The sequence below is a fragment of the Rhodamnia argentea genome, chromosome 5, assembly GCF_020921035.1.
Source record: "Rhodamnia argentea isolate NSW1041297 chromosome 5, ASM2092103v1, whole genome shotgun sequence".
In the NCBI taxonomy this organism is placed as follows: domain Eukaryota; kingdom Viridiplantae; phylum Streptophyta; class Magnoliopsida; order Myrtales; family Myrtaceae; genus Rhodamnia; species Rhodamnia argentea.
This window is the reverse complement of record NC_063154.1, coordinates 9,471,305-9,613,189: the sequence shown is the minus strand read 5'-3', so window position 1 is coordinate 9,613,189 and position 141,885 is coordinate 9,471,305. Positions and strand designations below refer to the sequence as shown.

The window sequence follows — 141,885 nt, the reverse complement described above, 5'->3', positions numbered from 1 at the left end:
ATTTTCTAACTTTATCAATTTAATCCTATACCATTACCTAAAATTTTACTGTAGTTATTCTAGCCAACTTTCGCCTTAAAAATGTTGACATGGCGATCTTGCAAGTGGCACGACCCACGATCGCTAGACTAACATGTCATTTGACCATTTAAACAATGCCAAAAAATTTGAGTAAAAAAACCCATATTTTATTCGGGACTTGTCACTATTACCAGGGCTAGCTCAAGATCCTAGCGTGGCCGACGTTCGTGGTGGCGGTCGCTACGGATACATCGCTAACCAGGCGATGATCTTAGGGGCGTTCGCCATCATATCTCAGTTAATGACTTTTGGCTGCTTCCAGAGGGTTAAGGTGGTTCACACATCCGCCAAGTACGAGGGCTCGGTTTACATACTAGAGGTGAACTTCATGCTCATGGTCGCCTGCATCTTGGTCACTTCCTGCTTCAAGACCACAACCAACATCGGCAACCGCTATGGTAAGTCCAAAATGCATGGCTCCGCTGAAAAGTTAATTTGATTTCGGCTTTACTTTGTTTAGTGAAAAATGAATGGTTTTGAAAGAATTTTTTAAAAGATGTGCACTTGTATCACTTAAATAATTTGTGAATAAAAAATATTTCGTTTTCAATGGTGAATTATTTCTAAACATTTATCTCGACGACGAGAATATTTTCAACTGAGAGTTTTCGTTATGGCCAGCTCAAGATCCTAGCGTGTTGGTCAAGCAACGATAGTTAATTAATTCCAGTCTTTGCTTGTGATCCAATTGCAGTTTTCCTCGACTGGGCATTCTTTTCTTCTGAATAGAGCCTTGAAACATAGACAAATGCAATATTTTCAACTGAGAGTTTTCGTTATGGCCAGCCCAAGATCCTAGCGTCCAGGTCAAGCAACGATAGTTAATTAATTCCAGTCTTTACTTTGATCCAATTGCCGTTTTCCTCAACTGGGCATTCTTTTCTACCGAATAGAGCCTTGAAACATAGACAAATGCAATGCACTTCTGGAAAAAGCCCCTCAAATTAAATTTATCTCAACTAGCTTATGAGGAAAGCGACAAAAACGTGCCACTTACCGAATCGACCAATGAAACCTACTCACCTCTGAAAAAAAATCTTACTAATACTAAACCCGAGAGAATTAAAAAAAAAGTCTTAAACTTATTATAATTGTGCTAATTTAATTTTAAATCGTTTACATTTATGCCAATTCAATCCCGACCAATTTTGGCTAGAAATTGTTGACGACGTTGATCGTCCTACATGGCATGTCCAGCACTAACGTGGATACTTTGTTAGTAATATCAATTCAAAAAAATGAAAAAAATTAAAAAGAGGTTGAAATATTATTAAAAAAAATTTCATATTAGCGTTAGCTGTGCCATGTAGGAAAAGACTGAATTGATACAAATGCAAAATATTTGACTAAACTGATAAAAAAAGATTTAGAACTGAATTGACATAATTACAATAAGTTCAAGACTTTATTGATAATTTTCACCCAGCATGCGAAACAAACACGGCACGCCGAAACAATGTCAAACTATCGGAATAAACAAACCTCAATGATCACCCTCATTTTCTATTCAAGCACTTGGCACGATCTGTCCAGCAGAATATTCAGTTAAAACGTCTTGACTCCCAAGGGCCCTATAAAGAGCGGAGTCATCACTTCACGTTGAAGAAAGAAACCTGAGGAAAAGTCCAGCGAGAGCATCCATGGTGGAGAAGAAGGTGGCGGCGATGGAGGAGGAGGAAGAAGGAGAACTGGAGATCACGACGGAAAGGAGAGAGGCAGAGAAGCTGTACATGAAGGAGCGAAAGGTCTCGTGGGCGAGGCTACGCCGCGTCGACTCTCTCCACCTGGAGGCGGGTCGAGTCTCCATGTCCCACGCCCACTCCTCCCAGGTGCCTTTCGGCGGTTTTGCGCCAGGAAATGTTTTTCATCGGCCGATTATTTTTATTTTCTGGATTTGAAACTGCAAGTCAGATGATCACTTACATGTTTTTGTCATACAATCATCTTCCTTATTAATAATTGATTTACAGGTGAATTGGCAAAGGACGATGAGTTTGGCATTCCAGAGCATAGGAGTGGTGTATGGCGACATAGGTACGTCTCCGCTCTACGTGTTCGCGAGCACGTTTACGGAGGAGATTAAGGACACTCAGGACATTCTTGGGGTTCTGTCGCTAATCATCTACACGATTGTCCTCATCCCCATGCTCAAATACGTCTTCATCGTCCTCTTGGCCAATGACAATGGCGACGGTACGCACATATATCTCTCTCTCTCTCTTTTGGCGGCTACCGGTGACTTGTTTTCACAATTCTAACTAGTGTGTCCCCCGTTGTCGTGTGCAGGAGGGACGTTCGCGTTGTACTCGTTGATATGCCGGTACGCGAAGGTGAGCCTGATCCCGAAACATCAGCCGGAGGACCAAGAAGTTTCGAACTACAAGCTCGAACCTCCATCGAACCAGCTGCGACGGGCGCAGAAGATCAAGGAGATTCTCGAGAACAGCAAGAACGCCCAGATCATGCTCTTTCTCATCACCATCATGGGCACTTCCATGGTCATCGGCGACGGTGTTCTCACTCCATCCATTTCAGGTTTAAAATCGCCATCCTTTCTCGCTATCTGTCGATTAAAGCCCTTCGGAAGAAATTCTTTTTCGTTGCCTATGCACAATTTATGCACAGCACAACAGATGTTTGGCGATTTTTCGTTTTCATGTCCTCGGAGTTGAATGAAATTTTGAATTGATATACTTGGAAATTAGTCTAAAAATGGCATCAAAGATTTCTAGTCAAAACAACACCAGAAGTTTAAAAATTTATATAGTGCCAAAACATTTTTTTGAATCAATTAAGTGTCAATTTTTTTGAAAAACGATTACCTAAGTATCAACTCAGATCTACTTGGCCGGAAATCCGACGTGGCCTTTCTTTATTAATATCTGAAGTTGACATGGCTCGTCGGAGGTGCATAAGCATCTAAGGCATAAAATGGCGTCGTTTAACGCATTTCCTTAGCTTTTTTTATTTTTTATTTTTTCGCCCTTCTTCCTTTGGCCACCCACCAAACAGAGGGAGGGTCGGCGAGGTCATGAGGTAGGCCTCGCCATCCTCGCCAGGGCCGGCCGGGCGAGGGCGAGCCGTCACCATCGCTAGGCGAGGTTGGCCTCGCTTGCCCTCCACCCTCCCTCTAGCCGGTTGCCGGTCTGTCGATTGACCAGAGGAAGAAGGTAAGGGGGGAAAAAAAAAGACAATCGACATGTCACTTAAAAAAAGATTAAAATGCCATGTTACTTAAAAAATTTAATTATAAATGTCATGTATTTTTTTTATTGAAATTTCTTGCCGTTTGTACTTAAGATTGTTTTTTCTCTAATTTGGCACTTAAGTGAGCCGATGAAAAGTTTTGACATGTGATCTCCGACACAAATTTCTGCACTTCTAATGTCCTTTTGCCAAGATTTCATTGAGTGCATAACACGTTAGCGACTTCTTTTGCCAATATTATGATAGAGACTCCAACATAGTGAAAACCAATAATAGAATAAAAATTTGACAAAAAAAATAGAATAAAAAGAAATTCAAATTTATAAATAAAAAATAGGAATAAATAAAAAAGAAAATTGTTGTTATTTTTTCCATAAACGTCGTGTTAGATCAAAAGTGCACAGAGTCTGCGTCCTCCTTTTTGAAGGAGAAATTGTCTCAATTGCTTTTGGGGTTGCTGCAGTGCTTTCAGCGGTGAGCGGGATCAAGTCTCTGGGCAAAGGTAAACACAGTTGTGCTCTTAAAATTCGATGTACAATCCAAAGGTTTGTTCACGTATGGACATGCAGATGCTGTGGTGGGGATATCGGTGGTGATCCTGATAATCCTTTTCGGCGTCCAGAGGTTTGGGACGGACCGCGTCGGGTTCTCTTTCGCGCCCATCATCTTGGTCTGGTTTGCGTTCATTAGCGGGATCGGGCTCTTCAACCTGTTCAAGTACGACATCGGCGTGTTGCGTGCCTTCAACCCTAAGTACATCGTCGACTACTTCAACCGCAACGGCAAGAAAGCATGGGTCTCGCTCGGCGGCATCTTCCTCTGCATTACAGGTTTGTTTGTGTACGCGCGTGCGTGCCGTGTTTTTTTATTTTCGGTAAACAAGTTGGCCACAGTTTTAAGCTTATTGATATGGATGGTTGGATTGAATCAGGCACTGAGGCCATGTTTGCTGATCTGGGTCATTTCAATGTTCGAGCAATCCAAGTGAGTAGATGCGATTTCTTTAGGAATATCTAATCAATTCTGTTTTGTCAATTATTTGTCTTTTGAATGAACCACATAACTGAAAGTTTCAAATTAACCCTTTTCTTACGTAGACGATCCATCGTCAAACGATGTATTTATGTTGTGCGCACTAAATGAATGGCAAAATTACCAAAAAAAGTCTCAAACCTATTGTAATTGTACTAATTCAGTCATCAACCCTTTTTTTGCTGATTGCATCCTAAACCTTTTGCATGTGTCAATTCAGTTCATTTAGTTAACATTGGCCAGTTGTGCTGACGTGGACGCCAGTTGGCGCTGACGTGGAAGCCGGATGGCGCTAAAGTGGCAATTTTTAATAAAATTTTAATATTTTGGACATTTTCCCCTAAATGTATAGCTAGTAACGTGTGTTCCCATGACCGAGTTTGATTATTTGGGTACACAATTGATGCAGATCAGCTTCTCTTGCCTCGTATTTCCTGCACTTTTGACTGCATATAGCGGACAAGCAGCTTATCTCATGAAGCAACCTGACCATGTTGCCAACGTTTTCTATGATTCAATCCCAGGTATGTAAAATTAAAATACCACACGTCATGTAAATTTCATTATACGTATGGTCTAGCCAAGAAAAATAATTAGTAATATTGCCATCATCAAGACTTAGAAAATTGGCCCGAAATCAAGCTTTCGAAGGTAAATCATCCGCGATGTCTTAGGATGAGCCCGCAAAAGACTGTAAGGTCTCCTGCCCGCGGTACAAATGAGCCTGTGTTTGACAATGTTTCGTGACTACTATTGATCGATGAGTAGGACCACTGTATTGGCCGATGTTCGTGGTGGCGGTCGCGGCGGCGATCATCGCGAGCCAGGCGATGATCTCGGGGGCTTTCGCCATCATCTCTCAGTCGCTGACTTTGGGCTGCTTCCCGAGGGTCAAGGTGGTTAACACATCGGCCAAGTACGAGGGCCAGGTTTACATACCGGAGGTGAATTACATGCTCATGATCGCATGCGTCTTGGTCACTGCCTGCTTCAAGACCACAACCAACATTGGCAACGCCTATGGTTAGTCCAAAACGCATGGCTCTGTCAAAGAATTAATTTGATTTGGACTCTGTTTGTTTCGTAAAAAATGAATGATTTGGTCACTTAGAATAATTAATTAATGAAAAATATTTCATTCGATGACCATGTATGTCTAAATACTTATGTCAATGGTAAATGTATATTTCGTTCGTTTATTGATACAAGCGATAAGTTTAGAAAAATATTTTACAAGTTATTCATTTTCCGAATAACAAATGGTGCCTTCATTTCCATTCCAAACTTCCAATAAGGTTATATTAATTTGGACCTAATTTGGTGGCGTTTATTACCTAGTTTGTCTCATGAATGTTTGGTTGTAGGAATTGCCGTGGTGAGTGTCATGGTGATCACGACTTGCATGCTCACTCTCATCATGCTCGTGATATGGAAGACGAGCATATGGTGGATCGTGCTCTTCTTCACCATCTTCGGCTCGATCGAATTGCTCTATCTCTCGTCGGTCTACTACAAGTTCAAACAGGGCGGTTTCCTGCCGCTAGTGTTCGCGGCCGTCCTCATGACCGTCATGATCATTTGGCACTACGTCCACAAGCAACGGTACATGTACGAGCTCAAGAACAAGGTCTCTATCGAGTTCATCAGAGATCTCGCTGCGAACCGAAGCATCAGTCGGGTCCCTGGGGTTGCCCTCCTCTACTCTGAGCTCGTGCAGGGCATTCCCCCAATATTATCGCATTTTGTGGAAAACATTCCGTGTATCCATTCGGTTCTAGTCCTCGTCTCGATCAAGAACCTCCCGATCAGCAAGGTCGCGCTCGAGGAGCGGTTCTTGTTCAGGCAGGTCGAGCCAAGGGGATTCAGGATGTTCAGATGCATTGTGCGATATGGATACAAGGACAAAATCGAGGAGGCGCACGAGTTTGAGCGCCAACTGGTGGACAACTTGAAGGAATTCATCCGGCATGAGTACTTCTTTCTCGAGGCCGAGAACAATGATCGCAACCCAAAGAATGAGACGGCCAACAACAGTGTACCCCATTCGACACTGCTAGCAGAAGTTGGACAGGCCAAGGGATCAACCATCCTAATGGAGGAGTCGCTGCCGCAGCCAAACCCATCCAATCTCTCTTCCAATTCTATCCAGTCGTTTCACGGGGTCATGTCGACGAATTCATCGAATCGAACTGTGTTTAGTCCAATTCAAGTGGCCGAAGAGGAGATGCAATACGTGCAGAAAGCAATGGAGAGGGGCGCCGTGTACCTCCTCGGGGAAGCCGAGGTGGTCGCCGAGCCGAAATCGTCCGTGTTCAAGAAGATCGTCATCAACTACGCCTACAGTTTTCTCAGGAAAAATTTCAGGCAAGGCGAGAAAATTATGGCCATCCCAAGGAATAGGCTTCTAAGGGTTGGCATGACATATGAGATATGAACGGAAAGATAGCAACTCTTTATGGGAAGGTTCCTAAATGCATGTTTGGAGTGATAGTACAAGTTGAAGAAACGTCATGTTCATATTTCATCACTAATGTTCGACCAAAAAGTACATGTGTTTCATCTCTAATGGCTCTCTTTAATAAATTATGTGACTCTTGTGGGCCTATTAATGAATATTCTCGCCATGTAGTTGTACATTAACTTTTCCTTCGCATGCAATAAGAAAATTCAATTATTGGACTGATGATGTCCATTAACGTTTCGGGCCCATCGATCCAAAATGCTTAGTAGGCAGGCCAAGGTTCAGTACCGTAAGAATATGTCTTGATTTTGAACTCGTCAGCGAAGCTTGATTTGAGTTGAATTGTAGGTTAGACCATCTATTAAAAGAAAGTCTGGAAATTGACTGTGTGAACGCCCGAATGTATGCCATTGAGTTCCTGAGTTCCTTTTCAATGTTGGGAGTTTTAAGTTGGAGAAGGAATATGATCTCCTATATTTAATATATTTCAAGAAGTGATTCAGTAGCTGCACAAAAAAGAAGTCCACAAGCCATTTCAATATTTAGAGTTTCTTTTTGATGGATTCTAATTTTTCTTCGTTGATCTTTTTGATGGATTTCACTCGGTGATTTGCGTAGCACATCCAATTGAGAGAGAGGGGTTGCTGAAATGTCAAAATACATGGAAATTGGACTTGCGTGAGCATCGTATCTAATGGGAAACAGTGTTGGATTAAATTGCGTATAGCTCGCATTTGACAAAAGCCCACTAATTACTCATCATTGAGACGTCTAGGGTCCCGTCTCCACATATTTAGAATGAAGGTGCCCATTATATACTGACATTCATATGTAATTATTCAAGGAAATTATGAGTATACTTTCTGAAGTCTCTCTTTCTTCTTCTCACACTACAAGCTATATCACCCCTCTAACTTTGTATCACATAATTTGTGTAAGTGTGGTAGAATCACCTTTTGTAACACTTCTTTTCTGTATTACCTGTAAGATCACCAACACATTCATGATTAGTTGAATCACTTCAAAAATTTTAATATAAAGTTCATACTTCCTTTGAATGTGGATTACTGCCCTTGCGAAACGTTTTAAATTTACATTGTACTTTAAATATTACAATTTGAATATCAGTCCATACCTCCATTGTGTGCGGATTACCGTCCTTGTGGATGGTTTTACTTTTATATCACAAATTAAATATCGGTCTTCATTGGTGATTTTACTATATGTCTAGTTTTATTTGTTACTTTATATCTCACTTCTGTGCTTGTGACTTATTTTAGCTTCGTTTTGGCCAATTTCTTTTTAATCTTTATTTCAATTTATATAGCATTAATCATTATAGAACTTACTTGCGAATTCATAGAATTAACTGAACCTTTTTACTCTTAAATATTCACAAACGCTGACATTTGTAGATTACTTTTAGGTTGGATCTTTTCTTTATTTTAGATCCCCAGATGGAAGCACAGGCGCACATTTAGAATTGCATGCTAGATTCTCATTTAATCTAGAATTGAATGTTTAGGGTTTTAATTAATTCGTAGGTCACATAGTCGATTTAATTGAACCGTAACCTCATGTGTACTATAGTTTAATTAAATTACATGTCATTAGGATAGTCATGTAGTTTAGTTTAATTAACGCATTCTTAGGTTAGTTTGCATTCATATAATCGCATTCATAGGATAAATTCATGCATTGAATATAGGTTAGTCTTTTCCCTTTAAAAAGCAAAAATCACAAAAGTGAGAACAATTTGCTTTGGTGCATGCTTCCTGCAATTATCCTGATTTCCGGGTGTTTCACAAATTGTTTGTCAACCGCATGATAACTTATGTTAATGACTTAAGTTAAAAATCGATCAGCTACTTAATCAAATGTTTTCATGAAATGAAACAATACCGAAAGGGTGTTAGTAATCTAGCGTAATCTCCCGACCAAAAATAAAAATAAAAATTTAGCGTAATCAAGTTCCCGAATTCATTATCTCTGGTTCATAAGAATAAAATAGTACTCCAGCTATTTTATTTAAGTTTTTAATCAATCTTAAATGATTAGTGGCGACTCCACTTTAAAAATCATTGCACATTAATTATTTGAACCACAAGTTGCAAATTGGGAGAATTTGAGAGAACTCGAGCTAATTAATTAATCTAATTAATTAATTAATTTGATAATCCATTAACCTAAAAGAGAAATCTCGATTTTTAGGTCGCGACAAGTGGTTATCCCATCACAAACTGCCTCTACCTCTCAAAGTCAAAAGCCAAAATAACAATTTATTATGAAATATCAATACCAGACCTTGATGGTAGCTGAAGAAGGGTTTTATCATGAAGACCGGAAAATCTTTGCAAAAAGTATTTTTCCAGAAGGATGGCTTTACAAGCCTCACGACCTAAGCAAACCTCATGCTTATTAGGAGCAAATTTTGTTAGAAAATAAATCAGTCACTTTTAAACATTTTACCAAGCCTGATAATCCCAAGCATGGTGGAATGGTTTCTATCACCAAAATAAACATAATCATCACACTTGGCTTTTTTATTTTAAAACAAATTCAGTTGAACAATAACCCTACTGGTTTTGTTCATTGGTGGCAACATTTTGGTCCAGTTATTGAAATATTACCTCCTCCAATAAAAAACAGCTTGAAAATTTTCCACAAGCATTTTGTTCCAACAAGTCATGAATCAAAATTCTCAACACTCATGCACTTCTTCATTTACTTTAGAGTTTTTTGGTTTTCAGCCTGGGAATTTGATTACCATATCAACCTACTAAACACTCATGTCCCACATCTTATCAGAAAATACAAAACCAAATGGCGGGATAATTTCAAATTCATCGATCAAGTTTTTCAATAGTCGGTCTTAAACTAGCTAAACAAAAGAAAAAATACCTCATCACCAATTGATCGGAGAATTGCCCAATTCCTTCAACAAAAATCTTTGGTCACATCCCAACTTGTAGCGATAAAATCACCAAAACAATTTGTCTCGGCACACAAGCAAATCAGTTTAGAATTGAAATCAGAGATGCCTTTGCAGAAAAGCCATCACAGTGGAGACACCAATGAAGATGACTGTTATGACATCAATTTGTCAGAATATGACGAAGACCATGAAGAATAATAATCATCACTCTTCATAATTATTTGGAGACACACTCTTCAGCATTTCAAGTCACCATGTCAGCAAAGGTCATTTCAATCACGTGAAAAAAAAAATCAAAAGCGTCCTGATTATTTAGGCAAAAACAAAATGCCCAAGCCTTCGGATCCCTCTTAAAAAACCTTCTCCTTGTTGACGTTCTCCATTTTTAAATTTTCTCTTGTAATCTCTCTCTATCACTTGTAATCTTTCCATTATCCTTTGGATCACATTATCTTGTAAGTTCTCTTATTATGTTAAAGATTACCAACTAAATCATAATTGATTTAATCATTTTTCTAGTTTTGTTTCATTTCGATTATTAGTGGGATCATTCTCGAGCCCGGATTGCCACCCTTGGAAAAGGACAAATTATATTGATTACGCTACTCGTACTCCACTTGAGCATAGTTTACTACCCTTGTGGATGGTTTTACTTTAAATAGCAATTTGTTTATAAGTTTACATTGCAATTTATTTACTTATCGGTTTATACCACACTTACCCCAACTAAAGGAGGTTCACCCTTCTAATGGATGGTGCTTCTCTTCTGTGTTATTTTATTGATCATTTTATGTAGTACTATTTTTATTATTCTTAATTCACGATATTTTATTAGTTTTTAAATAATACTTTATAAAAGAAGATGTTAAGAGTAATAACCTATTCTTCTTCTTCTCTTTTTATTTATCTTCTTTATATAGATCACCAGATTATTGCTATTACTTTAAAAGTATATCTTATAATTGGCAAGTTTAATCTACGAATCGAACGAAGGTACGATATTCTCCTTATTTTTTAAAAAGATTATTCTCTCTTCTACAAGAAATCATAGCTCGTAAAAGAACATCTTTATATGAAGTTTGGAAAGCTTGTTCAGAATCTGAAGAAAGATGTTTGGAAAGTTTGATTTGAATTCCACAATACTTCTAAAGAATCAAAGATTCTCCTATTCGCTTAGAATTCTCACAAATTATTGAAGGCATCTCAAAATATATTGAGCACGTCCTTATTCCTACATGTAAAAGGTTAAGTAACTTTGAATTCAAATATTTGATATGGTTATAGTTGCTATTCAATTTATTTGAAAGTAAGGGCTGTAAATATTATGTGAGATGTTACATCTTTAATGGCGAATTTGCACAAAAAGTTTGTTGAATTTGTGCAGATTTCGAGATAAGCTTAATTGAGGAAAATCTTCTTTCTCGAGTTTCGTAAGCCAACGAATGTTGAGTATAACTAGAACCCGAGTGTTTTATATTGAACATGAATCAGCATCTGGTGTACTTAAATTACAAGAGAACATTATTCCAGAACATGTTCAAATTTAGGGAGAGTTAGAAAAAGTGCACAAGGATGACATTCTTGAGAATATTCAGATTAGTCCTAGCAACCTTGAAGCTACAACTAAAATGGAAATCAATAATACTAATCGGCATATGGCAATCCATCATGTTCAAGCTGCTAAAGGAAAATAATGTTGCTACAAAGAAAAACAACCTGTTCAACCGGCGCAACTCGACGATAAAAGCTACTCGCAAAAGATGTCTTCATGACAGGGAGAGAAAGGAAAGAAGTGAAGGGAAAAAAATGCAAAAAAAAGGGGGAGAATCATCTTAAAGAAGCAATAAATTGAGGGGGAGCATTGAACAAGTATGGGAAAATCTTGTTGAATTCGAGCTAATTTCAATCCCAATCTTGATTACTCTTTTGACAAAGGTAAACTAGTGTTAGAACTTGCTAAGTTCTAGATAATTCGATTAGTACATCTTTCATTTTTCTTACTTTTTTTCATTAACAAATCTCTTACTATACATTTGTTTAATTATGACATAAACGGAAGTGAAATTTATCTATGCTCCTTGGTATGTATTCACTTACGTACATGATAATTGATTTAGAACATAAGTTATATTTCATATATTTTATGTTCGTTTCAGCATATAAAAGGTGTTGCATCTAAAGATACTATGTGAACATAATCTGTTTTGCATTTGAAGATACATTCTCTAAGTAATACCATTTCCATTATTATCGCTTTTTCAGTATGACAAAAAAGGGAAGAGAATATATATATGCATATGTATTGATTGATTATACACATGTCTTTATTTGGTGGATAATATTGAGTTGCAATATGTTTCTATATATCATTATGCTTAATTGATATGCTATATGCTAATTGCAATATTTGATTATCTTAAAGTGGAAATCGTATTACATACTTATTGTATCTTGATATGAATTCTTATTTTTAGTAAATAAGCATATTTTCGCTTACTTTTCACGTATATACAATTCAATATCTTTGAAACATGTTTGCACATTTGCATATTCAGATATTGTTTTGTCATCGTAAAAAATCGCTTATGATGTTTTGAAGAAGATAAAATAATCAAAGGCTACTAATGTGTTTATTGGTTGAGTACAACCAAGTGAGAGATGCACAAATCATTATGCAGATGGTGTATTAATAGAACGTTTGAAGGTTATGAGTTCCGTATCAATGGTGAACAGGGTACGCATAGAGATGTTTACAAGCTGGAGGCACCCGAATAGAAGGTGAACAAGCCTAGAATGGGAAGTTTGGTAAAGCTTGGAAGGACCTTAGATAGGTGATCAGCGAGGTAGAACCACGATTGTCAATACGCTTGGATGGACCAGAAGATGGAAGGTTAAGTGATACATATGAGAAGAGAAGTTTATATTAACCTTAGTTGGATGTTCAAACTCAAGACAAGAGTATCATATATTTGTTTCTAACGGGGTTTAATCATGTTATCCATAAGTGAAGTGTTACTTGTGTAGCTTCATCCACACCTTTGAATGAAGACTTATATGCGATCATCAACAAGGATTTTATTAGCTTTCAACTCGGTGATCTCTATGTTTAGATTCAAAAGACTGGTTCTGTTTCTGATTCTTGTTTAGAAACAACGATAAGTTAAAGATTCATAAATTGTTCTCCGATGAAGACCCATGTTTGATGTATGCCATAGATGGCTGAGAAATCTTCTTTAAGGAAGTTTGCAATCTTTGATTTGGAAGATGATTATACAACATTTCATAGAATATCTCAAGTTGGAAATTACCTTTCAAGAGACAAGCTGACTTCTATAAATGAAAAACTCTACTTTTGATCTTCGTGTGCAGTATTCTCTGTCTCTTAACTCTTCTTATTTGTGTTTGATAGGATATTGTATAGTGGCATTTAGATTCATAAACTATATTCCTTCGGATTCTGATTTTGTGTGATATTTGACTTGATTTTTTTAATTCCGTAATTTCTAGTCAGATTTGTTTAAAATCACCCATTTACTCCCCTCTAGGTAATATTGGTAGATATAACAATTACCATTTCATCCAAGATATTGTGGTGAAGGAAAGGTTGTTGCAAAGAAAATCACGAGAGGAGAGAATCAACAAACATGATGATGAAGCATGTTCCTTTAGAGATACTCGAGCTTTTTTGGGTCTCAATTGGCATCTACCGGCTCATCGGGGCATTAGGAGAGCTAGCATGGTTGACAAGCACTATGATTTGATTGTAAACAATGAGTCAAGGTAGAGATTTATTAGAACATCTCTCAAATTTGAACTGTAAATAAAACCCGATTTTAATTGGATTATATGAAAGTCCAATTGATTAAAGGAAACTCGGAAAATTGAGTTTTTGTGGATATCCAAACTTGCGCCATAGAAATCCAAATTTCCTCTCGGAGAATCGGGTTCTGTCAAAATACATTCAACTCGTGGCTCTTGGTCTTTTACCTTTTTTTTTTGTGGCAAAAAGAAGTACCTGTGTAGTTTGTGCCCAAAACAGAAGAAGAAGAAGTTCATAGTCATTTAAATATTTGGAGCTTCTTCTTCTTAGATTTCACTCGATGATTTTAGCAATATCACCAATCGGGAAGAATTACCAAAAAAAAAATCTTAAATATATTTCAATTGTATCAATTCAGTCTTAAATGTTTTGCATTTGTAATAGTTCTGTCCATACGATCAATCTTGATTGGAAATCGCTGACGTGACATAGCCGGTGCGGACATGACATGGCCAATGCTGACATGGATAATTTTTAATTATATATTTATTTTTTTGTTTTCTATTTTTTTTCTTTCTCTTTCTTCTTCCTCTAACTGGTCGCCGAGGTCCCGGAGGCGAAGGCCGGCGAGATCAACCTTGCCTGCCCTCACCAAGAAGAAGAAATAGAAAGAAAAAAAAAAGAGAAAGTAGAAATAAGAGAAAGAAATAAAAGAAATAAAATATAAATAAAAGCTAAAAAAAATTGAAAAAAAGTTAAAATACTATCAAAATTTGTCAATATCATCGTTGGCCGAGTCATATTAGCAATTTACGAACAAAATTAATCGGAAATGACTGAATTGGAACATATGCAAAAGGTTTAGAGGCGAATTGGGAAAAAAAAGATTTATGATTGAATTGACATAATTGCTATATGCTTAGAATTTTTTTGGTAACTTTCCCCCACCAATTAAGATTGTTTGTCTTATTGAAGGCGTGAGTGTTTGGAAGCCACAAGGTAAATCTCGGTGACTTATTTTACCAAGCAATTACTAGTTACAAAATCCATTACCTTTCGCCTTATTTCCCAACAGGTACAAATTGACTGCGTCTTCGGGTTCACTTTAAGACTCAACCCGACCCGTCAGGCCTCCCCGAGGACGACATTTTGTTTGCGTGAAAATATTGAAGTAAGTCTCCGACATTGTTCGTCGATCACCTTGTGCTTCACGCTCTTGTACGCGTTCATTGCTCCACGTTTAAATCGTTGTGCTCACTCAGAACACGAGCGAAGTCCGGAGCATTGAAGAGTTGGGTAAGTATCGATAGGATGAATTCGTGTCGCGATCGACTTGGGCACATATGTTTGGATTGGGGCCTATGGACAATGCTTTCGAGATGACCTAGATGAATTTGAAAATTTCTCGTGTGGAGTGAGTCAAAGCGGGTAGCTCGTTTATGGGTTCGGGTCGGCCTGTCACGGGCTCAATCTGACACCATCCAGACTCTAGACTCATTTCTAATGTACGTTAGTGTACCGTATTTCAGCTTTTCTTTACGATTATTCTACACTTGCTTAAGAAGACTCGTTGTAATACCGTAAAATGTGTTACGACTAATTTTGTGCTTAATTATGTCAACGCATAATAATATTGTCGGGTAGACCTAAAAACGATGTGAAATGTGGAGGGAGAGTGTTTGTACTTTTTCTTTATTTATTTTTTTCACCTGAAGAAGGTCTCCGATCTCGGCAATGAGAGCGTCTCGATTGGGATTGACCGCGCCCCACCGAGAGTCCTGGAGGAGCTGGAGGCCTCCGACCTGGTTCTGGTAGAGAATGGTCAGGAAATCACCTATCCGTGTAAAGCTCACTGCCCATGTGGAGCACTAGCCCGATCATCTCCGACGAGAGCAGGTACGTCGGACAGGGGTGTGGTCGGAGGAAGTTCAGAGGCAAATATGCACCACCCTAAATGTTGAGAGGGATTTTGTGCAATTCCTGAAAGTTTTTTTTGTGTGTGTGTGTGTGTGTATTCTTGAGTACTGTCAAAGATATAATGACTTGTTTAGGAAATTAGATAGCAAGACCACATTGCGACCCACCATATTCGGCTACACTAATTTTCATTCCTTGCCTATGCAGGTAAATAACACTATCAGCTTTCGAAAATTATGCTAAACAGATAAGAGTGAGACTAAAATCGAAAATTGTTCAGTATTTAAAAGAAATGCTTGAATAATGAATTCACATCCAAGGGGGTCGTAGTCGGGTATGCAATAAAAGTTGGTCACGTAATTTCACAAAATAATGCTATCTTAATATGGCGTTTTTCTTTTGTGAAAAGGTTACCCTCAATATTTTCGGGAATAAAAAAAAGTTTCCCCGACAAGATTGTTGTTAATGGTATAATTTCAACCGTAGATCCATATACCATCATCGCATGTTTTGTATAAAATACTTATTAATTGAGAGATCATGTGATCAGAAATAACCGATAATATTATCAAATTATCAGGCTAGCAGCTTTAAAAAAAAAAACAACAGAGGAAGAAATTCGAGAAATATTATTACTTAGATGTTATCATTTACGAAGTCAGACTGGTAGACAAGATTGACCGACGTGGTCTCCCAGGGAGAATTACGTAATTATTGGGTGGAAAAATTGGAACATCCTCCAAGGTCTCCGATGGAAATGTGAACGGGTTTCTAACATTGACAAAACCTTTTTACCTCGTCAAGATCTGGCGGCTGTTTATTGCTCTTTTGTCTTCTTTTTGTTCGGGAAAGCCACCCACGGCAAATGACATAGAATCTCATGATTACCAACTAATGACGTACTTGCCTGTAATCATTAGCGTTTTAAAAACTATCGAGGTGTTGGCCTAAAATGGCAAAACAGTTCACTCTTCTTATGATCTAGGGCTCAAGTCCTGTTGAGAGTACTGCATGAGTAAAATCTTGAATGCATCAGGCCGATCTCGATAAGTATGCCCTTCAGATTGCCGAAGCGGGTGGATCAGTCGAGTCGAGCAAAAGTAAACTCGAACACGACTTGACCGGCTTTCACAAAAAAAAGTTTAAACTATGGATATTTAGTACTAATTAAATTTCACATTGTATTTGACCAAAAAAAATTTTCACATTGTTTAAAATACCTTAACGCAAAAACTTGTACTAGTAAAGTGATAAAAAGTTGAATAGTATTTTCACGAAATACTTAGGGTGCACATCTAATTATCTTTGAATAATCAAGACATCTAGATACCTTATTAATTCCTGTTATGATAGCTTATGCTATCAAAATACATCATGGATTGTATGTTAATATGTAACGACAAGGAAAAGTAACAAAAAAGTCCTAAACTTTTTAATTGGACCAATTCAGTTCTAAACTATTTTGCATTGGTACCAATTGAAGCTCTCAAGTCAAAATTGACTAGAAATTGCAAACATGGACACCAACAGTCCTACGTGTTACGGCCGGCGTTGGCATGAATAAATTTTAATAATATTTTGAATTTTTAATAATTTTTTGGTTTTGTTTTTCTTTTATGGGCTTTACTTTTTTCTTCTTGTTATTGGCCGGCGAGGACCGGGGCAAGGGCTCCCGTGGCCCCTCGCCCCAACTCGGTGAGAACCGTGACGCCTTCACCCAAATCTAGGCTAGGCGAGGGTGCTGCGACCCTCGCCAGCCAGCCAACAGAAAAAAAAAAGTCCAAAAAAGGAAAAACAAAAAAATCTTAAAATATTATTGAAAAATAATATTAAAAATATCCACATCGGCATTGATCATGCCACATAAGACAGCTGACGTTCTTATCAACAATTTCTGACCAAAATTGACATGATAGACACAATTGGTACCAATGAAAAAAGGATTAGGATTGAATTGGTCCAATTAAAAGGTTTGTGAATTGAATTGGTATTAATGCAATAGTTTTAGGATTGTTTTGGTACTTTTCCCTATAACAACATGACGTTTTCCCTTATCAAACAACAAATGAAAAAGAAGACAACACAATGTATATGGATATGTGTCAATGTCATTTGACCATCTACAATGACAAAGAAAAGGAGAAAAAAAATATTAATATTTTGTTTAGGACGCACCATTATTGTTAAAGGCAGCTCATAAGATCCTAGAATGTAGCTAAAACCATGAGAATTAGTTAATTCTAGTCTTTGGTTAGATCAAATTGCAATTCATTAATGGTCATTCTTTGTCCTTGGAACAAAGAAAAATACAAGTAATTATTGGGAAATGCCCCTTAATCACAAGTACCAAAGAGTTAAGACACCCGACTCCCAGAAGAAAACTACACAGATAAAATTTATCTCGACCAACTTCCGAGGAAAGCGACAAAAGCGTGCGACTTGCCAAATCGGCTAATGGAATCTGGTCACCTTGAAAATAAATTGAAATAAACAAACCTCAATGATCACCCTCATTTTCCTCAAAATTATCGCATGATATGTCTAGCAGAATATTCATTTAAAACGACGTGACCTGTCAAGGCCCTACAAAGAGCGGAGTGATCACTTCACATTGAAGAAAGAGAGAGGGGGAGAATGCCAAGGATAATGGCACGGATCAAGGAATTAAGATCAAATCAAATCACGCTAGTACAAGCAAGTGCTAAGATCAAAGGATTGTAAATTCAATTTGATTGATTCTAACTGTCTGTAATCTCTTGTATAAATACATGTACTCGCACATGGAAAATGTATCGATTAGAAAAATCTTTTCTTCAGAATCCTTTTGATTCTCATAAACCTTTTATGGTATCAGAGCTTCTTCGCTCAACCGAGCCCTCGATCCCACTATGTCGAGTTCAACCAGTGACAACACCAACTCTTTCGCAATTGATCTCACCAACTCTTCCGTAACTAGTCTTATTACCATCGGCTACATTGTCCCGCTTCCCGTGAAGCTCACAACAAGCAACTTTCCCTCTTGGCGAGCACAACTTCAAGCCATTTCAATTGGGCATGATTTGCTCCGATTTGTTGACGGCACACACCCTTGTCCGTCACTTGATTCATTCGGATCAGCTAGTCTAGCATGAACATTGTGGATCCGCCAAGACCAACTGTTGTTATCCGCCATTTTCGGCTTAGTTTCTGAACCTATTTTACCGCTGATGGCATTCAGCGGAACCTCTCGAGAGGCACTAAAAAAGCTCACCAACATGTATGCCAACAAATCCCGTTCTCGGGTAATGTTTCTCAAGAACCAGTTGTCCATAATCCGGCGTCAATCGAGGTCGGTTTTCGAATATCTTCAAGAATTAAAAGGTATTGTCGATGAACTCTCCATGATTGATACACCACTTCAAGATGATGATATTGTTGTTCATGCCTTACGTGGAATTGGTCTTGAATTTAAAGAATTAGCAGCTGTAATTCGCGCTAGAGAAAATCCTATTTCATTTGAGGAATTACACGACAAACTTGTCGCTTATGAAACTTACCTTAAGCATGAAGAGAAAGCCGCATAATTCATTCTTGTCACAGCTCAAGATACTGCCAAATCACGCTCTAGTTCGTCCACTGCTCGTTGGAACGGTGCCCAAAATGGACGCGGTGCTTCTCATGGTGCTCGCAACAACAATGGCAGTCAACGGTCTCGTAAAAACCCTACCTAGTCTCATGATTCTAGGCCTCTCTGTCAATTTTGCGATAAATACGGCCACACGGCCAATACTTGCTACCGTATCCGAGGTCGTCCAAATACCGACCCTGTTGTGCACCACACAACTGCTACACCCTCAGCCCCTCAATGGCTTGTTGATTCAGGAGCATCCCACCACGTCACCAATGACGGACCGGATGACATTGTTATTGGCGACGGGACAGGTTTGAGTATTTCACATGTTGGGACGACAAAACTTGTGTCTCCCGAAAACACCTTTGTTTTACCTAACACATTTTGCGCACCGTCTCTTATTCAAAATTTAATTTCCGTCTCTAAATTTTATGCTCAAAATAATGCATCTATTGAATTTTTTGCCACGTTTTTTTTTTTGTGAAGGATCTTCGAACGGGAGTGACATTGTTGCGCGACGAGCATAAGCACGGAGTTTATCGGATGTCACTCTTCCTACGTCCACATAAAGATCAACCCGTGGCATTCATAGGAGAAAAAGCGGCTCCTTGCAACCGGCATCGACTTTTGGGACATTCTTCTCTCTCCATTCAAAATTATATCGTTAGGACATTTTCATTACCCATAAATCTTACGTCCAAATCCATTTCCAAATCATATTGTGATTCGTGCCAATGCAATAAAAATCATCGTTTACTATTCAATGTTTCTACTCTCTCAAGTCAAGCTCCACTAGAACTCCTATACACCGACGTTTGGGATCCCGCTCCGGACACCTCGGTTGATGGTTTCAAATATTACATTTCATTTGTCCATCATTTTACAAAATACATGTGGCTTTATCCTATGCAAAAAAAATCTAACGTTTATGCCATTTTTAGTGTTTTTAAACCTCTCATTGAAAAACAATTTCAACGTCCTATTATCTCTGTCTACTCCGATGGAGGAGGTGAGTATCTAAAACTCAAAACTTTTTTTACCACACACGGTATTTCTCACTTCACCACTCCTCCTCACACCCCATAACACAACGGCACCGCTGAACGGTGACATCGTCATGTTATAGAAACGGGCTTAACTTTACTTCACAACGCATCTCTTCCAACCTCATTTTGGTCCTATGCCTTTTAAACTGCTGCATATCTCATGAATCGACTACCCATCCTAATCCTTCAATATCAATCTCCATATAAAAAACTCTTCAATCGAAAGCCGAACTATCTCAAACTTCGCATTTTCGGATGCTTATGCTATCCGTGGCTCTGCCCATATGCCCAAAACAAGCTTGATAACCGTTCTCGTCCGTGTATATTCCTTGGCTACTTGCTCTCTCAAAGCACATACAAATGTTTCGAACCGCATACCAAACGCGTTTACACTTCTCGTCACGTTGTGTTCCACGAACATATGTTTCCATACATTACAACAAATTCCTCACCTCCAAGCCCATTATCACCTATGAATCCCACATGGATCCAATTTCTAATCACTACCTAACAAACGAGTTCAGCCTCGCCTCCCGTCCCAACGCCGATCCAATCACAAGATCCTACAACTACTACCGATCCGCTACCTACTCCCCATGCAACGGTTGTTTCTCCAATTCGTAGCACCGACACCATCAACAACCATCATCTGCCTGAATCACAACCCCAGCTACCGCTCAACCCACCCACAACTAACCCCTTACCTAAAACCCGGATCAACTCAAACCAAAATAACACACTACTATCTATCATAAATCCCACCCCATCGGACTCGCCTCCCTCATCCTCCGATCTACCACCCCGACAGGCCTTACCACCACCTCCACCAACCGCAACCCATAGCCATCCAATGATTACACGATCCAGAAATAACATCTTCAAACTCAAACAAATTCATCACACTACTAAACATCCTCTACCCGATACCATCGAACCAACATGTGTTACTCAAGCCTTGCGAGATGCCAAATGGCGACATGCCGTGTCCGAGGAATTTAATGCGCTGCTACGCAATGGAACATGGGAACTCACTCCTCACACAAGTTCTAGCAATGTTGGTTGTAGGTGGATATTCCGGATTAAACACCCACCCGACGGCAGTATTGAGCGCTACAAAGCACGTCTTGTTGCTAAAGGCTTCCACCAACGCCCCGAGATTGATTACAAGGACACCTTTAGTCCCGTTGTCAAACCGACCACCATTCGTGTTGTGCTTTCTATTACATTGAACCGAGGATGGCTGCTTTAATAACTTGATGTCAGTAATGCATTCCTATAGGGGGATCTCATGGATGAAGTGTACATGACTCAACTTCCGAGGTTTATTGATCCGGCTCGACGGAACCATGTGTACAAATTGAGGAAAGCTATTTATGGATTAAAACAAGCGCTAAGGGCATGGTACACTGCATTAAGTAAATTCCTACACACTCACGGCTTTTGCAACTCTCGCTCCGATCCATCCCTGTTCATTTACACAATGGGTCCAATTACAACATTCTTCTTTGTCTACGTTAACGATCTCATCATCACAGGCAATGACACCTCTTTCATCGCCAACTTTATTGAAGCACTGTCTACGCATTTCTCCGTGAAAGATTTGGGATTACTTCATTACTTCCTTGGCATTGAAGTGATTCCAACCAAGACAGGTATACTTCTCTCTCAACATAAGTATGTTCGTGAGATTCTCCAAAAACACAAAATGGATGAGGCCAAGGAGGCGGGCACTCCATTGGCAGTGAGAATCAACTTATCTGTTCATGATCCAGCTAAGGCAACCAATGCAAGTGAGTATCAAAGTCTTATTGGGACCCTTCAATATCTCACTATCACAAGACCGGACATCGCATTCTCCATCAACAAATTATCTCGGTTCATGAAATGTCCCACTATCACAAATTGGGCTGCTGCTAAACAACTTCTTCGGTACTTAAAAGGAAGCATATTTCATGGGTTACATCTAACGCACTTAACGACATCTATTCTTCATGGGTTCTCCGATGCTGATTGGGCGGGTAATGCAAATGATTGATCATCCACCTCTACCTTTGTCATCTATCTCGACCCTAATCCAGTATCCTGGATGCGTGGAAACAACGCACTATTGCCCGATCTTCGACAGAAACCGAGTACCACGCCGTTCCACCGCCACAGCATAACTAAAACGGGTCCAAAATCTGCTGTCCGAACTTGGCATCCAACTGACCACCACTCCAACTATGTACTATGACAACATCGGCGCCACATATATATGTGCAAACCCGGTATTTCACTCCCGAATGAAGCACATTGTCATAGATTACCATTTCGTTCGTGATCTAGTTGCAAGTGGAATTCTTCGCGTCTCTCACATCTCAATCACGGATCAACCGGCATATGCTCTCACAACACCATTATCCAAATCTCGGTTAAATTATTTGTGACCCAAGATTGGCGTCTTTGATGGAAGCCCCATCTTGCAGGGGTGTATCAAGGATAATGGCACAGATCAAGGAATCAATATCAAATCAAATCACGCTAGTACAAGCAAATGCTAAGATCAAGGGATTGTAAATTCAATTTGATTGATTCTAACGGCACGTAATCTCTTGTATAAATACATGTACTCGCACATGGAAAATGTATCGGTTAGAAAAATCTTTTCCTCAGAATCCTTTCAATTATCATAAACCTTTTAGAAAAGACCGGAGAGAAGATCAATGGCGGAGAACAAGGTGGTGGCGATGGGGGGAGAAGAAGAGGAGCCGGAGATCACGGTGGACACAAACGAGGCAGAGAAGCTAAACATGAAGGAGCGGAAGGTCTCATGGGCAAGGTTATGTCACGTCGACTCTCTCAACCTAGAGGCGGGTCGAGTTTCCATGTCCCATGGCTGCTCGTCCAAGGTGAACTGGCAAAGGACGATGAGTTTGGCATTCTAGGGCATAGGCATGGTGTACGGTGACATAGGAACATCTCTGCTCTACGTGTATGCGAGGACGTTCACGGAGGGAATTAAGGACACTCGGGATGTTATCGGGGTTCTGTCGCCGATCATCTACACGATTGCGCTCATTCCCATGCTCAAGTATGTCTTCATCGTCCTCTTGGCCAACGACAATGGCGACGGTACACAAGTCTATCTCTATTGTGCTTCACATACTAGGGTTATCAGCATGATGTTCATGATTGCTTGCTATTCCCAGTTCCGGACGTAAGAAGTGAAAGGCTGGAAAGCAGTTTTTCCTAGGTTGACTCATGGGTTAGTGTGCAAGATCAATTGCTAGGTTTTCCTCTTTCTTAGATGTACTAACAATGTGATTTTAGCTTTGGTGGATTTACGACCACAGAACCATCCTTCGATCCCCAGTTTTAGAGCGGATTCTCCTTCTTTCTTTCCTATTCTTGAAATCACAGAAGATGAATGCCCGGAGTCCATTAGGGGATTGGGCATCTTCTTCTTGTTCCCTCGGATGATGAAGGAAGAATTAAGACAAGAGAAGAGCCACGTTAGTCCATTGACTTTAGGATTTTTTTGTTTACATCTTCTCCAATCAAAAGAAAAGCTCTGTAGTATACTTTCACAATTCTGAGTCGTGCGCCCCGTGCGCATGTCCAGGAGGGACGTTCGCGCTGTACTCTTTGATCTGCAAGTACGCAAAAGTGAGCTTGATCTCGAATCACCAGCCGGAGGATCGAGATCTTTCGAACTACAAGCTCGACCCTCCATCAAACCAATTGCGACGGGCTCAGAAGATCGAGGAGAAGCTCGAGAACAGCAAGACCACCCAAATCGTGCTCTTTCTCGTCACCATCATGGGCACTTCCATGGTCATCGGCGACGGTGTTCTCACTCCATCCATTTCAGGTCTAAATCGCCATCCTTACTCAGATGCCCGCATTACAAATTATGATATTGGAAAACTTAAGACAAGATTTTTTTCTCAACAATGGAAATGAGAAAATTGTCTAAAAAGTTCTAAAACTATTGTATTTTAGTCCTAAACTTTTTAATTGTGCCAATTGAGCCATAAATCATTCCATATTTTGCCAATTGAGTATATTGCCGGAAATCATTGATGTAGACGTTGACCGTTCTACTTGACACTGTCAACACTAACGTGGCTATTTTTTTTTTATTTATATTTTCCAAAAAATTATACATTTTATATTTTTTGTATTTTTTCCTTTTTTGTCTTCCCTTATCTTGCCTTTATTTTTTTCTTTATTGCGGTCGGTGAGGTTCCTCGACTGAGGGCGAGGCTACCTTGCCTAGATTTGGGCGTGGCCAGGCGAATGCGTGACCCTTGTCGACCATTGTAAAGAAAAGAAAAGAAAAGAAAAGAAAAGAAAAGAAAAGAAATAAAAATTCTAAACTATTAAAATATTATTAAAAATTCTCCACGTCGGAGTCGGTTATGCCACGTAGGACGACGGCCATTCGCGATGGACTCAATTGACACAATTAAAATTATAAAAAAAATGGCACTATTAAAAAGTTTATGACTGAATTGGCAAAAATACAATTAGTTTGGGATTTTTGGACAATTTTCCCAATGAAAACACATAATCACTCCCTAAAAAATTAATGAGCTTGTCGAGACGCGCGTATCTTTAGTGAAACGTTGCATACATAAAATTCTTTCTTCCAAGGAAAAACTTAAATTGTTGCACGTGTAATAAATTGCCTTTTCTCAAGTACTAGGCAAATTACACTTATGACTAATCATGCCGTAGATTCGGGTTAACCATTAGGGAATTGATTATGTATCAGTTTTTGGATGACTGTTATGCTAACAATATGTTTTTGGTCACAAAAAATAAATAATAAATATTTTAAAATTGCTATGGGAGTCCACTCTTTTAAGAATTTGTAGCTAACAACATACATACTATTATTATCACATTCACTCACAAATTGTTATGCTAGCAAAGTCCTAATCATTATTGCAAAATCAAATATATATGACTTCTAAAGAAAGGGAAAGGGGATAAGGATATTGTTTGCATCTTGGATGCTAAGATAAGCTCTCAGGTCCTTTCTCTTTTTCTTTTGGGATACTGCAGTTCTTTCAGCAGTGGGCGGGATCAAGTCATTGCACAAAGGTAAGTACAATGGTTAACTATTAGCAAATTGATACTATATATATGCTTCTAAAATCAATAAACTTATTCATCCATAAACGTTTTGTTTATGCATGGACATGCAGATGCGGTGGTGGGGATATCGGTGGCGATCTTGATAGTCCTTTTCAGCATCCAGAGGTTCGGGACGGACCGGGTCGGGTTCTCGTTCGCGCCCATCATCTTCATCTGGTTCGCATTCGTCAGCGGGATCGGGCTCTTCAACCTGTTCAAGTGCAACATCCGCGTGTTGACTACTTCAACCGAAACGGCAAACAAGCCTGGGTCTCACTCGGCGGCATCTTTCTATGCATTACAGGTCCTTATCTACACGCTTGTGTGTTTGTTTTTTCTGGAAATATTGTCCAAAAATCCTAAATTTATTGTACATTTACCAATTAAATCCAAAATATTTTAATTTTGCCAATTTAGTCATAAATCTTTTTACGTTATGCCAATTGAGTCAATCTAAACAATTTTTGGCCGAAATTATTGACGTGAGGGCCGGAAGTGGATCATTGACGTGGACGCCTGCTCTTTTACTTGGCATGGCTGGCGTAGATGTGAACAATTTTTAACAGCATTTTAACATATTTTCAAATTGTTTTATATTTTTGTATTGTTTTTCTTTTCTTCTTTTCTTCTTCACTTTCTCTTCACTATGGCCGGCGAGGGATGTGGCCCCGCCGGCCACACCAAAAAAAGAGTGAAGAAAAAGCAAGGAAGAAAAAAAAAAAAAAAGAAAAAAAAAGATAAAAAGTTCAAATGATTTATTAAGATACTATTAAAAATTGTTCACGTAATGCCAGCAAGGTCCGGCATCCACATCGGCAATTTCTAGCCAAGAATGACCGAATGGACTCAATTGGCAAAATTTAAAAAGTTTTAGGACTGAATTAACAAATTAACAAGTTCATGACTGCATTGATAAAAGTGTAGCAAGTTTAGAACTTTTCGGACAATTTTTTCGTGTTTTTTTTTAAACAAGTAGGTGACAGTTTTAAGCTCATTGATTTGAACGGTTGGATTGAATCAGGCACTGAGGCCATGTTTGCCGATCTGGGTCATTTCAATGTTCGAGCAATCCAAGTAAGCAGCTACAATTTCCTTTGATTACTGTTTCAACACAAGGAGGCCCATTTTGTCTTCAGGATTTTTTTTTTCTTCTTGTCTCCGAGACTCCGTCCACTAAGCAAATGATGCCAAGAACAAAACCACAAGTAAACAGAAAAATAAAATGTCATATATCACTTTGGGATTTACCCAAATTAATCGCTTGGAAGTTTCATTGAGATTGATTATATGGGTGTGCAAAAATGGATGCAGATCAGCTTCTCTTGCCTCACATTTCCTGCACTTTTGACCGCATATAGTGGACAAGCAGCTTATCTCATGAAGCACCAACACAATGTCAATGGCACTTTTTATGACTCAATCCCAGGTATGTAAAATTTGGAATACAACTCCTAATTTGAGATTTACCATAGATATAATCTAGAAAAGCAAATAATAAGAACGATTGCCATGATTGAAACTTAGAAGATTGACCCAAATTACGCTCTTGAAAGTTAATAAGGCTTCATGCCCACGGCACAAATGAACCTATATTTGATAATCTTTCGTGACTCCTATTGATCGATGAGCAGATCCACTGAACTGGCGGATGTTCGTGGTGGCAGTCGCCGTGGCGATCATCGCGAGCCAGGCAATTATCTCGAGGGCATTCGCCATCATCTTGCAGTCACTGAGCTTGGGCTGCTTCCAAAGGGTCAAGGTTGTTCATACGTCGGCCAAGTACGAGGGCCAGGTTTACATACCGGAGGTGAACTACATGCTCATGGTCGCCTGCGTCTTGGTCACTGCTTGCTTCCAGACCACGACCAACATCGGCAACGCCTATGGTAAGTCCAAATTGCTAGGCTTCGTTGATGAACTAATTTAATTTCCTTTCCAATTGAAACTTCCAATAACTTGCACTCCCGAAATATTCCTATTGGACCTAATTTTGTGGCTTTTACAATGTTAATTTGTCTGCGAACATTTGGTTGCAGGAATTGCTGTGGTAAGCGTCATGGTGATCACGACTTGCTTGCTCACTCTCATCATGCTCGTGTATGGAAGACAAGCATTTTGTGGATCGTGCTCTTCTTCACTATCTTCGGTTCGATCGAATTGCTCTATCTCTCATCGGTCCTCTAGGGCGGTTTCCTGCCACTCGTGTTCGCGGCCGTCCTCATGGCCGTCATGATCATCTGGCATTATGTCCACAAACAACGGTACATGTACGAGCTCAAGAACAAGGTCTCAGCCGAATACATCAGAGATCTCGCCGCGAACCCAAGCATCAACTGTATCCCTGGGATCGGCCTCCTCTACTCCGAGCTCGTGCAGGGCATTCCTCCAATATTATCGCATTGTGTTGCAAGTATTCCGTCTATCCATTCAGTTCTAGTCCTAGTCTCGATCAAGAACCTCCCGATCAGCAAGGTTGCGGTGACGGAGCGGTTCTTGTTCAGGCAGGTTGAGCCGAGGGGCTTCAGGATATTCCGCTGCGTCGTGCGGTATGGATACAACGACAAGATTGAGGAGCCGCATGAGTTCGAACGCAAATTGGTGGACAACTTGAAGGAATTCATCCAGCAGGAGTACTTCTTCCTTGAGGCTGAGAAGACAACCAACAAAAATCTGCCGCATTCGCCACCGCTAGCAGAAGATGGTTGGGCCAACGGATCAACCATTATGCAGGAGTTGCTGCCGCGGCAAAACCCGTCCAATCGCTCCTCCAATTCTATCCAATCGTTTAATGCGGCCAAGTCAACATATTCTTCCAATCCAACCGTGTTCAGTCCGACCCGAGTGGCCGAAGAGGAGATGCAATTCGTGCAGAAAGCGATGGAGACAGGTGCCGTGCACCTCCTCGGGGAAGCTGAGGTGGTCGCCAAGCCGAACTCGTCCATGTTCAAGAAGATCATTGTCAACTACGCCTACAGTTTCCTCAGGAAGAATTTCAGGCAAGACGAGAAAATCATGGCGATCCCAAGGGATAGGCTTCTGAGGGTTGGGATGACACATGAGATATAAATGAAAAGAGAACGCTCAGTATGATCAAATAACAATGAACAATTTTTAGTGGGAAAGTTGCCAAATGCATGTATAGAGTGAGAGGACAAGTTGAAGAAACATCATGTCCATGTTTCATAACTAATGGCTTTCTCTAATACAACAAATGTTTTGATATCCATCCAAGAGACCAGCCTTCGAGACGACAAATCTTATGGCAAGATTTATTAATTCCTTTGCGAGATCAAGAAATTAATTCGTGTGTTATTCGGGCTAAGCATTGTGTGAGTTATTGGATGGGAAACACTAATAGTATTTGTGCGACTCTAATTGTGATCGTAATCTTTTTCATATCCCTGAATCTATAGTGGAATCCTATGCTGGTTTCTTCATGGTCTCATCGACGAACAATGTAAACTTACACCACTCCAAAAGTTCCTTTTAAAAAAGGAATTACTTGACGAATGTATTTTCGCTCTTTCATCAATCTTCAGCCTTGCCAAAGACAGAGTGATCGATTGAGGAAATTAGACCACAACACAACCATGTATGTATATGCGGCAATGTTAGTCCCTCATTCCTCACTTTACATCCAAATGGCCTAATTAACTTACATTAAGTGAGACCCCATAATCACTATGATGAGTGATCTCGAAAATTACTTTGGTTGTGACTCATAAGATTTGTCACATTCAAATCAAATGCTTGCATAGTGAATCGACCTCCAAGGGGTCATAGTCAGTATGAAAAACAAAGTTGGTGACATGATTTCAAGAAAATAATAATAACATTATTGATGTCAATGTTAGATGTCCGTTCTCTCCTAGGGAGAATCAAAATAATTAGTAGATAGAACATAGGAATACCCTACAAGATTTCCAATAGAAACCCGGATGGTTTAGCAGCATTGGCAAGACTCAATTATGGTGTTTTTAATGGTAGTGAGTTCAAATTCTGTAGATAGCACCCATAAATAAAATTCATTTCTTCTGAATAGAGCCTTGAAACAAAAGCCAAATACATCGATAATACATAAGTTAAGACAGCTGATGACTCATGGAAACTGCACAGTTGAATTTATCTTAACTGGCTTCTGGAAAAGCGACAAAACCGGGCGACTTTACCAAATCCACCGATGAAAACCCAATCACCTTGACCAGAGACTTAATGTTATCCTAACCCTTATACGCGAGACAAGCATGTCTCACTCATGAAGTGCCAAATTATCCAAATAAACAAACCCCAATGATCACCCTCATTTCTTCATCAAACATTTGGCACGATCCGCTCGGCAGAAGATTCCGTTAAGATGTCTTGCACTCACCAGGCCCCATAAAGAGAGATGATTCACTTCACATTGAACAAAGACGCAGAGAGAAATTCAGCAAGGAAAACAATGGCGGAGAAGGAGGAGGTGGTGGAGATGGAGGAAGAAGAAGAACTGGAGAACAAGATGAAGCTGAACAGGGAGGAGCGGAAGGTCTCGTGGGTGAGACTGCGTCGCATCGACTCTCTCAACCTGGAGGCCGGTCGAGTCTCCATGTCCCACGCCAACTCCTCCAAGGTGCTTATTGCAAATTTGGCATGTGGCTGTGCCTTCCGTCAGCTGAGTAGTACCTTTCGTTGATTTGAGTTGTGCGATTGAATGTGCGACTTTTATAATGAATACACTTGAGATATAATTTATCTCTCTAATAACGGTAATAAACATAACCACCCAGCAATTACGTTCCGTGTGGATCCCCTGCTCGATGACTTTGTCGATCAACTTCCTAAGTCTTGGTGAAGGCTCTCGACGATAACTTTCACATTATTATTGATGACCTCCTTAGCAAGTTATCGATACTTTTCAAGTTGTCAACTGTTCTTCTTCATTGATGACTACTGTTATTCACCAAACTCTGCTCCTATTGAGTAAGTTTGTCTCTTGTCGATTACAACAAAAAGTCGGTCATTTTTTGGTGTCAACATACGCCTCTGTCTAAAAGAATTGAATGATTCATCGATCATTTTAGATAATCAAGTCGTCAAATGCTCCCTTATCATCGGCAAGTTCGTTTTTCTCCTTGCCCAATTGCCTCTTATGTTGTTTTATTAAAAACAAAAAATCACAATTAATTGTGTTATGGCTTCATGAATGTTGTCATTTGCAATATTTTGTTTACTAAATCTTCTTTACTTGGAATTACATGGCCTTCTGTTATTTTAATTAGGCCACCTTTCAAAAGTAAATGAAAGATCTCGTCCGCCTTATTAATATCGAAGGAGTAAACTTTAGAGTCTTTAACCCCTACCCATTATTTTTGCTTTTATTTTGGCAAGCTTTAAGGACGGACAAACATAAGGATTAAACACAACGTTTTCACTTAGTGTTTAGACAAATGAGAGCTCCAAATCAACTATAGAAACCCTAACCTTAATTTTGATACCAATTGTTGTGAAATAATGTGGAAGTTAACGGAGCTTACAATTCAAGTTTAACACAAAAAGAAGAAATTACTATAGAAATCCACGAGGAACGATAAACTAGCTGCAAAGAAATTTATTTTGATTCGGAGAATACATAGTTTACAATCATTTAATTTTTAAGTGTTTCATCCCTCTAGATTACATCCAAAGCAAAACTCAAAAGTATCATGTAACAATCTCTCACAAAGAACTCACTTATAGAATTCATAGATTGAATATCCTAACACTGCTATTGCATGTTCTAATTACAATCAGATAAAATTTCACCTCTTACAAATGATATAAATAATTTTTATATCCGAAATAAAAACCACTTATGGGAATTCATTCAAATTAGGAAACCTACTTGGATCACATTTCCGTTATGGGTTCGGACTCGAGATAAATTCTCAACCAACCACAAGTGTTATGTTATAGTCTCTAATAGAGAACTTGCTTAAAAAAAAAAAAAAAAACTTGCAAAGAGAACCTTAACACTTCTCTTGTTCGCTCCAGTGAGTAATAATCAAGTATGTGTCCTATGTCCCCATGTGACTTGTCGACTCAACTTAGGAATCCAACTCCAAATGAAAAATATGTTAATAGTTCTTTACTTGTTCAAATCTCAAACCACAAACCTCATTCGGATTTGGAATTTCTACTTAGATTAGGTTTCCTTCATGAGCTTAAACTCGAGGCATAATCTCAACATAATAGAATCGTTTTCCTTAGTAAATTTGCCATTGCCGTTTGTCAATTCAAGAAGTAAAATGGAGTAAATAAGTTCTTACCCATGATCAACCGAAGCTACTTTTTACAGTTTGTGAACTTAGTACTAGCCATTTTTTTTTTATTAAACTGAATGATTCACAGGTGAATTGGCAAAGGACGATGAGTTTGGCATTTCAGAGTATAGGAGTGGTGTACGGTGACATAGGGACGTCTCCACTCTACGTGTACTCGAGTACGTTTACAAAGGGAATCAAGGACACTCAGGACATTCTTGGCGTTCTGTCGCTAATCATCTACACAATTGCCCTCATCCCCTTGCTCAAGTATATCTTCATCGTTCTCTTGGCCAATGACAATGGCGACGGTGCGCACATCTGACCATTTTTTCGTAGAATGACATGCCAAATTGCGTCTAGCTTTTTCTTCTTTATGGTGGCGACCGGTGACTTGATTTTCGTAATTCCAACTCGGGTGCACCGTGCCTGCAGGAGGGACGTTCGCATTGTACTCACTGATATGCAGGTATACGAAGGTGAGCCTAATCCCGAATCAACAGCCAGAGGATCGAGAACTTTCAAACTACAAGCTCGACGCTCCGTCAAGTCAATTGCGACGAGCACAGAAGATTAAGGAGATGCTCGAGAACAGCAAGACTGCCCAGATCATGCTCTTTCTCATCACCATCATGGGCACTTCGATGGTCATCGGGGACGGTGTTCTCACTCCATCCATGTCAGGTTGAAATACCCATCCCTTCTTGTTGTTCATCTAGTAGAGCCCTTTCGAAGAATTCTTTTACCCCAACTAACCGGGAAATACCTATGTTAAAATAAAAAAACGAATACCACAAGTGTCATAAAGTACATATGGCACTCCATTTTTATATGAATCACGCCACCCAAGTGAGATCAAAGTGAAAAGTTATGACACTCATGGTATAGTAGCTCATGTTTTTTCGGTTCATTGCTATTAATGTAAAGGAAAATTAATTGGGATATTGCACCTATAGTTTATATCATGGGAATTTTTTGTCATTAGTAGAGTGAAACAACATACGTTGAAAGCCTTCACCAAAAAAAAAAAAAAAAAAAACAACATACGTATAAAGAGCATTTAAACTTCGCACGAGAAATAAATTAGACAATCGACATGAAGAATTTCAACAGATTTGACTGTGATTTTGCATTTGATGAAAAATTCTGTCGATCACATTCCAACTTGGCGTAAATATTTTAATTAGAACGTGAAAAACCATTTCGTTTACATCGATGATTTATGATGCCGAAGGTTCTGATTAAGCCTTATTACGAAATAAAAAATATATGTTTTTACATCTTGGAAGCAAAGATAACCTCTCTGGTCCTTTTGTTATTTTCTCCTGTGGGTTCCTGCAGTTCTTTCCGCAGTGGGCGGGATCAAGTCACTGGGCCAAGGTAAATACAATGCTTGGTTGTTAGCAAGTTGATAATGCAAATATGCCTCTAATTCATCAAACGTACATTTATTCATGGCCATGCAGATGTGGTGGTGGTGATATCGGTAGTGATCCTGATAATCCTTTTCTACGTCCAGAGGTACGGGACGGACCGGGTCGGGTTCACGTTTGCGCCCATCATCTTCGTCTGGTTCGCGTTCATTAGCAGCATCGGGCTCTTCAACCTGTTCAAGTACGACATCGGCGTGTTGCGTGCCTTCAACCCAAAGTACATCGTCGACTACTTCAACCGCAACGGCAAGCAAGCCTGGGTCTCGCTTGGCGGCATCTTCCTCTGCATTACAGGTCCCCATCTGTCTGCTTGTGTGTGTTCTTTTGGGTAAACAAGTAGTTCACAGTTTTGAGCTCATTGATGTGAACGATTCGTTTGAATCAGGCACTGAGGCCATGTTTGCTGATCTGGGTCATTTCAATGTTCGAGCAATCCAAGTAAGTAGATACAATCTCCTTTGCCCTGACTTTCAACGGAAGGACTTTTTTCCTTTTTTTTCTTCTTGTCTCCGAGACTCCGTCCTCTAAGCAAATTATGCCAAGAGCAAAGCCATAAGTAAACAGACAAAAAAAAATGTCATCTATCACTTTGGGATTTACCGTCATTAAACGTTTACAATTTTGATTGAGTTTGATTTTATGGGTGTACAAAAATGGATGCAGATCAGCTTCTCTTGTCTCACGTTTCCTGCACTTTTGACCGCATATAGTGGACAAGCAGCTTATCTCATGAAGCACCAACACAATGTTAAGAACACTTTTTATGACTCAATCCCAGGTATGTAAAATTTGAAATACAACACCTAATTTGAGATTTACAATAGATATAATCTAGCAAAGCAAAATAATAAGTATGATTCCCATGATCAAAACTTAGAAAATTGACCCCAATTAGGCTCTCGAAAGTTAGTAAGGCTTCATGCCCGCAGTACAAATGAACCTATTTTTGATAATCTTTCGTGACTCCTGTTGATCGGCGAGCAGATCCATTGTACTGGCCGATGTTCGTGGTGGCGGTCGCCGCGGCAATCATCGCGAGCCAGGCAATGATCTCAGGGACATTCTCCATCGTCTCGCAATCCCTGACTTTGGGCTGCTTCCCAAGGGTCAAGGTGGTTCACACGTCCGCCAAGTACGAGGGCCAGGTTTACATACCGGAGGTGAACTACATGCTCATGGTCGCCTGCGTCTTGGTCACCACCGGCTTCCAGACCCCAACCAATATCGGCAACGCCTACGGTAAGTCCAAGTCTAGGCTTCTAATAACTTTACAATAATTTGGACCGGCCTAAAAATTTTCCCCTCGAAATATGCCAATTGGACCTAATTTGGTGAATTTTATAATTTAATTTGTCTCCTTAATGTTTGGTTGCAGGAATTGCTGTCGTGAGCGTCATGCTGATCACGACTTGTATGCTCACTCTTATCATGCTCGTGATATGGAAGACGAGCATATGGTGGATAGTGCTCTTCTTCGCCATCTTCGGCTCGATCGAATTGCTCTATCTCTCATCGGTCTACTACAAGTTCGTAGAGGGCGGTTTCCTGCCTCTCGTGTTCGCGGCCGTCCTCATGGCCGTCATGATAATCTGGCATTACGTCCAAAAACAACGGTACATGTACGAGCTCAAGAACAAGGTCTCAGCCGAGTTTATCAGGGATCTCGCGGCGAACCCAAGAACCAACCGTGTCCCCGGGGTTGCCCTCCTGTACTCAGAGCTCGTGCAGGGCATTCCTCCGATATTATCGCATTTTGTGGCAAATATTCCGTCTATCCATTCGGTTCTAGTCCTCGTCTCGATCAAGAACCTCCCGATCAGCAAGGTCGCGCTAGAGGAACGGTTCTTGTTCAAGCAGGTGGAGCCGAGGGGCTTCAGGATGTTCCGCTGTGTCGTGCGGTATGGATACAAGGACAAGATGGAGGAGCCGCACGAGTTCGAGCGCCGGTTGGCGGACAGGTTGAAGGAATTCATCCAGCATGAGTACTTCTTCCTCGAGGCCAAGAACAAGGATGACAACCAAAAGGATGAGACCACAATCCAAGTGGCCGAAGAGGAGATGCAGTTCGTGCAGAAAGCGATGGAGGGGGGCGCAGTGTACCTCCTTGGGGAAGCCGAGGTGGTCGCCGAGCCGAACTCGTCCTTGTTCAAGAAGATCGTCGTCAACTACGCCTACAGTTTCCTCAGGAAGAATTTCAGGCAAGGCGAGAAAATCATGGCGGTCCCAAGGAATAGGCTTCTGAGGGTTGGCATGACATATGAGATATGAATGAAAGGAGAACGCTACATGTGGTCAAATAAGACTCAGCAACTTTTAGTGGGAAAGTTGCTACATGCATGTTTATGGTGAGAGGAGAAGTTGAAGAAACATCATGTCCATGTTTCACAACTAATGGCTTTTCTAGCCCCACAAATGTTTTTTATTATGTACCACCCTTGCGTCTATTGATGAATGATCTTTGCCACGTAGTTGTACGTTACCTTTTCCTTTGCATTCTGCAAACTCAATAGATATACATCATACAGTACACACTAATGTTCCGGGCCCGTCATTTCTTTTCGTGATATAATACAAGTAATTCCATGATTGTTTAGCTAGTCATGAGAAGGTTTGAAGAATGCCCTTTAGGTAGGCCGGAAGCCTTTGTTTCTCTTTTTCCAAAGGCTTAGCCCAAGCCGAGACCGCACCGTATTGAGAAAACCTCCTATGAAATTTTGAAGTTGATAAAATAATTCATAAATATTTTTTTGCCGGGAATTCATGAATCTTTTATGAGCTCGATAAATGCAAATGTTGTCTATGTTTCACATAATACTCAAATCCACATCAAATTAAAAATAAGACGTATAAAGTTTAAAGATCCGTGAGGACGGGAAGGACCCATATAAAAAAAGGTGAACAAGTTTAGAAGAATGGGAAGTTCATAAAGACTCTAAGGTACCAAGGTGAACAGGACTATAGGATGTATATCAGTATTGCAAAATGGAAAGTAACACGATATTACCGGGAAACTTGATTAAACCGAAGACTGCTGATACAAGCGGAGCGCTTATATCACCTGTGCACAACAGCTTATCCCTTGCTTGCGTAATCTGAATAAAAAATATTCCATGACAATTTATATCTTCTGAACATTTACATCTAGTTAATTGGCTTGCATTCCTAAACGAAGATGTTGATTGATTATCAATTTCGTGGAAAGATATGACTAATTACCTGGAAGATCTCGATTGATTGTCAATCATCCAAAAGGAAAATTTATTTCCAAAGTTCAAGCTACTTTGCTTATGGAAACTGAAAGATTTGATTGATTTTTGCCAAAACTCTGGAAACTTAGATTGATTGATTTTGAACAGCTAAATATACTCAACAATTGTCCAACGAATAACTTGGAGATCGATGCTCATGAAGTTTTTCCAATGGAAATATTGGTTACCGAGGAATATAAAAGGACATCAATAAGTGCTGAAGAAATCGAGAAGAAAAGAGACGAGCAATACTCATCCAATTAATAGGGAATGCTTTACATCTTTATATTGTTTTTGAGTGTACTGAAAGTGTAATCTGTTTGAGAAGGACATCAGTGCTACAGTTTATTCTTAGGTGTATGATAGTATGATCTATTCACTTGGGAATGAGCAACATTAGTTTCCGAAAATAAGTATTATGAGTATAAGCGATATATACTACTGTAACAACTCAAAAATTTACTAGTGGAATCCAACCAATATATTATTAGTTTGGGAGAGTGGACATACACTTACACCAAGTAGAACCACTATAAAGTTATGCTTGCATCATTCTATATATCCCTACTTATTTTCTATATCTGTCAAATAAAGTGCACTTCACTTGATATTATCACATGTTCCTGCTTGTATCAACTTGTTTTTGTTTTCATCAAGTTATTTTGCTTATATCCAATTTGAAGCGCATAATTCTGCAAAAGTTAGTCAAGTCACCCGCCCTTGGTGATCGGCCGGAGGTTGAAGAAGATAGGACAAAAAAACAGAAAAGAAAAATAAAAAATTTAAAATTGAAAAAATATTATTAAAAATTACCGCGTTAGCACTGGCAACGCCATATCAACAATTTTCAACCAAAATAGTCCGAATTGACTGAATTGGTACAAATATAAAAGGTTAAGGCTTGAATTAGCAAAAAAAATTCGGGAATGAATGGGCACAATTGCTATAGGTTTAGGATTTTTTTGGTAATTCTCTCGATATTCACTTGACATGATCTCCCGACTAATGGAACGTTTTAGGTGAACATGAAGACATTAGAATGTGTGCGTAAAAAAAATTGACAAAGAAAAGGAGCAAAAACGAGAAATATTTTCTTCGGGACGCACCACGATTACTAGGGCCAATACATAATCAGTAAGTTAAGACAGATGCTAATTAAGTAAGTTCATCTCAACCAGCTTTCTACAAAGGCGACAGACACGTCTTTCGAATAATACGTGAAATTGTCAAAACAAATGAACTTCGATCCTCAACGCCCCTATTCTCCTGTCCCTTCTTTTTTGCGATACTGTGCCGAATGCAGGCCCAATCCCACTTCTTTTTTCCATGCGCGTGCCACCCTAGCTCGGCTCGCGACCTCATCTCCTTCTCTCTCCCTCTCTCACCGCGAAGCAATAGAGTGAGCCACCGGAAAAGCCAATCGTAGATGGTCCACGTCCGATTATTTTTCCTTGGCCACGAAGCCCCCGATGAGGCCTCTTGCTTGCCTATAAATTGGAGCTGTACCAGAGAGAAACGAGGGCTTGATCACTAAAAAGGCAAGAGAAAGGGAGTTGGCCGAGAGTCGCAGAAAAATTGGAGGTCGCCGAGGAGAAATTGGTCGTACCCGGCTGTGAGCCTTGTTTCAATGATCATCAGACGTAGAAACGCCACCGCCAATCTCCTAAGAAGTCTCGAATGGGTTGGACTCTCGATCCCCCTCTTTTGTCCTTTGTTTTTTTGCCCGTAGGCTTGCTGGGTCGGTACATGTGGTTTCCTTTGTCCGGCGAGCTATCTAGGTAGTTGCTATGACTCCTTGCTAGCTGTAGGTCCTTGATGTGGTGTTGGTCTGGCTCAGTTATGCTTTATATGTGTCGGCAAAGCTTCGCTCCCTCCTGTCCTTTTTTGCCACAGTACCCCTTTGCCTGAGCCGGTCACTTTTGGCCTAAATTGCAACTTAAGCTGTGCATGTTACATTTAGATTTAGCTGACGTGTTGCTGCTATTGCTCTATTGTGCGCTATCTTGGATCAATTTTGCTCATTTGATCGCAGGCCGTGAGTAACCGAGAGGTTGGTGGTCATCGGAGGTCGATCAGACCGTTGGAGGGATTGTCGTTGCCATTAGTGGGGTACCTCAGAGACCGCAGCAGCCAAGCGAAGCTAGTTGAGGTCTTGACCTAGATTGGCAATGGCCGGAGAGGCACCGGCGAGACGAAATAGGTCTCGTTTAACCTATGCGCCATTTCTTCTTTCGAATGTGGATGTTTGGATTGTCGAATCTTGGGCCGGGCTTGTGGAGCACATAGGGAGCATACTGATGTGGAAGCATCGAGCTCCATCAATTTGCTCTCGTGTTCAACTCAGACCTCACCCATTTATCTAGCTCAATCCTTACTTTCAAAAGCCTAAGGATTATTTTGGCTACAATCTGAATCATTGGTTCCAAGTTTGAAGAGGTACCTAGATGCAGGAGCATCCGACTCATCGGTATAGTCCTTTTGATTTCGGCTGCTCCGTATGAATTTGTTTGAGCAATCTTCTCAACCATATCTCATGGCAAACACATGAGGATGATGCAATGTATTCGGCTTCACTTGTCAATAGAGTAACACTTGGTTGCTTCTTTGTTGACCACATGAAAGCAGTATCACACAAGAAAAATATAAAGCCTGTAGTGCTCTTCTGATTACCGACATCTCCCCCATAATCACTATCGAAATTACCTCTAAGATCAAAAGATTGAGACTAACGGTAATTTAAACCATGATAGACAGTACCTTTGATGTAGTGAAGTATCCTCTTTGCAGCTAAAGATGAGTTGATTTCAATTTCTCCATGAATTCACTCACAATTCCAACACTATACATGATGTTCGGTCTCGTACATGTTAGGTACCTCAAGCTTCCATAATGTGTTGGATCAACATCGACCCCATCATCAAACTTCGGAAGTTTGACTCCGCATTCCATTGGAGTATTGACCAGCGTACGATTCTTCATGTTGAATTTCTCAAGGATATCTTTAGCATATCCTTTTTGGGAAGTAAAAATCCCTTCGGCACTTTGCTTCACTTCTATGCATGGAAATAATTCATGAGACCATTGTAGGTCATTGAGGAATCATACCCGATAAAGATGAGCTTTTTGCTCTTGTCTTCCATCTTCGATCTTTTCTGGTTCGTAATATGAGCATAAGCAATGCTCCCGAAGATTCTCAAATGAGAAACAGTGGGTGTTCTCCTGCTCCATATTTCTTGAGGAGTTATGCCTTCGAATCCATGTATGGGACATCTATTTTGTAGATAGACCACACAAATCACAGCTTCACCCCAAAGTTCCTTTGGCAAATTCTTGCTTTTCAACATGCTTCAAACCATGTCAAGAATAGTTTTGTTCTTTCATTCCGCTATGCCATTTTGTTGAGGAGAATATGAACCTGTCAAGAAAAGTTGAATATCATGATCGACACAAAATTTTTTGAACATGGTTGATGTGAATTCTCTTCCATGATTTGTTTTCAAGGCTTTAATGAAATAGCCACTCTCCTTTCCAACAAGGTGCTTGAATTGCTTAAATGTGTTAAACACTTTTGACTTTTCTTTCAAATAATACATACGGGTTTTTCGAGTAAAATCATCAATTAAAGTAACAAAGAATCTATGATTATCAAAGGATGGAGGAGTGACTGGGCCACACACAATTGAATATATCAACTCAAGTGGCTTCTTCGCATGATAAGGTGCTTCTTCCGGAAAGCTTATTCTGGGATGCTTGCCAAGAACATACCCATCATATAATTGATCGGGATGACTGTCGCGGACTAAAAATTGCGGTTTTCAATCTTAGGTTAATGGGTTATCAAATTAATTAATTGGATTTTAACTTAGCTTGTACTCTCTCAAGTTCTACCAAATCGTGACTTTATGGTTCTAGTGATTATCTTGCAAAAAGTTCTAAATTTTTCAAAACCGCCACTAATTTTTTTTGGTAGGTCGGTTAGAAATCTAAGTAAATTAGTGGGAGAACTATGTTACTTCTACGAACCTGAGATTTTAATTTTGGAACTTGGTTACATTAATTAATGCCATTTCGATACCAATTTTATGAAAAATGTTCAATTTGGCAATTTTGATGAATTCTCACTTGAAGTTCAAAGATGCAATTTTTTTGGGTTTTCTTTTTGTGAATTTTTTTGTATTTCATTTTTTTTCCGACATTAAAAATTAAATGAAAATGATAGTGAATTGGCTCAAGATTATCTTAAATTTTTCCGATTAAATTTGCATTAATTTCCAAAAAAGTTCAGAATTTTTTTTTTACCCTATGTCTACATCTTTTAAAAGTTAAGATGGATTCAAAAATATTTTATTCGTTGAATGCAATCCATTAGATAGAATTTCTACAAAATCTAATTTTTTTAAAAATGATGAGATGTGGTTTTTAAGAAACCACATTTTGCTACATTTTGCTTTTGAATTTTTTGAGATTTTGTGAGATGAACTAAAAATATAAGGCATGAATGTTTTTTCATTGTCAAATTTGCTTAAGTGCGTTTAAATTAAAGTTACAAATCTTTTAAATTGAAGAGATAATTTTCGTTATTTCTTTCGAATTAAGTTTCGATCTAAAGCATAATAGATCATCCTTAAAAATTCGAAATACCCGCTATGAAAATAATTCTATCTAAAGCTTGGTAGATAGACTTATTTCCATATATGGAATTGTGGATTAGAAAAATTTCCTAACCGATTACATTGTGAAATATGTAGAGTATCTTGAGTATATTCAAAAGATTTTCAATTTGTTCAAATTAGGCAAGTAATATACCATAAGATTTTCTTGCAATATGTCACATGAAATATCTTGGAGCAAAGATATAGACTCGTCGCACTGGATTTGCGGATTTTCAAACGCTCCTTTCGGTAACGTGATCAAAGGATGACGCCACCAATTCTTCTTATCTTCTTCTTCTTGCTTTCTCTTCTCTGCGTGTCAGAGGATTGTCCCCCCACTTTTCTCATTGCGAGGCCTGCACAAAAAGAGAGAAAAGGAAGGAGTCCTCCTCCATTTTTCCGTAAGATCACCCTCCTCTCTGGCCTTATTTTTTCACGCAAATTCTGAGTAAAGTGTTGATTTTTCTGAGCAAATAGTGCCTCCCAACGTGAAGCTCTCTGGAACAGTGAATCTGTAGTTGTGTGGCCCTGAGATGGCGGTGGACTCTTCTTCCTCTCGTACGTAAGAAACTTTTCACAGATTAAAGAGCAACTCACGGCTGCTCCCTCCCTAAAAAATCTGCCGTGTGCGTAAAATATTTGGCCTCCTGCTTTAAAACCTGAGGTATAAGCATGCTTATATGGGAAAAATTGAGTCAAGTTAGGGGCTCTAACTTATATCTTTTCATGAAATAGACCCTGATTTGCAAGACCTTTTTTAATTAAGCCTCGAAAGACTTAATCACATTTAATTAAGTTTAAATTAACCTATTTTCCTTGGGGATTTTCGCCTAGGCTCCAATGGGTCGGTACAACTTCCCCAAATTCAGCACTTCCACTTTCAAGATGAATTTCTCTTTGGATCTTTCTTGGTGGGGGGTTGACCTTTGGAGCATAAAGTTCATCCTGAACACTGCTAGTTTCAGATAAATCATAATCTAGCTGAGAAGACAGCTTCGGCTGACGATCCAGGAAGGATTTCCTTTGTCTGCTTGCTGTGAGAGTACTTCTGGAAGAGCTCCCCACTCTTTCTTTTCCACTCCTTAAAGAACGAAACGAGGGCCTCGCATATTTGCACTTATCTACGTAGATAATTTGGATACCTACTGAGTTTAAGTCTGCTGCGACATCCCAGCCTGCTGCAAATTTGAGCCTTCGGGCCCAACTGCATGGGGTATGCCTTGTAACCAGACTAGATCCCCTAGAAGGAGCAGAAAGCTTATGAAAAGTTCTTTCTCCAGAAAATGCATCCATGTTCATAGGTATCCAGCGTTCAAAACTTCTGGCTCGTTAAAGCTTTTGTTTCTTTGCGTTTCCTTTCTTGGGATGGGGAAAGAAGGAAGCATAAGAGCGAGAAAAAGAAGTTGCTAGAGAGAGAGGGGGAGAGGAAGGTGAAAACGGGTGTGAATGATCTGAGGCCTAAAAGCGTCGACGAACCATTTTATTCCGCGGGCTTAATTTAGATAATTCAATTAAGCTCGAAACCTTGAATTAAGTCCATCCACCACCGGTCTGGATAAAATGCAATGCATGATTGACAAAAATTAAATATGAACGATGAACTATTTTTGGTAGGAATTAAAATTTAACTTCTGATTTTTATGCAAAATAAATCATTAAAAAAATCAAGATTTATGTGTCGACAATGATCAATATGTGGTAAGCCATACACCATCTTCTTCCAAGAAAGCAAATTCATTCCGCCAAAATTCAAATGTCTAAACCTCATATGCCACAATCACGAAGGATTATTGACACATGCTTTCAAGCATCGAGCCATCTCATTTTTTAATGTTGAGAATGAACATCTCGTTCTTTGACATCTTCACATTTGCAATTAATTTATTATTCTAATCTCTAAGCACTAGGCTAAGATCTTTCATGTGGACAATATAGCCTTTCTCGAGAAGCTATCACAAACTCAAGATATTGCTTGACATCTTCGGTACATAATAACATATTAGTAATAAGCTAACGTGTACCACTCTTTAGGAGAATTAGAATTGTATCTTTGCCTTCGACGGTGATTTTAGAGTTGTCTCCGAACGAGACTTTCCCTTTGATTGTCTCATCCAATTCGAAAATCGTCTCCTTTCGACCACACATGTGGTTGCTTGCACCAATGTCCAGGGACCACGTATCAATTTGTCCACCTTCATATTCTTTGACGGCCAACATAAGAACTTAGTCGGAATCATTCACCAAGTTCGCTTTTTTGTCGGCTCCTCTACTTTCTTTGCTCCAACACTCAAAAGCATAATGGCCAAGTTTATGACAATGATAACATTGAATTTTAGATTTATCATACCATTGGCCACTTGAGTTCCATCCTCTTCCGCGAGCACTTCTTTGATTTTGGTTTCTATTGTCGTTGCGAACACATTTCCTCTGCTTTGTCCATGGCCTCTTCTTTGAAAACGACCTCGACCTCGACCTCGATCACGATCTTGATTCGTCTCTCGAGCTTCCGCATAGACTCCACATTGGCCCGTTTCATCTCGGATAGTCAACCGAGTTTGGAGTACTTCCACCATCAACTCATATTGGTTTCTTCTGAGTCGTTCTTCATGGGCTTGCAAGGAACCCGGAAGTTCATCGGTCATCATGGCATCGAGATCTTTGGATTCCTTGTTCCCAACGACTATGTGATCATACTTTTTGTCCAAGGACCGAAGTATTTTTTTGACAACTCGAACATCGGGTACATCTTCACCGTTCCTCTTCTTTGAAAATCTTAAGCTCTGATACCAATTTGATGGGATAAATCGAAAGCGAGGCTCTCATAAACACTCACAACTCAACTCACGAATGAGGAGGAGACAACTTTTCAATGTTTTTGTATTCACAATCGATTCACCCATATCAAAATAGTTGCAAAACACGTCTATTTATAGGCTTGATACATAACTCTTGATCTACTTTAGAAATATGAACATACGCGATGTATATACATAGTATTAACTACATATCGAAATACGAATAGACTCTTGAAAGACTCAACTAATGATGACTCTCGAAAGACAAGTCATGGTTCGTGCACTGGTTCGTGCATGCGTCTTGGGAGTTCAACAGTCATTGACAATCAATCGACACCACATTCACTTAATCGACACCTTCATGAATTTGGTTTAATTTCTGACATTTGCAGCCATCCTGATGACAGTCATGATCATCTATCAATACATTCACAAGCAGCGGTACAATTACGAGCTCAAGTACAAGGTCTCAACGATATTCATCAAAGATCTTGCCGCGAACCCAAGCATCAATCGGGTCCCTGGGATCGGCCTCCCCTGCTCTGAGATCGTGCAGGGCATTCCTCCTGGATTATCGCATTTCATGGCTACTATTCCGTCAATGAATTCTGTCCTAATCATCGTCTCGATCAAGAACCTCTCAATCAGCAAGGTCGCAATGTAGAAGCGGTCCTTGTTCGGGCAGGTCGAACCGAGGAGCACCAGGATGTTCCGCTTTATCGTGCAGTACAGATACAACAACAAGAGAGAGGAGCCACACCAGTTCGAGCGGCCAGTTGGCGGACAACTTGAAGGAATTCATCTGACATGAGTTCTTCTTCCACAAGGCCAAGAGCAACGATGACAACTGCGAGGATGAGACGGGACTCCTAGAGGGGGAAGAGGAGATGCAAATCGCGCAGAGAGCAAGGGAGAGGGGCGGGGTGCACTTCCTTGGGGAAGCCCAGGTGGTTGCCGAGCCGAACTCATCCTTGTGCAAGAAGATCGTCGTCAACTACGCCTAGAGTTTTCTTAGGAAAATTTTCAGGCAATGCGAGAAAATCATGGCGATCCCAAGGAATAAGCTTCTGAGGGTTGGCATCACATATGAGATATGCTTGAAAAGAGAACACTAATTGCGGTCAAATGAGAGAGAGAGAGAGAGAGAGAGAGAGAGAGAGAGAGAGAGAGAGAGAGAGAGAGAGATGGTGTGCTATAGATTTACAGAATACATTATAAGAACCTAAAAAATAATCTCCTTTTGTCTCTGTTCTTCTCTTCTTCTTCTTCTTTCTTCTTCTTCTTCTTCTTCTTCTTCTTCTTTACTTACCCAATAAACTAATAATGTCTCAGAACTGTGTATTAGTATATACCATGGAGGTCCCCATAGGATGGCTTTCGTAAACTTCATTATAAACGAACTGTGTTTATGTACTCGTTTGCAGCCTGAAACGTGGGAGACCAACTTTCTGGCCGTTTCTTCTGACGTCCTCCTGGATTTGCTTCCGGTATTCACCGAACGTGAACTTCCTGTAGACGGAGGGCTCTCTGAAACTCCCGATCAGAGAGTCGTACGAAGGGCAGAGGAAGAAGGCCACGGAGTATCGCTCCACCTTCTCGTTCGTCGTCACCTTGTGCTCCACGCTCTTGTACACGTCGTTGCTCCACGCCTGCCCAAAAAGAAGAAGACCGATTCATGCTCGGGTTAGTCACTGCGTGGCTATTGACTTGGGGCGCTTTGTTTTGACTTTGTCGTTTCTTTTCTTTATTACCTGAAGAAGGTCTCCGATGTTGACGATGAGAGCGTCTCGGTTGGGCTTGACAGCGACCCATCGGGAGTCCTTGAGGAGCTGGAGGCCTCCCACCTGGTCCTGGTACAAGATGGTCAGGAAGTCGCTGTCCGTGTGGGGCACCAGCCCGAACATCTCCGTCGAGAGTGGGCACACCGGATAGCGGTTCAGCCGGAGGAAGCACGTGCTCTCGTGGCACGTCTCGTCAAACGCACTGCGGCCCCGGTGATGCCCGAGGTTCTCCGCCAGGACCCCCGCCAGCGTCCTGGCTAGCCTGGACATGGCAGCGGCGAACTCCATCAGGACTCCCCGGAGGGAGATGAACTGGCCATAGCAAGAGAGGTCGGAGATCTTGGCGAGGGGGACGTGGAAGGCCTCGGACCAGGAGAATTGGGCAGGGGAGGTGGCGGTGGGAGTGCCCCAGCGGTAGGAGTAGTCGAGGAGGGCGGAGCGGACCTTGGACTCGAAGGGCGTCTCGAACAGCTTCACCTGCTCTCTCCTCATCTCCCCAAGCAGCTCACTGCTGATCCCATGGTTCACCACCTGGAAGAACCCCCACTCTGCGGAGGCCCTGCACATGGCCGCCGCACACGACTGCCTCTCCTCTTCGCACTCGCTGCTCAGCCCACCCAGGTCTATGACTGGGAGCTCACACTCCCGGGGGGCGGCCATGTCGGCATTCTGGATTGGAGAGGAGGAGGAGGAGGAGGTGGTGGGGCAACTCCGGAGGAGTTGGGTGAAGTTGGTCAGGAGGGGCGGGTCTGAGATCGAGCCCATCGTTGCAACAGAGTGTGAAGAGAGTGTGGGATGGGTGGCGGTGAGGCGTACTTATAGGTGGAGACTGGAGGAGGAGAGTAGGGATGGAGAGAGGACAAAGAGAAGGGGACAAAAGCGGTGGGAGAGAGAGAGAGAACAATGGAGAAGCTCCAAATAGCGACAGTTGGCAGCATGTGGGCATTTCCCTCTAACTTTTGTCTCCAACAGAGAGAAAGAGAAGGAGAGACTCAGTCTCCCCAACCAAAAAGTTGGGAAGTCATGCTCATGCCCACCACTAGAAGTACTGAGAAATCTTAGCGTTTCTTTGCAGCCAAATTCTTCTTTGGACTTGGGTACTAATTCCAATGCTATCCACGGTAAGGATTGGCATAGTTTCGGGGTAGAATCTGAAATTTGAAATGGATCTGTTTTCATATTTTAAGATATATAGAGTAAGTTTCAAATTCTAAAAATTGAGAAACATGTTTCGATGAGTAGGTTATTGATAGTGAAAATAAGAACCTGAAATTAGTTTGTGTTTTTTTTTTTTTAGTATATATGTCTTTGTATGATCCGACGGTATTCCACAAAGTCCGAAAATGAGTGTGTAGTTGGGAGCTACTAGTTTGAATTTCCATTTTTAACAATTTATGATTGAGATTTATTTTTATTCGTGTGTCTAAATATAAGTTGGGTCAACGGATTATAGCAGCAAGTGACGGTCATCAAAAATAATGATTCACTGCAATGATTCTCTAAAAAATACAGATGGAACCAAAATAGATCATGAAATCGACCCCAGAACCTGTGATGGGTAGATTTAAAATTGCAAGATATGCGAGAATAGGTTCTGATTTCAAAAAATGAGAATCCGTTTCGATGAACAGTTTTGAATTTCAGGTAAAACCTACGTGGAATCTGAAATCACACCCAAAAACATGCGGGCAAAGGTCGTGTCCGATGGACTCAGATCCGTAAATCAGTTTTCGGTTTTTTGCGGAGTGGCAATAGGGGCTGGTGCGTTCTCTTTCCTCCCTAAAAAGTTGGGAGGGTGAATCTAGCTAGTTCTCTCAGAGTGGTAAAGTGAGGTGGCAAAAACTACAAAAGGAATAGATCCAAAAGACCCACATCATATCTTTTGACTTTTTACCAAAGGGACGTGTGAAAAAGTTCATTCATTGAATTCAATTGGTCCGGGACCCCTTTCGTTCGTGCATGGACGATGACAATTCAGTGCCAAAAAGCTTTCCCCCCCCTCCCAAATAAACTATTGCTTTTAGACTTGGAATTCAACTGGTCTCTGATTTTTTTATTTATTTTTTTCTGTCTTTGTCCATCCCTCTTTGTCGTCCTCCGCGAACATGTCTTGATCCCCTCTTGGCTTTTGGTACTTTCTGAGAAGGCTACGCACCACCACATGCACGGTAATTTTTCTGGCGCTTGGAAATTGACAGGAGATTTTCCCTTTGGGGGGAATTCGTAACTTGTTTTGAATTTATCGACCAGCACAAGTAAAACAGTCGTGGGATTAGGCACGAAGCCGACTAGAGACCGATCGAGTTCGGCCCGACTGAGATAGGATGAAACAATATGTACCCATCACCTAGTTTTTGTGATCACAATCCCTGTGACACCGTAGAGTGCGGTCGAAATGGACTTACACTCTAGGATCCGGCGATACATGAATCCCCCATCTCTTAGTGATTTATTCGTGCCGTATGTTTCCTTCATTGTTCAAGCACACACTACTAAACCCACAAAGCCAAAGGGAAAAGTACCAAAAAAGTCTTACACATATTGCATCGATACTAATTCAATGTTAAACCTTTTAATTGAACCAATTTAGTCCTAAATATTTTTATTTTGATACTAATTTAGTCTAACATGTCAATTTAGACCGAAAATCGTTCACATGAACGATGGTCATCCTCCAAGAATATTTTAAAATATATTTGTAAATTTTTTCTTTTGTCCCTTTCTTTTTTATCTTTCCCTTTTCTTTTTGCCGGTGGCCGACAAGATCGCTCTTGCTAGCCACGTCTAGGCAAGGGGCGAGTGCCGACAGACCCCCTTGCCAAATTGGGTGAGGCCAACCCTCACAGGCTAGGGTTGGCCTACCAAGCCACGTCCGGGCAAGGGCGAGTGCCGACAGACCCCCTTGCTCGATTGGGTGAGGCCAACCCTCACACGGGCTAGGGATGCCCGACCGGGCGTCGCCTACGCAAGGCTTGTTAGACCTCACCCTCGCCCAAGCGAGACTCCTAATGCCTCACCCAAGCGACACTCGACAAGGCCGCCCTAGCTTGAGCAAGGGTCGGCCTCGCTAGATCCGGTGAGGGGAGCCTCGTCGGCACTTGCCCTCACCCAAGTGCAGTCTAGCAAGGCTAGCCCTTTCCCAGGTAAGGCCAGACTCACCAACCATGACCTGTGGTTGATCGCCAATCGCCGGAAAAAAATAAAAGGGGAAGGAAAAAAAAAAAAAAGAAAGGAGAAAGCATAAAAACTTAAAAATAAAAATAAAACTTCCACGTCTTTTGTACTTTTTCGCTTTGATGCAAGGGATTGTCTTGGTTCGCGAGAACAAAGAAACAACGATCTGGCGTGAAACATTGAACATACGTACTTATGTTTCCTGTGCACACATTTCTTGTTAATTTAAGAGTGGCAAAAGGCAAAGTGTCCCCAATGTAAAAACTTCCTAGGAAAAGCATTGTGACCAAGAATATTATATCTATTTACTAAACTTCAAAAAAAAAAAAATCGAATTGCTTTTGGGCTAGAACCGAGAAAATACACGTGCACATGTTTATTTGCTCCTTTGAGGCACGTGACACGACCCAAAGTCACTGAGGATTCGATTCACCGACATGGTGCCGCCCGGCAAACTCTGGCTCTGGTCTGTTCCTTCGTTTTTCACGTTCTTCTTCTTCTTCATCTTTTTCCCAACATCCTTGATTTTTCTTCACACATTCACACCTGCATTTCTAGAGAAATCTGTCGCCGCCCAAACATTATAACAAAAGATTTGTTGCATGGCTCCGATTTTTACAAATCCTGTTTGGGGAATAATCATATGTCGTCGTCGGAGATCCTCCTCTTTGTACTCCTTTTGGATGTTTGATCGGCCTAACTTTGCTCTTCCGTTCTTCCTTTGGTCTAACTTCATCCTCCAATTCAAATCAATCTTATTTGAGCGACATTTTGTTAAAAAGAAATAAAAATAAAAATAAAAAACAACCCGTTTATATATATCTATGGGGAACAAGAGAGCTTTCTTAATCAATCTCCTTTGCTCCCATACTTTTCGAGAATTACAAAGATAGGTTCAAGTTTAGATCTTGTTCATTTGAAATGTAAGTTCGTTCTTCGTCAATTTCCTTTTACTTATTTGTTTTTCCCCTCTCTATTTTTGTTGCTACTCTTTACTTATCTATGTTTTCATTCCCTTCCACCATTCCTTAAATCCCGTAAGTTCCGACCCCTCTAATGTGACCCATTTTCTCATTCAACGGAGAGTACCAAAGATCGATTTTTAGATATAATATACACCCGAAATCTTGACTTTTATAAATGTCCCATTTTATTTTTCTTTTTTTAGTTCGCCTTTCTTCTTTGAAGCAACCAAACATCGCAAAAAATAAAATGAATTTGTACTTCATCTACGGAACCGCACAAGGAATATAGGAAGAATGCTGGATAGGTTATATATTGTACTCACAACAAAAAGCACAACAAAGAGCGACAAACCCAATTCAAAAAGTCAAAGAATCCAACATTGACAAAACCGCAAAACCTATTTGAAAATGCGATGCCGTCCGAAGAAGAGTTCATGCACCCGTGAGGACAATAAACCAAATGTTTTTTTCATAACTAATGACATCGTCTTTTTTTTTTTTTTCTTTTTTCTACAAAGACGAAGCGTTAAAACTAATCGGAAAGCAATTAGGCAGCGAGTTAGACAGAGATCAGATGCTTTTTTAATCGAAAATAAGCAACACAATCAACCGGGAAGTTTGACCGGAACTCCGGACCGGGTAGATTATTGTAGATATTGTGCATAACCTTCCAAATTCGATTAATTAAGAACATGCAAGTATGTACAACTTCTTTCTAAGCTGCGGCCGTTTTCTGCTTGGATGAAAGTGCCATTTCGTTGGCATCTTTTGAAGAGGAATTTAGTCGCCAACCGAAGGTGTAATTTATCAGTAACGACGAAGGAGGCTGATTAATTAATTTGATAAATTAGCACGCTCGGAATTAATGAAAAGACAAAGTATACTTTGTTTTAGTTGGTTAGGGAATTTTTTTGTCTTTTTCTTGAATCGAAAAAGGCAGTGAATTTTGGATTTTAGGTGGCCCTTTTTTAAATTAAGTTGAGATAGTGGAATGTGTCGTAGCTCCCATTGGAAGCTTATGTCAAGTTCCTTCCTCTCCTGGCCACATGTTTTTTTTTTTTTCTTTTGGTCTGTTTTTTGGTATTATACGGGGTCTAACCATTTTATCTGCTGTTGTAGGAACAGGGATTGCTCACATGGATCGATTAGATAGTAATTATTTTGCCACCATGTCGCAGTTGCCGAAGAGGATGAGGAAGCCATGCGGGATGGAGACGGCGAAATCACCTTCGGCATGACATACCTCAAATTCAAGAGCGAGTTGAAACCGATCAGCCTCGGTTAAACCGGTTATGGCAGGCAAAATTCATAACCTAACTAACATGGTGAAGTAGAACGTTTGGCATTCAGCTTCCTCTGGTATCTATGACCTTACCCAGATACTATCAGAAAGTAACCACGGAAAAAAGTAGGTCAGGGCACAGATGCTGATAACTTGTCTTACTCAGCTTAAAGGTTCTCATCAGCTGCTATTTTATCACAGAAATGGATCGAAGTCACGATAACTCAAAAGGCCAACGTGGAATGTGAATGTCACCGCAGAATGTTGCGAAAAACAGTTGGCGACTCGTACAGAAGAATTTAGTTACAGCAGACGACATAAGAACAAGGACTCGCATCACTGTCCCTCCGAAAGAATTTATTTTCAAGGAGCTCGGAGACTGTCAAAATGACTTTGGGTACATTATTACAAAGTGGAATGAGCCCCGACCGACGCAAAAGAGAATGATAAAACGCAAATGCCCCAAAAGTTCATCAAAGAACCAAAACGTGGATGCTGAGAATGTATAAGATCGGTGGCATAACCCGAGTATTGACTTGGATATAAGTTACACATCAGCCGCAGAGAAAGTAGTACAACGTAGATGTCTATGATTTATACACAATGCACTTAAACTAGAGCTTCACCGAGGAATGGAAGTTTTGTCAGGAAACCTCCTCTTTCAAGATAAGTAGATAGCATGTACTGCGCTTCTGTCTTCACGTTTTCGCTTTCACTATTTGAGAGGTGGAGGTTCCGATTCCAAAAATGCGATCTCTGAACTTTTTGGCAATCGCTAGACGATCATCTCCATGGAAGGAAGAATGTTCAGCAACAGCATCTTTTGTTACACAGCAGAATTGTTCTGTACTTCACAAATCTTATATATGCAATTGAATTTCAATCACTTCCCTTTAGCACCTTGGCTCCTGCTTCAATTGGATCCTTCCGTGCGAACCAAACATGATTGGCTGGAAGAAGAGCAAACAGGCAGGACAATATTAGGTAGCAATAACACAATTTTAGGCAGCATCGAGCCAACGCCAGGACCAATATTAAAATATGCCTATTGCATAATAAAACTGAAGCACCCGCCTGACATGAAACCAGTTCATACTAACCTGACAGCACAATCAGTTCACCGACACTCAATACTAAGGTATAGAAAAGCGGCTGAGAACTGCTACTCCTTTATTTCACAAATTCACGAAAGTCTTAGACTTGTATATGTCAAAAAACTAAGTTCGTCCTGAGAATCTGCTCCACAATAGATAATACCAAAGATCTCCAAATTGTCAGTTCTGAAAACCAAACCAAGTTTTTGACACTTCTGAGGAAAATACCCAAAATATTTGCGAATATGAATAGTGACCCAGTTGACCTGATACGTTAATTAAGTGCATATCCATAAAATGAACCAGATGCAAGAAAAACTGGAATTTGGAATAAACTGAACAGAGAAGAACAAGAGACTTAAATTAAAACTGCGTTCCAATAGATAAGTAATCATTTCCCCAAACATAAAGTCAAGAGGCTCCATTCATAGGGTTAACATTTCAAATTTGTACAAACTGACATAGAGAAATTGATTCTGCATTACCTGACTAATATTGGGCAATATAGTATTTGCGAGATCCTCATCGATGGATACAGGAAGTGGTGGCATCTGGCTCATTATACCAGGCGTATCTCTCATGCTGCACAATGCAATGGAAGTCACTGGAAGAAAAAATTTACCCAATGTGGCCACTACCATCGATAAACTATTAAAAACGAGAAACAATGAAGATCAACATACTTTTTCAGGATAGAAGTTATATTGTTCCTCACATGACAGAAGAGGTCGAGGTTCTCCTGTAACTGTTACTCATAATCATTAGATAGAAAGTAAGCCAGTAGAATTCCTCCGTGAACAATTTATTGGTGCTATACAGAAAGTTGAAATAAATTGCAGTGCATTTCTTATGCCCAGAAAAGGGACCTGACATATACATTGTGGAAGATTATGAATACGTCTATGACTGATAGAACAGAGGAACTTATAGTAGAAACCATACAAAAGGACATCCAGCAGGCCCATCCATAGCAGTTCTCTCAGTTTTTATTCAATATACGTCGGGTAGTCCTCTCTTCAAAAGAAAATATTAGCACCGTATATAAATGGAATCATTGGGTATGACCAGTACCTCAAAAAGGTGACTGCTTAACAGCCTTTGTTTATGTGCATAGGTTCATAATGAAGGGTTTAAGTTATTAACCAGACAAGAATCACTAAACAACTCATGGAACAAAATGCACTGCATTGTCTCCATTTAGAGAATTTATAGTCCGATATTATGAAAACCAACATAGAGACATCATGTGAAGAGAAAAACCCTGGTAGTTTCCTAAAACAGATAAAGAAGAAGCTAAAAGTCAGTTTTCCAGTGACTACATTCCCCATGCAATTTTCTCTTAGAAATCGCCGTTCACACAAACTCACACATTTGTGAGCATGTATCCGTGGACACATTTGATTTCACACCACACATTGAGAGAGAGAGAGAGAGAGAGAGAGAGAGAGATGTGAAGATAAAACATTTTAAAGAAAAGTAAGAGCATGAATGGAGATGTATTCTCCAACCTTACCAGCAAAATTTCAGCAACCATGATAAAGAAAGCTGACTTAACCAAATATACAAACTTTTTAGAAAAGACAGATAGTTTTGCAGCCACTTTCCTTTAGGTAGAACATGCGAAAATATTGTGCAAAAAAAAGGCCTCTTGCACTGTACCTTGAGCATATGCATATTTGCAGAGATTTGGTTGAACGCTTGTGCATTTTGCTTTAAGAGCTGCCTAGAAGTGCCATCAATCCCTGAGAAAGCAACAAAAGATAATTGGTATCCCATAAATTACAAGGCAAACACATCCAAAGGATAATTGACTCCTGGCTTCTTGTGAATTCTTATATAACCAGTCTACTACAAGGTCAAGGAATGAGAAGCGGCTTTTGTATCACTGTGACCACAAGCCACGAGACAATGAGGGATAACATCATGGATGTTAAAAGGAGTGCTAAATTTAATCTCTTATAGAGTATGATGGCACAAAAAAGATACACGTAGTTTTCCCCTTTTGTTTAGAAAGGGCTAAAAGGAAGTCGAGTGGAAAATGTTAAGATGCAAAGAAGATTTAACAATACATTTATCTCCTTCTACACTAATAGTAAGAAACTTTCGCCGGTACACAAAGGATATGATCCACATGATGAAACAAATATAGCAGCATTCAATGATTAATCCAATATCAGTCTTCTTTATGACCTTTGCAGCAGGCATGGCATGACAGATAGACTGATGAAGCTAAATAACCGTTCAAACTGTCAATGCAATGAGCAATGGTTTTCCACAACTAATAAAAAATTTCATGCACCTTCAGAAAAATATGGGCAACAAACTTAGACTTTCACCTACAACTGATGACATGCACTTTGAGACATTCATCTGCAAAATAAGTAGGAGACAAACTTATGTCAATTCATTCTCCCTAAAACTGAAAAAGGGAAAAGGGGAAAAAGTGAAGGACAAACGAAGAGATTTGACTTCAGTGGCATGATATGTTAAACAAAAAAGAGAGCATCAGCAATTTATTAAAATTTAATATGACCTTTAATTTGCCATCACAGAAACAAAACAAGTGAACTAACATACAAAGTTGTGACGGAAACAGGATTATCTGATTTTTTTTCACTAAAATCAAACAAGAACTACTGACCCTCACAATATAGAAGCTCATTCGGGTCCACATGCTGAACCATAGGAGAATAGGCAGCCATATTTTGTGGTAGACATGAAGCATTAGTTGGAGGCAATTCCACCAGCTTATCCTGAAAAGGCATGGTCATGAAATTACTACATCCAAAATAATTTGGTTTGCAAAGCTAGTTGACTTGTATGCAAAAAAAATGTTATGAATAACCAAAATTACACCAGTAGAACATGATATACACTCTCTAAGAAAAAAGCGCATGATACAAACTTATACAAAGTATTGACTTTCACTTCTAGAATCCCGGAACTGGTTTTAACTACAAAATTATTTCCCGCAATTTTTGTGCTAGTAAAAAGAAGAGGTTTATACGAAAAGGTTCAAAGGTACAAATATACATAGACACAAGGAAACCTAGTCATCATGTAGTATCATATAAGGACAGAGAACAGAATAGCTGGCTATTGGTTGCCATCACCAGTAGGATCATCTGTTCTAGATAATCTTTGTGAGGTTAGCTTCTACAGAACTTAGAAGAACAAAATAATTAAAAAAAGACACTTTTTGGTCAACAATGTAAAGGGGGACACACCTTCCGGCTGTTCACCTTTTTTCCTAGATTGTGTTCTTCAGGTTTCCTTCGCTTCCTCTGCAGCAATTACACAGCATAAGTCCGATCAATGAATCATCTCATTAATCCTCATGAAAGGATGTAAATATAAAGTATCATAATTAGTATGAAATAATCGAGGATGCTTCTGCATGTCAAAAGTCATATTAACCACACATTCCATCAAATCAGTTTGTTCAAGCTGCAAAGCAAGTTATAAATCCTAAAGAACCAAGGTCCTCTTGCGCAAGCTTAACACAAGGAAGTATTTAAAATATTAAAAAAAAATTCCATGTTGCGATTTTCCTTATATCTAACAATCATTACCTCCTCCAACAATCCCACACTGTGGCCACCATTTCATATATGGAAAAATCAGCCAACTATGTTCAGAAAAAGTTTAATGATTATATAACATTTATATAGTCTTGATTGGAAAAATCCCCAACCTTCATTGATTTATCTACAGCATTTTGATCGACCATGGAGAAAAATTAAAAAGTAATAAATTGACCTAGTTCTCAGCCCATATGTGCAACTTCCCACCTATTCCAACATAATCGACTTACTTTCTAGCAAGTGCACTTTCGGGCACAAGACTGCAAAACATAAGATGTCATAGGAGGGAGCTTCAGTCAATTCAAACAATCAGAATATTATAATATTACCTGCATAAGATGCACTATAACAGTCTGTCCACTGCCCTAGCACTAACTGGAATCTTTCGAATTGTGTCATCAATTCGCTTCATCTCAGCTTGTGCCCATTGGGAAATTGTGACTTAGGCCCCCACAACCCCACCTTTCTTTCTTTCCATGTTGGTCAATAAATACAAAATTACAGTGAAGTGGTACTTAGGGGGTGCACGTCTTTATTCTCAGGTTGGTCAGTAACATCAGTTCCAAACAAGATAAATACGAAAGTTTGGGATGACATAGACTTAAGAGTCTTCTGTAGATTCCTCTGGCAATCGATTCTTATGTGCATGATTAACAACTACTTAGGACCTTCTCACTTATTATGTTACGCGGCAAATACCTCTTTTACAGGTGTATAGCACCAGCTTCCTAATTTTTTTTTAGATAGCTCAAAACTGACTAGTCCTTCAATTATTAAACTTATGTCGATCATCAAAAGAAGTATCGATGATTTTCAAATAAACTGACATAATTGTGTACCAAACATTCAGAGCAAAAAAGTAAATTTAAGCAACTAAGGATGTTACTCTCACAACCTTGAGAGGAGAAGGTTTATACATCAACCAAACAGAGATTCCATAGGCGAATAGTTGCCCAATAACTATAATAGTAATACTGGGTAAATATATATATACATCCTTAGAACTAGCAAGGAACATCTATAGAAGCTTTAAATAGGAATATGCACATCTTAGATATGACAAAGTGAAAACCCAAAATGGCACAAAATTTGTAGGTTAATCAGTCAATAGAAGCAATGCCAAAAAGAAGTCTATAAGACTTTATTCTTTGCTTTGGCTGAAGTACAGAGAATAACGAAGGCTACAAACATACTACCTTGGCCAAAAGAGGCTTGGCATCAACCAACTGATACTCCAACAATGTGATAGAGCACTTGTAATTTGCAGAATATCCTTCTAACACAACCTAGTCAGTTGTAGCTAGACAACGCCTAAAGTTCTATTATTTTGTTGTTACATAGCATGCGAGCATGGGTAGCAACAAGTTCATGAACATGTGGGACACAAATGTGGTTGCGAAGATGATGAAGTACCGGAAATTTCACATTCTCTTAAATGAGAAAAGTTACTTTTCATTCCTCGTTTCCTTTTCTGGGTTCGACTTAAGCAGGAGAGAAGAAATATAAGCTCCTGCAATAACCCTGAGACAGACCATCCACCCTTGTAAACCATGTCATGGATTGCAATTTCCATGGTTCTTATGTAATCATGTAGCTAGTTAATTGATTCCATACACATGTTGGCATGCCTTGGTACCCTTTCTTAGTGTAATTTTCCTTCTGATAGAATGTTAAACTGGCGTGGACACATTTCAGGAAGCAAGACTGGTTTAGTAGCAAAGAAAAGTACAGCCGATGCTTTTCTCATAAAAACACAACGATAAAATGCTGAAGCAACTATTCAAGTTTACATCTATTGCTCTGAATATTGCAAATTTTCCTACAAGATGCTGCAGCTTCAAGATATCAAGAATGCCCAGCAAAGAAAAAGAAATTCTCAAAAAAGGAAAGGAGACAAAGTGAAGTTTATGTGCTGAAAGCACCAGCATAATAAGGCAAAGCAATTTGCACCTATTATGTTGTCAAGATGAAGTTTCATTCATGTAACACCAGATCATATGAGATTCCAGATGGCCTTAATTTTCAGAAACATTTTCTCCTATACTACGGTGAGCTCTTTTATTGATTTCCATTTAACCAGAAGGTCGAGGAAAGAGATCATATAATAAAAGTAAGGAGCAAAAAACTCAATCGAACAGGAGGCTGCTCAAGCACTTTTGGTATGAGAAGCAACCATTTTCCAACGTCCGAAATGGTATCAAGTCATCTCAACCCTTAACAATAGTTTTTCTATGATTTAATTTTTTTCCTTTTACTAGATAAATCCAATGGATTTCAACGACACCATACTACTTTAATTCATTCAGTATAAGAATAGAACATATAAAATTTGTCATCACAACCAATTTAAACAAGGAATGACCATCAAGATAACAATTAAAATGACCGCAACTAGTTTCCAAACTTATCCCAACAAACATGCACAAAGTTATTATTGTTGTAATGATACTCTCCTTGCATGTCATGCAGGATGAGATTACATCAGAAGCTAAGCAGCATTTGAATTTGCAGAAATATTTCATTTACCGGACACAGGAATATTTAATCGACTTCCTAGGGAAAGTTATCAAAGTTAGATAGATGAGCACAAGTGGATTCACTCCTTAACCTAAGCAACTGACCTCCATGAGCCCAAGTTTTTTTTGTCTTAGTCCTTAATCGACTACAACAACACTCATTAAATTGGACTTAAAGAAGGCGAGATCATCACGTGACAGAAGTAACATATATATCCCAGTTACAATGACATGAGTGGGAATTGACAAAGGATTGTGGACTCCAAGGAGGCATTTCAAGAAACATTAATCTGCTTTAACATGTTTGATTCGACTCTATGTTAGAACATTTCTGTGAATGTTATTCTGATCTAAGTGGTCGGTCCTATTCTTTGCCCCATGGTAAGAAGTATTACTCTTCTTTTCATTCCAAATTCAAGAATACAACCGAAACGATCCAAGCCTCCGAGTGCATGCACAAGAACATCAAAATCAGCCGAATTCTGATGACTTGATTATGAAAGTCTGACTTGTTCTTAGGAATTATTACAGTAATGAGTGTGGTTTAGTTTCCAAACTTATCCTAATATAGACGCACAAAGTTTATCATTATAGATTGCCCCTGCATAGTGTGCAGGAGGAGATTACGTTGGAAGCTAAGCCGCATATGAACTTGCAGAAATATTTCAATGACTTCCTAGTATCGAAAGTCATCAAAGTTAGACAAAGGAGCATGATTCGATTCACTCCTCAACCCAAGCAACTGATCTCAACATCAGACCAAGTTTTATGTCTTACTCCTTAATTGACTAAAACAACACTCAATTGAATTGGACATAAACAACAAGAGATCATCCCGTGACAGAAGTTGCATGTATGTCCCAGTGACAATAACAAATGTAGGAAAAACAATTGTGGACTTTAAGGAGTATTTGAAAAAACATTATGCGTTGAGACACTCCAAGCCTCCGAGTGCATGCAAAAGAAGAGCATAAAATCAGCTGAATTCTGATTACTTGCTTATCAAAGTCTACCTTGCTCTTAGGGAAAACTACGGTAATGAGAGCGGGATTTAGGTGCACGACATACGCTTGACTCTCCACACATGAAATGCAAATATTCTTTGACAAGTATATATATGCGTAAACAAGATAATGCAAGCAAAGACATCAAGTCCAAACAACTGACAATGTCCAAACGCATCATAAGCAACTAATGAAGTTGAAAAGGTTATTTACGCTCAGAGGACATTCCAGACGAACTCACCGTCATCCATCTACATCTCAGAGCAACATCCCGCACAGTTTTGTCCTGCAGCGTGGCCGCTATTCTGATATACTTCATTATATTAGGCTCATCAGCAAATCTACAATTGAAGGGAAAAAGGTACTCGTGATTTCCAAGGTAGAAAAGAAGATACTGTCATGATTGATGTCGAAAATCCCTAAGGTCTCACATCCACCAAGACTTCTGTTAATATACATATAGCATAGAGTGGGCGCATGAGAGCAAACAAAGAAAAAGAAGGATACACTTCAAGGTGGTACAAACAGGCAAAACTATGCTGTAATAAGTCCAGACAGCAGATCATTCACAAGATCCTATAGAAGCTTATCAAACTCATTATCAGCAACCAAAAGAGTTATTGAGGAAATAATATTCAGAAGCAGAAGAGCTGCAACAGCTAAATCAGAAGTTAACTATACAAAGTGGATTTTACCTAGCAAGGGAATTCAATTATCAGGTTTAAAATGATTAGCGTTTGTGGAACAGAAAAGAGTTCATGTTCTCTTCCTCATAATTCTGCTTAATATCTAGAATTACAAACTCAAGCATGGCGTTCTTAGCTGCGAGCCTACAAGGCAACTCTATAATGACCGGCCACTATGTCTCTCCTCTTTCCTTTCTTTAAATTGCGGGCAAGACGGAAAGAACTAAATGGTTAATAGAACGATCCAAAAATACTTCCAGACTAATAAAACCCCGGCTGAAGATCAGTAAAGGAATGGAGAAAAATCACATATGCGCACGCTACAGACATCCATGTAGACGTTTCAAAAAGAGATAAAGCTAAAAAATTTACCTCCTAAGGCCTTCGTATAGTTTATCCTGCTCTTCAGCAGACCACTCCACAGCCAAATCTGCATCATGCTTAAGCCCCGGAACATAATCCAGGAGGAGAGAGCTCGAAGAATTTCCCGATTGAGGTAACCCCAAATTGTTGCTCATGGTAGCGGAATTCCCAGCAGAAAAAACCATTCCGCCCGAACTGTTGACCCCGAAATAATTGCTCCCCATCATCGGTGCCACATCCGAGGTCGTGTTTACCGCACCGGTCTGAAACGAAATAGCATGCCTGCTCAGAGCCGACGAACTTGGCATGTTCGACTCCATCGCCATTTCCTCACCCTTTCCTTTTCTGGCTCTAATTGTACGTCAAAGCCATCTAATTTATCATCACAACCACCGAACGTCCCCAACCACAAAAAAGTTCCCGCGGATTAAACCACGGACCTCGTGAACCCGCCGCCACTCCCACAAACTCAGGCAACAACAACAACAACAACAGACTAGGAATCAGCACAAAATTCCTCAACTTCAGCCCGCGACAAAACTTCAGATTCCATCGTCACTTACTCACTGAAGCTCCAAAAGAGAACCCCCGCTAATCCCAGAACCACCAGCTCGATCGCGATTTCAACGCGAAGGGAACCACGATTCTCGCGGATTCTTCAAATGCCCAGGCTCAGGGAACTCGAAACACCAGAAGGAATCCCGCAACCAAATCAAAGACTGATCGGAGCGGCAGGCAGCTCGGCGAACTCGATTCTCGGCGCGCCAAAAAATGAAAGAACGAAGCTTTCACAATTGGGTTCGCTTCTCTTCACACCATCTCCTTCGATCGAGGATGCAAATTGCAGAAACGAGAGAGAGAGAGAGAGAGAGAGAGAGAAAAAATCAGAGAGCACAGAATCGGAATGTAGAGAGAGAGAGAGAGAGAGAGAAGGGCAATAAGAGAACGTTAACTTTTTAGGCTCAACTTTCCGACAGAGCCCTAATTGGTTGCTCATCCTTTTTCTCTCACTTAAAAAATTTAAATAGATGCAATTTTTTTTTCTTTTCCGGTCGAAAAAGAAATACATTTGCTAAAACCATTATCTATCTCACTTTTAATAAATAAAAGCAAATAAATTATCCCGGGACAAAGTATTTCTCGTTACTTTTCCATCTCACTAAGCTACCCAAATTACAATACGGCTCGCTTTCCTTGTCCACTTGAACTATCTTACGGGTGAGCGATTACAGATTCCGAACAGTTTCCATCTTAAACATATTCGTCGAAATCGGTTCCTCATTTTTTAAAATCTGAAACCCACCAAGCATATTCCGAAACCTTGAACCTACCCAGTCACGGATTTCAAGGTCGGTTCTAAAGTCTTGATCAATTTCACCCATATTTTTAATTAAATTATTGCGGTGAATCATTACATTTAATAACCACATTTTGCTATTATAATCCACTGGCCATAACTCATATCTAAACGAACGATTAAATATGAAATATTAACACAATAAAAATCTCGATCATAGATATAATCAGATTAGTGATTTCAAATCATTGCATGCCCTAGAACACCGCGCGATCTTGCGAAAACATATGCCAAGAAAATCACGAAAACTTATTACGGGTTCCGGGTTCGGCCTACCCAGAACTTAGAATCTACCCCGTCGGAATAAATTTCTCAGTTTTTGAAACTCGCAACCTTACCCATCATATCTTGAAACTTAAAACCTATTCTAGATTTCGGATTCTACCATGAAAAGTATGTTGGGACTGCGATCATCGTTATTGCTTTTTTGGCAATGTAGCCCACCTAAATTGTACCTTTTTTTCCATTTCTTTTTTATAATGTATTCTTCTCCTTTTATATTTAATACCAATTATCAAAAAGGTTATTGCATTGCCACCATCCAATTTTTTTTACATTAATGTACATCGAATTTTGATGAATTAGACAAATCGAAGGTCGATGCCAATAGAAGAAGAGAGAGAATGAGAGGAAAAATAAAAAGTGAAGAGAGAGAATTTTTCATTTTTTTTTCTATAATAATTGATAATTTATTCGATTTTTTGGAGCAAAAAGAAATAGTTTTAATTGGAAGGGGGTGGGGGTGAGTGGTGTTCTCTCTCATCTTGGAATTCAGCAACAGTGGGAATCCCCATAAGGGAGCATTTGATGCCCCATTTTCGTGGACTCTCCACCTTTCCTTTCCTTTTCTCTCCCCCCACCTCTCTTTTTCTCTCTTCTTTTTTTTAAATTTTTACTTTTTCTTTAATGGACTCACTTTTCCCTATCATGAAACCCGCGCATATTTGACCCCGGCGCCAACACGCGACGGCACGACATGTCTCGAAAAATAGAGAATTTCGACTCACGTGTGTCGTATATTAAATGTATGCTTTTATGTATCAGCTATGGGTTTCTTCTTTTTCTTCCGGTAGGAATTCACAATTAGATTTTCTTTTTGGAATAGCTGGGTATATTAATTTTGGAGTATTTGGATATATGACTTGAGATGGTCGCTGTGGCTGGAGGATGCTTGGGATCCTGTCCTCGAGTCTCTGATCATCTTCAGGACTTCCCTCATCGAAGGCCGGCAGTTCGGAGTGGGCAAGAGGCAAGCCATTGCGATGCTCGAGAGCGCCTCGAGCTTTTCCTCGTGCACCTCCCTGCCTAAATGGGAATCGGCCATGTTCTCCATCTCTTCTTGGCGGATTGACCGAACCCACCTCGGCAGATCAGACCTGTGTTCCTGGACGTGGTCCTGGGATGGCGTTTTGCCTGTCAGGAGCTCCAGTAGCAGGACACCAAAGCTGTAGACGTCGGCTTCCTGTGTGGTTGGCTCCCGTATATCTCGGCATTCGGGAGCTCTATGGAATATCGAAATGGGGCTCAACTCTTCAGGAGAATTCGGATCCTGGAACGAGGAGAGACCACAATCCGCCAGGCATGCCTCGAAGTCGGGACCGAGCAACACATTGGAAGATTTCAAGTTTCCATGGGTTAATCCGCAGTCCTGGTGAATGTAGAGAAGCACGGCGGCCACGTCTTCAGTTATTTTGAGGCACGCCGTCCAGTGAAGAGGCTTTTCACCTCCTGAAGTTCCTGATGACCCTGCAAGAATAGGATGCAGAAAGGCATGAAAAATGTTGGACTCAACCAAAACTAGGATGTGTACCCGAATTGTCTGAAGAGTGAATCATTCACATGGTAATATGGGATGCTCAAGCAGATGCACTGCACATGAATCTTGTCACTGTTGTATTTGCCAGAACAAGGACGACAAAAAGAGAGAAACCGAGCGTACCGTGAATCAGTGCGAAGAGACTGCCATAAGGAAAATAATCATAGATGAGAAGGCGTTCGTCGTTGGCCTGGAAATAGGCCCGGAGAGGCACCAAGTTCGGGTGCCTGAGTCCGCCAAGCACGTCCATTCTTCTCCTGAAGTCGTCCATGCTCGGATAGTTAGGGTCCTTTAGCCTCTTGACGGCTGCTGTATAGTCCGAGGTGATCTCCACCTTGAAAGTTGTCCCCACAGTGCCTATTCCGAGCATGTCCGCCGGTGCGTCCAACAAGTCCTTTATGACGTAGCTCATTCTCGGATCACCTGCTCCTAAGAACACCAGACCCCTGGCCTCCTGCTCTTCACCTCCTGATGCAGAATCGCCTTGTTTTCCACCATGAGTGCCTCTGTTTCTACTCCACTCTTCTTCATCTTCCGCTGCTTCACTCTCGCCCTCTTTGCCTCTTCTTGCCTCCCCTGAAGCTTTGCTCTCATCACGATTTTTCGAGACCATCCATGAGCCGAAAACGACTATAAGCAGCACTAGTCCACCTACAATTCCTAAAACAATCTTCATTAGCTTTGCTTTGCTCCCCGACCCATTAGAGCCCGGCGTAATAGGGTACACAGGGCTAATGAAGGCCCCAGGAGCACGCTGCTGTTGCACACAACATGGACTTGTTCACCGCAGAGATTTACATTGCCCGAGAACAACGAAGCATTGAATCTCATCAAGGTAGGAGTGGCAGGAATTGGACCGGATAGTAGATCGTTGGACACGTTGAAGAACGCAAGACTGGCTTGGTCGAATGGAGGGATGGTCCCGGTAAATAAGTTGTCCTGCAATTGGAGAGTGTAGAGCCGACCCAATCGGAGAAAAGACTTTGGTATCATCCCGGAAAGTTGATTACCTGCCAACACTATCACTTTCAAGCGGTTCAGCTCCGAAAGGGAGCTCGGGATCTCGCCGGTCAAACTGTTATCATTGAGATAGAGAGATTTAAGACTGACGAGGCCAGCAAGACTGGGGATTCGGCCCGATATGGAGTTGCCTTTGAAGCTAAGCACGCGCAATTGGTCTAACCGATTCAAAATGTCGTCATTTAAAGTGCCGCTCAAATTCAAATGCTCAAGCACGAGCTTGGTCACTCTCCCATTGATGCACTCTTCGACTCCAAGCCATTGGCACACCCCACTTCCTTGCCAATTCAAGGAATTCTGGGGATCGATTTCCGATTTCAGAGCAAGAAGCGGTTCTGCATCACCTGATCTAACAAGAATAACCCGGGAAACGAAGAGAACTGATAGCACTAGAAGTAAGCGCCTTGAAACCTTGTATCGTCCCAAATTCGACGGCATCTCGAAAGCGACCGAGCAGAAAATTCGTGGCATTTGCACTTTTTTTTTCTGCATTGGCCAATTGCATTCAGATAGGATCAAATTCAAGTCCCAAGATCGTAGTGTCACCCTCTAACTTGCAGCTGTGTGGAGCTCAACATTATCTCCAGTTTCATGGAGAACGCCATAAATGAAGCCACATGAGTCCCCTTCATTACCCTTTTTGCGGACTCAACCACACCCTACTGAACCGCCCAAAAGCAGATTCGAGACGGTAAAGCACCTCCTTGGATTCACCAGAAGACCAGCACTTTACTACTACGGATCTCAGGAAGAACTCTCGAAGCAGAACAGTGAGTCGAAGAAAGGCAAATTTGCAAAGCGGTAGCATGCGATTAGAATGCAGGTCCAGAGAATGAAAATTCGGCACCGGCATCTTTCTCTTTCGGAGTCGTGGGTGGGGATAATATTTTGCCAGCTCCTCCTCCACATGTCTTGTATGTCCCTGAAGCTGCGCACTCCCTTCTCGTTACCGAGAATAGATCGGAAGAAAGAAAACGACGAGGCCGGGCATTAGGATGAAGACAGATGAGCCCAAAGTTGCAATCCTGTAGCAACTAAAAGTCGATGACCGCATTCCTTAGATGTTAAATGATTTTCGTAGCCAGAAAGTTGCTTGATTTTGGCAGTTCTATTTAAATGGTTATCATCACGAGCCCCTCAAAATTAATCTTCCTCCGTCCATACATACAAGCCACCACTTGGGAAATCAATCGAAATTCTCTTAAAAAAGCAAACTTTTCAAGAGAGAGAGAGAGAGAGAGAGACGGACGGAGACAGAGAGAGGTTCTTAAATTTACTCGAGTCGGGGCACCGACTCAGATTTTATTATTCTATTAGACCAACTCAATCGCTTTATGGAGAAGTGAGTATGACAGTGACAGAAATCTGCTGTCAATTGATCGTACGATGATCGTGTCACGTCCGTGTCGAGAAGCGAACCAATCATTTTGTGCTCTGCATTCGGGAAGGCGTCGTGTCTTTAACGAGAATCTCCAGAAACAGGGGAGGTGGGGGGGAAATTGATGGGTGCCCACGAACGAGCTGAAGTGGAAGGGCGGTCTCTTGACTCTTTTCTTCTTCCTCCTGCACCCCCCACCATGGCTGGCAAGAGAAGAATGGAGGTTGACAGACACACGTTCGGCTGAGTCAACACGTTACGCAGAAACAGGGCATGGGGCAAATAACAACGGCAGGCGTCGCGTCGTCACCAAACGACCACGACTTGGAAGGGTCAAAGCACGACTTCTTTCTCTTCTGCTTCGGCCGGCCGGAGAGATTTTAGGGGGCCCGTGGAACTCTTCTCCGCCGGCTCCTAGCAAGGATACTGTGGCGAACGCCTCCCATGTTTTCACATCAGAGTGCTTTTCGCCTCCTCTCATTAATCATTTGGGATCCGAATCTTCTAATATTTGGATTTCCGTGACACGCATAACATTACTCAAATCAAGCCATCTAAATAAAAATGGACGGCTTGATTTGAGCTACGTTTGAGATTCAAAATTTTTCAAATCCAAAAAAAATTCCTGCCCATATTTTTTCCCTTCCTTTCAACACATGACGTGGCTCAAATCGGGCCGTCCACTTTCATTCGGATAGTCGGATTTGAGTAATGTCACGCATGTCACGAAAATCTCAATATTTGGTGATCCAAATCCAATGATTTTGTACTTATTATGTGTACTCTTCACGTTAAAATAGGTTAGATGTTTAATCATAGTTGTAATTTGAATTTCCACAAATCATGGAAGATAGTAGCGAAAGTACCTGTGTAGAAACAAGTAATTGTACACTTTTCAAGAGGAATAAAATTAATATCCATGCACGATATCGGTATTGTGTTTGAAAAGTATATTTTTATTTTTAAATTTGTATACAAATTTTGATCTCGAAAGTTAAGAGGTTGAACACCAGTTATGTAAAGATGAGTAGTAAATCGATCCGATGATTTATTATCAAGATTGAAACAAAACCGTAAGACCATAAAATACAAATTTTTTTTTTTTGGGTCTAAGACCACGAAGTACTTGACTTTACGAAAAGCTGTCCATTATCTCTTAAAACAGTGCCTTCATGTTGATATTCTAAATCCGCTTTTGCTCATTTGACGTCTACTTTAGAGCTCAATCAAATATCCCTTACGAAAGAACATCTAGCATTTATTTTTAAGTGGCATTAGGAAATATAATTTCGCTTAGTTTTATGCTCACAAGAGCTTCGATTTTGGCAGTAAAATAGTGAGTGACTTTTTAGATTCGAGTTCATAAAACATATCGTAAGCCTTACAAATTCTAGAGATTCAAGCTCATGAAACATCTTGTAAGTTTTATGAATTGTAAATTTGTAGCCGAACAGATTCTATTCGATATCGAATAGCAATCTGTCATGTTAATCAACGAATTAATTTTTATGGAACAACCATGGTGAAATGGGATTTCTCTTTTTGAGTAATTTCGAAGATTAGAAATAAAGAACAGGAAAAGAAGAAAGGAAAAGGAAAGGAAAGGATAAAATAAAGAGGAGTTGAAAGCCTGAAACATTTAACAAAATAGAGGACAATTGCTGCCCTGTGGACTCTGGGGTGTCCGCTTGCGGAGAAGAAACTGCTCCACACATCTCTCCTTCTCTCCCTTCCACGTCTCCCTCTCTCCCTCTCTCGGGCTTCTTCCCAAGCAGATGCTTCATAAAGCTATCAGTGGCCAACCACTACCCGGCTGACTCTTGACGGACGATACCCACTTCGTAAGACTCTCTCTCTCTCTCTCTCTCTATAGAGCATCTTTTTGGAACTGGGGTCGTTTGAATTCGATCGTGCAAGTTGGAGAAACTGGGAAGAACTTTTGACAAACGGATGCCTGAGTGGGGGAGAATATCTTTTGGGCTCCGATGACATTTTCCTCTGTTTCTTCCTATTCGTCTGTCGGGGCTCTGAAGTGAACTGAGAGTGCTTTTTTCTTTTTTCCTTTTTTTTTTTGGGGGTGGGGGGCGGGGGTGTTGGGTGGGTTGCGTGAGAGAGGCGCTCCGTTTCGACCCAAGCAGCGATTTTAGATTAAATGAGTACGTGAAAGTTAAAGGGAAGAGAAAGTGGTAAGACTTTGATACCTGGCGTGACTAATTGTCTAAGATAGCAAGTTTCAGCTCTTAGACCCATATGGATCGCAAGCTTCACTTGACTTTCCCGAGACCACTACGTTTCTAGCGGTATTTGGGATAAGTCGTATGTTCTACAAGCGCACAAGAAATCTTGGCTCTGTTCATCTAAGATCACTTCACTCTCCTGTAATAATCTATCTGGGCAATGACCACAGTTGGTCATCGTCCTTTCATGATGCTTGGTTTTGCTTTTTGACATGACTGGTAAAGAGGACGGAATTTCACTATAGGGGACAGTACACGTTATTATCATCTTTGGATGCAATTCTGAACTTTAAAGCTCACACTTAGAAAGAAGTGAGAGAGGATTCTCTACTAAGTTCACATGCATTTTCTGAAAGAAAAATGATTCTATGATAAAAGGAACAAGCTGTACTTAAGTTTTTTTTTTTTTTTGTCGAACCGTGCTTAAGTTAGAAAGCTTCAGTATTGTGGTTCCAAAGTTCCTGGCAATCAAAGGAAATCTACAGCTGTTTATAACTTGTTTTATACATCCAAAGGAGCATGCCATTAGAGTATTTTACAGTGATACTGAGCTTGAATGCAGATTTACATCCCAATTGGATAAACATTTTACAGTTGGTATCTAAATGGGACGGTTTTACATCTTATATTCGGTGGGTGATATCAGGATTCTAGGGTTTTTAGTCTATTTATTTGTCATGTAAATTGTTTAGACATTTACCTCGTTTTAGGAAAGTACAGTCTCTTGGAGTTTTTTTCTGCTGCACTTCTGTCTGCTTGTGTTCTAGCTGTACTTCTGTTAGTCCGTTGCAGCTGCATCAACGAGAGATGGCCAATGAAGAAAATATGTCAACTTCAGTAGACTAGGCAAATGCATCTACCTAGCAGGATTCTGTTTCCCTCTTCATTTTGTATGTTGAAAAGTTGGTTTATTGATTCTAAACTCTGAGTGCGGATTCTTCACAATATCTCCAAAGCAATTAATAAATCTTTTCCTCTTGAAGAACATTAGATATGGTTTGTTGATTTGTGAAATTTTCATTATATATTATAAAGAAGAAAGGAAAAAGTCATTCCATGAGCTACGTTGTGATTCTTAATCCATGTTTTCCGTGATATAGAGGAAATGGCAAGTCTCTTGCCAAGCCATCATTGTAATTGGTCTCAGAGGATCCCAGAGTTCTCTTTCAAAGGAAAATGCAAGAAAGTTTCGCATTTAGGGTATTCTGGCACATATTTTTCCCCAGACGGAAGCATGTTTTTCCTTGCTCAACAGCCTTCAGTAGAACCCAGTCCATACTTGAGAAGACATGGGCCAGTCTATTCAAGTTCAGTGGGTGATGGGATGGACTCAGAGAACTCTGAAGATGAGCCTAACGGTGAAAGTTCTACCAATGATGACCAGGGAGAGGTAATAGTTAACTTATTTTCCTGTACTTGTGTATATACAATTCAACAATTAGTGGACCATCTTTTAGACAGTGATGCTAGTTTTCCGATTCAATATTTTGGTTGTTATTGGTTTTAGTAAAAAATGTACAACATTGATTCTCAAGGATTTAGTACTCTGGGGATTCAACATTTTATGAGACTTTGAGTGACATTGCAAAAGAAGCTTAAATTGCAACATTTTTCACCCATTTAAGTAATATTTGGCTACTGACAGAGGAATAAAAGATGAAAGAGCAATTAGTTTGTCTTTGTCTCTTGTTTTGGACTTTCGGCTTATTCAGCTGTTTTCTTTCGTGTGTTCTGTATCTTCAAGGACTGCAAGTCTGCATTTTGAAAATTGCTAAAATCATCATTAATTTAATGATGTATTCATTGTCTATGGAGTAAACTGGCAAGTAAAAGAAATTGATACCTTCGTCTTCAATTATGAGCCTTTCATGCTCCTCATCTGTTTCTTGGGTAGCATGGATAACATTAAGGTACACCTTAATTATGTTTGAGATTTCGCTTCTCTCTCCATCACATCTCATTTCCTCTTTTTCTTTTGTCCACTTTTCCTGGGTTTGTTTCATTGCTATTTTGAATAAAGAAGAAAGGTTCAATTGCCAAGTTATGATATAGTTTAAATGTTTGAAGCTGGATCCTCTTGTCGCAGAACTAATATGCCTTAACTACAATTGTAGGGTTGTGCTGCAAGAAATTATACTTAGCATCTGTGCTACTGTTTTTGATTTTTCAGGTAAGTGACGAATCACTCAGAGAGAAGCTTGAAAGGATTGTTGGCATGGATGATTCTACCTTTAGCGGCATAGATCTTGCCACACTTATTAGAAACAAATATGGGAGGTCATATGACATTCAGCTTATAAAGAAGGTATATTCTTGTGCTTGAGTTGCTCTATTGATCCAAAATTTCGGTGTCCTTTGACTCAACATAACTTTGTAGGCCTTTTGTGTTCCTTTCTGAGCAGTTCAGAATGGAAGGACCGTTTGTTTAATTTGTAGAACTTCAAACATAAGGTAGAAGCTATATGAGACTATTATATATCATGCTTAAGGTTTCCAGTCTTTAGTTCTGACTCGCATAAACAGTCAATTACATGGTTGATTCAACCCTCGATTTCTTAGAGATCATATCTTACATATCTTACTACTCTTACTTGATTCCGAACACCCACCTCTTTCAAGAGCTTTAGTAGTTCGGGATACTGGGAATTCTGAGATTTTGCTTAGGAAAGAATTATCTGCCGCAGAATTATTGTTTTTATGTCTGAGAATGTGTCAACTGGGTCTAATTTGCTGGCACAATTTCTTAAGGTACTCTCTTCTAGCAATTTCTCTTCGCACTGGATTAACTGAGTTGTCTTTGCTGATCTTCCAGCCCTTCAGTTATCATTATAAATGCTATATATTACAGGAATTTATGGGAAGAAATCTTCTGGCGCTCAATGTCATGTGGAAGTACCTTGAGCAGGTCAGTGGATGGTTGACCCACATTTTTCGGTTTCCTGGTAGTATCCAGTGATGCTTTTAGCTAGAAATGATGAAATTCAAGATTATTGTTATATCAGTTTTGAAGTGAAAATAAACTTCTGTTCAACGTGCCTGCCTTTCTGCTTTTTTCCCCAAGAGATCCTTTCCACTAACTGAAGAGGAGTATATACTGAGGCTCGATGATGTGGCGAACACATTAAAATGCTGGGGAGCTGTCTCTCACATTAGAAACAGCCTAGCAAAGTCAAAAGATCGTCCGAGAATAGGAAAGGTAACACCATGATCCAATACTTGGCAAATGTCCACGAAAGTTTGCAGCTACTAACTTGCACGCGCTAGATGTAAGGTTCATTCAATTAGTTCTGAGGCATAGAGAGGGTACGGTAGGACTTTTGAATGTATATTGATTGATTGCAACAACTTATGCTTTTGTCGCAGGCGGTTAGCATTTTCATAGATATGGACGAGTCTGGTGGCCGTGCCAATGAATGGATATACAAGTAGATTGTGATGGAGTAGTGCAATCGGTCAAAGAGAAGAGGAAATAGATAGTGATGGGGAAAGGAATTTTAACATGTTCAATGTGCACTGACATATGGGAAGACACGAGGCCTTTCAATGTGGAGCAGGGCATGCTCTATTGCTGTTTCGATGTGCATAATGCTCTGTTCAGGCGGTATTTCTGTAGTTAGTCTTTCATAGACGAAAATGGCTTCCAGTTGCTCTCTCTCTCTCTCTCTCTCACGTGCACAAGTATTCTTTTGTTCACTTGTCGTAAATTCACATACATACGACATTATTTGTTGAATGAAATCAATATAATCCCAAAAACTACCCTTGGATTGTAGCTACTTGTGTATTCACTTTGAGGTTTGGTTTTGACAAAAGGTAACTACTAGATGGTGAGCCCATATCACTTAAGACCAGTCTGCTTGCATCCTGAGTTGTTTTACACTGCCATATCAAAAGGCGCAGGTACTATTAAGTATCAAGGACACGCCTTCATGCTTCTTCCGATTGGTGGAAGGTGCATTTTGATTTCCTTTTAAAGAGCAAAATTTCTCTGGAAGTACCATGGACAATGCATCGGGGCTCGTCATCCGTTCAAAACATGAGCTCGTGCGAAAGGCTAGCCAACGTGACAGTTCTCAACTCGTCAAATATAACAGAGAGAGACATCATTGCCGCAATCTAGCTTTGCAACGCTTGTACCGTTGTGGAATAACTAATTAGGGAATCTTTTGTAGCTTGTCTAGTTTGGTGACAAAGTCTGGTGGCTTCCGTTCTTCTGTTTGGCCTGGTATACCAAGAGAGATACTGTGCCCCTTTTAGTTGATCATATGCGACAGTATGGATTATGGATATGGACGAAAAAATATTTGTGTGGCCACACTTAACTAATCCCAATTTCAGCAGATTTGGTAAGAATTTTCAGATTGCTTCCCAAGGCCTTAAGGTACACCTCGTCAGATTAAGCACTAGCGAGCCCCATAACCGGCTGCATTAAGGTTTAACTTTGATACAGCATAGCAAATAATAAAGTTTAGCACTCGGTAAACTACTTGGGAAAGAAAAGAGGTGACCCGCCCTCGCCCTCACCTGCTTGGGCTAAGCATGGTGCTGCTAAATCACCAGCAGATGGTTTAGTCCGAGGTAGCAAAATAGGCAATGAAGATGCCTGCTGCTCCATGATCATGCCTCAGTAAGCCTTCAGGGAGAGACGCAAAGTGAGATTACAGAAAGATCGGTCGATTGAGATTTATTAAATTACTGTAGTTCTACATCTGACAAAAAGAGCCAGACTTTATCACCTACCAAAGCAACATTTGATGACGCGATTCTAGAGAGTACTAGATTATTCCAAAGACAAAATCCTGAAATCCAATCAAAAGTAACTAATTAACTACTTAATGTTGTCCCAGGCATTCCCTAAACCCTAAACCACCTCTACTTTGACATGTACAGCATCAACTATCCAATTAAAATAAGGGAAAAAAAAAAGACTGCAAAAACTGAAGCAATGTAGTTACTAATGACATCTAACAATTTGGGAAAGAAGGCTCCACTTAATTGACAATTTGCCTCCTCCCTGATGGTCGATATCGATCAACGAATCACCCTTGAAGTTGGAATCTCTTGGCGCCGTTCCAAAGCTATAAGAGGCAAACAAAGGATCAGGACTGCGGTGGAAGTGCTGTTCGGGGTAGAATCGTATTAGCTAGCTCTTCATTCACCTTAACAGGGAGTGGCGGCATCTGCTTCATCATCTCCAGCTGGTTACTCAAACTGCAATCCACAAAATACAAGATTCGTCAATTTGAACAGGGGGTAAGAATACGCAAATGATATGTAATACCCTTTCTTTTACATTGTTAGACTCTATGATTGAAACATAAATGTAGGTGGTCTCACATGAACGAGACATTTAAGCACAATCGCAGCATCTGCCCAGAAAATGGACATAATACGCTGTAGTACATGATCCTACAACTATACATCACTTCCTTCAGGAATGAATTAGACATGAGAGTCAAATCCAATGACATCATAGAGATCATCTCAAAGCGGAAAGGAAAAGAAAAGCACCATTTGTCATCTACAAATTAATGCTGTCAAATAAAGTGACATCTCATAACATCATACTGGTTAATCAACAATAATTTCACAGCATCATGCAAGGCACCATCACTGACATATGCTAGTGATTTCCCACCCTACAAGAACCGCCTGCTAGGGACCGGGTCCGCAAAACGGGAACTGTGAACCACCCGCTCATTCCAGGGATCCACCCGAGAACTGAACCACCGGTCCGGTTCCTGAGTGGATCCATGGAACCGGTCACTTCAGATGGACTTCCATCACTTCTCGATTCTGTTCTAACTTTTCCATGACGACATCGGGAAATTAATGCTTTCAAGCCACTAAACCATGCCTCGTCTTCATCTTTATCCTCGCAAATCTTATTGCAAAAATGACATAAAGGGGTTCTTTAAGATATTCAAAAACAGATGCAGCTAAAAACAAAAATATATGATATGGAACGAATGCATTCATGGAGTAGCCATCATGGGAGATAGCTTGAATTAAAAAAAAATATATCTACATTGCATAAATAGATCCGGTCCGGTTGGTACGCTTGGGTGATTTCCACATGAAACCAGGAACAAAACCGGTACCTCCTGGTTCCAGCAAATTGGAACCGGAACCGAACCAGTACCCTGTGGGAACCACCCAAAACCAGCCGGTTGGGTATGGTCTGGTCCGGTTCGGGTGGATCCCGTTTTTTTTCCTCACCCCTACTAAGGACAACCATAGCTATTTATGTTGCCACTTGATATCTGTCAATGGACGAAGCACCGAATGCCACAAAAGAACAGACAAAAATAACTCACTCGTTCATGACTCTGTCTATGTTGTCACGGGCTTGGCAGAAAAGACCGATGTTGTCATGAATCTGAAAGAAAAAAATTCCACAAGTTCAACGTCCCACCGATGCCTTGATTAAAACGAACAGCACAGAAAAAGCCATAATTGCAGACCAGAGTGACATTCACTGGCTCCTATGTGCTCTCTATGTTATAATTAGAGCTTCACTTTTGCATTACGTCTAACAACCATTATGAAATGTAGGCAATTGGAAACAACTCTACAAGATAATGCAGAATAAAAGTAAAAAAAAAATTAAGTGACAGCAGAGAGCTGATGCAAGATTGCTTTTTCAGATAACAGAGTCGAGATCCATGCATCAACGATCCTCCCCAATATACTGTGCATGACTATGAAGTGACGCGAGTGATTTGTGAAATGTTAATTTATTCTTCCCCTGGAACACACAGATAAATATCTCTAATTATGATTAACCAGCTCACGAAAGTATTTCCAATACAAGGAAGAGCATTAAAAAGCAATTCGCTTTAATTCAACCAAAATCTGGAACTGGACATGAACCATCTGGTTACTCGACTATCTTTTCACATGCACACAGAAGAAAGGGAAAAGAGAGGAATATGAAAAGCCATGAATGCACATTACACATATATGACAGAGTTTAATGCAGGCACCAGGTCAAAATATCAATATCTAAATTAAGAGATATTAAAGAGAAAGAAAGCCGCAAATGGGACAGTGGCTGTGAAGTTGGGTCCAAACTGTTATACACTTTCATAGCCAAGAATTATCTGAACCAATTGTGACAAAAGTGCTTCACCTTCAGTGTCGAGAAATTAGCAGATATCTGATTAAAGGTTTGTGTATTCTGCTCAAGGAGGTCTGCAGCAGGACCAGCAATTGCTGCACAGCATGGTACAATTTTTCAGCATAATAATACTAGCATTAACGCAAAATTAACAGAAAAAAGTTTCTTTAATTCAATGACTACACAGAGAATATTTCAGTTTTGTAATTAACACAATCATAAAGAAAGTGAAGAAAATTCATTAGCACGTGCCAACAACTAAATGCACACAGCATGATAAAATAATGCATTTTGAAGCTGGAAATTTCCAGACAAGTAAGGTACATTGTCACGCTAGCAGAAAGCGGAAGCCAAAAGAGGCCCTTTTTCAATTTAGGAAAAAACATTATGTGAAGATAGATGGCAACACATTTATTTCATACTTCAAATTCAACCTACAATGGAAATAGATGGGAATTCAAACTTCAATAGCTAAGGTGCTTCCTGGACAGTTATTTGACAACAAGTGAACTTCAGATGCCGCTTTGTTTTGTGTCCTAGCCAAAAACTATACATAATCTGCGATGCCATTGTACTCAAAGTCAAAACTCCCTAAGTCAAGTACTTTACAAACTCTGGAATAAGCTGAAAACTATAAAAAGTAGCACTCATCTTAGAAAATAAGCACCACTGTATCAGGTAAATGATATTTATGTGTGTCAAGAAACTCTGACAGTCAAAACACACTTTTCAGATCAAGAAGCCAAATCAGATTAGTCCTAGCACAAACAAGAAGTTATTTCAACAAAGGAAGATCCAAAGCCTCTCCATCACAGATAAAAACTTATAAAATCACGAGGACTGTCGATGTACATTCAAGTTTGGTGAACATAGCAAACACAAAGCCAAAAACTTAAGTTCCAAAATATAACTTCAGACTTCTTCAAGTCAAAAGTCACTGACCTTCATATGGAATGCCGTCATCATTGTCCATAGGAATCGCTGGTGGCATATATGGAGCAACATTAGGCCGGGCAGCAAACTGAGAAGACTTAGACGAAGGATCGGCTACCCTTTCCTGAGGAGAAAACCAACATGATATTCAGAGAAGCTTTTGTTAATACGGTGGTGTAAACTAAAGCAGAGACAACAATATCAAATGAAAGTAACGATGCACAAGAAACATGTTAGCCTACGGCTGAAGAGTAGATAAAGAGTGTAAAGGGAAAGGAAAAACTCGAGCTTTAGCCTAAATCCGTTCCAAAACTTCAGTTGGCTGCAAGCAAAGGTTGAAATACAGTTCATGTAACCTAGTATAAAATACTTTTCTCTGCAAGCCCCCATACATGGAAGTTCAATTCACCAGTAGAATAGGGTTACGCTAGTTCTTCAATCAAATAATATGTTTAATTACTGAAAAGCATCTAATTAAATCTTCCTCCACATGATTCTCTCTTTCATCATGATACCAAACCACCAAACTAACAGACAAGGCATCACGAATGGGTCCAATCAACCTGCTCAAAGCATCTCAATTCACCACTATATGCAAGATCTCAAACCAAATACAAAGGACATGAAATATAGAGACAAGAACAGCTTAATTCACTTATTCACACAATTACTCTACCTCAGGTGGCAGGCTTACAGGAACCCCCTTTTTGGGTCAGAGGCTTCCAGGAACCTGTTCCCTCACTATTCTTAGATTTTTTTCTCCCTCCCTCCCACCCTCCCTCTCTCTCTTTCTCTATTCATGTATGCATTCCGTGCAGTGGGAATTATATTTAAGACTTTGTAAAAGACTTATCCATATAATGAAATGTCTCGATTTCTAATATTCTCACTTACTTGTGATATGCATAATCAGAGCTTAGAAATTCGAATGTTTCCTCATTAATTATGTATAACAAGTGCCTATGGAGCATTTGCGAACTTGATTGTTCCATATGCATGTACTTGGAACAGCGAGTACATAACCACGCTAACTATGGGCTACTAGCACAACTGAGTTCGTCAGCATAAAAACATCAAAGCTCACAAGTATTTCTGTTTCAAGACAATGAATCACTATAGAGGACATGTATGTCTGATTCGAATTCAACAACTGAGAACATTTCACAGTGCATATTACAGCTATCACATAATCTTACAACAACTAATCATCATCATAGATTCTGATCTTCCTGTTGACAGCTTTACACTTTCCCAACGTTTTCAAAGTCAAAAGCACAAGCCAATCAATGGCAGTCGGGCTCAGGCTTCTAATTTGGGACCTAACATTCACAGGCAACCCTCCAGACAGCCACAGAGCCACTCGGTATAGTTTTAGTGGAAAATACAGAGAGCGAGGGGGGATACAAATACAAAACTACACCACCTTGGAAAATCATACCTTCGGAAAAGGTGTTACATACTATCAAAATTAAAACATCAAATTTCAAGAAGATAATGCAATTAAACAAACCTTTTTATCTTTGCTTTTCCTGTTTAGATTATGCTCCTCTTTCCTTCTCTTGCTGTTCTCCTTTTTCTAGACAGGAAAAAGGGAAAAAAGAGAGTTTAGGACACACGACAAAAAGTAAAACATAGTACTGCAAGAGTGCTGTCTAAGCAGAGCTATCATCACGTCTTAAAGCTCTCAGTACTGTCGACTTATTCTTTAACAAAAATGCTAAAATCTGCCATGGATTTCCTCTGGGACAGCACAATATAACTTACAATTTATCTCAAGAGTCACAACACATTCACCAGAAAGACTAAAATTAAACTGTCACCTCACAGCCGAAACATTCTATCATAATAAAAGTAGGTATCAATACAAAATTGGATTTACTAACCTCAACACTTAAATTTGCGACAGAAACCATTAAAAACTCCAACCCAGTAACGAAATTCGGTGAATTATTTTTATGTTCCAGTCAACTTATTAACTTGCAAATCTCATCTGCAAATATACCTTTGTATTTTACCCAAAGAAGACAAATTATTGGGAGATAAAACCTTTAACTGAAACATAGTTCAAATCCGATCTAATATTCTGTTAAAATCAAAAAAATTCGCTACTGCAAGTAGATATGCTGACAGAGATAACAAGATATCAGACCAACAATGGTCCACCCAAGTCAGATTTCTCAAGGCTTTTCTTAAAAAAAGGGTAAGACTTTTTGTCGCTTTTTTTTTTTACATTTAAGCAAAGAAAGGCACGGACAAAATTGGCAAATTGACCTAAGTACAGGTTTTTCATTTTAATTTGAATCACACAAGCATATTATGGCCTTCAGTAGATTAGTTTTATCAAATAAAGTAGCTATGCATGGAAGAAAGGATAGAAAAATTAACTAACTAAACCTGTAGTTGGCCTCGAGATTACTACTAATAGGACGAACATTTACCCCATGGAAAAGAAGGGCCGAGGAAGCAAAAGACATGAAAACTTACCGACATCCATCGGCAACGCAATGCCACATCCCTAACTGTCTTATTTTGCAGCTGTAAAGCTATCTTTGCATAGCAAATCACCTTATTTTCCGAGCCAAATCTGCAGAAATTACACCATATTGTTATGTTATTCATGCATGAAAAGGAACGGCCATAGGACATGAGACACAAGTTCAAGCAACTCATCCAGTTTAATACTGCTGAACCTAGCGTATAGAAATATAATTGTTGAGCAAATCAAATTGTCATTATCACAAAAATAGCATAAACCTTCCTCATATGCTCATGGCAAGAGCAAGGCTCCCCACAGAAAGATTAGAACTAAAGGCTTTACGGCTGAATTTGACTTTACCATGAGTTAACTCAGCCAGATCCAAACAACGTGAAGTAACTTGGTATCAAGAGCTTCTAAATCTCCTGAAGCTTCATTTATTTTGCTTAAAATAGGAGACTATAATTCAGATTGCATGAAATTTTCTAAGCTGTCTGGAGAACACAATGCAGATAGGAGATATGATGGCTCCCTAAAAGCAGGAATAACACTTCTTAATTCTAAATCCGTGCCTGACAAATATATGCTGTTTCTGTCTCTTTCATTAGTCCAAGGAATGAACTGAACTGAACTGGTAGTTTATTCAAGCCTGCACCTACGTTTTTCTCGGGAATTTATCTCCCCCCCTCTCTCTGTCCTGAACGATAAGTAAATCTGTTATTTCTGGTAAAGGATCAGCAAAAAGTACTTAAAAAAGTACCAATTGGGTAATGCGAAAATTAGAAGGATCATCAAGTCCCATAAAGCTTTTCAGAAACATCAACGAAGTAGATGTCGCCGAATAAAAATATGGAGAAAAGCTATAGGCCAAACTTGGAATTGATTCCATAATGCTACTTCTCCAGCAACTTCCACTGGCTTCTTCTCATCCCATCCAAAAGGAAAAAGAGACAAAGTGTCATCAGTCTTTCTATTACCCATGCTACCCCAAATGGACATTTTTTTTGTTTCCTTTTTTTTTTATTTTTGTTTCCACAAAAACTGGCCCAGGAGAAGCGAACAATGTGACAACTTCCTATTGAGTGTTACAACGAGGGTCTTGCAACTACTAAGCAATGAGGGTATTATAAGAACTTGCTACATTGTATAGTCAATTTCCTTAGTATGAATGCATCTGTCTATAACTTCAAATAAAGTCACACAAACATCACCTTACCAAAAGAAAAGAGAAATAGGGTTCTTACTTAGCAAGGCCTTCTTCAAGTGCAGCCTGCTCATCTGTGGTCCAATCCATGGAGATTCCAGGATTGTGCTTCATTGCAGAAGTCGTGCCTGAACTCTCAGGCGCCGCTGTCACTGCCGCTGCCGCAGCAATATTCCCATTGCCATTGAAGGTCGACGAAGCATGAGAGGGTTCTTGATGGTTCCCTTGCGGGTTCGCCATCAATTTCACGATCTAATTCAACACAAAATATATCTCAATCAAAGGTTTGGATTGATTAATAACCATCGTGGAGGTACGGAAAGGAACTAACTCTAGCAAGGCATAATCCGAGTGATTGATGCTTAATCCACATCAAGTATATTTTTTCCGGGCGTCCAAGACCATATTTTCGGTCAGGAAATATTGGACATATTTTTCAGTCAACAAAAAATACACCTCAATCAACGCTAAAGTTTAATATATATCTATCGGATAGCTATTTGAAGGAGAAACTCTAGCAAGGCACAATCCAAATGATTGACCCTTAATCCACCTGAAATTTACTTTTCTCCAGTGTCCAAGATGATCTTTTTCGATAGACACAAAGTACATTAAATCAAAGATAAGGCTTAATTTATATTGATTGCAGAGCTATGGAAAGGAGATAACTCTAGCAAGGCATAATCTGAGAGATTGACGCTTCCGCCTCAAGCTTACCTTTGTCCGGCATCCAAGACCATCTTTTTTAAATCTGGAAATATCGGCATCTTTTATGGAAAACACAAAATACAACTCAACCAAACGGTTAATTCATATTCATCGCAGAGCTATGGAAAGGAGACAACTCTAGCAAGGCATAATCCGCGCGATTGACGCTCAATCCCCCTCGAAAAGCTTACTTTCCTCCGGCGTCCAAGACCATCTTTTTTTAATCACGGCCCGGAGACCCAAAACCGTTTGCCCCAATCCCGACCCTTTAACGGTGCGGAATCCCACCCGCGTATCCCCCTTCCTCGCCGCGGCCACGCCGTTTGCACCGCTCGTTCGCAAATTCTCACTAACCACAAAGAACATAGAAACCGAGAACCGGTCGAGCACAGTACCTGAGAAGAGCCGGGGCAAGTCGCCGGAATCGGAAACCACCAACGCACGCGATAGAGAGAGAGAGAGAGAGAGAGAGAGAGAGAGAGAGATTGAATGGATGGTTACTTCGATCGGAAGAGGCCTCTCCGATTGACGAAATTGAATGATTTTTTGAGAACCCTAAAGAAGTTAATTGGAGCGTGGGATTCCTTTTTGAGGATGGAATAATGGAATACCACCGGACTCTTTTCCTTTTTTATAATTTCTCACCAGACATATATTTTTTTTTGTCGGAACACCAGACATATATTTAAGATGTATAAAAAAAAATAGGATTTGTTTATATGGCGGAAAAGTAATAATTTAAAATATATTTTTCTCAAAAAACTAATTAATTATATAGCTTAGAAAAATCGCTCGATTAAATTTAATTGCTACTGTCAATAGCAATTTTTCCTAAGCAATATAGATAATTAACTATTAATAAAAAATACTTTTAGTTAATTTTCAGTGAAATCCTTACGTTTTTTGTTTTTGTATGTAAATAAACGGGCCCTTTGATAGCCCAAACGAAATAACTTTTGATAGACACTGGCCAGCGTAAAAGCTATCATGCATCGACAATTCAATTGGCCAGCGCCTGGCTACAGATTCTCGCTAATTTGGCGTAATGTAGTCCCCAATTTTGCAAAAAGAATCAACAAATAGCTCCTTTTACTCGCAAGTTCATTAGGCTAATTAAATAGCTCGTTCCACATGAACGGATTTGTCATGGCATCGTAACACGATCGACGGCAGATCACCGAAACTCGCACCCATCATTAGTGGTAAGTAGGGGTGAGCATGGTTTCGAGGTAGAACCGAGAACCCAGGAACCGAACCCGTAGGATCCGCTCTGGTTCCAAGTTCCAAGGTATGCAGGGTAGGTTCCAGGTTCCAAAAATTGAGGAACTTGTTTGGACGGGTAGGTTCCAGGTTCCACTACCTAGAACCCGGAACCCGGACCCTGGATTACGAAATAAATTTTTATATATTTCTTGGTATATATTTTTTTCACAATTATACAACGTTATATGGCATTCGATGATGAGTATATAATTTGGAGTCAAACAATTTTTTATGTTTCAAGTTCCAAAAAATGATAAATGTGTTGCAATGGATTGGTTTCGGGTTCTAAATGTAATCTATACGGAGCCTAAAATCACTCACATCTACTTTCTCTTAGATGTTGTAGTGTTCACTATCATTTTGCTTAACTAAAAATGAAAAAATGAAAGAAAATAAAAGAAATTAATAGGTTATCGGGTACCCAGGAACCGACCCTAGAACCTGTGACGGGGTAGGTTCTAGGTTCCAAGGTGTGACGGGTAGATTCCAGGTTCCAAAAAATGAGGAACCTGTTTGGACGGGTAGGTTCCGGGTTCCAGGTGGAACATGTAAGGAACCTGGAACCGCTCACCCCTAGTGGTGAGCATAGTTAGAAATTTCCCGTAACTATAGCTTTGGCAATAAGCGATGCACGCCCGGTTTTGGCGTCCCCAATAGTATCATTGTATAGACTCTGGATCTATATCTAAATTGAAATAGAACAACACACGAATCTAGATCCAACTTTAAATCGTAAGAGAAGAGCCGCAAAACATAAACCGGTCGATCACCAAAGCACTTTTAGTTAAGCTCGATGTTGAACGTAGCGAGGGAGTTTCGGAGACTTGTGAAGCGCTCGACTCTCTAGAACAGGCACCTAGAGCCAAAGCGAGCGAATCTTGAGAGATCTTACTCTTCCAAAGAGAGCGCGCTTTAATCTTCAGAACTCACTGGGGGTAACTCTCCACTTCCAAGGAGAAAGTCGACAAGGATGTCTATGAAGGGAGAGAGGAAACCTTAATAGAAGAAGGGGGCGGTTGTGTTTTTTTTTTTTTTTTTTTAAATCTTATACTCTATTTGGTTACAAATTAGATTCTATACTCCTCCGCATCGAAAAATTGAATGCCACCTCCAAGTTTTCTTTTGGAATTCGCCGCAAAGTGCCAAGTCAAGACTGCTTATATCGAGCCTCTAGAATAAATAGAGATGTGGTTCTAGTATTTTAAGCGATCAATCATTTTTAATCGAGAAAAGTACACTAAAAACCTTAAAACCTATCATAGAAAAGTATAACCGAATCTTAATACTTACAAAAAATGTGATTAAAAACCTAAAACTTGTCAGATTTATACAATCGAATGCTTTTGTTAACTTCATCCAAGCTGACGGAAATTGCTTAAGTGTTTTATTTATTTATTTATGATTTTTTTCTATTCTTTATAGCGATGATGTGGTTAAAACAACGTTCGGTCCAATTATGATTTTTATTACAATCTTATTTAAAACCAGACTAAAAATAAGCTAATATAAAAAATAAAAAAAGGAAAATGAGCCCTCGCCACCCTCGACCCACCATCGTTTGGAAATCGGAATTAGTGATTAGTGATTCCTACGATTGCAAGAGTACCCGATTAGATTGGCAGCCCATTCCGTTTAAGTTCACCGTATATAACAATGGCATCCTGAATACTTAGGACTAGTCTCATGAAAAAAAAAAAAAACGTACATGGCTTTAAAATCTTCTAGTCACAATTCCAATTCAGTCTCCGATAGGCGAATGGGTATGGCTAGTTTATGAAGAATCTTCTGATAATAGTCATATTCTTCAACGACAATTTAAGCCCTTCCATCAAATTTCCTGATAAAATTCTGCATCCGACACGTGGCTCCTGCCCGTCCAAGCATCTAAATAGAAGCTAGAATTTTCAATCCGTATACGAAACTCTGTTAGGGCTTAAAAATTACCATAAAAAATTTGACACAGCGTCACAATAGCACCACGCAAGTGCCACGTCAGAAAAAGTAAAAAGTACAAAAAAAACAAGGGTATGCCTGCCTTAGTTCTTCCAAATCAATGTAGGTGCATTGCTAAGTATTTTTCGAGAACGCATGTCTCCGGTGCCGGTAATTTCGAGTTTTAACGGTTTAAATAATGTCTCGAATTTGAACCCCTGTATGATGTGCATCGGAATTCTTGATCTAATACTTATCTGTTGGAGTCCTCATGGCTGTTGGACCAAAAAAAATAATAATAATAATACACGGGTGGTTTCGTGCTGTTGAGTTCTACCTCGGATGTCGGTTGATCTTCTTTGCAAGCACAACGGGTGAGAGTGTAATACAGCCATATAGGATTATGAGCGATCGTAACTCAGTAATTCTCCGTTATATTAGTGTGTTAATCGCAAGATCCGATAGTTTCTACGTTACATTAGAACATTGACATCACTAGACCAATCCTGAGGCCCGAAATCATGTAGCCATGGAGATGAGTACTTAGCGCAACCAAAAGCTGTTCAGGAGGTGAGTCATCGTAAGAGTTAAGCAACTACATGAATCTTACGGTAATGTCATCCTTAATCTCCATCAAGAGCCAGATTTGGCTCACCGTTGGGTTATCCATCTGGAAACAGGAGAATTTTCTGGCGACGGACTCATCCTTCGTCCGGTGAGGGTACAAACAGATCAATTATGTGCATTCCCATACGGACATATGCTCTCACAATCTCGTTATCATAATGTATATTCACTCCAATCGGGCAAACTTCTCTATCAAGATGATCTGTAGTTAAATAAGACGTGCTGAGAAGGTCGCATTTTCTTTCTCATTCTTCACCGGCATACACGCTATCGCGAGGCATGAGGGAATTAAAGGTTCAGAGGAGGTAAAAAAAGAAGGAACAATAATCTGCAGCAGCCAAGAAAGGGAAAGTAGATTTTCATGACTATTCTCTGCCAGAACTTCAGGACATGCTCGAGTAATGAGCTTCCCGTCGAGAGATCTGTTTACCTTCATTAACTATCTTACTAAGAAGTTCCACACGTATTTACAAGACAGTGGACTCTACTTGTAGAGATGATAACAACATACCATTTTCACCCAAACTGGATCTGGGACAACGAAGCGAGGATTCATTTCTTCTTGCCTCTTCCTTTCTTTTTTTGCTTGCCGTTGGACTTGCAATTGCCTTTGTTCTTGTTCCTGTTTCCGATGACACCAGTATGGGAAAAAGAAGACGATGAAGCCTGCTCATCCTGCTCATCCGTCTTCACATCACTGGTCTTTTGAGCTTCCACAGCTTCGCTCTTCTCTTCCTCTTTCGCTATGCTCGTTTCTTGTTCCGGCAACGACGACGTGTTTGCACCATCCAAATGCACAGCTGGTGCTGCACTGTTGCAAGATGAAGAGGAATCCTTGGAAACCTCGGTCAGATCTCGTGACTTGCAAGAGCTCACAGCGCTTCCATCTTTGGGGAATAAAACTTCCATAATCTCTTCCTTGCGTTTGTTCGGCTTCACATCTAAAATGATGGCATGCGGACATGTTGAACAATCTGCAGCAGAATTGGTGATTACGAGGGGATCATCAACTTTTTTGAATGCTTCAGCGATAATACCCACTGAATTTTCCCGAAAGTTCAGCCTCCAGCGACGTAAAAGAATTCGACGAAACTCTGGAGGTAATTGCTCAGAAACCCAACTCTTCCCCAGCAAATCAATGAGAAAATATGGATCGATGCCAAAATTTAAGTGAAGCAAACAAACCAACAGAACCAACTTCAAGACCAATAGCGGGTAGTAAATAGTCACGTTTAGGTTCGATCTTTTGATCCATTCTACGGTTTCCCCTTTGTTGCAAAGAAGCTGCTGAATAGTACTAGTAACAAACCCAATGATGGGCTCCAAGCAATTTCCCGGGTTGAAAGTAAAGCTAGGCTTTGCTAAACCCTCATGGCAGATAAGCCATTCAACTAGAGAAGACTTGGTTGCATAAAACTTCCCTTTGGAGCAGGATAACAGAATCAAAAGTCGTTCCAAGAGATACAAGAAGCAAATCGGAGTAATGTAGTCTCTTTCAATCCTCCAATTGGCCTTGTAAGTATCTGCCAAAGCTCCATAAAGGTTCCAAGTCAAAGAGGACTCCACGGGCTTATTATCATCGCTGGCCTGAGGAAGGTCTGATTGTACATCCTGACAAACACATTCCATGAACGCCTTCCATGACGTATTTCCCGGAAAAGACTGCGCAATTCTTCCGTACAATTCATCATCGAGCATGCCAGACCCAAGAATTAAAGTTGCAAGCTCACCCATCTTCCCATGTGAAAAATGCGTCTTCGAAATTCTCATGTTCATCATTTCTCTCAGTAAATGACGAGAAGCCTCACTTCCTCTCAGAGATATCATATCCTGTGTTGATGAGGTTCGCCAGTCAAGAGGAAATATGTGACCAAAGTACCTCCTACTGGATGTTTCAATGAAATTCCCCAGTGCCCTACCAAACCTGGAGGAGTCATTCAGATAATTCAGTTCTTGAAGGAACTTTGCAACCTCTTGTAAGAGAGCAAGACATCTGCTTTGCCAGAAGTTCGACAGAGAACTCTTCACTGAAAAATTGTAAAGGGCGTCCAGTTTGTGCAGGAGCTTCATACCAACAGAAGTAAGCTCAGAATACCAATACTTTTGAGCTGCAGAGACTAATTGTTGAAGCTCCAAAGCAACCAACTGTCCATTTCGTTGGAGAAATCTTTTATCTATATTTCTGACCCAATCAGCATCTGCATTTAGAAGGTGATAAGTTCCTTGCAGGTTGTCCCGTTGCTCCAGCACACCAAAGTAATTCAAGCAGAACTCCCAACAGCACCTACTTTCCTTTTCCCCCGGCATCTCCGCACATCCTACACACTTTATAATTCTAACAATCTTCTCCTTCCAAAGATTCCAAAAGCAGACCATTGAGTCAACAGAAATCTCATTCCTCAAGATTTGTTGTTCAGAATACTCCACCCAATCATACTCCCAACAAAAATCTGAGACATTCCAAAGGAGATGGAAGTCCAGAATATTTCGAGCGCATAGTATTTCACCTCTGACACTTTCATTTCTCCTGGATGCACTCAAAAGTTCTTTCATTTCAGCCAAACTGCTCTGTTTATCTAACAAAGTGCTTGATTCTACAGAAACATATTCACAGAAAGCAATAGGCTCGGGCTTTGCGAGATGTTTGGCCTTTGCTAGCAGCTCCTCCTTTTGTGCAAACTGCTTCAAGGGCCAACCTTTACTTCCAGGAGCCCAAAGGGAATAGAATAACACATACCACAGGATATGCATGGACGCTTCCTTGTTTTCTCCAATCTTCGCCAGTAGATCAACCTCACGTATAATGTCACCTTTCATCCTCACAAGCTTTGCTGCCTCCAAAAAGTTACCGTAGTCTGCCTCCAAACTGATAAGTTCATCGAGGCATCCCAAATTCATGAGTAAGCTTCGCATTGAATTGATGCAATGAAAAGCCTTCACATACTTCATCATGGCCCCGTAGTCTCTGAGGTCATAGTAATGAAGGGCACATTTCTCTAAAAAGTCTTGTTCCAATTTCTCTATTTCCTTACTTTTCTTTACTATTGCGCTTTTCTCATTTCCCAGCCTTTTCCAATCCTCAATGTATTGCAGACCCATTTCAAAGAGTTCTCCTTTGGCACAAATGGACAAGCACTTCGAGAAAATATTTCCCCTTGCATATGCCTCCGCCGCAAGACTGTAGCGCCCAGCTAGAGAAAAACACTCTCCAGCTTTCTCCAAAGCAGATTCTCCACATTTTTCCATATAGATTCTACCTGTTGAAGCACCGACACATTTAATGTCAGGCCCATTTCTACTGTCCCAATGTAAGCATAAGATTTAATAGCTTAACAATGTTCAGAAGACAAAAATTAGCAGAGAGACATTTGGAAGGTGCCAGAAATGCTCTTGCACAGCTCAACTATATTGTCCCATGTCAAGATACGAAACAAGATGAATGTCCATAGGTGCCTACAATACCACGAACTTGTTGACAAACCATAGTCAATATGGAGTATTCAACTGATAGCCACAGCTTTTCTTGACCTCATGGGTGTGTTCCGTGTTAAGAACTTTGCAGCTCAAAATTTTCCAAGCTGCTAAGAGTGCAGAGGTGTGTTGCTGTATGGAAAATAATCAACTTCTCAAAACAAATGCAAAATCATGAAGTTGACATTATTTGCAGCTACTCAAAATTCACCAAAACCATTTGGAAATAAACAAGTGAGATTGAATTTCTTTTCTTGGAATATCGGAAGAGAACAATTAATTAAATGGGTAAACAAGAGGGTACCACGCATGTAAAAAACAATTAATAAAAGAATAGTTGAGATCAAAGTCAAACTTCCTTGTTCTTAGGTAGCTTTGACATCGCTATTACAAGAAGAAATATAAAGAAGCAGCATAAAGCATATAAGCTCTCCTCCTTATAATTTTGAAAGAACTTGAAAAAAGAAAAAAATGATACCTGCTTTCTCATATTCCTTCATTGACGCTTCTTTGTTTTGTCTACTCTTCCCAAGTTGATCACCTTTCATCCTCACAATCCTTGCCGCCTCCAAAAAGTTACCATGGTCTTCCTCCAAGTTGATAAGTTCATCGAGGCATCCCAGCCTCATGAGTAAGTTCCGCATTGAATCGATGCAATGAAAAGCCTTCACACACTTCATCATGGCCTTGTAGTCTCTGAGGTCATAGTAATGAAGGGCACAACTCTCTAAAAAGTCTTGTTCCAATATCTCCATTTCTTTATTTTTCTTTACTATCGCGCTACTCTCATTTCCCAGGCTTTTCCAACCCTCAATATATTGCAGACCCATTTCAAAGAGTTTTCCCTTTGCACAAATGGACAAGCACTTCGAGAAAATATTTCCCCTTGCATATGCCTCTGCTGCAAGACTATAGCGCCCAGCTAGAGAAAAACACTGTCCAGCTTTCTCCAAAGCAGATTCTCCACATTTTTCCATATATATTCTACCTGTTGAAGTATAAACAAATTTTAGGGTCAGTCTCATTTACAGTGTCATGATGTTCACGTAAGAATTCATAACTTCACGATGTTCAGAAGATATAAAATTGCAAAGGGACATTTGGAAGCTGCCAGAAACGCTCTTGCACAGCTCAACGATATCCTCCAATGTCAGCGTTCGTAGGTGGCTACAATACTAAGAAGTTATTGATAAACCATAGTCAACATGGAGTATTGAACTGATAGCCACAGCTTTTTTTAAACTTATAGGTGAGGTCATTGTGAAGAACTTTGCAGCTAAAAAATAATCAATTTCTCAACACAAAGGCATTAATCATGAAGTGGACATTAGTCGCAGCTGCTCAAAATTCACCAAAACAATTTGGAAATCAACAAGTGAGATCAATCTTCTTCTTTTTTTTCAAATATTAATAGAGAAAAATTAATTAAAGGATAAACAAGTGGGTACCATGCGTATAAAAAGCTATATACAAGTAAATAATTGAGATCAAAGTCAAACTTCCTCTTCCTTAGGCAGCTTTGACATGGCTACAACAAGAAGAAAAATAAAGCTGCAGCATAAAGCATATGAATAGTCCATCCTATCATTCCGAAAGAAATTAAAAAAAGAAAAGAAAAAGATAACATCATACCTGCTTTCTCGTATTCCTTCAACATGTAAAAACACTCTGCCGCAGAGTCGGCCACTCCAATTGCTTCATAAATCTCAGCAGCTTGCCTTCGAAGGTTAGAAGCCTCTTGTGGACTTAAAACATGCTTGAGATCAGCATCTGCTTTGAAAGCAGAGGCCTTAGCCAATTTCTCCCCATACTCATACCTTGCTCGTTCAAAGCACATTGTTGCCATTGGGTAGTTACCCTCCCGTAACAGCTTGCCAAAAAAAAAAAAAAAAAGAGAGAGATCAATAGCTTCTTCAAAGAAGGTGAAAAGAAGAGAATAGATAACATAGTCCTCCTTTATTGAAAAAATCAGTAGTCTAGCCTTAAACAAAAAAAAAAAAAAAAAACGGCACTGCCATTGGCCAGATAACCTCAAAAGAATAAAAAGATTCAAGGAAAATTCATACCATATGTTTATCCATTGTGTCTGAATGAAGTATTCGGTCAAAGTATTAAAAAGCCAATACAGTTAGCAAATCAATCACCATATTTTGTACCATAGAACGTCCACATTCTACAAACTTTTACAGTCACTGTGGTCTTTCAAAATTCCTAGCATTCACAGATCATGTTGACTCCAAATGAGGCAAAATTAACAATTCTGTGAAGAGGAAACAACGAATAAAGAAAACATAGAAAAACAGCGAACCTTAAAACCTCGTGCCTTCCACTCCTCTGGCGTGCTCCCGACCTGCATTGCTTCTGCAAGGGCCTGATCTACCAACCTAACTTGAATGAGGCACTTCTTTTTCCAGTAGTCGAACATTGGTTTGGAGAACTCCAGGGCATTCTCACAAATCCACAATCTTTGCCTTGTCCGAGTTATTGCGACATACAATTGCTTCAATTCAGAGCATAATATATTGTGCTGCGTGTCATTGAAACTTGGGGAAGACCATTCAGAGCTGTTATCAAGCAAAGCTTGCTCCTTCATGTACCCATAAATGACCCTCCATTGACTTTTCAGAGGCGACGTGCCAAAAAAGTTGTATAATAAGACGTCCTACACATTGTTACAGGCAAAAAGATTTTTGGTAAAAACATCTGATTGAAGACCAAAATGACAGGTTTCAAGTTTCACGAGTACATGAATAGATCTCAAACATTTAGGAAGAGAATATTTGGACTCATTTTGACCACCTGCCAATCAAGATCAGTAAAGCTGTAAAATCCTCAATATTGTCCATTAGCCTAGAGGATGATGTTGATATGAGCCCAAACAAATACTACATTACGTGTATCTAGATGACATAGTCTGTAGAATGAAAATGGAAATCCAAGCATTTTACAGAGTAACAGCTAGCGGCAAATTGGTTATGACCCATAAATAAATAAATATATATATATATATTGGCCCACAAAAAAAGGGTCATGAAATCTCTATTGCTGGTACCATTAAAATCACATGACAAACAATCCAACCAGAACAACACCTACCTGAAATTCCAACCCCTTGCACTCCACTATTGTCAGTACCAGGGCTTGCCCTCTCACAAGGTTTGAAACTTCATTTCGAGAATGATCATCTCGAACCAAAATAACCTGCTCCGCTCCGAATCCAACGAAATTACCACTAACTTCACTGTTGCCAAAAATTGATAGTATGGCACTTTCGTCATTCTCTGATTCAAGTAAAATTGGGGCTTCCCCACATATTAAGCTAGTTTCAGGGCTCAAAGCATCGACGGATAAAGGGAAGAAATGGTAAAGAAGATCAACAACGCTCTGTGCCAGTTTGAGAATACCAGCATGAGTGCGGAAGTTCTGGCTCAAATGGAAAGTTTTGGAAAGACATCCCTTTTCCATTCTGATATTAGGTCCATCCATTGAATCTATCAAGAACTCCTTGTAGAAAACGGACCTTATGTCTTCAAACCTGAAGTCTATTCCCCTTGCGATAGTTTGCGCAGTGTCTCCAGAAAACACAAAGCCCTCATCAACGTTTCTACAGATATATTTGAACAGTGAAATTTGCCTCATGGTCAGATCCTGCACTTCATCAATATACACAAAATCCACCACATTACCAGCAAACTGCTCACGAAAAATACGGCGATGAAGATCATTGACAAGATCAGCCAAATCAAATTCACCGTTTTTCATTTTCATCTTTTCATAATCCTCAAAAGCATCATAAATTTCTTCTCGTCTCTGAATACTCAGAGTGGAGACACGACCCTCTGAAAGTGAAACATAAGCTAGTCTGTCAAGTTTGCCATCACAACAATCTGCTGGCTGAAGACCACCCTTTATGTGGGACATTATTTCAGTGAAGACTCTGGAAGGATCAAGCCTCCTCCTTATCCTGTCATTGAAATGAGGCCAATAAACTGCACAAAACTTTTCATAAGTAACCTCCTTTGCTCTTAGCAGACTTTGTAAGGCAACTGCTCTAGAATTGTAGGATTGGCCATGACAAAACTCCCTTAGATCGGGGAACCTTTGGAAGAATGAAACCCCAACTGTTCCATCTAGCATCATCAGAAGCTTACGAAAAGTGATAATAAGGGGATAAGAGTTCGGAGATAGATCTCCAAATGAATCCGGGATATCCTTGAATAATGCTGCATCATCAACAATCTCATTGACTGAAGAGCTTTCTACTCTATGTTTTGCACTGATGCTGGAGCTGCAGGATTAATTAAGCTGGCAATTAGAAATGAAAATTTATACTTAACAAATGTACGGGAATACCTACACTACACATGCAATCTCATTATTTCTACTTTTAGGTAACTAACATCGAAAAGGGAATTAGAACAGGCTAATGCACCAAGATTGTAATGATATACTATGAGACATGGATAGCATTTACATCAGCTGGCAATAAAAATCTTTCCCTGCAGCAAGATTTGTGGAACAGATGGTCCTTTCTCGATTCTGCTTATAATTGCATAATTTCATTTAAAAGACAATTTTCTTTCATACATACATTGCTAAAATCACAAAACTTAACGCGGAAGTTTCCAATAAAATGGAAATGCAAACTGAAGAAGTGGCACAAAGACCAAAATAAGGACAATGGCTGCAAAAATTAAGCTTTCGTTTGAAATCAGCAAGCAGATAATGTCGATCTCTAATATGCAATGATTAAATCTATTTTCTAGCAGCTAAAACCAAGTAGTACCACCCGAGCATAGCAAAGCACTGATTTGACCCATGCACTCTTGCTACATGTTATATTTCATATTCAAGTCTACATATGAAGTATCTTGGTTGTGCTTCTCTGCTAGGAGGAACATGGTAGTATGCCAAAGGGGTTATATTCCATAGTAGCATGCCAAAGAGGTTATATTCCTGTCCGAACTAATTCATAAAAAGATTTGACAATCCATTAACCTTGCATGTGTTTGTTCATTCTAAAAATAGATCAGCATATTTATTCAATTGCTCAAACACCTTCCAATGAATTTTCATGTACCTCCTAAGTTGAGAAACATGCTGTTTCACCGCAAAACATAATTTTGCACTGACAGTCACAAAAAGCTGGCGCAACACATAATCCTCTGCTCCTTCACCAATTTCCTCGCCACTGATTTCCAGGGAGGCATCTTTGCTGTGGCTGATACCACTTTGGATTTCCTGAAATCCCCTGGTTACTTCGTCATGCCGTTTCTCATTTCTAAACAACTTCATTGTCAGAACTGTAGTTTTTCCAGTTCCAGATCGCCCAAGTATAAAAGTGCTTCTGGGGAAAAGAATTATCTCTTCTTCTTGCTCGGTTACTTCAAATGGAAGACTCAATTGTTTACCATCGCTGTCATCGACCAAATGTCTGACAACATCTGATGATAAAGGGTAGAATTTCATCAGAAGCAAACTCTCGCTCACTTTCGCATTCTCTGCATACAACCTACGATCTGAAGCATCAGCATCAGAACTACTCCCAAATTGATCTTCACTAGGACTCCGATATCGGACAAAATCAAAAGGACGGACCCAGGTCTTCGGAACTTCCTGATCCCTATAACAGGAAGAGGCATGTGAAATGAAAGAAAATAGGGGGATATCAATTCAACATGTTTCAGTCATCTATCTGGAAAAGAGATGCTTTCTAATTTAGTAAGTGATGTGCTACCTATCCTAAGTAAGAATAAATTATCAGACTTACCCTTCAATGCATTTCTCATTGCAACGACTAATAAAATCATCACTATATGTCTCGAATATGCTGTCCAAACGTTTGACCAATTTTGTCGCATCCTCTAAAGGCAATACGTCCCATATCTTCAGGATTTGGATGTATGTCAGTTCCTTTACTATATCAATCGTGCACAAGACATAGAGACCTTCAGCCTTAAATTGTCTCACGATATGAGATGAGTGTTCACAAATTATATCCACATTCCCCCTCTTTGGTCTCCAGCCACTGGATAGTCTTGACAAAAGTAGGATGATTGACATCTTTGTCCTGAGTGATGTCAACTTTCTGAAAGACTTCAGGAAGTTGTCACTGAAAAGAACCTGAAAAGGCCAATGCATGACAATAAGAATGTTCTCACAAATTCTTTAAAACAAAATCTTAATTTTTGAAAAATAAATATAGACGTAGAATACTGTTGAGCAAAGTTTTTTACCTTCCACCTCGCATTTCTGAAAAGTACACTGCTTTTGTCAAGCAGAACATCAAGCTGATTATTCTCTTTCATCACATCTAAAATGGCTTTAGCCAAGTCCTTGTCCTCATCAACATTGAAGAAACATTTACGACTCTTAGCATCGTCAATCAAAGCTTCCCACACAGATTTGCTTTTTGTCAGTGTTTTCCCATTTCCCAGAATCCACAGACAATACCTATAGATAGGAAATAACTCTGGGATTTACAGGCTATATCACTCGGAAAATGTAATTTGACACAATTTAGGGGATAGAGTACCTGGCCCTGGTAAGAGCAACATTGGTTCTCTTAGTATCAGAAAAGAACCCAATAGTCCCACGCGAGTTTGATCTTACGGTGGATATTATAACAATGTCTTCTTCACCCCCTTGGAATCCGTCCACTGACTTCACCTTGACCATAAAGCCCTTGATATTTTCATACTTTTTTCCAAGTTTAGCTTGAACTGCAGCAACCTGAGCTGCGTAGGGAGATATGACACCTACCGTCAGATCTTCTTCTGACCCCTCCCACGCTGCAAAGAAAAGGAAATAAAACCGTGACCACAACGATACCATTTTATGAGGGGTGCAAAGCTTCGAAAGAAATATCCTAGGAAAAGAACTATTAATGGCCATCACAATCTACACCTCTATGATTAAGTAATACATGCAAAATCCGTGTGCTCAAAGCAACATATATACAATTCTCTTCACATACCTCTGTACAGATTCCCCAATATCCTGGAGATAACTTCCACCTCAACAGGATTTCTAAAGCTACAGCCATCATCACCTTTTTGTTCTCGTCCATCAGGAATATTTATGAACGAGTAAGGACCAAACATCGGCCACGGTAAATGACTTTTTCTGTAACTTTTGCTTTTCACATTTGGCCCATCCAAAATTTGGTTTTGATAGAAGTTTGAAGTTGGAAACAGACTTATTGATGGATTCATTCGGTACTGCATATGGAGGAGTTGCCTTGAATAACCCAGTGAACTTAATCGTTCAAACAGACTCCTTCCAAAACCAGCCCTGCTAGAAACCTGTAGAAATAAAACATGATACTAAATTCAAGGGACGTGATGCATCGAACATTCAGCCCATCTAAGCTGAAATGAAGAGAAGGATATTACACATCTTTCAAGAAAAAATAGAAAGTTACTTTTCAGACATTTAACATTACCTCGCTTTCCACCATAGCAGGCAACTGACACTCGTCTCCAACTAAAATCAAATGCTTGACACCGGGGAGTTGCAGAGGAATTACTGACTCGCATTCTTTCAACTGGGCTGCCTCATCGATCACCAATAAATTGAGAGGCTCCATTTTCACAGAGTACAGCTTATATGAACTAGAAGCAGTGCAAAAAATCAAGGAAGCATGTTGGTTACAGAAGTCGGCTATCATTTCCTTACTCGTGAAGTTCGGAAGTTCTAGATCCTTCAGAGAATCACGAACAGTTAGCAACATGGAAAGGCATTCCTGTCTCTTCCTATAAATATTACGTAGTGGACACATGGACTTCTCAAATGATAACAGGCTAAATTCATCACGTGAAAGAGTCATCTCTATCTCCTCTGAATCCAACTTCTCTCCAAATAACAAAGTTTCAAAAGAATCAAGTAAGGTAAGCAGCGATGTAATATTCTGGAAATTAGTTCTGGATATATGAGTACTGTAAACATAGAGGCATCTCCGTAGGGGCTGGACAGTTGCATTGAATCGGTCCCTGAAAAACTCGAGAAATGATTTAAGCTCACAGTTACCATCTTCTTCACTGCTTCTGCATTCGCTCTCATCATCATCACTTCCTGGTTTCCTTCTTTTTGTGTGTTCGATTTCCAAAAATATGTGGTATTGACTGACGCTGTTGGCGAGAGTATCTATCATGGAAGTTAAACACTGATGCCAACCAGTGCCTCTAGAAAAGTACTTATCAACACAATCTACACGGTGTTCCAAGTATATTTCTTCCATGTCAGAATCAACTTTCAGCCGCTCCTTGTTCCCAAAAATAAGCATGTCTCCAAAGTAACAGAGCAAACTCTCCGTTTCAGTGCTTATACCACTATCTGATTCCTTTAGCAGCTTTAAAACACGAGATGCCACTTCCCTGATGGCTACATTTGTAGGAGCACAAACAATCGTTCTATGTTTCCTTTTCAAGAGAGTATATAGCAGTGCAGCAACGGTTTTAGTTTTCCCAGTTCCAGGAGGACCCCATATCAGTTCGACAGATGGCTTGTTTTTACATTGGAGTTTATTGAGACAGGCCCCAACTGCCTTTTTTTGGGATTCATTCAGATCATGGCAGAATCTCTCGTCAAGGCTCTCACTCCCAGAACCATTACCCTTTGTAATACAGAGATTGGAAACTTCATCAGCCTGCAGTCCGAACAAGTTTCTTATGATAATCCAGACCATGTAAATATGGTAGAAAAGAGACCCTGAAACTTAATTGGTATCCATATTATATAAGAGCATTGCACAGAACAAACTTAAATCACATGAAAATATAGTATATAATATTTTAAGATCTAGCACTATCGAGGAAGTCGCCTCCAAGGAATATCTTTCCTTATTTAAGACATAACTTCACTTATTTCGCATATCTTCATTTATCTCCATATCATAGAATGGACCAACTAAAAGAAACAATCATCCTAATGCCAATGTAACAGAATGGCTTAAAGCATCATTTATCTTATTTTCCGGTGAAACTTACAAATTGACAGGAGTAAAATGAAGTTTTGCAGTTTAAAGGGATATAATAGCAATTTTAAGTCTAAATGGACGAAAGGTACAAAAACCAAAGTCATACCACCAAATCTGTGCAGAGAATATTTTTCACAATATCCAAGTTCACAGACATATGCAACGCCTCCCATATCCTTCTGTTAGTGGCTATATTGATCAGGAAAATTGCATATATTGGCTTCCAGGAATCATTTACTTCATGGTCCAACAATGCCTCCACTTTGAAGTTTGTGGATGACGTTGCCTCATCCTCTTCATCAGATCCTCCAATCATCCTTACCGACGCAAACGCCCATCTTCTTCCAGACCTCTCCAAGTCAGAAACAGTTGCGAGCTTACCATTAGTTAGAATCAATATATCTCCAGGCAAAGTTTTGTAAGTTTCCTTGCCATGAGTGTTGGATTCATTGCTCCACCGACCGACCTTAACAGCATATAAGTTCCCACTACGCTTGCATTCCACAAAGTCAGTAACCTCAGTGAAAGGTAGCAAAGATATATTTTCCAAACTCGAGCACAGACTTGCCCGTGTTTCTTCCAATAAAGGGTAGACATACGATCGGAGATAATGCCGGACCGACTGAAATGTCTCTGGTATAGTCTCCACCTACAAAAACAGCTCGGCCAAACGTCAAATATGACCAACCAACCTCGACATTCAAAAAATACTCTGACCAAATTCCATAAAACATAACATATGCTCCTAATATATCCAAGGAGTTTGCCAAACAAAGTAGAAGCATATAGGGTTGTTCTATTTTACCAGTTGAATTGAAGGTTCTATAAGGCTAGGCTTACTAAAAGCACAAACAAACGGCAAAGCAACGAACCAACATCATTTGCAAATTCTCAAGCAAACACCGCATTGTCGTTAAACTTACACGAGAATAAAACCAAAAGGGCATAAGACAAAAAAAGGGCAAAGACGAGGAAAGAATCGAAACAAACCTTGTTACAGTAGAGATTCTCGTTCGAAATGTCGTGAAGAGACCAAGAGAAGACGATATCAGTCAGGTCATTGCGATTGTCTCTCCTCCTCCTGCTCAAACCGCCCTCTGCAATCTCCGCACCCAACACTCTGTTCGTGCTCGCTCTTAAATCCATCCCAAACCCACGTACAAAACTCTTCTGCTCGTTTTCTCCTCCCCTGTTCTTGCCGATCAATGCACCAAGGACAAATCGCTCTAAGGTTTCAAGAAACTCGCGGCGCAAAAGCTGGGCAAGTTTGTGCGCTCATCATAGGTCCCATTTCGGACTCCGAAGTGAGAGCATTCTTAACGACGAAGAAGAGTGGCCTGGGGAAGGTAAAGGGTCGTCCATGGAACCTCAAAAGAAGCACCGGAGGTCTTCGTCAACCGTGTGAAAAGACGGGGGTGGGTCGTCGTCCTCTCGCCTTCCGTACACTGTCTGATGACTTTCTCTTGACTTGCCCGAATGCATGCAAAGCTTCCTGCTTTTCCTCGCGATTCCACAGTTTGATTTCTTGCTTGCAACCTAAGCTTTCTACTCGTACTAGGCCTGTCCTCCACTGTTTTTTTGTCCGACATCCATCATGTCGTGAGCAAAGTTATTACTATCATTTGTCGATATTGTAACAATAAGTAGATGAAAAGAATGGCCGAATCTCAACCAGGAATCAAAGATGAATGTGAACATTCTACTTATGACCCTTTGAAAGGATGGCCTAAAACTCGACACTGGCAATCATAGATAGTTAGAGACGCGTTCTCCTCGTCAGTTTGGCCAAATTATCGACAAAGCGGGCTGCCATCAGACGCCACCTAAACCATCAGGGATGTTTTCCAATCGAGTATTGTCGATCTAAGGAGAATCGTTTGGGTAATTCATGTCCGTCTCATAATTATTTCTCTCCATAACGGGTTATTTGCGAAATATTTATGGGCTTCCGAAACTCCATTGAGACTCCGAGAGTGTGTTTCAGGGAAGTAAACGCAATCAGTGGGTCATGCCGTGGAGCGTGGTTCTTTTACTTTGCCTTAAGTTCTATTCCTATAATAATTTCCACGTTTCGTTTTTATCACCATCCAACATGAGGCGTGCGGAAAAAGAAATGTGACAGCAACATCACTTTAATAAAAGGTCAGTATGCCAAAGCTTTTAAAAACCCAGGTCGGCAGTCTCACAAAATTCAACAATTCTTACTGAAAGCTAAAGAGATGTAATAGGTTTGGGAATCTATTCGTGTATTATAATACACGCGATGATACTGTGTTTTAAGCTTCGATTTGTTAGAATGCACGAGTTGTGTTGGAAAAGTCCAATATCGAAAAACCGATACAGTGTGGAGTTGGTCCATAACTCATTGGCTTAAACTTTTTAATGAAGATGAATCCAACTAGATATGTTGATAGGCTTAGACTTGGATTCACTCATGATCTTCCCGGACGAAGGTAAGGACTTGAGCTTCCTCGTGACGATCTCCCGGGTACCCGACAAATTCATCTAAATATGAAATGCTTATGACATGGGTCGGTTGTCCCGTGTCCCTCGTACGATACGGGGGACCAAATGGCTTGTGTCCTCGGATCCTCCCACATTTGTAAACTTTGAAGTGGTGTTTGTTGGTGTCAAACATAGTGAATGAGCGATGCAGAGGGGAAGAAGTAATTGGGTCTATGGGAGTGGTATCATGATGGTTTGTGCTAGGAATTCTAGGATTAGACATAATACATTCCTTAGGAACTCTGAAGGTGGGATTGGCCTCCCGTATACAAAATAGTCGGGAGTTGATGCCACTCTCCCGATGAGACCATGGTAAGCTAAAACAAGTTGTAGTACTTAAAGTAGTCCGTTATCACTCAATATAAGGATGCCCGAGCTAAACCGGGCGTGATATGATTCGATACGAGAAAGACACTTGCATAGGTGTTCTATGGGACAACTGAAGAAATAGGGTTGGTCTAGTCCGAACGATTCGCCGGGCGCCCCACGGGTTGTTCCTTGGGCAAGGAATCTGTCGGTCCGTGATAAGTGCAATTAGAGCGGGATTCCCTCCAGTAGGTGGGTGAATCGGAAGAAACCCGTGGTCTACCCAGTCCTACGAATGCGGAGAGTAAATTGTCGGCGCTAAAACAAAAGAAAAAAAAGAAAAGGCTCGGACAAAGTGCGGCTCTCAACTTACTTCTGGGATGTCAATGGGGGCACAAGATGAAACCGGTTCCTCACCGAAATGGGAAACGTTCTCGAATCAATTCGGCGAATCAATTTGGCAAATCTCAAGATGGGTCCTCTACCATGATTGAATAAGGAAAAATCCTCTATTGGTTGTCTAATACAAAGAAGTTCATATTAGGGAAAAAGAAAGGTCCTGCCACGTAAGTGTGGTTGGCCAAAGTACCACACTTTGAACACTAAGGTAACCGATAAAATCGTGCTGCTAGGTAAGCGCAGTTGGCCAAAATTTGCCACATTGAAATGCATGGGTGACCAAAGAAAACCTGAACGGCCTTCAAAACAAAAAGAAGCTATCGATGTTAAGGAAAAAACATTCTATTGGGTAAGCGCACGCCTCAGTCTATGTAAGACCTAGATACGTGGTATTGATGGTAGAAAAAGGCGCAAGGAAGCGACAGTACAGCCCACAACAAGGGCTCTGGAGATTGGGGAAAGGATTGAAACATATGCAAGGGAAAATGGTTTTCTCAAAAACATTTACTTATGTAATGCTTTGTTTGGAATGTACGCCAAATGCGGCAAAATTGATGTCGCGAGGCGGCTGTTTGATGAGATTGGAAGCAGAAGGGGATTGTGCTCCTGGAATACGATCATCACAGGCTTGGCTGCCCACGGAAAGTGCAATGAGGTTCTTGAGCTCTATGACCAGATGCTGGTAAGTTGTCTTCCGCTCTATTTTCCTCTGTTTTTCTTGAGGATTATGGAGGTCCAGAAGTCCTATTAACATGTTTGCTTTTGCCAAATTTGTGGTGGCACCAGAGTGAAGGAAACGTACCAGATGACATCACATTTGTGGGACTTCTTATTGCCCCCAATCACGTGAAAAGGGAAAGGATATTTTGTCCTTTGAGGGGACCATCGTCTTTCACAACTTGAGGAGCGGGATTGGCAATGAAAAAAGAAACATAAAAAGGGGGAAAGCAAACAGAATGGAAAGATTGTGGATTATTCTCTCTGTACATTCCACTTTGGCATTCAAAGAGAATAATAATCGATTAGACAATCACTCAATGGAGTCCTAAAAAATGGACAGATTGGCAACATGAAAATAAAAGAGATTTGATCGAATCTGGAGATCGTCTATTATCTGTTAGTGCAAGGCAAAGAAGGAAGGATTAAAATAGACGCGCCCATCGTGGGAATGAATCTGCTCGTAGAAGAAAGGGATATTCATGGAGACTTGTACAAAAGAAATCAACTGATTCTTCGACTGGCGCTTCAACAGGGGCATTGAAATGGGATAAACTAGATTAATGGATGAAACCCTTGCCTGTGCGTATCCTTTACCTTTGATGGTTCCACCCCTATTGCTCTGCTTTCTGCTATTTCATGGAATCTTAGAGAGATTGGAGTAGGTAAGAAGTGGTGGAGGAGTGAAAAGCCGATGAAATGGGATTGGGATAATGGAAAGGGAGGAGTCAGCCGTTCTGCTATCGATTACAGGCAAACCTTCCTTGAGCTAAAGCCCTCACTGTCGATTCAAGACACAACGACCTGTACCACAACCACCGGCATATGCGGTATGTGTTGAAGTTGTCTTTCTTTTTCTGCACGTTGATTTGTTTCTTAGTTGTCCTTGTTTTTAGGAGTTAGTGGAGTAGTTGGAGATGATGGTTGTTATGAATCCTATTTTGGTGCTGTTTTTTGTTATGCGCTTGCCTATTTAAAAGGCTTCAAAGATTTGAATAAGATTAAGCCTTATCTCTCCTCCCTTGAAGATATTTTTTTTTCTCTCTCTGTTCTATTGCTTACGAATCTACAATGGTATCAGAGCCATGAGACCCCGAGAACAAAAAAAAAAAAAAACGCGTGAGGCAACAAATAAGTTCTTTCGTCTATTTTCTTCATTTACCCAATGGCGACAGATTCCAATTTTGTGCAAGCAGCCATCCCACGCTTTGATGGTCACTATGATCATTGGAGCATGCCAATGGAGAATTTTTTACGGTCAAAGGAGTATTGGCCGCTTGTTGAATCTGGAATTCAAGAGCCACCAGCGAGCACATCTTTGACGGATCCCCGAAAGCGTAACCGGAAGCTAGAAAGTCGAAGGATCCCAAGGCAAAAAATTATCTCTTTCAGGCTATCGATCGTCCCATCTTGGAAACTATTCTTTGCAAAGAAACTTCCAAGGATATTTGGGATTCTATGAAGAAGAAGTATCAAGGTTTCTGTCGGGGTGAAGCGTGCACGCCTTCAAGCCTTGAGACGGGATTTTGAGACGTTAGCAATGAAGGATGGAGAATCATCGGTAGCTATTGTGCCGAACAATGGAGATCAGCAACAAGATGCGATTCCATGGCGAGAAGATGGACGACGTCACCATTGTGGAGAAGATTTTGCGTTCCCTGACTCCAAAGTTTAATTATGTTGTCTGCTCAATTGAAGAGTCGAAAGACATAGATGCACTCTCTCTTGATGAATTGCAAAGCTCCTTATTGGTCCATGAGCGGAAGATGAACCGAAGTTCAACAATGGAGGAGCAAGCGTTGAAGGCTTCTACTAATACTCATTCCTTCAATTTCAGAGGAAGGGGTAGAGGTAGAGGTAGAGGAAGAGGTAGAGGAAGGGGAGATCGAGGAAACAGAGATGTCGGCAAGAATTTCAAAGCCAATAATGACCAATATCAAAGCAAAGGGAGAGGACGAGATCTTGACAAATCCAAGGTAGAGTGCTTTAGATGTCATAAATTTGGCCATTATGCATCTGAATGTTATACTAGACTGCCTCATGATAAAGAAAAGGGAGAGAGTTCAACTTTTGTTGAAAAGAAAGAAACAGAAACATTGTTGATGGCTGTTCAAGATAAAAAGAATCCCGAGTCGGATATTTGGTATGTGGATACAGTCTGCAATAATCACATGAGTGGAAGTAAGTCTTCTTTTTCTTATCTAAATGAAAATTTCCATTCTACTGTGAGTTTTGGTGATCACTCTACTATGAAAGTGATGGGAAAAGGTGATATTAAGATAAGAACCAAGAATGGTTTTGTGGAAATGATCTCCGATGTGTTGTATGTTCCTGACCCGAAAAGTAACTTACCGAGTGTTGGTCAGTTACAAGAAAAGGGTTATGTTATCACTATTAAGAAGGATGCTTGTGAAATTTATGATTCCGTTAGAGGTGCTATTGCAGTTGTTCAGATGAGTTCAAATAGATTGTTTCCATTAAAGATTGAAAGTATTCAATCTTGTCCGGTGGCTGAAATGAAAGATTCCTCATGGTTATGGCATTTTCGTTATGGCCACTTGAGTTTTGGTGGATTGAAGACCCTCCAACAGAAAAACATGGTAACGGGTCTTCCTCAAATTACTACTCCTTCCCAAGTGTGCGAAGATTGTGTTGTTAGCAAACAACATCGTTCTCAATTTCCCAAAGGAAAGTCATGGAGAGCAAAGGATGTTTTGCAGCTAGTGCATTCAGACATTTGTGGTCCAATAAACCCATCTTCTAATGGAGGTAAAAGATACTTAATTACCTTCATTGATGATTTTTCCAGAAAAACTTGGGTTTATTTTTTACAGGAAAAATCAGAAGCATTCTCCACATTTAAAAGCTTCAAAGCTCGTGTTGAAAATGAAGCAGGAAAGGCCATTAAGACTCTTCGAACGGATCGTGGTGGCGAATATTGCTCAAAAGAATTTGAAGTTTTTTGTGCAGAGCATGGCATTCGAAGAGAGCTTATGGTCGCATATACACCACAACAAAATGGTGTATCCGAAAGGAAAAATAGAACCATTCTCAATATGGAGAGAAGCTTGTTGGCAAGAGGAAAAGTTCCAAAGACTTTTTGGCCGGAAGCGATAAATTGGAGTATTCATGTTTTGAACAGAAGTCCAACTTTTGCTGTTCAAAACATGACATCGGAAGAAGCTTGGAGTGGCAGAAGACCGGTTGTAGATCACTTCAAAATCTTCGGATGCATCGCATATGCCCATGTCCCGAATGAGAAAAGGAAGAAACTTGATGACAAGGCTGAAAAATGCGTCTTTCTTGGTGTAAGTGATGCATCCAAAGCATATAAATTATTCAATCCACCGACAAAGAAGATTGTGACTAGCGGGGATGTTGTTTTTGATGAAGAGAACATTTGGGATTGGAATAGGCAGCAGCCTACCCAAGTTCTTTATGACAATGATGCTGAACAGGAGCAAATTCCAGCACCCCATATGCCCGAAATTCCATCAAATACAACTTCTACAGCTGAAACCTCACCAACAATTGTTGAAGTCAATGAAGAAGAGGGTCAATCTCTTTGACGTGTTAGAAAAAGGCCTGCTTGGATGGAAGACTATGAGGTAACTGGAATTGAAGATCCAATTACTCACTTCGCTTTGTTTTCGGACCGTGACCCTACAACTTTTGAGAGTGCTTTCAAAGAAGAAAAATGGCGAAAAGCGATGGATGATGAAATCGATGCCATTGAAAGAAATGAAACTTGGGAGCTATCCGATCTTCCTAATGGTCACAAAACCATTGGTGTAAAGTGGGTCTTCAAAACAAAGCTGAAAGAAAATGGTGAAGTGGACAAATACAAGGCACGCTTGGTAGCCAAGGGATACAAGCAGCAATACGGGATCGACTATACAGAAGTTTTTTCTCCGGTTGCAAGACATGACACAATCAGATTGGTGGTTGCATTGGCGGCGCAAAATTCTTGGCCTATTTTCCAGCTAGATGTCAAATCGGCATTCTTGCATGCGTACTTGGAGGAGCAGGTATTTGTCGATCAACCTCCTGGTTATGTTAAGATTGAAAATGAGCATAAAGTTTACAAATTGAAGAAAGCCCTTTATGGGCTAAAACAAGCCCCACGAGCTTGGTATAGTCGCATCGAGACTTACTTTCTTAAAGTTGGTTTTTCGAAATGTCCTTATGAGCATACACTTTTTGTTAAGATTGGAGATAAAGGAAAAATGCTCATTGTCTGCTTGTATGTTGATGATATGATATTTATGGGAAATTGTGATGCCATGTTTGAAGAATTCAAGAAGTCTATGATGGATGAGTTTGAAATGTCTGATCTTGGTATGATGTATTACTTTCTTGGCATAGAAGTAATACAATGGAGTGATGGGATTTTTATTTCTCAAAAGAAATATGTGGGAGAAATTCTGGAAAGGTTTCGGATGAAAGAATGTAATCTTGTGAACACTCCAGTTGCATTTGGCTTAAAGCTACACAAAGATGATGAAGGGAAGAAGGTGGACAGCACACTTTACAAACAAATTGTGGGCAGCTTGATGTATCTAACTGTAACAAGACCAGACATAATGTATTCTGTGAGTTTAATCAGTAGATACATGGAGAATCCCACAGAAATGCATTTGTTAGCTGCCAAGAGAATCTTTCGTTACTTGCAGGGAACTAGAGACTTTGGGCTGTTTTACAAGAAGGGTGAAAAGTCCAATTTGCTAGGGTTCACTAACAGTGATTATGTAGGAGATCAAGATGATAGGAGAAGCACTTCTGGTTATGCCTTTATGTTTGGGACTGGTGCTATCTCATGGTCATCTAAAAAGCAACCAATTGTCACCTTGTCAAGTACAGAAGCTGAATTTGTCGCTGCAACAACTTGTGCTTGTCAAGCTACTTGGCTAAGGAGAATTCTTGAGGAGCTGCAATTCAAGCAACCAAGAGCTACTAGAATTTTTTGTGACAACAACTCAGCAATCAAACTCTCGAAAAATCCCGTGCTACATGGAAGAAGCAAGCACATTGACGTGAAGTTTTATTTCTTGAGAGATCTTAGCAATGATGGAACAATTGATTTAATCTACTGCAAGAGCAAAGATCAGGTTGCTGATGTATTTACCAAAGCCCTCAAGATGGAGTCATTCGTAAAGTTCAGAAGGTTACTAGGTGTTTGCACGTTGAAAACAGTCAAGACTTTAAACTGAATGTTAGCAAACATCAGTTTAAGAGAGGGATTGTTGAAGTTGTCTTTCTTTTTCTGCACGTTGATTTGTTTCTTAGTTGTCCTTATTTTTAGGAGTTAGTGGAGTGGTTGGAGATGATGGTTGTTATGGATCCTATTTTGGTGCTGTTTTTTGTTATGCGCTTGCCTATTTAAAAGGCTTCAAAGATTTGAATAAGATTAAGCCTTATCTCTCCTCCCTTGAAGATATTTTTTTTTATCTCTCTGTTTCTATTGCTTACGAATCTACAGTATGCGGGGTCAGGTCTTTAGAAATGGATATTCATGGGGACTTGTACAAAAGAAATCTTTCATGCACCGATTCACGGCCAATTCTCACTGGCAATTCTGACCCAAAATTCAGTAGTTGATTCCACAGATTCGTATTTTCCAAAGAAAGCATGACTGATTGTTGCTATAAATCGGAAGAGAAGAGCTGCAAAACATACACCGGTTGATCACCAAAGCACTTTCGGTTAAGCTCGCCGTTGAACGTAACGTGGGAGTTTCGGAGACTTGTGAAGCGCTCGACTTTCTAGAGCGGCACCTAGCGCCAAAGCAAGCGAATCTTGAGAGAGCTTACTCTTCCAAAGAGTGCGCGCTTTGATCTTCAGAACTCATGGGTGTGCAACTCTCCACAAGTCAACAAGGATGTCTATGAAGGGAGAGAGGAAACCTTAATAGGAGAAGGGGCCAGTTGTTTTTTTTTTTTGTTTTTTTTTTAATCTTATACTCTATTTGGTTACAAATTAGATTCTATGCTCCTCCGCAGCGAAAAATTGAACACTACCTCCAAGTTTTCTTTCGAAATTCGTCGGAAAGTGCTGAGTCAAGACTGCTTATATCGAACCTCTAGAATAAATAGAGATGCGGCTTTTGTATTTTTAGCAATCAATCATTTCTAATCGAGAAAAGTGCACTAAAAGTCTTAAACCTCATCATAGAAAAGTACAACTGAATCTTAATACTTACAAAAACTGTGATTAAAAACCTAAAACTTGCCAGATTTATACAATCGAATGTTGTTGTTAACTTCATTCGAGCTGACAGAAATTGCTTAAGTGTTTTTTATTTATTTATGATTTTTCTCTATTCTTTATAGCGATGACGTGGTTAAAACAACGTTCGGTCCAATTCTGATTTTTATTACAACCTTATTTAAAACGAGATTAAAAATAAACTAACATAAAAAAAAAAAAAAAGGAAAATGAGCCTTCGCCACCCTCGACCCGCCATAGCTTGGAAATCGGAATTAGTGATTAGTGATTCCTATGATTGCAAGAGTACCCGATTAGATTGGCAGCCCATTCCGTTTAAGTTCACCGTATATAACAATGGCATCCTGAATACTTAGGACTAGTCTCATGAAAAAAAAAAAAACGTACATGGCTTTAAAATCTTCTAGTCACAATTCCAATTCAGTCTCCGATAGGCGAATGGGTATGGATAGTTTATGAAGAATCTTCCGATAATAGTCATATTCTTCAACGACAATTTAAGCCCTTCCATCAAATTTCCTGATAAAATTCTGCATCCGACACGTGGCTCCTGCCCGTCCAAGCATCTAAATAGAAGCTAGAATTTTCAATCCGTATACGAAACTCTGTTAGGGCTTAAAAATCACCATTAAAAATCCGACACAACATCACATTAGCACCACGCAAGTGCTACGTCAGAAAAAGTAAAAAGTACAAAAAAAACAAGGGTATGCCTGCCTTAGTTCTTCCAAATCAATGTAGGTGCATTGCTAATTATTTTTCGAGAACCCATGTCTCCGGTGCCGGTAATTTCGAGTTTTAACGGTTAAATAATGTCTCGAATTTGAACCCGTGTATAATGCGTATCGGAATTCTTGATCTAATACTTATCTGTTGGAGTCCTCATGGCAGTTGGACCCAAAAAAAATAACACGGGTGGTTTCGTGCTGTTGAGTTCTACATCAGATGTCGGTTGATCTTCTTTGCAAGTACAGTGGGTGAGAGTGTAATACAGCCATATGGGATTATGAGCGATTGTAACTCAGTAATTCTCCGTTATATTAGTGAGTTAATCGCAAGATCTGATAGTTTCTACATTACATTAGAACATTGACATCACTAGACCAATCCTGAGGCCCGAAATCATGTAGCCATGGGGATGAGTACTTAGCACAACCAAAAAGCTGTTCAGGAGGTGCGTCATCATAAGAGTTAAGCAACTACATGAATCTTACGGTAATGTCATCCTTAATCTCCATCAAGAGCCAGATTTGGCTCACCGTTGGGTTATCTATCTGGAAACAGGAGAATTTTCCGGCGACGGACTCATCCTTCGTCCGGTGAGGGTACAAACAGATCAATTATGTACATTCCCACATGGACGTATGCTGTCACAGTCTGGTTATCATAATGTATATTCACTCCAATCAGGCAAACTTCTCTATCAAGATGATCTGTAGTTAACTAAGATGTGCTGAGAAAGTTGCATTTTCTTTCTCACTCTTCACCGGCATACACGCTATCGCAAGGCATGAGGGAATTAAAAGGTTCAGAGAGGTAAAAAAAAGAAGGAACAACAATCTGCCGCAGCCAAGAAAGGGAAAGTAGATTTTCATGACTATTCTCTGCTAGAACTTCAGGACATGTTCGAGTAATGAGCTTCCCGTCGAGAGATCTGTTTACCTTCATTAACTATCTTACTAAGAAGCTACACACGTATTTACAAGACAGTGGACTCTACTTGTAGAGATGATAACAACATACCATTTTCACTCAAACTGGATCTGGGACAACGAGGCAAGGATTCATTTCTTCTTGCCTCTTCCTTTCTTGTTTTGCTTACCGTTGGACTTGCAATTGCCCTTGTTCTTGTTCCTGTTTCCGACGACACCGGTATGGGAAAAAGAAGATGATGAAGCCTGCTCATCCTTCTTCACATCACTGGTTTTTTGAGCTTCCACAGCTTCGCTCTTCTCTTCCTCTTTCGCTATGCCCGTTTCTTGTTCCGGCAACGACGACGTGTTTGCACCATCCAAATGCACAACTGGTGCTGCACTGTTGGAAGATGAAGAGGAATCCTTGGAAAATTCAGTCAGATTGCGCGACTTGCAAGAGCTCACAGCGCTTCCATCTTTGGGGAATAAAACCTTCATGATCTCTTCCTTGCATCTGTTCGACTTCACATCTAAAATGATGGCATGAGGACATGATGAACAATCTGCAGCAGAATTGGTGATTACGAGGGGATCATCAACTTTTTCAAATGCTTCAGCGAGAATACCCATTGAATTCTTCTGAAAGTTAAGCCTCCAGCGACGTAAAAGAATTCGACGGAACTCTGGAGGTAATTGCTCAGAAATCCAACTCTTCTCCAGCAAATCAACGAGAAAATGTGGATCGATGCCAAAATTTAAGTGAAGCAAACAAACCAACAGAACCAACTTCAAGACCAATAGCGGGTAGTACATAGTCACGTTTAGGTTCGATCTTCTGATCCATTCTATGGTTTCCCCTTTGTCGCAAAGAAGCTGCTGAATAGTACTAGTAACAAACCCAATGATGGGCTCCAAGCAATTTCCCAGGTTGAAAGTAAAGCTAGGCTTTGCTAAACCCTCATGGCAGATAAGCCATTCAACTAGAGAAGACTTGGTTGCATAAAACTTCCCTTTGGAGCAAGATAACAGAATCAAAAGTCGTTCCAAGAGATACAAGAAGCAAATCGGAGTAATGTAGTCTCTTTCAATCCTCCAATTGGCCCTGTAAGTATCTGCCAAAGCTCCATAAAGGTTCCAAGCCAAAGAGAACTCCACGGGCTTACTATCATCGCTGGCCTGAGGAAGGTCTGATTGTACATCCTGGCAAACGCATTCCATGAATGCCTTCCATGACGTACTTCCCTCAAAAGACTGCGCAATTCTTCCGTACGATTCATTGTCGAGCATGCCAGACCCAAAAAATAAAGTGGCAAGCTTACCCATATTCCCATGTGAAAAATGCGTCTTCGAAATTCTCATGTTCATTATTTCTCTCAATAAATGACGAGAAGCCTCACTTCCTCTCAGAGATATCATATTCTGTGTTGATGAGGTTCGCCAGTCAAGAGGAAATACGTGACTAAAGTACCTCCTACTGGATTTTTCAATGAAATCCTGCAGTGCCCTACCAAACCTGGAGGAGTCATTCAGACAATTCAGTTCTCCAAGGAACTTTTTTGCAACGTCATGTAAGAGAGCAAGACATCTGCTTTGCCAGAAGTTCGACAGAGAACTCTCCACCGAAAAATCGTAAAGGGCATCCAGTTTGGCCAGGAGCTTCATACCAACAGAAGTAAGCTCAGAATGCCAATACTTTTGAACTGCAGAGACTAATTGTTGAAGCTCCAATGCAACCAACTGTCCATTTCGTTGGAGGAATCTGTTATCTATGTTTCTGACCCAATCAGCATCTGCGTTCAGAAGGTGATAAGTTCCTTGCAGGTTGTCCTGTTGCTCCAGCACACCAAAATAATTCAAGCAGAACTCCCAATAGCACCTACTTTCCTTTTCCCCCAGCATCTCCGCACATCCTACACACTTTATAATTCTAACAATCTTCTCCTTCCAAAGATTCCAAAAGCAGACCAATGAGTCAACAGAAATCTGATTCCTCAAGATCTGTTGTTCAGAATACTCCACCCAATCATATTCCCACCAAAAATCTGTGGTATTCCAAAGGAGATGGAATTCCAGAATATTTCGAGCACATAGTATTTCACCTCTGACACTTCCATTTCTCCTGGAAGCACTCAAACGTTCTTTCATTTCAGCCAAACTGCACTGTTTATTTAACAGAACGCTTGATTCTACAGAAACATATTCATAGAAGGCAATAGAATCGGGCTCTGCAAGATGTTTGGCTTTTGCTAACAGCTCCTCCTTCTGTGCAAACTGCTTCAGGGGCCACCCTTTGCTTCCAGGAGCCCAAAGGGAATAGAATAACACGTACCACAGGATATGCATTGACGCTTCTTTGTTTTCTCCACTCTTCACCAGTAGATCAACCTCGCGAATAATGTCACCTTTCATCCTCACAATCTTTGCCGCCTCCAAAAAGTTACCGTAGTCTTCCTCCAAACTGACAAGTTCATCGAGGCATCCCAGCCTCACGAGTAAGTTTCGCATTGAATCGATGCAATGAAAAGCCTTCACATACTTCATCATGGCCCCGTAGTCTCTGACGTCATAGTAATGAAGAGCACATTTCTCTAAAAAGTCTTGTTCCAATTTCTCTATTTCCTTACTTTTCTTTACTATTGCGCTGTTCTCATTTCCCAGCCTTTTCCAATCCCCAATGTATTGCAGACCCATTTCAAAGAGTTCTCCTTGGGCACAAATGGACAAGCACTTCGAGAAAATATTTCCCCTTGCATATGCCTCCGCTGCAAGACTGTAGCACTCAGCTAGAGAAAAACACTCTCCAGCTTTCTCCAAAGCAGATTCTCCACATTTTTCCATATAGATTCTACCTGTTGAAGCACAGACAGATTTAATGTCAGTCCCATTTCTACTGTCTCGATGTAAGCATAAGATTTAATAACTTCACGATGTTCAGAAGACAAAAATTAACAAAGGGACATTTGGAAGGTGCCAGGAATGCTCTTGCACAGCTCAACTATATTGTCCCATGTCAAGATACGAAACAAGATCAACGTCCATAGGTGGCTACAATACCAAGAACTCGTAGATAAACCATAGTCAATATGGAGTGCTCAACTGATAGCCACAGCTTTTCTTGACCTCATGGGCGTGTTCAGTGTTAAGAACTTTGCAGCTCAAAATTTTCCAAGCTGCTAAGAGTGCAGAGGTGTATTGCCGTATAGAAAATAATCAACTTCTCAAAACAAAGGCAAAATCATGAAGTCGACATTATTTGCAGCTACTCAAAATTCACCAAAACCATCTGGAAATAAACAAGTGAGATTGAATTTCTTTTCTTGCAACATCGGAAGAGAACAATTAATTAAATGGGTAAACAAGAGAGTACCATGCATATAAAAAACAATTAATAAAAGAATAGTTGAGATCAAAGTCAAACTTCCTCGTTCTTAGGTAGCTTTGACATCACTACAACAAGAAGAAATATAAAGGAGCAGCATAAAGCATACAAGCTCTCCTCCATATAATTTTGAAAGAATACCTGCTTTCTTATATTCCTTCATTGACGCTTCTTTGTTTTGTCTGCTCTTCCCAAGTCGATCACCTTTCATCCTCACAATCTTCGCCACCTCCGAAAAGTTACCATGGTCTTCCTCCAAGTTGATAAGTTCATCAAGGCATCCCAGCCTCATGAGTAAGTTCTGCATTGAATCGATGCAATGAAAAGCCTTCACACACTTCATCATGGCGCTGTAGTCTCTTAGGGCATAGTAATGAAGGGCACAACTCTCTAAGAAGTCTTGTTCCAATTTCTCCATTTCTTTATTTTTCTTTACTATTGCGCTATTCTCATTTCCCAGCCTTTTCCAACCCTCAATATATTGCAGACCCATTTCAAAGAGTTTTCCCTTTGCACAAATGGACAAGCACTTCGAGAAAATATTTCCCCTTGCATATGCCTCTGCTGCAAGACGATAGCGCCCAGCTAGAGAAAAACACTGTCCAGCTTTCTCCAAAGCAGATTCTCCACATTTTTCCATATATATTCTACCTGTTGAAGTATAAACAAATTTTAAGGTCAGTCTCATTTACAGTGTCTTGATGTTCGCGTAAGAATTCATAACTTCACGATGTTCAGAAGATATAAAATTGCAAAGGGACAATTGGAAGCTGCCAGAAATGCTCTTGCACAGCTCAACGGTATCCTCCAATGTCTAAATATGAAACAAGATCAGCATCCGTAGGTGGCTACAATACTAAGAAATTATTGCTAAACCATAGTCAACATGGAGTATTGAACTGATAACCATAGCTTTTTCTAAACTTATAGGTGAGGTCACTGTGAAGAACTTTGCAGCTAAAAAATAATCAATTTCTCAACACAAAGGCGTTAATCATGAGGTGTACATCAGTCGCAGCTGCTCAAAATTCATCAAAAGCATTTGGAAATCAACAAGTGAGATCAACCTTTCCTTTTTTTTTCTTTTTTTTTTCTTTTTTTCAAATATTGATAGAGAAAAATTAATTAAAAGGATAAACAAGTGGGTACCACGCGTGTAAAAAGCTATATACAAGTAAATAATTGAGATCAAAGTCAAACTTCCTCTTCCTTAGGCAGCTTTGACATGGCTACAACAAGAAGAAAAATAAAGCTGCAGCATAAAACATATGAATAGTCCATCCTATCGTTTCGAAAGAAATGAAAGGAATTTAAAAAAAAAACAAAAGAAGAAGATAACATCATACCGGCTTTCTCGTATTCCTTCAATATGTAGAAGCACTCTGCCGCAGAGTCGGCCACTCCAATTGCTTCATAAATCTCAGCAGCTTGCCTACGAAGGTGAGAAGCCTCTTGTGGACTTGAAAAGTGCTTGAGATCAGCATCTGCTTTGAAAGCAGAGGCCTTAGCCAATTTCTCCCCGTACTCGAACCTTGCTCGCTCAAAGCACATTGTTGCCATTGGGTAGTTACCCTCCCGTAAGAGCTTGCCCCCCCAAAAAAAAAAAAAAAAAAACAGAGAAGAAGAACAAAGAGAGAGATCAATAGCTTCTTCAAAGAAGGTGAAAAGAAGAGAATAGATAACACAGTCCTCCTTTAGTGGAAAAAAAAAATCAGTATTCTAGGCTTAAACCCAAAAAAAGGCACTGCCATTGGCCAGATAACCTCAAAAGAATAAAAAGATTCAAGGAAAATTCATGTCATATGGTTTATCCATTGTGTCTGAATGAAGTATTCGGCCAAAGTATTAAAAAACCAATACAGTTGGCAAATCAATTACCATATTTTGTACCAGAATATATTGGTCTTTTAAGTTCTTTGGGTCTTATTTAACGTAAAAACTCCTCGTTACTGAAATATACGAAATACGTTTACATGGTATTAAAGCCTAAACCCTAGATTAGGTATACAGTCGCTCGTCACCGTCAACCACCAACCACCGCCGCCGTCATCCACGACTCTGAACCACCAGAATCTCGTCCGAATCTCAGATCCGACCTCGTCCAGACCTGTAGAGGCGTCGACGCTTCAGATCCGACGTCACCCAGTCCTGTAGGGGCGTCGACCAGCGTCGCCTAGGCCGTCGAGGCCCGTTCTGGCGCTGGCGAGGCTTGTTTTGGCTCCGGCGAGGCCTCATCCAACGTCGCCCAGCCCTGTGGGGGCGTCGACCAGAGTCGCCTAGGCCGGCGAGCTCAGATCTGATGTCGCCCAGTCCTGATCTGACTTCTACCAGTGTCGCCGCCTAGGCCGTTGAGGGCTGTTCCGACGTTCCCCTGGACCAACGAGGGCTGTTCTGGCCTCGCTCGGTGTTGTCTAGCGTTGGCAGAGTGTTGTCCAGCGTTATTCTTCATGGTTCTGATTCAGCAGCAGGTAGCTCTAATGGAAATTTGGTTGTTTGCGAACTGTTGATCAATTGCTGGACTGATTTGTCGATGTCAAGAATGTTGTTTCTCTGACTGTGATACTTTGGGGCATTTTATGGAGTGATGCACAGCGGAATAGGTGACGTGATACTCTTGATTGCATTGGGTTATTAAATTGTTAAGGTTGGGTTGAAGAATAATATTCGAAAATGGCTGATGATGATGTAAGCAAAGTTTGACAGTGGGTTTGGTAAGAATAATACTGTGATGACTGAGATAATCTCATCTTCATCTAATCGAATAACCGATAAGAAGCTTGAGGGTGCTGCTAATTTTCATCAATAGAAGAAAAATGTGAAGCTTACTTTGACAGGCAGGAATCAACATAGACACTTAACCGAGTCTAAGCTCGTAGATGATCAAACTTAGGATGTTACTGATGCGCGTATTCTTGGTCAAATGTTAAACTCTATGGAGAGTAATATAATTGATTTGGTAACTCATATTGACACAGTTAGAAAAATGTGGGAGCATTTAGATGTATTATATTGGGGCCAAAATAACCTATCACGAATTTATGAGCTATCGCAGGAATTTTATCGATCCGAGAGGAAAGGGCGTTCTATTACACAGTACTTTGCTGATTTTAAGAGGATGTATGAAGAATTGAATGTTGTTCTCCCTACTTCAGCCAATGTTTAGCAAATGCAACTTCAAAGAAAACAATTGGCTATAATGGGATTCCTAAGAGGTCTCGGTCCTAAATATGAAACTGTTAGATCTTAGATTCTTGGAGGAGAAATAGTTGCATCACTCACAGATACATTTGCCCGGGTTCTTCGGGTATCTCGTGAGTCTTCTCGGGGCCCCACACCTATAGCAGAAAGCTCGGCTCTTATGTCCCGGTCTCGAGCCGTTAGTGGGAGTAGGAGTGATAGAGGAAACCGTGGATAATACAATGGACGTAGTAGTCGAGGAGGAGGTCGAGGCATAGGAACAGGGAGAAGTCAAGGCCAGCGGCATCTTTATGGACAATCTTACATCTCTACTAATAGCTCGGGGGTTGCATGGACTTGTCATTACTGTGGCAAGCTTGGTCATATTCATAAATTTTGCTACAACCTACATGGGAGACCAATACCAGGGCAACAAGAACAGTTTGCGAATACCGCATCCGGTATTGACTCTTTTCCACGATCTTCTGAAGACAAGGTAGTTATTATGTCCGAAGAAGAGTTTGCTCGATACAATCAATCTCAGATTTCACAACCTACTTCCTCCACTGCTACTTCGGTATAGATTGGTAATGCCATTGCGAGTCTTTCATTCTCGTCCTTGGATAATTGATTAAGGGGCTTTTGATCACATGTCGGGTCTTTCACGTATATTTTCCTCTTTTACTCTATCGTTACCCACGCTTAAATCGGTTAAATTAGCCGATGGTTCATCTATACATGTTAAGGGAGTTGGCACAATTCATCCTAATCCTTCACTACCATTGTCCTCAGTACTTTCTCTTCCACAATTTCCTTCTAATCTCATGTATGTTAGTAAGTTAACCAAAGAATTTCAGTGTTCAAGAACATTCTATCCCGATTCTTGTGTATTCCAGGATCCGACTACAACAATTGGTAGAGGACGTGAGGAAGGGGGGTTGCATGTGCTTGAAGACGCAACATCCTTTGCATTCCGTAGTGTTACCTCTCTACATCGGATCCACTATCGACTTGGTCATCCTTCTCTTCAGAGTCTCTAGAAATTAGATTCCAATTCTAAGTCTCATTCTACTTTAGAGTGTGAGTCATGTCAACTTGGGAAACTACATCATGCTAGTTATCCGCCTCGAGTCATTAAACGAACAATGTCTCCTTTTTTGTTAGTTCATCTCATGTGACTTCCAATTTGGGTTTCGGATATTTTGTTACTTTTGTTGATGACTATTCCAGAGCTACTTGGTTATATCTAATGAAAAGTTGTTCAGAGTTGTTTTCCATATTTTGTGCATTTATATCTGAAATTCATACTCAATTTGGTATGCATGTTAAAGTTTTGCATTCTAATAACGCAAAGGAATATTTTTCTGCATCTTTTTCTGATTTTATGAGACAACATGGTATGATTCATTAATCTGCATATCATGATACACCACAACAGAATGGTGTTGCTGAACGAAAGAATAGACATTTATTGGAAGTCACTAGATCTATGTTGTTTGAGATGAAGGTCCCTAAAATCTTTTGGTTTGATGCTATCTTGATTGCATGCTATCTCATTAATCGCATGCCTTCTTCTGTTTTGCGAGGTGGTATTCCCTTTTCTAGTTTGTTTCCTAATCAATCATCATTTGATTTACCACCTCGTGTTTTTTGTTGTGTTTGTTTTGTTCGCGACCATCGACCTAGAGTATCAAAACTTGATCCCGCAGCTATCAAGTGTGTGTTTCTAGGCTACCATCGTACTCAAAAGGGATATCGTTGCTATTCTCCATTATTGAGAAAATACTTCATAACTGCTAATGTTTCATTCTTTGAATCAACTCCTTATTATGATGTTCCAATAAGTGTGTCCGAGTTGGATGAAGAATTACATATGACCACCATTCGATCAATTGCTCCAGCTGTTTCATCGAAACCTACACAGGAACCACCTCCTCTACAAGTTTACACTCGGCGTCCTCGGGTTACTACACCCTCCCTTCCTCCCGTCACTACTACATCATCTTTCGTTCCAAGTCCATCTTTAGTTGGTCCTTCTCCTGCGTCTGATCTTGATCTTCCAATTGCTCATCGTCAAGGTACACGTACTTGTACCCAATATGTTATTGCAAATTTTATTTCATACTCTTATGTGTCTCCTTCTTTTCGGTCCTTCTCATGCACTATTGAACAACATCCTGTCCCTAAGTCCGTCATAGAAGCATTACAACGTTCTGGCCGGAGGACAGCTATGGAAGAAGAATTAAATGCTCTCCAAGTTAATGAAACCCGGGACTTCGTGCCTCTTCCTTTAGGCAAAACGGCTATTGGTTGTAGATGGGTATATATTGTGAAAGTCAATCCCGATGGTTCTCTTGCTCACTTAAAAGCAAGACTTGTTGTGAAAGGGTATGCTTAGGTATATGGGGTTGATTATCCGGATACTTGTTCTCCTATGACCAAGCTTACCTCTATTCGTATTTTGATATTTCTTGCTGCCACTTATAAGTGGCCCTTGTTTCAACTTGATGTCAAGAATGCTTTTTTGCATGGTACCCTTAATGAAGAAGTTTATATGGGGCCACCTCCAAGTTATGTTGTTTAGGGGAGTCTAGAGGACTGGTTTGCAAATTAAAAAAATCTTGATATGGTTTGAAACAGTCTCCACGGGCATGGTTTGGAAGAATTTTTTGAAGCTGTACTTTCTTTTGGACTATCTTGATATGATAATGATCACTTTTTCTTTCATAGACAATCAAGAAAAGGCAAACTACCCTCGATTGTATACGTGGATGACATTATCATAACAGGAAATGACTTGGTTGGCACAACCGAACTAAAGATTTATCTTCAGAAGCGCTTTCGGACGAAGGACTTAGGAAAATTGAAGTATTTCTTAGGAATTGAAGTAGCACAATCACATAAAGGTATTGTTTTGTCACAGCAAAAATATATCGTGGATTTACTCATTGAGATAGGTATGTTGGGATCAAAGCCTCTTGACTCACCCATAGAAAAAGGAGTTAAACCGGTCGTTGAGGGAGGAGAACTTTTTGATGATCCCGAGAGATACGTAAGATTGGTAGACAAATTGAATTATCTCTCGCTTACTCATCCGGACATTGCTTTTCCAGTTAGTGTGATAAGTCAGTTTTTATCTTCTCCTCGAACATCTCACTGGGATGCAATGATTCGAATTTTGAGGTACTTGAAGAAGACTCCAGGAAAAGGAATTGTTTACAAGAACCATGGTCATAGCAGTGTCGAAGGGTTTTCTGATGCCGATTGGGCGGGGTCTCCGGATGATAGGAGGTCCACTACTGGTTATTGTACTTTGGTTGGAGGAAATCCGGTGTTATGGAAGAGTAAGAGCAGAATGTTGTGGCCCGCCCCAGTGCTGAATCGAAATATAGAGCTATGGCACAAGTGACATGTGAATTGGTGTGGATTCAGCAACTATTGACTGAGTTAGGCTTTAAAACTTTAGTCCCTATGCCTCTATGGTATGATAATAAGGCTGCAGTGCTATAGTCTCCAATCTCGAGTTTCATGAGAGAACAAAACACATTGAGGTTAATTGTCATTTCATTCGAGAGAAGCTGCAAAATGGGGTGATTCTTCCCAGTCATGTTAGAACCGGTGAACAACTCGCAAACATTTTTACTAAATCTTTGGGTAGTGGGAGGATAGAATATATTTGTAAGAAGCTGGGCATGATCAATATATTTGCTCCAGCTTGAGGAGGAGTGTTAGAGATATAAAGGGTAAATTGGTCTTTAGGTTCCTTGGGTCTTATTTAATGTAAAAGCTCCTCATTAGTGAAATATACGAAATACGTTTACACCATAGAACGTCCACATTCTACACACTTTTACAGTCAATGTGGTCTTTCAAAATTCCTAGCATTCGCAGATCATGTTGACTCCGAATGAGGCAAAATTAACAATTCTGTGAAGAGGAAACAACCAATAGAGAAAACATAGAAAACAGCTAACCTTAAAACCTTGTGACTTCCACTCCTCTGGCGTGCTCCAAACCAGCATTGCTTCTGCAAGGACCTTATCTACCAACCTAACTTGAATGAGGCACTTCTTCTTCCAGTAGTCGAACATTGGTTTGGAGAACTCCAGGGCATTCTCACAAATCCACAATCTCTGCCTTGTCCGAGTTATTGCGACATACAATTGCTTCAATTCAGAGCATAATATATTGTGCTGCGCATCATCGAAACTTGGGGAAGACCATTGAGAGCTGTTATCAAGCAAAGCTTGCTCCTTCATGTACCCATAAATGACCCTCCATGGACTTTTCAGAGGTGATGTGCCAAAAAAGTTGTATAGTAAGACGTCCTACACATTGTTACAGGCAAAAAGATTTCTGGTAAAAACATCTGACTGAAGACCAAAATGACAGGTTTCAAGTTTCACGAGTACATGAACAGATCTCAAACATTTAGGAAGAGAATATTTGGACTTATTTTGACCACCTGCCAATCGAGATCAGTAAAATTGTAAAATCTTTAATATTGTCCATTAACCTAGAGGATGATGTTGATATGAGCCCAAACAAATCCTACATTACATATCTAGATGGCATAGTCTACATACAAAAAAGGGTATGGTAGAATGAAAATGCAAATCCAAGCATTTTACAGAGTAACAGCTAGCAGCAAATTGGATATGACCTAGGCCCAGAAAAAAAGGGTCATGAAAATCTCTATTGCTGCTACCATTAAAATCACATGGCAAACAATCCAACCTGACATACACCTACCTGAAATTCCAACCCCTTGCACTCCACTATTGTCAGAACTAGGGCTTGCCCTCTCACAAGGTTTGAAACTTCATCTCGAGAACGATCATCTCGAACCAAAATAACCTGCTCCGCTCCGAATCCAACGAAATTGCCACTAAAATCACTGTTGCCAAAAATTGATAGTATGGCACTTTCCTCATTCTGTGATTCAAGTAAAATTGGGGCTTCCCCACATATTAAGCTAGTTTCGGGGCTCAAAGCATCAACGGATAAAGGGAAGAAATGGTAAAGAAGATCAACAACGCTCTGCGCCAGTTTGAGTATACCAGCATGAGTGCGGAAGTTCTGGCTCAAATGGAAAGTTTTGGAAAGACATCCCTTTTCCATTCTGATATTAGGTCCATGCATTGAATCTATCAAGAACTCCTTGTAGAAAAGGGACCTTATGTCTTCAAACCTGAAGTCTATTCCCCTTGCGATAGTTTGCGCAGTGTCTCCAGAAAACACAAAGCCCTCATCAACGTTTCTACAGATAAATTTGAACAGTGAAATTTGCCTCATGGTCAGATCCTGCACTTCATCAATATATACAAAATCCACGACGTTACCAGCAAACTGCTCACGAAAAAGACGGCGATGAAGATCATTGACAAGATCGGCCAAATCAAATTCACCATTTTTCGTTTTCATCTTTTCATAATCCTCAAAAGCATCATAAATTTTTTCTCTTCTCTGAATACTCAGAGTGGAGACACGACCCTCTGAAAGTGAAACATAAGCTAGTCTGCCAAGTTTGCCATCACAACAATCTGCTGGTTGAAGACCACCCTTTATGTGGGACATTATTTCAGTGAAGACTCTGGAAGGATCAAGCCTCCTCCTTATCCTGTCATTGAAATGAGGCCAATAAACTGCACAAAACTTTTCGAAAGTAACCTCCTTTGCTCTTAGAAGACTTTGTAAGGCAACTGCTCTAGAATTGTAGGATTGGCCATGACAAAACTCCCTTAGATCGGGGAACCTTTGGAAGAATGAAACCCCAACTGTTCCATCTAGCATCATCAGAAGCTTACGAAAAGTGATAATGAGGGGATAAGAGTTGGGAGATAGATCTCCAAATGAATCCGGGATATCCTTGAATAATGCTGCATCATCAACAATCTCATTGACTGAAGAGCTTTCTGCTCTATGTTTAGCACCAATGCTGGAGCTGCAGGATTAATTAAGCTAGCAATTAGAAATGAAAAATTATACTTAACAAATGTACGGAAATACCTACACTACACATGCAATCTCATTATTTCTACTTTTAGGTAACTAACAGCTAAAAGGGAATTAGAACAGGCTAATGCACCAAGATTGTAATGATATGCGATGAGACATGGATAGCATTTACATCAGCTGGCAATGAAAAATCTTCCCCCGCAGCAAGATTTGTGGAACAGATGGTCCTTTCTCGATTCTGCCAATAATTGCATATTTTCATTTAAAATACAATTTTCTTTTTATACATACATTGCTAAAATCACAAAACTTAACGGGGAAGTTTCCAATAAAATGGAAATGCAAACTGAAGAAGTGGCACAAAGACCAAAATAAGGACTATGGCCACACAAATTAAGCCTAGTTTGAAATCAGCAAGCAGATAATGCATATCTCTAATATGCAACGATTAAATCTATTTTCTAGCAGCTAAAACCAAGTAGTACCACCCGAGCATAGCAAAGCACTGATTTGACCCATGCACTCTTGCTACTTGTTATATTTCATATTCAAGTCTACATATGAGTATCTTTGCTACATGTTATGTTTCATATTCAAGTCTACATATGAGTATCTTGGCTGTGCTTCTCCGCTAGGAGGAACATGGTAGCATGCCAAAGGGGTTATATTCCATGGTAGCATGCCAAAGAGGTCATATTCCTGTCCGAACTAATTCATAAAAAGGTTTGACACTCCATTAACCTTGCATATGTTTGTTCATTCTAAAAAATAGATCAGCATATTTATTCAATTGTTCAAACGTCTTCCAATGAAATTTCACGTACCTCCTAAGTTGCGAAACATGCTGTTTCACCGCAAAACATAATTTTGCACTGACAGTCACAAAAAGCTGGCGCAACACACAGTCATCTGCTCCTTCATCAATTTCCTCACCACTGATTTCCAGGGAGGCATCTTTGCTGTGGCTGATACCACTTTGGATTTCCTGAAATCCCTTGGTTGCTTCATCATGCAATTTCTCATTTCTAAACAACTTCATCGTCAGAACCGTAGTTTTTCCAGTTCCAGATCGCCCAAGAATAAAAGTGCTTCTGGGGAAAAGAATTATCTCTTGTTCTTGCTCTGTTACTTCAAATGGAAGACTCACTTGTGTACCATCGCTGTCATCGAGCAAATGTCTGACAACATCTGATGATAAAGGGTAGAATTTCATCAGAAGCAAACTCTCGCTCACTTTCGCATTCTCTGCATACAACCTACGATCTGAAGCATCAGCATCAGAACTACTCCCAAATTGATCTTCATGAGGACTCCGAAAGCGGACAAGATCAAAAGTACAGACCCAGGTCTTCGGAACTTCCTGATCCCTATAACGGGGAAGAGGCATGTGAAATGAAAGGAAGTAGGGGGATAAGATCAATTCAACGTATTTCAGTCATCTATCTGGAAAAGAGATGCTTTCTAATTTAGTAAGTGATGTGCTATCTATCTTTAGTAAGAAGAAATCATCAGACTTACCCCTCAATGCATTTCTCATTGCAACAACTAATAAAATCATCACTATATGTCTCGAATATGCTGTCCAAACGTTTGACCAATTTTGCCACATCCTCTAACGGCAATACGTCCCATATCTTCAGGATTTGGATGTATGTCAGTTCCTTTTCTATATCAATCGTGCATATGACATAGAGACCTTCAGCCTTAAATTGTTTCACGATATGAGATGAGTGTTCGCAAACTATATCCACATTCCCCCTCTTTGGTCTCCAGCCACTGGATAGTCTTGACAAAAGTTGGATGATTGACATCTTTGTCCTGAGTGATGTCAGCTTTCTAAAAGACTTCAGGAAGTTCTCACTGAAAAGAACCTGAAAAGGCCAATGCATGACAATAAGAATGTTCTCACAAATTCTTTAAAACTAAATCCTAATTTTGAAATATTAATATAAACGTAGAATACTGTTGAGCAAAGTTGTTCACCTTCCACGTAGCATTTCTGAAAAGTACACTGCTTTTGTCAAGCAGAACATCAAGCTGATTATTCTCTTTCATCACATCTAAAATGGCTTTAGCCAAGTCCTTGTCCTCATCAACATTGAAGAAACATTTACGACTCTTAGCATCGTCAATCAAAGCTTTCCACACAGATTTGCTTTTTGTCAGTGTTTTCCCATTTCCCAGAATCCACAGACAATACCTATAGATAGGAAATAACTCTGGGATTTACAGGCTATATCACTCGGAAAATGTAATTTGACACAATTTAGGGGATAGAGTACCTGGCCCTGGTAAGAGCAACATTGGTTCTATTAGTATTGGATAAGAACCCAATAGTCCCACGCGAGTTTGATCTTACGGTGGATATTATGACAATGTCTTCTTCACCCCCTTGGAATCCATCCACTGACTTCACCTTGACCATAAAGCCCTTGATATTTTCATACTTTTTTCCAAGTTTAGCTTGAACTGCAGCAACCTGGGCTAAGTAGGGAGATATGACACCTACCGTCAGATCTTCTTCTGACACCTGCCAAGCTGCAAAGAAAAGGAAATAAAACCGTCACCACAATGATACCATTTTATGAGGGGGACAAAGCTTCGAAAGAAATATCCTAGGAAAAGAACTATTAATGGCCATCATAATCTACGCCTATATGATTAAGTAATACATGCAAAATCCGTGTGCTCAAAGCAACATATATATGATTCTCGAGACATACCACTGTACAGATTCCCTAATATCCTGGAGATAACTTCCACCTCAACAGGATTTCGAAAGCTACAGCCATCATCACCGGTTTGTTCTTGTCCATCAGGAATATTTATGAACGAGTAAGGACCAAACATCGGCCATGGCAAATGGCATTTTCTGTAACTTTTGCTTTTCACATTTGGCCCATCCAAAATTTGGTTTTGATAGAATTTTGAAGTCGGAAACAGACTTATTGATGGATGCATTCGGTACTGAATATTGAAGAGTTGCCTTGAATAACCCAGTGAAGTTAATCGTTCAAACAGACTCCTTCCAAAACCAGCGCTTCTAGAAACCTGTAGAAATAAAACATGATACTGAGTTCAAGGGATGCGAGGTATAGAACATTTAGCGCATCTAAGCAGAAATGAAGAGAAGGATAATAAACATCTTTCAAGACCAAAAAGAAAGTTACTTTTCAGACATTTAATATTACCTCGCTTTCCACCATAGCAGGCAACTGACGCTCGTCTCCAACTAAAATCAAATGCTTCACACCAGGGAGTTGCAGAGGAATTACTGACTCGCATTCTTTCAACTGGGCTGCCTCATCGATTACCAATAAATTGAGAGGCTCCATTTTCACAGAGTACAGTTTATATGAACTAGAAGCAGTGCAAAAAATCAGGGAAGCTTGCTGGTAACAGAAGTTGGCTATCATTTCCTTACTCAGAAAGTTCGGAAGTTCTAGATCCTCCAGAGAATCACGAACAGTTCGCAACGTGAAAAGGCATTCCTGTCTCTTCCTATAAATATTACGTAGTGGACCCATGGACGTCTCAAATGAAAACAGGCTAAGTTCGTCACGTGAAAGAGTCATCTCCATCTTCTCTGAGTCCAACTTCTCTCCACATAACAAAGTTTCAAAAGAATCAAGTAAGGCAAGCAGGGATGTAATTTTCTGGAAATTAGTTCTGCATATATGAGTACAGAAAACATAGTGGCATCTGCGCAGGGTCTTCAAATTCTCATTGAATCGGTCCCTGAAAAACTCGAGAAATGATTTAAGCTCACAGTTGCCATCTTCGTCACTGCTTCCACATTCGCTCTCATCATCATCACTTCCAGGTTTCCTTCTTTTTGCGTGTTCAATTTCCAAAAATATGTGGTATTGACTGACGCAGTCAGCAAGAGTATCTATCATGGAAGTTAAACACTGATGCCAACCAGTGCCGTTAGGAAAGCACTCATCAACACAATCTACTCGGTGTTCCAAGTATATTTCTTCAATGTCAGAATCAACTTTCAGCCGCTCCTTGTTCCCAAAAATAAGCATGTCTCCAAAGTAACAGAGCAAACTCTCCGTTTCAGTGCTCATACCACTATCTGATTCCTTTAGCAGCTTTAAAACACGAGACGCCACTTCTTTGATGGCCACATTTGTAGGAGCGCAAACAATAGTTCTATGTTTCCTTTTCAAGAGAGTATATAGCAGTGTAGCGACGGTTTTAGTTTTCCCAGTTCCAGGAGGACCCCATATCAGTTCGACAGATGGCTTGTTCTCACATTGGAGTTTATTGAGACAGGCACCAACTGCTTTTTTTTGGGATTCATTCAGATCATGGCACAATCTCTCGTCAAGGCTCTCACTCCCAGAACCATTACCTTTTGTAATACAGAGATTGGAAACTTCGTCAGCCTGCAGTCCCAACAAGTTTCTTATCATAATCCAGACCATGTAAACATGGTAGAAGGTTAGAGACCCTAAAACTTAATTGGTGTTCACATGATATAAAGAGCATTGCACAGCACAAACTTAAATCACGTGAAAAGTATAGTACAGAAAATTTTAAGGTCTAGCACTATCGAGGAAGTCGCCTTCAAGGAATATCTTTCCTTATTTAAAACATAACTTCACTAATCTCCCACATCTTCATTCATCTCCATATCATAGAATGGACCAACTAAAAGAAACAATCATCCTAATGCTAATGTAACGGCATGGCTTAAAGCATCATTTATCTTATTTTCCGGTGAAACTTACAAATCAACAGGAATAAAATGAAGTTTCGCAGCTTAGATGGGATATAATAGCAATTTTAAGTCTAAATGGACAAGAGGTACAAAAGCCAAAGTCATACCACCAAATCTGTGCAGAGAATATTTTTCACAATATCCAAGTTCACAGACATATGCAATGCCTTCCATATCCTTCTGTTAGTGACTACATTGATCAGGAAAATTGCATACATTGGCTTCCAGGAATCATTTACTTCATGGTCGAACAATGCCTCCACTTCGAAGTTTGTGGATGACATTGCCTCATCCTCTTCATCATCTCCTGCAATCATCCTTACCAACGCGAAAGCCCATCTTCTTCCGAACCTCTCCAAGTCAGAAACAGTTGCGGGCTTACCATTAGTCAGAATCAATATATCTCCAGGCAAAGTTTTGTAAGTTTCCTTGCCACGAGTGTTGGATTTATTGCTCCACTGACCAGCCGTAACAGCATATGAGTTCCTACTTCTCTTGCATTCCACAAAGTCAGTAACCTTGGTGAAAGGCAGCAAAGAAATATTTTCCAAACTCGAGCACAGACTTGCCCGTGTTTCTTCCAGTAAAGGGTAGACATAAGATCGGAGATAATGTGGGACCGACTGAAACGTCTCCGGTATAGTCTCCACCTACAAAAACAGCTCAGCCAAATGTCAAATATGACCAACCAACCTCGACATTCAAAAAACACTAAATTCCACAAGACATAACATATGCTCCTAATATATCCAAGGAGTTTGCCAAACAAAGTAGAAGCATATAGGGTTGTTCTATTTTACCAAGTCGAATGCAAGGTTCTTATAAGGCTAGGCTTACCAAAAGCACAAACAAACAAACAAAGGACAAAGCAACGAACCAACATCATTTGCAAAATTCTCGAACAAACACTACAGTGTCGTTGAACTTATACGAGAATAAAAACAAAAGGGCATGATAAAAGACAAAAAAAGCAAAGACGAGGAAAGAATCTTAAGAAACCTTGTCACGGTAGAGATTCTCGTTCGAAATGTCGTGAAGAGACCAAGAGAAGACGATATCAGTCAGGTCATTGCGATCGTCTCTCCTCCTCCTGCTCAAACCGCCGTCTGCAATCTCCACACCCAACGCTCTGCTCAGGCTCGCTCCCAAACCCATCCCAAACCCACGTACAAAAATCTTCTGCTCGTTTTCTTCTCCCCTGTTGTTGCCGATCAATGCACCAGGGACAAATCGCTCTAAGGTTTCAAGAAACTCGCGGCGCAAAAACTGGGAAAGCTTGTGCGCTCATCATCGGGTCCCTTTTCTGGACTCCGAAGTGAGAGCATTCTTAACGACGAAGAATGAGTGGCCTGGGAAAGGTAAAGGGTCGTCCATGGAACATCAAAAGAAGCACTCGAGGCCGTCGTCAACCATGTAAAAAGATGGGGGTGGGTCGTCGTCCTCTCGTCTTCCGTACACTGTCTGATGACTTCCTCTTGACTTGCCCGAATGCATGTAAAGCTTCCTGCTTTTCCTCGCGATTCCACAGTTTGATTTCTTGCTTGCAACCTAAGCTTTCTACTCGTACTTGGCCTGTCCTCCACTGTTTTTTTTCTGTCCGAAATGTATCATGTCGCGAGCGAAGTTATTACAATCATCTGTCGATATTGTAAAAATAAGTAGATGAAAAGAATGGACGAATCTCAACCAGGAATCAACTATGAATGTAAACATTCTGCTTAGGAAAATGATTCCTGACAACTTGACAGTAATTACAGTTATTTTCAACCATATATTCACGTATCAGCATGGCGTATTTTGCATAAAATACTCATTAATTGAAAAATTATGAAATCAGAAATAATGACAATACTGTCAGACCGTCAGGTAGCTACTCCATTCTACTTATAATCCTTTGAAATGATGGCCTAAAACTCGACACTTACAATTATAGATAGTTAGAGACACGTATTCCTCGTCGGTTTGGCCTAATTATCGACAAAGCAGGCTACTATCAAACGCCACATAAATCATCAGAGATGTTTTCCATCGAGTATTGCCGATCTAAGGAGAATCGATCGGGTAATTCATGTTTGCCTCATAATTATTTCTCTCCTTAATGAGTTATATGCAAATATTTACGGACTTTCGAAACTCTATCGAGACTCTGAGAGTGTGTTTCGGGGAAGTAAACGCAATCAGTGGTTATGCCATGGGGCAAAAGCTTCTAAAAACCCAAGTCGGCAGTCTCACGAAATTCAACTAATTTTTCTGGAAGCTAAAGTGATGTAATAGGTTTGGGAATCTATTCACGTGTCATAATACGTCATTGACCTAATGATATCGTGTTTCGAAGCTTCAATTTGTTATAATGTACATACGGATTGTTTTAGAAAAGTCCCACGTCGAAAAATTAATATTGTGTCGAGTTGGTCCATAACTCATTGACTTAAGCTTTTTAGTGAAAACAGGTCCAACTAGATATATTGATGGGCTTAGAATTGGGCCCTCTCTCAAGATCTTCCTGTACGAAGGTAAGGACTTTGGCTTGCTCGTGACGATCTTCTGGGTACTCGACAGATTCATCTGAATCTGAAATGCTTAGGACTTGCCTGACCATCGTCACGGCTTCGCCACCCACTGTGCTGATGATGCTTTTTAGTGCACCCATGCATGCAAAGCTTTCAGCTTTACGCGTCATTCCACCACCTTTCCGATTCAGACTATCAATTACAAAAGGACAAACGATTAGGAAAAGGAAAGGCAAACATCCCGATTTCTTGCAACCTAAGCTTTCTACACGAAGCGGGCCTGTCCATCCGAAAGGTATTATGAGGTGAGCAAAGGTTACCTTTCAAGAAATTAAAACCATTTTTTTTAATGTATCGAAATAATAAATAAATCGAAAAACGGATATCTTTAGTCGGAAATCCATATAAAATATGAACTTTTTGCTTATGATAAAAATGATCTAATCGCTTCGCTTTTGATTTTGAACGTCTTGTGTCGACATATAATAACAAAAGTTTCTTAAAGGTTATTGAGGTACTTTTGCCTTAAAATAATAAATTGTTAGAGATACCTTTCTCCTCCTTGGTTTTGCCAAATTCTCCGCAAAGTGAGCTGCCATCTAGGCGTTATCTGAACAATGATAATGTTTATTATCAAGTATTTTTAAATCAAAAGACAATCAAATGTGTAATTTCTACCCATCCCTCTATTATTTCTACCCACAATGAATTATAATTGTTATGAACTATCTAACTGCTGTTGAGGCTCCGTTTGTTTCGTAAAATAAATGATTTGAAAAATAATATCTTAAAAATGTTAGCTTGTACCAATAATTTACGGACAAGTATTTCAGTGGACGATGAAAATAATTTTTATTCATTTTTTAATAGATATAAGCGACCACTTTTAGGAAAACGTCTTTCAAATTATTCATTTTTCGGGAAAGAAAAAGAGACTGGTGCATTTGTTTGGGAGAAAATTTCGTGATAAAGGAAAATACTTTTTGAAAAATCATTTTTAAAAAGATGGTTAGTTTTTCTTTGTTCGTTGATATTTGATGGGAAATGTCTTCTGGTATTTGGATCTCATTTGCAAAGTAATTTAATGAATTTATCTCAAGCCAAAAGAAAATCCGAACTTTTAAAATTTTTATTTTATTTATTTTTCTTTTTCTTTTTCCTTCTTGCTTCGTCCGCCGCCCAAGCTCGGCAGCCGCTACGATCGGCCACAAGAGGTTCGGACTTGCCGGGATCTAGTGAGCTCGAGCCTCGCCAAGTCCACCTTGCCCGCCACTTAGCGAGCTCGAGCCTCGTTGGCCTTAGGGCAAGATCAAGCTTGCTGGATATGGCAAGGCTCGACCTCCCCCCAGCTCGGCAAGCTCGTGCTTGCGAGATATGATGAGGCTCGACCTGGTGTAGCTAATAGTCAACCATCGCCGAGACTTGACGACAGGCGAAGCAAGAAAGAAATAAAAAATAAAAAAATGATAAAATGAAATAGATATTAGAAATTCAAGATGAGCAATTCTAAAAAGTATTTTCACCTTTTTAAATTTTGGAATCTACTTTCTTAATTTTTATGCATGAATTTTCCATTGACTGAAAAGTTTTTGCACCGACTAAGTCATTTTCGGTGAACCAAATGGGTGAAAGCCCAGAAAATTAAATTTTGAGAAACACTTTCCCCTCGAACATACGCACCTGAGTTTGATTTTATTTTTCACTTGTTTTAACTTTGATTTTGATTCATTATAAAATCACCCTTCATTTTCTACGTTTTCATCAACTCAATATGACGATAAGCTAGCATCAAAAGTCTGCACCAACGTTTTTTTCAAGTACTCCTTGCACAATAATCTTCAACAAGTTCATTTAAAAGATTCTACTTTGGTTGATATGTTCCTTAATAATGTCGAAGTACAATAGTGTCGATGTACGATATCCTCAGACATTGTTAAAGTTGTTTAAAGCACAATGCGTGAGTTGTCACCTAGTAAATCGTCTACAGAAAGAGATTGATAGGAATATCGCTTTAGTAAAAGTCCAAAATTCTTTAGTCAAAAAGCTTTTAAAAAGTTGTGTCCGCCATCTTACCTGTCATTCGCAAAGCTAAGGAAAATCCGCCCCCATTAACCTTACATACTTCTTTGATACATGTTGAAATAGTTTCTTATCATGAGAAGAGATGACTCGATATTAACAAAAAGATTACTCTTGATTATGAAAATAAGTTAGTGTTGTCATGAAAAGTGGTGATGATATAAATAAGGTACCTATTTTCAAGAGATGTGTTGATTTTTTTTTTTTTTGGTCGAAAAGAGTTGATTGGTTGTCTATAAATAGCACCAAATCGTACATTGTTCATCACAACCGTTCAACGATCAGAACTGCTTTTTCTTCGTAACTCTCTCATTTTAGTTTTTCATGCATGAAACTTTGATAACATATTCAAGGTAAAATCCCAACAGAGAGATTGAGTAACTGAACTCATTTCTTACGATTTTGGTGTATATTCTGTCATGTAACATCGACACAACACGCCGACACATGATTTCTCAAAAATAGATAATTCTAACATGTTGGGACACATTATATATTAATCGTACATTTCTATATATTCATGGTAACAAAAGAGCCTAGAATGAATTTACGCTAAAAACAATGATCCACCATTTGGTAATATCAATATTTTTCGAATTGAAAACTTTGGACTTGCGGGAGCCATTGAAAATGTTTGGATCAATCAGGCGAAAATTCCTCAGATTGGACTCTTTGGCTCGAAACAAGAATTAATTATCCTGTATCCTCCATATCCTAACAAAATTACAAATTAGCTATCACTTACCAATTCCTTTTCGAAACAAATTCTCGAATCCAAGAACGGAGCGTTGAAGGAGGTTCTGGGGTTCATCATCTCCTCTGCACTTCCTCTAGCGTTTGCGTTTGTGGGTAAGCCGCAACCCCGGTCCCCCGCGAGTCCCCTTCCTTGACCGCGTGTCGGGCACCGAAATCCAGCAGCAACAATAGTAGGAGCAAATAATATCTTAAGAACAATGATCGACATACAGGAGAGTGTCCGTGCTACATAAATATCCTGGAGGTACAATTTTTTTGCCCCAAATCCAGCAGCGACAATAGTGGGAGCAAATAATATCTTAAGAATATTGATTGACATTATGCATCAAAGACCTAGAATTACTGCTCTGTCTTCTTCATCAGCAATCAAATTGCTCAGACAGTACCTTTATCGAGACAAATGATAAGGCAAAGACATATATGTTTGAAATAAAAATCCACGAAATGTTCTATCAAGTTCATGTTAGGACAAACGTCTGAAACATTGGTTTAATCGAGAATCAAAGATCAACCTGACGAAGGATGTCACCTTTCATCCTCACAATCTTTGCGGTCCCTGAAAAGTTACTGAAGTTTTCCTCCAAACTGGTAAGTTCATCGAGGCATCCCAGCCTCTTGAGTAAAGTCCCGCATCGAATCGATGCAATGAAAAGCCTTCACATACTTCATCATGGCCCTGTAGTCTCCGAGATTATAGTAATGAAGGGCACAACTCTCTAAAACGCCGCGTTCCGATTTCTCCATTTCTTGACTTTTCTTTATCATTCCGCTATTCTCATTTCCCTGCCTTCTCCAATCCTCGATGCATTGCAGACCCATTGCAAAGAGTTTTACCTTTAGCACAAATGGACAACCACTTAGAGAAAATCTTTCCCCTTGCATATGCCTCCGCTGCAAGACTGTACCGCCCCCTGCTAGAGAAAAACACTCTCCAGCTTTCTCCAAAGCATATTATTGTCCACATATTTCCATATATATTCTACCTGTTGAAGCATAAACGAACATAATGGCAGTCTCTTTTACAGTGTCCTGATGTTTGCATAAGATTTAATAACTTAACGATGTTCAAAAGATAAAAATTAGCCAAGGGACATTTGGAAAGCTGCCAGAAATGCTCTTGCACAGCTGAACAATATGCCCCAATGTCAAGATACGAAAAAGGATAAACGGCCGTAGGTGGCTACAATACCAAAGTTGTCAACTCTAACCACACCCCTTTTTTTTAACTTATAGATGAATACAGTGTTAAGAACTTTGCAGCTCAACTTCTCAACACAAAGGCATTAATCATGAAGTCGACATTAATTGCAGCTTGCTCAAAATTTACCAAAAGCATTTGGAAATTAACAAGTGAGATCAAACTTGTTTTTCTCAAATACCGAAAGAGAAAAATTAACTAATCCGGTAAACAAGTGGGTACAACGCATGTATAAAAACTATATACAAGAGAATAATTGAAATCAAAATCAAACTTCCTCTTTCTTAGGCAGCCTTGACACAGCTACAGCGAGAAGAAAAATAAAAGCAGCAGCATAAAGCATATAAATTGTCCATCTCACCAGTTTGAAGGAACCGAAAGATATTGCAAAAAAAGAAAACATCATACCTGCTTTCTCATATTCCTTCAACATGTAGAAACACTCCACTGCAGAGTCTGCCACTCCAATTGCTTCATAAATCTCAGCAGCCTGCCTTCGAAGGTGAGAAGCCTCTTGTGGACTTAAAACATGCTTGAGATCTGCATCTGCTTTGAAAGCAGAGACCTTAGCCAATTTCTCCCCGTAATCGTACCTTGCTCGCTCAAAGCACATTGTTGCCATCAGGTAGGTAGCCTCACGTAAGAGCTTGCAAAAGAAAAGAGAGAGAGAGAGATCAATAGCTTCTTCAAAGAAGGTGTAAAGAGCAAGAATAGATAACAGAGTCCTCCTTTACTGGAAAAATCAGTGGTGTAGCCTTGAGCCAAACAAAAAGGCACTGCCGTTAACCAGATAACCTCAGAAGAGGAAAAAGATTGAAAGAAAATCCATATGATATGGTTTGTCTGTTGTGTCTGAATGAAGTAATTGGCCAAAGTATTAAGAAACCAATAAAGTTGGCAAGTTGATGACCATATTTTGTACCATAGAACGTCCACATTCTGCACACTTTTTTTCAGGATCAGTCATACTTTTTACAGTCACTGTTGTCATTCAAATCCCTAGGCATTCAAAGATCTTGTTGACTCCAAATGAGGCGAAAATAACAACTCCATGAAGAGGAACAACCAATAAAGAAAAAACAGAAAAACAGAACCTTAAAACCTCGTGACTTCCACTCCTCTGGAGTGCTCCTGACCTGCATTGCCTCTGCAAGGGCCTGATCTACCAACCTCACTTGAATGAGGCACTTCTTCCAGTAGTCAAACATTGGTTTGGAGAACTCCAGGCCATCCTCACAAATCCACAATCTTTGCCTCGTCCGAGTAATTGCAACATACAATTACTTCAATTCAGAGCATAATATATTGTGCTTTGTGTCATCGAAACTTGGGGAAAACAATTGAAAGCTGTTATCGAACAAAGCTTGCTCCTTCATGTATCCATGAATGACCCTCCATTGACTTTTCAGAGGTGACGTGCTAGAAAAGTTGTACAATACGACGTCCTGCACAATGTTACAGGCAAAAAAGTGTGGCAAAAACATCTGATTTAAGACCAAAATTACAGATTTTGAGTTTCATGAGCACATGAATAGATCTCAAACATTTAGGAAGAGAATATTTGGACTCATTTTGACACACCTGCCAATCAAGATCAGTGAAGTTGCAAAATCTTTGATATTGTCCGTTAACCCAGATGAGGTAGTTGACATGAGCCCAAACAAATTCCACCTTAAGTATCTAGATGAGATAGGCTACACACAAAAATGGGTAAGACAGAATGAAAATGCAAATCCAAGCCTATTACAGAGTAACAGCTAGCAGAAAATTGGAGATGACTCATAAAAAGAAAAAAGAATAAAAAAGAAATTGGCCCATAAAAAATGTTCATGAAATCTCTATTGCTGCTACCAATAAAATCAAATGACAAACAATAAAACCTGACACATACACACACCTGAAATTCCAGCCCCTTGCACTCCACTATCGTCAAAACTAGGGCTTGCCCTCTCACAAGCTTGGGAACTTCATTTCGAGAATGATCATCTCGAACTAAAATAACCTGCTCTGCTCCAAAGCCAACGAAATTACCACTAACATCACTGTTGCCAAAATTGATAGTATGGCGCTTTCGTCATTCCCTGATTCAAGTACAATTGGGGCTTCCCCACATATTAAGCTAGTTTCGGCGCTCAAAGCATCAACTGATAAAGGGAAGAAATGGTAAAGAAGATCAACAACGCTCTGCGCCATTTTTAGTATACCAGCATGAGTGCGGAAGTTCTGGCTCAAATGGAAAGTTCTGGAAAGACATCCCTTTTCCATTCTGACATCAGCTCCATCCATTGAATTTTTCAATAACTCCTTGTAGAAAAGGGACCTTATGTCTTCAAACCTGAAGTCCATTCCCCTTGCAATAGTTTGTGCATTGTCGCCAGAAAACAGAAAGCCCTCATCAACGTTTCTACAGATATATTTGAACAGTGAAATTTGCCTCATGGAGAGATCCTGCACTTCATCAATATATACAAAATCCAACACATTACCAGCAAACTGCTCACGAAAAAGACGGCGATGAAGATCATTGATAAGGACAGACCTAGGTCATCGGAACGTCCTGATCCCCATAACAGGAAGAGGCATGTGAAATGAAAGAAAATAGGGGGATATGATCAATTCAAGATATTTCAGTCATCTATCTGGAAAAGTGATGCCTTCTGATTTAGTACGTGCTGTGCTATTTATCTTGAGTAAGAAGAAATGATCAGACTTACCCCTCAATGCATTTATCATTGCAACGACTAATGAAATCATCAATATATATCTCGAATATCCTATCCAAACGTTTGATCAATTTTCCCACATCCTCTAACGGCAATACATCCCATAGCTTCAGGATTTGGATGTATCTCAGTTCCTATGCAATGTCAATCGTGCATAATACATAGCGACCTTTAGCCTTAAATTGCCTCACAATATGAGATGAATGTTCGCAAATTATATCCACATTCCCCCTCTTTGGTCTCCAATCACTGGATAGTCTTGACAAAAGTTGGATGATTGACATCTTTGTCCTGAGTGATGTCAGCTTTTTGAAAGACTTAAGGAAGTTGTCACTGAAAAGAACCTGAAAAGGCCAATGCATGACAATATGAATGTTCTCGCAAATTCTTTAAAACAAAATCCTAATTTTGAAAAATAAATATAGATGTAGAATACTGTTGAGCAAAGTTTTTTACCTTCCACCTAGCATTTCTGAAAAGTACCCTGCCTTTGTCAAGCAGAACATCAAGCTGATTATTCTCTTTCATCACATCTAAGATGGCTTTAGCCAAGTCCTTGTCGTCATCAACATCGAAGAAACATCCACAACTCTTGGCATCGTCAACCAAAGCTTCCCACACAGATTTGCTTTTTGTCAGTGTTTTCCCGGAAAAAGTACACTAGAAGTGCCATCACTTTTGTACGGCGTTCACTTGAGTGCCATAACTTTCAAAACGTTCACTTAAGTGTCATAACTTTTAAAAATCGTTCACTTGAGTGCCATGTTGACGTGGCAGCCGGAAAAGCTGATATGGCAGCCGGAAAAGTTACTATAGCACGCCGGAAAAGTTACTGTAGACGTTGGAAAGCTGACGTGGCACGTCGGAAAAGTTACTGTAGCACTCAAGTGAACGATTTTGCTCCGATGTAGCACTCAAGTGAACGATTTTTAAAAGTTATGGCACTTAATTGAACGTTTTGAAAGTTATGGCACTCAAGTGAACGCCGTACAAAAGTTATGGCACTTCTAGTGTACTTTTCCTGTGTTTTCCCATTTCCCAGAATCCACAGACAATACCTATAGATAGGAGAAAACTCTGGGATTTATAAGGTATATCACTCTGAAGATGTAAGTTGATACAGTCAAGAGGATAGAGTACCTGGCCCTGGTAAGAGCAACACTGGTTCTCTTAGTATTGGACAAGAACCCAATAGTCCAACGGAGTTTGATCTTACCGTGGATATTATAACAATGTCTTCTTCACCCCCTTGGAATCCATCCACTGACTTCACCTTGACCATAAAGCACTTGATATTTTCATACTTTCTTCCAAGTTTAGCTTGAACTGCAGCAACCTGAGCTGCATAGGGCGATATGACACGTACTGTCAGATCTTCTGATCCCTCCCAAGCTGCAAAGAAAAGGAAATAAAACTGTCACCACAACGATACTATCTTATGAGGGGTGCAAAAATTCGAAAGAAATATCCTAGGAAAAGAACAATTAATGGGCACCATGATCTACGCCTATATGATTAAGTAATACATGCAAAATCCGTGTGCTCGAAGCAACATTTACACAATTCTATTGACATGCCTCTGTAAAGATTCCTCAATATCCTGGAGATAACTTCCACCACAACAGGGTTTCTAAGGCTATAACTGTCATCACCAGTTTGTTCTCGTCCATCAGGAATATTTATGAACGAGCAAGGACCAAACATCGGCCATTGCAAATGACTTTTTCTGTAACTTTTTCTTTTCACATTTGGCCCGTCCAAAATTTGGTTTTGATAAAAGTTTGAAGTCGGAAACAGACAAATTGATGGATGCATTCGATACCGTATATTGAAGAGTTGCCTTGAAAAACCCAGTGAACTCAATTGTTCAAACAGACTCCTTCCAAAACCAGCCCTGCTAGAAACCTGTACAAATAAGACATGATACTAAATTCAAGGGCCGTTGGGTAAAGAACATTTAGCCCATCTAAGCTCAAATGAGGAGAAGGATTTACACATCTTTCAGGACCAAATAGGAAGTTACTTTTCAGACATTTAACATTACCTTGCTTTCCACCATAGCAGGCAACTGACACTCGTTTCCAACTAAAATCAAATGCTTGACACCAGGGAGTTGCAGAGGAATTACTGACTCGCAATCTTTCAACTGGGCTGCCTCATTGATTACCAATAAATTGAGAGGCTCCATTTCCACGGGGTGCAGCTTATATGAAGTAGAAGCAATGCAAAAAATCAGGGAAGCATGTTGGTAACACAAGTCGGCTATCATTTCCTTACTCGTAAAGTATGGAAATTTTAGATCTTTTAGAGAATCACGAACAGTTAGCAACATGAAAAGGCATTCCTGTCTCTTCATATAAATATTACGTAGTGGACCCATTGACGTCTCAAACGAAAACAGCCTAAGTTCATCACGTGAAGAGTCATCTCCATCTTCTCTGAATCCAACTTCTCTCCACATAATAAAGTTTCAAACGAATCAATTAAGGTAAGGAGGGACGTAATATTCTGGAAATTAGTTCTGGATACATGAGTACAAAAAATATAGAGGCATCTCCGCAGGGGCTGGACAGTTGCCTTGAATCGGTCCCTGAAAAACTCAAGAAATGATTTAAGCTCACAGTTGCCATCTTCTTCGCTGCTTCCGCATTCACTCCCATCATCATTACTTCCCGGTTTCCTTCTTTTTGTGCGTAGGTTTTCCAGAAATATGTGGTATTGACTGACACATTCAGCAAGAGTATCTATCATGGAAGTTAAACACTGATGCCAACCAGTGACTTTTGAAAAGCACTCAGCAACACAATCTACACGGTATTCCAAGATATTTCTTCAATGTCAGAATCAACTTTCAGCAGCTCCTTGTTCCCAAAAATAAGCATGTCTCCAAAGTAACAGAGCGAACTCTCCGTTTCAGTGCTTATGCCACTATCTGATTCCTTTGGCAGCTTTAAAACACGAGATGCCACTTCCTTGATGGCAACATTTGTAGGAGCACAAGCAATTGTTCTATATTTCCTTTTCAAGAGAGTATATAGCAGTGTAGTGACGGTTTTAGTTTTCCCAGTTCCAGGAGGACCCCATATCAGTTCGACAGACGGCTTGTTCTCACATTGGAGCTTATTTAGACAGGCCCCAACTGCATTTTTTTGTGATTCATTCTGATCATGGCCCGATCTCTCGTCAAGGCTCTCACTCCCAGAACCATTGCCTTTTGTAATACAGGAGATTGGAAACTTTATCAGTCTGCAACCCAAACAAATTTCTCGTGATAATCCAGACCATGTAAATATGGCAGAAGGTTGGAGACCCTGAAACTTAATTGGTGTTCATATGATATAAAGAGCATTGCACAGCACGAACCTAAATCTCACAAAAATTATAGTATAAAAAATTTTAAGGTCTAGTACCAACAAGGAAGTCGAATCCCAGTAGTTAATTTGCCCTATTCGAGACATAACTTCCCTGTTTTCCCATATCATCATTCGTCTCAAAGCATCATTTATCTAACTTTCGGTGAAACTTACAAATCGACAGGAGTAAAATGAAGTTTTGAAGCTTAGAGGAATATAATAGCAATTTAAGTCCAAATGGATGAAAGGTACAAAAAGGAAAGCCATACCACCAATTCTGTACAGAGAACTTCCTTAACAATATCAGAGTTCACAGACATATGCAATGCGTTCTATATCCTTCTGTTAGTGGCTATATTGGTCAGGAAAATTGCATACATTGGCTCCCAGGAATTATTTACTTCATGGTCCAATAACGCCTCCACTTTAAAGCTTGTGGATGACGTTGCCTCATCGTCTCCTCCAATCATCCTTACCGATGCGAATGCCCGTCTTCTTCCGAACCTCTCCAAGTCAGAAACAGTTGCGGGCTTACCATCAGTCAGAATCAATATATCTCCAGGCAAAGTTTTGTCAGTTTCCTTGCCACGAGTGTTGGATTCATTGCTCCACCAGCCAGCCTTAACAGCATACGAGTTCCCACTTCTCTTGCATTCCACAAAGTCAGTAACCTCAGCGAAAGGCAGCAAAGAAATATTTTCCAAACTCGAGCACAGACTCGCCCGTGTTTCTTCCAGTAAAGGGCAGACATAAGATCTGGGATAATGTGGGACCGAATGAAACGTCTCCAGTATTGTCTCCACCTACAAAAACAGCTCGGCCAAATCTCGAGTATAACCATCCTACCTCGACATTCAAAAAAATACTTTGACCAACTTCTGTAAAACAAAAAATCTACTCCTACTGCCAAACACAGAAAAAGCATAAAGGGTTCTATCACACTAAGTCTATTGAGAGGTTCTCATAAGGCTAGGCCTATTAAAAGCAAACAACAAAGAAAGAGCAACGAATTTCTCAAGCAAACACCACATTGTCGTTGAACTTACACACGAGAATAAAAACAGGGCATGGTAAAAGAGGAAAAAAAGACAAGCAAAGATGAGAGAAGAATAGCAAGAAACCTTGTCACGGTAGAGGTTTTCGTTGAAAATGTCGTGAAGAGACCACGAAAAGACGATATCAATCAGGTCTTTAGAATTGTCTCTTCTCCTCCTCCTGCTCAAACCACCCTCTGCTATCTCCATACCCAACACTCTGTTTGTGCTCGCTCTGGAATCCATCTGAACAACCCACGTACCAAAATCTTCTTCTTCTTTCTTTCAACCCTTTTCTTGCCGATCAAAACCCCAGCCAAAAATCTCTCTAAGGTTCCAAGAAACACGCAGGAGGCAAAAAATGGGCAGCGTTGTGCATTCATCATCTGTCCCATTTTGAACTCAGAAGGGAGCATTCATTACGGCGAACGCTAACAGTGACCTCGGGAAGGTAAAGGGGTCGTCTATGGTAAGCTCAAAGAAGCACGCACGGCCTTCGAAAAGGTGGAAAGACGGAAGGGGTCGTCTTCTCGTCTTCCATTTGCACAAATGCACGTAAAGCTTTCATCTTTCCCCGTTATCCCACATTGGGGGTAGATATTCAGCTCTCTTTTTCGGACCCAGCAAGTCCGATTCAAGCGAAAGATTACAGAAGCAAAGGATAAGAGAAAAAAAGGAAAGGAAATTTTGATATCTTGCACCATAAGCTTTCTCCATGTACTAGGCATGTCCCCTGTTTTTTTTCTCTGTCCGAAATGTATCATTTCGCGACTAAATCTACTTTTCAAGAAATCAAAACTATTTGTAATGTTCAACTGATTTTTTTTTTAATCGTTTGTTGGAATGTTGGAGTTGATGAATAGACGTTCAAGTGAACAGAGTTTTTAACCCAAAATCGATGAACTCATGAACTTCCTACTTTGGCAAAAGATATTATTCAATCACTTCGATTTTAATTTCTTACGTCGCGGTCTATTGCTACAAACACTTTTTAAAGAAAAACCGATTGCATAAGATTTGAAATGACTTCTACTTGCTGATTTTCCCGAATTCTCAACAAAAATAGTTGTTACTTAGAAGACATCTAAACAATTCGACGTGTTTTCTCTCTAGTATTTTTAATCAAAAGAGAATCGATCACGTAGCTCCTATCATCTCTCGATAATTTCTCTCCATGACGAAGTTCAATAATTACGGACTTTTTAAATGCTATTGATGAGTGCTGTAGAAAAATAAATTATTCAAATAATAAGCTTTTAAAAAGTTAAGTTGGCAATCTCACACGATTTGACGAGTTTCGTATCAATTTCCAAGGAAAATATGTTTGCATCGTCTTTACGTATTTGTATATCATTAAACTTATCGAGATGTGTGTGAATATATAGGACATAAAAATTCATGAAACGGTATATCGAGCTCATGCTACCGTCTATAATATTGACATGAACATGTACGAATTACCTACCAGAATGATTTCTTAATTTTATTTTTGGGATGATTACTTGAAAAAATAGGTGAATATTTTAGTTAATACTATATAAGATTCGGAAATAGAATCATTCGTAATACTTTTTTGACATGACCTTTAGATGGAATAGAAATGTGCCATTCTCGCTTTTGTGATTTATAATTCGGGGTAGAAGAACGGTACGGAATTTATTAAAATTCGCCTTCAAGTTGATTTATCGAGTCCCCTATAAATCTAGAAGTTGAACCCGCAAGATGGAAAAGGAAACCCGAATCCTCCTGCGCCTGTTCTCTCCGAATCCTCCTGCGCAGTGCTTCCGCCGCACCCCGCCGGTCTCCGCCGCCGCAACCCGCCGGTCTCTCCGACCCTCCATAATCTGACCTACTTACTGTTTCTGCGGAGCCGGAGCCGCTTCGTGCTCGTCGTCACCACCTGCCATCGCGCCCCCGTCGGACTGAAGGTGACTCTCTCTCTCTCTCTCTCTCTCTCTGAAAGATCAGTTCCTTGGCAATTTCGTCGTCGACGTTCTCTCCTCTGTTACCTCGCCTTCGTGCGCATCCCTAATTTTCGTATCGAATGTCCATCTTTAGTGGAGCTGCTTCTTCAACTACTTAAGCATTAGAAATTCTGCGATAGGAAATCGAAGATGGACGTGATCTCCCAGCTACAAGAGCAAGTCAATACGATCGCATCGATCGCCTTCAATACTTTCGGCACTCTTCAGAGGGATGCGCCTTCCGTGCGGCTCTCCGCGAATTATCCCGAGCCGCCCCCGAATGCCGCGGAGGACGCGTCCAGTTTCGCCGAGCAACCCAAGCTGATGAGTGCTGCTCTCGTTAAAGCCGCCAAGCAGGTTTGTGTCTCTCAAGCTGCTATGGCAAGCTATTGATGGGCATATCGGTTGTCTGCTTGATGTAATTGGAAGAATTATTTGGCTAGGGATTTATGTTTATCCCTGAAGATTGATTAGTTGATTTATTTTATACTTTGATGTAAGTATTAGCTGTGAAGGTTTGTGTCTCTCAGACTGCTATAGCAAGTTATCAATGAGCTTATTTGTCAACTACTTGATGCAATTGGAACAATTATTTGGCTAGAAGTTTAATCTGTAGATTAATTACTTGGCTTGTTGTGGCATAAAGAAGAAGCTACTTCTGTGTTGGTATTATTTGGCTAGAAATTTTGGTTATC

General features: G+C 40.0%; 10 protein-coding genes, 2 long non-coding RNA genes and 2 pseudogenes across 30 annotated transcripts in view; 7 read left to right on the top strand and 7 right to left on the bottom strand.

Moving 5' to 3' along the window:
- The first annotated feature begins 1,699 nt into the window (after window positions 1-1,699).
- Window positions 1,700-6,763, top strand: LOC115740048 (potassium transporter 5-like). Its single transcript, XM_030673412.2, has 9 exons — window positions 1,700-1,910; window positions 2,052-2,274; window positions 2,368-2,616; window positions 3,752-3,790; window positions 3,858-4,118; window positions 4,220-4,272; window positions 4,730-4,844; window positions 5,089-5,343; window positions 5,685-6,763. Exons 1-9 carry the CDS (start codon window positions 1,722-1,724, stop codon window positions 6,752-6,754), a joined length of 2,454 nt encoding a protein of 817 aa, XP_030529272.1. The 5' UTR covers window positions 1,700-1,721; the 3' UTR covers window positions 6,755-6,763.
- A 15,988-nt stretch (window positions 6,764-22,751) lies between these two features.
- Window positions 22,752-28,236, top strand: LOC115740049 (annotated as a pseudogene).
- Window positions 28,237-29,611: 1,375 nt separating this feature from the next.
- LOC115740050 (potassium transporter 5-like) lies at window positions 29,612-35,258 on the top strand. Its single transcript, XM_030673414.2, has 9 exons — window positions 29,612-29,779; window positions 31,537-31,759; window positions 31,884-32,132; window positions 32,790-32,828; window positions 32,915-33,175; window positions 33,267-33,319; window positions 33,545-33,659; window positions 33,866-34,120; window positions 34,257-35,258. The coding sequence occupies exons 1-9, from the start codon at window positions 29,612-29,614 to the stop codon at window positions 35,147-35,149; spliced, it is 2,256 nt and encodes a 751-aa protein (XP_030529274.1). The 3' UTR covers window positions 35,150-35,258.
- A 1,325-nt stretch (window positions 35,259-36,583) lies between these two features.
- On the top strand, window positions 36,584-53,995 carry LOC125314956. The gene is made up of 3 exons (XR_007198294.1): window positions 36,584-36,594; window positions 41,150-41,164; window positions 53,837-53,995. It is a non-coding gene; the product is annotated as an uncharacterized LOC125314956 (long non-coding RNA).
- Window positions 44,863-46,151, bottom strand: LOC115739936 (gibberellin 2-beta-dioxygenase 6-like). The gene is made up of 2 exons (XM_030673256.2): window positions 45,328-46,151; window positions 44,863-45,225 (listed from the first exon to the last, which is right to left on the bottom strand). The coding sequence occupies exons 1-2, from the start codon at window positions 46,120-46,122 to the stop codon at window positions 44,983-44,985; spliced, it is 1,038 nt and encodes a 345-aa protein (XP_030529116.1). The 5' UTR covers window positions 46,123-46,151; the 3' UTR covers window positions 44,863-44,982.
- LOC115739971 lies at window positions 51,005-60,985 on the bottom strand. Of its 5 annotated transcripts, none has more exons than XM_048279497.1 (8): window positions 60,035-60,982; window positions 59,223-59,317; window positions 55,100-55,161; window positions 54,514-54,625; window positions 53,532-53,614; window positions 52,556-52,617; window positions 52,358-52,454; window positions 51,005-51,728 (listed from the first exon to the last, which is right to left on the bottom strand). In XM_048279497.1, the coding sequence occupies exons 1-8, from the start codon at window positions 60,349-60,351 to the stop codon at window positions 51,672-51,674; spliced, it is 885 nt and encodes a 294-aa protein (XP_048135454.1). In that variant the 5' UTR covers window positions 60,352-60,982; the 3' UTR covers window positions 51,005-51,671. The 5 variants fall into 5 exon arrangements, with proteins under 5 accessions (XP_048135454.1, XP_048135455.1, XP_030529150.1 ...); XM_048279498.1 differs by having other exon boundaries at window positions 54,520-54,625; window positions 55,100-55,156; window positions 59,218-59,317; window positions 60,035-60,981; XM_030673290.2 differs by having other exon boundaries at window positions 55,100-55,156; window positions 59,218-59,317; window positions 60,035-60,978.
- On the top strand, window positions 53,140-53,504 carry LOC125314954. The gene is made up of 2 exons (XR_007198292.1): window positions 53,140-53,322; window positions 53,354-53,504. It is a non-coding gene; the product is annotated as an uncharacterized LOC125314954 (long non-coding RNA).
- A 1,511-nt stretch (window positions 60,986-62,496) lies between the features above and the next one.
- LOC115739937 lies at window positions 62,497-64,656 on the bottom strand (annotated as a pseudogene).
- Window positions 64,657-67,252: 2,596 nt separating this feature from the next.
- Window positions 67,253-71,298, top strand: LOC115739973. 2 transcript variants are annotated; one of them, XM_048279503.1, is made up of 6 exons: window positions 67,253-67,437; window positions 68,934-69,223; window positions 70,004-70,138; window positions 70,646-70,738; window positions 70,895-71,029; window positions 71,197-71,298. In XM_048279503.1, the coding sequence occupies exons 2-6, from the start codon at window positions 68,939-68,941 to the stop codon at window positions 71,260-71,262; spliced, it is 714 nt and encodes a 237-aa protein (XP_048135460.1). In that variant the 5' UTR covers window positions 67,253-67,437; window positions 68,934-68,938; the 3' UTR covers window positions 71,263-71,298. The 2 variants fall into 2 exon arrangements, with proteins under 2 accessions (XP_048135460.1, XP_030529153.1); XM_030673293.2 differs by having other exon boundaries at window positions 67,258-67,437; window positions 70,682-70,738.
- A 1,197-nt stretch (window positions 71,299-72,495) lies between these two features.
- On the bottom strand, window positions 72,496-80,850 carry LOC115739972. 2 transcript variants are annotated; one of them, XM_030673292.2, is made up of 10 exons: window positions 80,752-80,850; window positions 80,670-80,721; window positions 79,607-79,818; window positions 78,371-78,470; window positions 77,397-77,462; window positions 75,896-76,010; window positions 74,966-75,048; window positions 74,151-74,212; window positions 72,993-73,044; window positions 72,496-72,911 (listed from the first exon to the last, which is right to left on the bottom strand). In XM_030673292.2, the coding sequence occupies exons 3-10, from the start codon at window positions 79,804-79,806 to the stop codon at window positions 72,873-72,875; spliced, it is 717 nt and encodes a 238-aa protein (XP_030529152.1). In that variant the 5' UTR covers window positions 79,807-79,818; window positions 80,670-80,721; window positions 80,752-80,850; the 3' UTR covers window positions 72,496-72,872. The 2 variants fall into 2 exon arrangements, with proteins under 2 accessions (XP_030529152.1, XP_048135459.1); XM_048279502.1 differs by having other exon boundaries at window positions 72,496-73,044.
- Window positions 80,851-83,920: 3,070 nt separating this feature from the next.
- LOC115739970 lies at window positions 83,921-126,916 on the bottom strand. Of its 6 annotated transcripts, XM_048279452.1 has the most exons (15): window positions 126,573-126,916; window positions 125,861-126,223; window positions 96,651-96,854; window positions 95,012-96,214; window positions 94,544-94,871; window positions 94,103-94,358; window positions 93,804-94,020; window positions 93,338-93,690; window positions 92,648-93,190; window positions 90,664-91,855; window positions 89,876-90,229; window positions 89,200-89,437; window positions 88,046-88,555; window positions 84,608-87,353; window positions 83,921-84,368 (listed from the first exon to the last, which is right to left on the bottom strand). In XM_048279452.1, the coding sequence occupies exons 1-14, from the start codon at window positions 126,726-126,728 to the stop codon at window positions 84,649-84,651; spliced, it is 8,622 nt and encodes a 2,873-aa protein (XP_048135409.1). In that variant the 5' UTR covers window positions 126,729-126,916; the 3' UTR covers window positions 83,921-84,368; window positions 84,608-84,648. The 6 variants fall into 6 exon arrangements, with proteins under 6 accessions (XP_048135409.1, XP_048135408.1, XP_048135412.1 ...); XM_048279451.1 differs by lacking the exon at window positions 83,921-84,368 and having other exon boundaries at window positions 84,426-87,353; XM_048279455.1 differs by lacking the exons at window positions 83,921-84,368; window positions 88,046-88,555 and having other exon boundaries at window positions 84,426-87,353.
- On the bottom strand, window positions 107,891-110,714 carry LOC115732055. Of its 2 annotated transcripts, XM_048279474.1 has the most exons (3): window positions 110,582-110,714; window positions 108,440-110,543; window positions 107,891-108,199 (listed from the first exon to the last, which is right to left on the bottom strand). In XM_048279474.1, exon 2 carries the CDS (start codon window positions 110,473-110,475, stop codon window positions 108,481-108,483), a length of 1,995 nt encoding a protein of 664 aa, XP_048135431.1. In that variant the 5' UTR covers window positions 110,476-110,543; window positions 110,582-110,714; the 3' UTR covers window positions 107,891-108,199; window positions 108,440-108,480. The 2 variants fall into 2 exon arrangements, with proteins under 2 accessions (XP_048135431.1, XP_048135429.1); XM_048279472.1 differs by lacking the exon at window positions 107,891-108,199 and having other exon boundaries at window positions 108,271-110,543.
- Window positions 126,917-132,321: 5,405 nt separating the features above from the next.
- LOC115739940 lies at window positions 132,322-133,524 on the bottom strand. The gene is made up of 3 exons (XM_048278468.1): window positions 133,211-133,524; window positions 132,525-132,762; window positions 132,322-132,419 (listed from the first exon to the last, which is right to left on the bottom strand). The coding sequence occupies exons 1-3, from the start codon at window positions 133,322-133,324 to the stop codon at window positions 132,385-132,387; spliced, it is 387 nt and encodes a 128-aa protein (XP_048134425.1). The 5' UTR covers window positions 133,325-133,524; the 3' UTR covers window positions 132,322-132,384.
- A 7,418-nt stretch (window positions 133,525-140,942) lies between these two features.
- The window catches only part of LOC115740057 (mediator of RNA polymerase II transcription subunit 21), a 2,354-nt gene continuing 1,411 nt past the window's right edge, over window positions 140,943-141,885 (top strand). For 3 of the 7 annotated variants that reach the window (XM_048278463.1, XM_048278464.1, XM_048278465.1), the window contains exons 1-2: window positions 140,943-141,154; window positions 141,331-141,547. In XM_048278463.1, coding sequence (XP_048134420.1) covers window positions 141,341-141,547 — 207 coding nt within the window. In that variant the 5' untranslated portion in view covers window positions 140,943-141,154; window positions 141,331-141,340. Of the gene's footprint in view, window positions 141,155-141,284; window positions 141,548-141,885 lie in introns of all 7 variants that reach the window. The other 4 variants (XM_048278462.1, XM_048278461.1, XM_048278460.1 and 1 more) reach the window with 4 other exon arrangements.

Excerpts from the sequence above, each read along its gene's own strand:
- LOC115739936 (XM_030673256.2), bottom strand. The coding sequence starts at position 46,122 with ATGGGCTCGATCTCAGACCCGCCCCTCCTGACCAACTTCACCCAACTC. Across the intron at positions 45,226-45,327 it reads ACATCGGAGACCTTCTTCAG|GCGTGGAGCAACGACGTGTA; the intron begins GTAATAAAGAAA and ends CTTTTTGGGCAG.
- LOC115739940 (XM_048278468.1), bottom strand. The coding sequence starts at position 133,324 with ATGTTTGACTACTGGAAGAAGTGCCTCATTCAAGTGAGGTTGGTAGAT. Across the intron at positions 132,763-133,210 it reads GGAAGTCACGAGGTTTTAAG|CTCTTACGTGAGGCTACCTA; the intron begins GTTCTGTTTTTC and ends TTCTTTTGCAAG. Across the intron at positions 132,420-132,524 it reads GAAGGAATATGAGAAAGCAG|CTGTGTCAAGGCTGCCTAAG; the intron begins GTATGATGTTTT and ends TTCTCGCTGTAG.
- LOC115740050 (XM_030673414.2), top strand. The coding sequence starts at position 29,612 with ATGGCGGAGAAGGAGGAGGTGGTGGAGATGGAGGAAGAAGAAGAACTG. Across the intron at positions 29,780-31,536 it reads CCCACGCCAACTCCTCCAAG|GTGAATTGGCAAAGGACGAT; the intron begins GTGCTTATTGCA and ends AATGATTCACAG. Across the intron at positions 31,760-31,883 it reads GGCCAATGACAATGGCGACG|GAGGGACGTTCGCATTGTAC; the intron begins GTGCGCACATCT and ends CCGTGCCTGCAG.
- LOC115739970 (XM_048279452.1), bottom strand. The coding sequence starts at position 126,728 with ATGGGTTTGGGAGCGAGCCTGAGCAGAGCGTTGGGTGTGGAGATTGCA. Across the intron at positions 96,215-96,650 it reads TTCTCTGCACAGATTTGGTG|GCTGATGAAGTTTCCAATCT; the intron begins GTATGACTTTGG and ends TTCGGACTGCAG. Across the intron at positions 94,359-94,543 it reads ATTGGGGAATCTGTACAGAG|CGTGGGAGGGGTCAGAAGAA; the intron begins GTATGTGAAGAG and ends TTTTCTTTGCAG.
- LOC115732055 (XM_048279474.1), bottom strand. The coding sequence starts at position 110,475 with ATGAAAGAACGTTTGAGTGCTTCCAGGAGAAATGGAAGTGTCAGAGGT.
- LOC115739972 (XM_048279502.1), bottom strand. The coding sequence starts at position 79,806 with ATGGCGAACCCGCAAGGGAACCATCAAGAACCCTCTCATGCTTCGTCG. Across the intron at positions 78,471-79,606 it reads CTTGAAGAAGGCCTTGCTAA|ATTTGGCTCGGAAAATAAGG; the intron begins GTAAGAACCCTA and ends TAATTTCTGCAG. Across the intron at positions 75,049-75,895 it reads TGACGGCATTCCATATGAAG|CAATTGCTGGTCCTGCTGCA; the intron begins GTCAGTGACTTT and ends CATGCTGTGCAG.
- LOC115740048 (XM_030673412.2), top strand. The coding sequence starts at position 1,722 with ATGGTGGAGAAGAAGGTGGCGGCGATGGAGGAGGAGGAAGAAGGAGAA. Across the intron at positions 4,119-4,219 it reads CATCTTCCTCTGCATTACAG|GCACTGAGGCCATGTTTGCT; the intron begins GTTTGTTTGTGT and ends GGATTGAATCAG. Across the intron at positions 4,273-4,729 it reads TCAATGTTCGAGCAATCCAA|ATCAGCTTCTCTTGCCTCGT; the intron begins GTGAGTAGATGC and ends CAATTGATGCAG.
- LOC115739971 (XM_048279497.1), bottom strand. The coding sequence starts at position 60,351 with ATGGCGATGGAGTCGAACATGCCAAGTTCGTCGGCTCTGAGCAGGCAT. Across the intron at positions 52,455-52,555 it reads ATAACTTCTATCCTGAAAAA|CATGAGAGATACGCCTGGTA; the intron begins GTATGTTGATCT and ends TGCATTGTGCAG. Across the intron at positions 51,729-52,357 it reads TATTGCCCAATATTAGTCAG|CCAATCATGTTTGGTTCGCA; the intron begins GTAATGCAGAAT and ends CTCTTCTTCCAG.
- LOC115739973 (XM_048279503.1), top strand. The coding sequence starts at position 68,939 with ATGGCAAGTCTCTTGCCAAGCCATCATTGTAATTGGTCTCAGAGGATC. Across the intron at positions 69,224-70,003 it reads CCAATGATGACCAGGGAGAG|GTAAGTGACGAATCACTCAG; the intron begins GTAATAGTTAAC and ends TTGATTTTTCAG. Across the intron at positions 71,030-71,196 it reads ATCGTCCGAGAATAGGAAAG|GCGGTTAGCATTTTCATAGA; the intron begins GTAACACCATGA and ends CTTTTGTCGCAG.